This window comes from Triturus cristatus, chromosome 8, assembly GCF_964204655.1.
Source record: "Triturus cristatus chromosome 8, aTriCri1.1, whole genome shotgun sequence".
Taxonomy (NCBI): Eukaryota; Metazoa; Chordata; class Amphibia; order Caudata; family Salamandridae; genus Triturus; species Triturus cristatus.
Window position 1 is genome coordinate 1,518,484,206 of NC_140591.1, and position 121,896 is coordinate 1,518,606,101.

Genomic DNA, 121,896 nt, shown 5'->3' on the forward strand with positions numbered 1-121,896 from the left:
AGGATAAGCATTCCAAATAGCCTCCACTGTTCTGAAGCTTGATGCAGCCCAACGAGTATCTAACACTCTACCTATTCTGCAAAGCCAAATGTCAAGAGCTTCTACCCATAATAATAATAATAACAATCTTTATTCGGTATATAAAAATACCATAAAAGTAACAATTTATCCCAAAAAAGGTTACAAGTACAAGCTTAAAAACAGTTCATCAATCTGAAATCTAAAAATATACACATCACAAATGACCTATCCCTCGCCAGTCTAATTCATCTTCAAGCTTGGGAACCATTTATAAAACAATATGAAAGAATGGCAAGCGAGAAATCTATGAGCTTCTGCTACCCCTTGTGTTCCTTAATATAAATGCAGCCCCTAAAAAGTTAATAATACAAAAAAGTGTAAAAGCATCAGGGGCCAATTTTAAAAATAACAAGGCCACCCGCGCTAGTTGGAATCTGGCTTTCTTTAAAATGCCCTTCAAGAAAAAACTTCTGGGGTATGAATAAAATGGGCATAATAAAACGAAATGAAGGGTGTCCTGTGGAGAACCGTGGTCGCAGCCACAGGGCCCCTTCATCTCTATAGATGGTGTAAACCCAGCCGGCTCTGCTAATTCATGATGCAAAAGATTTAGCCTAAACCGGGTCATTAAAAATCTATCGTGGGCACTGCTTAAACAGGACAGGTATGGTTCAATGCCCTCGGTAGACCTGGCTCTCTATCTTCCCGGAGCATCGACGCACACTTGAAGAACCGATCCTTGACCAGGGCCTTATTCTGCGTGCTCATTTTGGAAGGATCAGTGAGATCTACACATGCCTTTTTTTCAAAAGACCCCTTCACGTATTTTAGCCAAGGGATTTTTAGCCCATGGTCAAGGGAAAGACAGTCTTCTATGACCTGCCTGCCTAAAGCCGCCTCCTTATTTGCCCAGATCTTTACCCAACAAACTAAGGGTTTGATTGCCATCCTATCCGTGATATAATGGACACCCAGTTCTTCGTGAACAATATGAGCTGGCATACTCTGGGGGACTTTTAACAGGCGCCGGAAATACATGTTCTCTACTATTTGTAGTTGGTTAGCCTCAATGAATCTCCATACCTCGCTTCCATATAGCACTTTAGAACAACACATGGAGCTGTATAATCTCAAAATCTGCTCTGGGGACCAGCGTCCTAGCCTTTGTGCAAAATTCATTATAGACCCAGTGCATCTAGTCATAACTCGGCATTTCTCTTCTAATAAATATTTAAAATGTAATCGAACATCAAATAAAATCCCCAGATACGAGAAGGACTGTACCTTTCCTAAGCTATGAGATCCAATTGTATAATTGTAGGATTTACCTGGCTTTTTCCCCACTTCCATGACATAGGATTTTGCAAGATTGGGGGATAAGCCCAGATTCTCCATAAATGTAACAAAACCGTCTATTAAGAGTTGCAGACCTTTGGGGGTGCGGGCAAGAAGTACCGCGTCTTCTGTGTAAAGCAGAACAGGAATTCTACGAGTACCTATCCTTGGGGTGTCTACCTGTAACGTGCTTATGCACGGTCAAGACCGTTTATATATAGAGTGAACAAAAAGGGAGCTAATATGCAACCCTGTCTGACCCTGCTAGAGCACGTAAAGGGTTCTGTTATATTTTCCTCCTGGTTGTATCTAACCGCAGCCATGGTATTCAGATGCAAGGACTTTAAGATGTTAATAAGCCCCAGGTCCACACCGAGCCCACCCATAATTGCCCATAATTTCCCTCGATTGACTCTGTCAAAGGCCGCAGTCAGGTCCATAAATGCCAGATACATTGTTCCAGGGCTGACTACTGTGTATTTGTCCAAAATAAGATATAAATTAAGGCATTGGTCGGTGGTAGATTTCCCAGGCCTGAAGCCGAATTGGACATCAGTTATAACTTGGTGCTCCTCAGCCCAATCAGTCAGCCGGCTTAAAACCACCTGCCCTAATACCTTCGCTGACTCATCAATGAGAGAAATTGGGCGGTAACATTGTGGGCTATTCTTGTTACCTTTTTTAAAAATGGGGACGATCGTGGCTGTGGACCAAGATGCTGGCATTACTGTGTCCACCGCTGCGTTTATGACCCTGGTCAGGATTGGTGCCCAGAGGTCCACATTACTTATAAAAAGGTCTGGTGTGATCCCATTTGGGCCAGGGGCCTTATTCCTAGTTAGACCTTCAATGCCTATTCTTACCTCGCCCAGTGAGAATCTTAATGGGGGTGTGTCCCGCTCCCCATACTGCTTCTGCAACTGATCCGTGCTTAGCTGGTAATTATAGAGCCCTTGAAAGTGCTCATGCCATTGCTCCGGCAGAATGGTATTGCTTAACCCGGGTTTGTTAGCATCTTGGAAACAGGGATTATTTATGACTTTCCAGAAGGTTGTAGAATCCTTTAATACCACTGCCTCTGTCAGGTCTTCCCAGGATTGTTTTTGTAGTTGACCTTTACATCCCTTGACAGCTAACTTATGTGTTTTCCGGCAAAGAGTCACCCGGTCCCTATCTCTTGGAGAGATCTTTAAAGCATCTTTCAGCTCTCTTAGAGCGCGTGAGCATTGTGGATCACACCATCTTGATTTGTCCATTTTAACCTTATGAGCTGGGGCTCGCAGCAAACTGTCAACTATTTGGGCCACACCCTTAAAAGCCTCAACTAATTCTAATCTACCCCTTCCACTTCCAGATCTAAACACCTCTGAATGACCTGTTCACTGTCTTTTAAAAGAGATTTATAAAAGGCCTCACCATTGAACTGTGTCCATCGCAGCCTCCTGCCTTGGTCCATAGCCCTAGCCAACCCCCCCCCCGCACTCTGAGGGGTTCCTGGAGGCGGCATGTGTTAACAAGGGATAAGGCAAGAGGGTTGTGATCACTAAAGGCACTGTAATCAATACTGAACCCAGTCACACAGTGTCTGAGTGATGCAGAGACAAAAATATAACCAATAAATGAGGCGCATCCTCTACCTTTAAAAGTGGGATGAACGTTTTATCCTGCTTAACATCAATCAGGTCCATCGTGTGTATTAGCGCATGCGTGTTTAAAACGCTACTGAGTTCCCTTCCCTCCTTTGTTTGTTCCATGTGTGGACCGTCCTGAAGTATACAGGAAGACCAATGCCCACACGATACTCTCAGATTTGGCACAGATGGCAATTAACATCGCCTGCTAAGACTAGCTGAAGCGCCAACAGCCCTCGCTCCTGTGTCGTGGTGAGTCTAGGGTCCTGTTCATGCAGGCTTGCGGAACCCTGTCCATGTGATGTTGCATTACAGAAATTTATAAGAAGTAACCTGTAACCTTTGTTTGAAAATGTAAGCCCCTGTGCAACTTCTGAGCCCCAAGCCAGATCTGACCATCTTCCCTGTAATGTAAGATCTGCGTAAACAACCAGCCCTCCCCTGGCTCTCCCTGATGCTGCCTTACGCGCCGAATAAAAGAAGGTTTTATATCCCTTTAGGAATTCTTTTGGTTTACTGGTTCCCATGTTTCTTGTAAACAAATCATCTGGAATTCCTGTATATAGAGTAGCCATTGCTCATTCTCAAATTTGGTGGATAGGCCTGCTATATTCCAGGAGACTACTTTTATTTCTCTCCCGTTTAGCCTTTGTACACTAGCAGTTGCCTGGGGGCTAAGGGTCCTAAAAATGATCTTACTTGCACAACTATACGCGTGAGCATTTACAACCTGGGGCTCACAGATGGTTTGGCCTTCAGCTGGCCACGGGATGATCTCTGCTCCCCTCCCCCCTAGGACTATGTTAGTCATGGGGGTGTCACAGGCTCTATCTACTTCCCCCATCGGACCTAGTCAGTCTATATCATTTAGGTCCCTTAGTGGAGTGAAGATGTTACTTGTCGGCACTGTGTTGGCCCACCGAATTGCACCCTCCTGTTGACCCACATATCCATAATGTTGGTTCGAATTGGCCAAAAGTCTGTAAAAAAAAAAAAGCGGAAGCAATTTGATTCTTAAATTCAATTCAGCTTGATAGAACCCGCTACTCTGAGAAAGAATCTTACGCACAAGATCAGGGTGTCTGAGTGTCACAATCACACAGTCCCCTGAGAAAACTTTCCTGGTTCTACCGATCCAGGACACCCTCCTTGCCATCAGAATGTGTCTATGATTTCTTACATTAAACCCCGCATTCCTACACATCCAATGCGCCACCTTATTGATCAATTGTATCGCGGGTTCCTCTTTTTGGCTTGTGTGTGCTGGGACACCCGTTAAAACAACTGTATACGGGCATGAGGCTGGGGGAAGGTCTAAAACTGGTAGACCAGGGGTACTCTGCGCAATTAATGGTGACATCTCTTTAAGTTGCTGTTGTACGTTGTCTCCCCTTCCTGTCCTTGCAGTGTCCACTTGCTGTGTTGAGGGATTGCCTGGATTCCCTTCCCTAAATTCCCTCGGCCCCCTGTTGACAGTACTTGCATTGGGTCTGGTTACTTTGGGATGTACGTGTGGGACTCTATTGCCTGTAACATCTTTCCCTGTTGCATGTTCGCTGTCCCCATTTTGCCACCCCTCGTTCTCATTTACAGGTGATGGGGCTGGGGCTTTGGAAACCTCAGGTCCCCCCTGAACAACACATGCACACCTACATGCCCCTTGGTTAGCTAATGCGCTACTAGAATTCAAAAATAGCAAAAAAAATTCTTCAATTGACCCTAATTTACATAAAAAGGGCCCCATAGGAACAGTCATCAGAGTCTCCATTGATCGAGGTCATCCCCAAGCTCCACTGGGGTGTGTTTGCCGCTATTTGGAGTTTGATTCGCGGCCAATCCTTTACTAGTTTCTGAGACAGGTTTATCAGGAAACGTAATTGGTTGGTGCTTAGATCTGGGCTTTTACTTTTGCCTTTGTGGTGCTCCTCCCCTCGTGCACTTTGCAGGCGGCTCTCCGATACCTGCTGTAAAAGACTTCGGTAGGCTTATCATGCTTTCTCTGGCTGCCCTTTTGGATCGGGTAATAACCTCACCACGGCCAGGTGTAATTACATTGTGCACCATCGGTGGAGTTCGCGTCTCTTCAACCAGTATGGGCGAAAAATCAGACTCAGGATCTTCGTCCACTGCAATAGTTTGGGCAGAACTGGTGGAGATGATCTGTGCGACTGTAATCGCCTCCGATGCAGCTGATGGTGGAACTGGGAGATCATCTGTTTCCCCGCTGTTACTAAGACCTGGGGTGGTAGAGCATGAGTGATCCACAGGTTGCTGCACACCCCTAGGGGATTTGGCCATAGCTATACCTCCCTTTGATGAACATTTTTGGGCCACAAAAGTATCAAGCGAGAGTCTTTTTTCTGTGAACTGAATATGGTGGGTCAAAAGCGACTCTGCTCTGGTCAAAAATGCATCAAGGGTCCCCACAACCCCCCCCCCCCCTGCCAAAAGACCTGTGGCCTTACGTTTGCTCATTTTATCGTCTAGCTGTTAGTAGTTTGCAAACGGACCCTCGGAATACACAGATTCAATTCAGTACCTTGTTTAGTAGCTGGAGTCCAACTTAACGTGTGCAGTCTCAGGGGTGTGGCCCGGCCCAGCCTCTTCTTGTCTCTGACGTGCTCAGACAGGCTCGGATGGGCCCGCCCTGGGCCCGGGCACACCCGCACGCGTCCCGCACGGCGGGAGCCCTGGCCCCCTCTTGTGCGCCTCCTGGCGCATGTGACGCGGTGCGCGGCGTGCGCGCCACAAAGGAAGATGGGGGATGTAGTCCCAGGCTCGCCGACTCAGCAGCAACAGAAGTGTGACCCAACAGTGGTCAGAGTCCCAGGCTCACTGGCTCAGCAGCAACAATGATGTGGCCCAACAGTGATCAGAGTAACGGGCTACACATACTTTTAGCTCCAAACGGTGTTTAACAGATGTGGCAAATAGAGAATACAGCTGATTAAGTACGTTTTTTAAATGATTTGTAGCGCCAATATCTTTCATGACATCATGAACGGCAAGTTCCAGGCGATGTGCTGAGCAGTGCCAGGCTACAATATTGGGAGAGATTCTTTCCTGCAACCTCGTTACAACACCACTGTGTCGGCCAAAACATCTCTGAAGCTCCATCACAGGCAACTGAAACCAGGCATTTGGAGAGAAAGTCCTCACTTATGTTAACTGGATCTTTTTTAGTGCAAATAGTAAATGCTTCACATAGCGGGCATGCCGCTGGTGCGTCGAAGGTGCTCCTAAGGCAAGCCCGTCTGCGCCCGTTTGCGCTTGGACTGCGCCCAGTACCAGACCCCCTGGCCCCTGCGACTGCCACGACACCCGACGCCGCTACGACACCAACACCCTCCACGCACTCAATGTCAGCCAATCTTCCACCTGCTTCCAAGTCGCCCCAAAGCTCCCCCACGGACCCTTCACCTGCCGGACCTGCAGCTTCACCTGCAACTTCACCAGCCAGTGCACACCAGCACGCCATGCCCATCATACCAGAGCAGGCCACAACCATCTCAGATGCATCCTACTCAACACCTGCACAGTCCACAAGCACGCCGTCGAGTTCTGGGACCTTCTCGACTCATCCTCCCCAGACGTCGCCTTCCTGACAGAGACCTGGATGAACGCCTCCTCGGCGCCCGACATAGCCATAGCCATTCCAGACGGCTACAAGATCACCCACATGGACCGAACCAATAAACCAGGAGGAGGAATCGCCATCGTCCACAGGAGCACCCTCAGAATTACTACCAGCACCTAAGACTCCCTCAGCACGGCCGAACACCTACACTTCCAGATTCACATCGATCACAACACCACCCTTAGAGGAACCCTTGTCTACAGACTCCCCGGACCCCAACTGCAGTTCAGGGACTCCATCACCGACATCATCAGCACGCACGCCCTTGCCTCCACAGACTACATCCTCCTCGGAGACCTGAATTTCCACCTCGAGAACGCCAACAACAGCAACTCCATAACCCTGATCGACAACCTCGCCAACTTCAGACTCAAACAGCTCGTCACGACACCCACCCACTCCACTGGTCACACGCTCGACCCCATCTTCTCCGCCACTAACCACGTCACCTTCAGCCACACCACTGAACTCCACTGGACCGACCACCACTGCATCCACTTCTCCTTCGAGAAACACACCGCACACAACCAACCGCAATGAATGGCACACCGCAGCTGGAACAAAGTCACCAAAGACCAGCTAATCACCACCCTCGCCCGAGGCCCTCCATCGACCCCACTGACACCAACGCAGCGGCCCACCACTTCAGGCAATGGATCGACAACTGCGCCAACACCCTCGCCCTGATCAGGAAACCCTCCAACACGAGAGCCGTCTGGTTCAACACTGACCTCCAGATCTCCAAACAAACCTGCCGAAGACTCAATAAGCAGTGGTGCCACGACCACACACCAGACAACCACGCAGCACTCAAGATCGCCAGACGCAAGCACCACCAACTCATCCGAACCACCAAGAGGACCTCCTTCAAGGAACGCATCGACAACAACGCACACAACAGCAAAGAGCTTTTCAACATTGTGAAAGAACTCGCCACCCTCAGCTCCATCTCCAATGACATCCCGCCGTCACAAGAACTCCCTGTCCACCTTTTTCCACCACAGGATCGCAGACATCCACAACAGCTTCCGCATCCAGACGCCGATACCCTTGACTCAATGCCCACCAAACACACCAACCTCCTGCTTTCCTGGAACAACATCAACGACGCAGACACCATCAAAATCACGAACACCATCCACTCCGGCTCACCTTCCGACCCCTGCCCCCACCACATCTTCAACAAGCAAGCTCCATCATCGCACCCCAACTCCGAAAGATCATCAACAGCTCCTTCGAGACCGCCACCTTCCTGGAGAGCTGGAAACACGCCTAGATCAACGCCTTACTCAAGAAACCCAAGGCCGACCCAAAAGACCTCAAGAACTTTCGACCTATCTCCCTGCTCCCGTTCCCGGTGAAAGTCATTGAGAAGACCGCCAACAGACAACTGACCAACTTCCTAGAGGAGAACAACATCCTGGACTCGTCCCAATCCGGCTTCCCCAGCAACCACAGCACCGAAACCGCCCTCATTGCCGCAACCAACAACATAAGGGCCCTGCTGGACAACGGCAAAACCGCGGCCCTCATCCTCCTGGATCTCTCGGCCGCCTTCGACACCATCTGCCACCACACCCTGAGCACACGCCTCCACAACGCAGGGATCCGCGACAAGACCCTGTACTGGATCACCTCCTTCCTCACCGACAGAACCCAAAGAGTACGCCTCCCCCCATTCCGCTCCGAAGTCACCAAGATCACCTGCAGCGTACCCCAAGGATCGTCCCTCAGCCCGACCCTTTTCAACATTTACATGGCACCGCTCGCCAACATCGTCCGATCGCACGACCTCAACATCATCTCGTATGCCAATGACACCCAGCTGATCCTCTCGCTCACCAAGGACCCAGCCACCGCCAAATCCAACCTCCATGAGGAAATGAAAGCCGTCGCAGAGTGGATGAAGACCAGCCGTCTAAAACTGAACTCTGACAAGATGGAAATCCTCATGCTTGGCTCCACCCCCTCTGCATGGGACGACTCCTGGTGGCCAGCTGCGCTGGGAGCTGCACCTACACCCTCCAACCAGGCACGGAACCTGGGGTTCATCCTGGACTCAACGCTCTCTATGACCCAGCAAGTCAACGCTGTCGCCTCCTCCTGCTTCAACACCCTCCACATGCTCCGCAAGATCTACAGATGGATCCCCACCGAAACCAGACGGACAGTCAACCAGGCCCTCGTCTGCAGCAGGCTGGACTACGGCAATGCCCTCTTTGCAGGAACCACGGCCAAACTCCAGAAAATACGGCAAAGCATACAGAACACCTCTGCATGCCTCATCCTCGGAATGTCCCGCCACAGCCACATCGCTGCCCACCTGAGAGACTTGCACTGGCTCCCAGTCAACAAGATGATCACCTTCAAGCTCCTCACCCACGCCCACAAAGCACTCCACAAAGCCGGACCAGCATACCTCACCTTCTACACCCCGAACCGCCAGCTTCGCTCCGCTGACCTCACCCTCGCCACCGTCCCAGGCATCCACCGAACGACCACCGGCGGCAGATCATTCTCTCACCTCGTGGCCAAGACATGGAACACCCTCCCCAACCACCTTCTGGACCTTCTGACCTTCAGAAGACTTCTCAAGACCTGGCTGTTCGACCAGTAGCAGCACTCCACTCCCCACCCCACTAGCGCCTTGAGACCCTCACGGGTGAGTAGCGCACTCTACAAATGCAGTGATTGATTGACTGTCAGCTGACAAATCACTCAGCTCAATGATGCCAACAAAAATATTAGCCAGGGAGTCCATGCCAGGTAGCTGAATTCACATGTACACAATTAAAGAACTTTTCCTATTTAACGCAGTGGCTTTATCTAGTAAAAGACTTACTTTTGGGGAAAGTTCAATAATGTTGGCAAATATCTTCGTCTTCATTTCTGAGGATATGTGGTGTTGTATGTTTGAGCAAGCTACATAGGAGTGCAAAATTCACCCCATATTTCTGTTTCAAAAGCATACGCTGGCCTGTTCTGCTTTGCTTCCTTATAAGCTACACTGAATATTCTGGCTGTTGCTGACATTTGTACAGAATGCTCTTTTTCAGTTACTTGAAATAAAGGATATGTTTGCATTTTCTACGATTTTTAAAGTTGCACATGAACCTTGCTTTGTGCATTTTCTTAGTGCAAAAAACTCTGGGTGAATGTGGTTTAAGTGATAATATGTCAAACTGTTTGCTAGTGCTTGGTGTTTCCTCTGTCTCTGCAGCAATCTCCACAGCATGATGCTGCTCATCTCTAACGGGACTATCTTGTGTCTTTTCTTCTGTATGTGTGATGATAACGCTGCCGCTAGTAGTGGTGTCACTCTCAACTAGTGCCTTCTCTCACACTTCATTGTCTTCGTTGTTCCCTTCATACATTGGAAGTACATGGTCTTTTCTAGCAAGTTTGCTTGCAGGCTCCTCATCATCTTCGGGCTTACATTTTGTGAAGTAGCTTGAAATCTTCTTCTGTCCAGTGTGTGACATTCTAGGGAAGCAAAGTGAAAGAAAACACGCTAGACATGTGCGAAGTGTGATGTCTATTCATCTAAGTAACAGGCACAATTAATATTTGCACCAAAGACATTTCTGCATCTGCACATCTATTACCATGACTGATTGCAAGTACAACCCAAATGGATCCCACTTTGCCTCCCCAAATTCAGGCCTTTTCCAATGCATACCCCTGCCTGCCCTGCAGCGCTCACTCGAAAGGCACACAAAGTCTTTAATATTTGCCTCACCTTTAAGCTTTGGCTTCCGGTATTACTACAAAAGCAGGGTGAGGTGGCAGTGTGCAGAGTTAGTTACACACTGTGATTCACAAAAATTATTAATTAATTGGCACTCAGGGTCGGACTGGGAACCCAAAGCAGCCCTGGCAAGTTTTGTTAGACCAGCCCCCATACGGTGAGTAGCAAGCGAGCGCAGTGAGCTTAACAACTGCTAAAGGTGTTTGGAGGGGATTTCTCCCCTCAAGAACATTTTATAAAAAGAAAGACTAAAATGGTGCACAACACATTTTCCATTACATATTTAGCTATATTAACTTTGAAAACATAGTAAATCATAAACGATAACCTGACATAAACACCCAGGCCAGAAAGCGTGGAAATGTCATACATAAGCACCCATGCCATAAACTGTGGAAATGTCACACATAAGCATCCAGGCCATAAACTGTGGAAATGTCACATATAAGCACCCAGGCCATTTACCGTGGAAATGTCACAGGACAAACATAGCAAATGAGCCTGGCCCATTCCGGCGAAGGTGGTGAGGGTGTGGCTCGGTATGTTGCAGTGGAGCATTTTGAAGACCAATGCTTGCTGAGTGGTGTTTGTGAACTGTATTAACCAAATATTTGCACAATCCTAAACTCACCAACCCCAAGTGTCTCAACTTCCTGCTCTATCCAGTGCTGTGGAAACCTCCATGCTTATCAGCTGATGCTTTGGACAGTTGAGTAGCTACCAGACATGGCTAGTTGTTAATGATATGTGGGCATAGCTCTACGAAGCAGCAGTAACGATTCAAGATGGCTTAACGTAAGACTCTGAAGCAAATAAGTTAATAACATCTGCGCCTAGACAATTCACTTCATATAGTGTTATAACATATGGCTGGTTTAAATATTAGAACCGTAAAATGTGATAACTTTTTTTTATAGTGCTTGCTAAATGTGGACTTTGTCACTTTAAAGCACTGGGTGAAAAACTAAAGCCTGACACCGAATTAAGTGTTATCATGCACTGCATTTATTATGATGCATCGGGGCAAACTGAGTGCCGGGATGTGAGGCAGTGTGCGCCCACCCTCCTCCTGTTTGAAAAGGCTCCCTTTAGCTAATGAGCTGACGAGCTCTGGTTGATGCAACTGCGCCCAGCGAGTGGTACAGAGACCTGAGAAGACTTTGGGCAGCATTTCCTGCACCCCCCAAAAAGAATGTGTTGCTCTCTACTGATGAAGGACAACTATCCTGAAACAAGTGTCTAGAGATACACAGCACTGGCTGCACCAACAAGGGTGAAAAACTAAAGCCTGACACCAAAGTAAGTGTTATCATGCTCTGCATTTATTAAGATGCATCGGGGCAAACTGAGTGCTGGGTTCTGTGGCAGTGTGCGACCATCGTCCTCCCACTGTAAATACTAGGTGCAACTATTCTATGGATCTACTTCAGAAGGATGAATGACTAAGAGTGAAGCATGCAGATTACACAAAAACACACACACACACAGATTCCACAGAGATGGGGAGGTTTTGTTAATCATGAGAGTTATGCTGACTTGTTAACAAAAGGGGAAGCGCTTCTTGTTTTTCAATATTCATTTTGGCCTTAGTCACAGTGAGTAAGTTGTGAAGCTTGAATGAGGAACAAGGTGTTTGACTCATAATACTAGGTGGGAGATTTACTAAGCTTTTGCGCCGTGTTTGCGTCACAAAAGTGACGCAGAACGATGCAAAATCTTTTTTTTTGTAATTTACTTTCCAGCGCTAGACTTGTTTAGCGCTGGAAATAACGTAAAAGTAGTGCAAAGCAGCGCATTGCGCTGCTTCGCGTTACTTTGCGCCATGGGGGCGTACCAAAGGTGGTGCATGGGCGTTCCCATGCAACCACCCAAGGTTTCTCATGCTAAACCCGATTTCTTTCATTTCTCCTTCCTTTTCCGACTTTGCATGCGTGCTGCGCTGTGCAGCACGCATACAAAGTGGGAAAAGCTTTCCCTTGTGTCGAGCATAGTATTCTGTACAGGAAGGGTACCCTTTCTGTACAAAACCTATGCTACACACATGCACACAGCCTAGCGCAAAGGTGTGTGCATGGTGCACGGCAGCTGTAATCAGCGCCGGCGCAAAGGAAAGGGGAGGAGATAGCCATATCTTTGAAGATATGGCTCTGTCCTGCTCCCTCCCTGTCACGCAACACAGCGCAGCCTCGTGGGGGGCTGCGCTGGGTTGCGTGACTTTTTCATAAATCTTCCCCCTGGTGTTATGTTTAGGGGCACTTTCTACAAATGTGCTACGGAACGCTACAGAAATTTTCATGATGACTGTTGTTGCTCATTATGAATGTTTCAACAAAGTTTCTATACAATTCATTAAAAAAAATTATTACAATCCAGAAATTAATAATTTGATACTTAGACTTACATTCCTAATGGAGAACCCCAGTGAGTAAGGTTTTTGGTCTATGTTGCAATGCTTATGCTACTGTTGTACTTGTACCATGAGGCGCCGCGGGGACCAGATTTTACATCCTGCTGCTCGAGTTTAGTTAACTTGTGAGAGCTTGGCAGGCGCTGGGCCACTTGCGGCAAATTATCATAGCCACCACCGGAGCGCCTGTTGATAAGAGAGGTACTGGTAAGACTGACTGATGGGACCGACACTTGCAGCGCAAGTTGCGCTGCAAGTGAAGTTGGTGAGAGAGTGGAGTGCAGCCTAAATAATTAATTTCCTTCAGGCTCTGCTCGGACACGTGGGGCTCCATTCTCCATAAACCGCTTACTCTCACCATTAAAGGGAGCCAAGCAGTGAGGCGAAAGGAAGGTAGGTGGACAGAGTAAGTGCACCGACAGAATCACTTTTCACTGCGATTGCCACTTCAAAGCGAGTCCTGTGAGGAGGACAGGTTGTATAGAGGGGACCGGACTCCTGCCATCGCATCCGGTATGTTCGGTGCCTCCAGGGCTTGGCACTTTGACTTAAGTCAATCTCAGGATGGGGCTGGCGAGATGAGCTGGCCTCCCTCGAAATCAGGAAAACTCTGACTTACCTAGATGTGAAAAGCAGACCCGTGCCTTGGGTCAAGGCCTCAAGGGCACTTTGCAAGCAGCATGTAGGCCTGTATTGGTAAGAGCGAAACTGCAAGCTAGCCCGAGCCTATCCCAGAGATGCCTGTGCTGGCAGGGATTTGTCGCTGAGCTTCCTACAACAGCTGTGTGTTGTAGCTACTACCAGGTGTGTATTTACAAGGGATGATTTTACATCTATGTTCTGGCTTGAACACCTGTGCAGACGTATTTATTTAACATATCAAACTTACACATTTGAAAAAGAAACTTCAATGTGATGACTTTCAGGAGTAAGAATCGGAGGCCTAAAGTATTATAGATATTTTGGACTCTGGTTTCGTTGCAGGCCGCACTAAAGAAATATTTTTGCTCCGGAGCAAAATAGAGTACATTTTTACCATAACCTTGTCTTAAAAATTACAAACATCGCTCGAAGGTGTGGAACAATCATGGACGTGTAACGCCCTGTTTGGCAGCATAATGTAGCGAACGCTTTAATAAATTGTGATGATTCAGCTCAAAACGTATGATTCAGACAATCTCGATGTGCAAAGGGGTGCAATGTCTGATATTTATATGTTTCTCTCATCTTCATTGCTTGATTTGGCTTGCCAGAAAGTGTCATTCATAGTCGTTGAAATGTCACTCATAATTACACTGAATTGACTGAAATTATGAAAATGGCACTCATAGGAATCTGAAACCTTGGCAGCTATGCGGCGGGTGTCAGTATCACCGGGTGAAGGGTGCACTGCAACGAGAGCAAAAGGACTTCACTGCCTGGCAAATTAAACTCTCCACTGCGAGCCCTGCTGCCAAGAAGAGAGCACTTCCTTCCAGGCCCGGCTGTTCCCTATTTACTCATCCCCAGCCTCTGCTGCGAGGTAAACAAGCTGCTTCCTGTGCCAGGGATGGTATCCTGCTGCCAATGTCTTTACTGGCTGTTAAAGGCCCCCTACCCGAGTTGAAGGCCCAACTCACAGGCCTATAAGAGAGAGGGCGGCCCTTTAATAAGTGGTATTGACATACACAGAAGGTTAATAAAGCTGTTAGAGCATTCCGCCCAATGGTAATATGATGTTCTAAAATAAACAGGGAGGAACAATTGGCAAACACCGGAATGTTGGAAACATTGGAATGTTGCAGATCTATACCAGTCATTATTGGTCATCAGCATTCAATTGTCCTACAAGGAGCTCCCAGCATTCCAGTGAGTGGAATTGTATTTTATTAAGTGTAAGATGGGTCAGGAAGAAAAACATTGTATCACATATACAGAAACTTTCAAAATGCCACAGTGGAAAAAGAAATTTGTGGCTGAAGAACCGCTGGGCTTCTGGGAATTAGATACAGGCTTAACTAGCTTTACCTTATGCCCTCTTTCAACTTTCAGCTTCAAAGCACCCGAGCCAGACACAAACCAACACACAGGCAACATGCACAGACAACACGCACAGCCACCTGTACACACTGTTGTGTGTGGGAGGGAAACCTCCACCTCTTTGCACCACGCACCCTTCTCCCTCTTAGAGTCAATCGCTTTGGCTTAGGCAGCATATAACACAGGTATAGCTTTGACAATAAAAGTGCAAGCTTCCCTAACACATAGAACAGTTATACGACAAGAGGAAGCAGTGACAGCAGTGCAAGATTCCCAAGTGTGAATCACAAGCTGTGGCCACCACTGCCATGTGCTGCCATCACCTTATGTGCATTACTTGCGATTGCAAAAGTTAAATGAATAATGCACATTTCATACAAGTTTGTACATTAATACTGCTGCACTAAACAACACTCTAGTCTTCTCTTTGTATACAACTTTGTATACGTAATTGGGGTGGTTTGTCAACCAGAGATTCTTTAAGGCAAGGAAAAAGTGGGCAATTAATCTGGGCCCCACCTCCCAAGGCCCCCCCTTGTATTCTCTCTCTCTCTCTCTCTCTTACTTGCTTCTATTTTTCTCTCTAAATCTCTCCCCCAGCCCCTGTCTACTTCTAACTCTGATTGTCTTTCTCTACCTATCCCTCCCTCAACACCCTGTCTTTCTATATATCTTTCCTTCTCTCCTTGCCCATCTCTTGCTCCATCATCTCTCTCTCGGTATCTGACCTCACACCTCTTTTCCTCTGTCTGTCTCTCTCTGCTTCCCTCCTACCCTTCCACCCTACCCTCTTCTAATGTATTCTTCACCTCACCTCCCTCTTGCTACTATGCTTCTGCCTCTCCATCTTCCCCACCTTTCTCTACGTAACCTCAATCTTTAACTCTGTCTTGTTCTACTTCACAAATCAAATCACTAAATCCTCACCCTTTTCTCAGCTCATTTCTCTATTGCCGTCTCTGACTACTTCCAGATCCATGACACTTTTCTGTACCACCCTCCACCTTTTTGTGCCCCGCTGCCGCTTCATGTATCATGTATATATCCTTTCTTCACTTCACCTTTCTATGTATCTTTAGATTTGTATATACCCCTCTCCTCTCTTTAGCTCAGCTCTCTCAGCCTCACTGCTCTCTCTCAGGCACATCTTTCAATCGAGCCTCTCTCACGATCTCACTTCTCGGCCAGTCTCTGTGCCCATCTCTACCCTCCTCTCTCTACCTCACCTCCCTCTCTGTTCTCCACCCTTCACTTTGCACCACACCGCACTGTCGTCATCATCTTTCTATGTGGCGTCCACTTTCCATCAACCTCACCCCTTTCTCTCAACTGTATACCTCTCTTTACCCCATCTATCTTTACCTGTCTATACCTCACCTCCTAATTTTTCTCACTTCTCTATCTCCACACTCTTTCTCACCATTGTCCCTACCTCATTGCTCTAAGTCACATATCACTCACTTCCTCATTTATTTCTACACAGTCTACTCTCTCTCCCTCTCCTATCCACTCAAATTACATCACCATTCATTGCATACATCACCTCTCCACCATCCCTGTCTACCACTCTTCCCTTCACCTCTCTCACAGTCTTACTTCTTTCTTACTACACCTCTCTACCTCTTTTTTCTGTCCCTCTCTCATCTTTCTGTGCCCCTTTCTCAGTATCAACCCCTCTCCCTTCGTCATTGACACTTATCCCACTATTTCTCCCTCTCTTTATGTACATACATCTGTATATCACCTCTTACTCTCTACCTCTTTACCTCAACCACTCTCTAGCTTTGTTTCACCTTCAGCTCTCTTTCACTACCTCACCTGTGTCTTTTTGCTTCACCTCTTTTCTCACAACATCTTCTCTTTCTGCCCTTCAGCACACTTGCTCTACCTTTCTTTCTACCTCTCTACACCTGACTTATCATTCTCCACCTCACTTCACATTTTAGCTCTTTCTTTTCCTCACCCTGATTACTCTAGCTTGCACCTCTCTATTGTTCTCATACTGCCCACATTCTACCTGCCTTTCACTGCTTCTCTCTGCCTCGAGTGCTCTCTTACTAACCTCTTTCTACTTTAGCTCGCTGTCTAACTCGCCTCTCTTGTACCCTACCGCTCCCTTAAGTTTCTTCGCTATATTTCTTGATGTCTCTCCGTCTAACGGGCATCTCTAGAGGAGGACCAGATAGGACCTGTGAAATAAAGGCGACCGAACTGCTGAGGTGACTCCAGGTCCAAAGCACACGATTCTGCATGCACCTGAAATGTCTGACAATCCTACAGTCTCTTTCCTTCAAACAGCTTTTTATTTTCTCATCCACACATTCTGCTGAAGACATGCGAATGACCCAGGTCCCAGACTAGCTGCATCCTGCATTTTTATATTGATTCGACCGTGCAGTGCTACATCACAAATAAATCCTCAATATAAACAAAAAAACAAATCAACGCCATTAAGGGCATTGTACTTGCACACAGTGGCCGGTGTCGTAGGCATCATTGCTCAGGGCAGGCCTCAGACTCATCACTCTGTAGTTCACTTCACAGTTCACCTCATACATATGAACCACCGAGGGACGAGTGCGAGGCCTGCCCTGAGCAATCATGCCTACGGCGCCGGGCACCGTGTGCAAGTACAATGACCCGGCCAGGACTAGGAGGCTGGAAGGGCAGGGGCTGGGCAGGGCCTTTAACTTAACCCCGGCCCTATTGTGATATAGTCTCAGTTGACCGGCTAGGCCAGGGCCCTGGGCATCCTCGATTCTTCAGCTTGTGGAGCCAGAGCCACGGTGACCATCACACCACGACGCTCAAGTAAAAAAAAAAGCAGCGTTGGTTTGGCAACGACTACTTATTGGTGGTGGGCCACGGGGGAACTGCCTTTATTACTGATAGGCCTGCTGCTGCCTGCCCTCGACGTTGATGAGCTGACCTAAACCACTGATCACTTGTTGGGTGCGGATGTGCCGGCCATGGCATTTTGAAAAACATCTACGCGCACTGCCTGCCGCTCAGCCCCTACCCCCGCAGAACCAAATCCAGCCCAATCAGTGTCCCGCCCACCGGCAACATTGAACTTAGGGCTGCCGCCTAAGGCAAATTTGCAATGCACATCAAGGTTGGATATATGGATATTGGATAAATTATGTTGGGTCCAGTAATGAATCATATGAATCTTTTTATTATTGGCTCTCACAGCTGCAACACTCTTCACCGGGACTCGGGAGACAAACAACACTGTCTGCGCCAAGTCAGTGAAGTGATTATGTTTACTATGCCACAATGCCACATGACGTGCAGACATGTGGTGTAGACCCAGCCCTGATAAGTAAGTGCCGGTGCTAAGCACCGGAAAGCACCGGCACAAATTAAGGACTAAAGCATATTGTTACAATGACATGCCCTAGGTAAAGCGGAGCTGGACTTTAAAGTCAAATGCTTAATCTACTGTTTTGAAGACTAGAGTTGGAATAGTAAATCATACCGATCCAAAGTCCAGCGCTTTCCTTAAGGCATGTCAATGTAATGATATGCGTGGTTAAAGACACATTAATTATAAAGATTGCGTAATAAAAGCATGCATGGTAAAGGCATGCGTTGCTCCAACATACAACCCAAGCAGACCTTTTGCGCGAAGGTGAGCACTGCAGGTGGCATATGTGCCGCACTGTCAGTCTTAACAAAGGCACCTATCTTCCCTCCAGATGGTGCCCAGAAGCCCCTAACATCCTGTGAGTAGACCAGTAAGTAAAAAAATCTAGCTGCTGGGAAAACGAGTAAAAGACTAGCTTGGCCCATTTGAGATGATGACCATGACTGTTGTATTTCTTGCATGATGAAATAACATTCCAAATATCAAAATGCAGTATTGCTTTATAAAAAAAATTAGGTGAAGCATGTACCATCTACTCATTCATCATCAAATCAAACATCTCACCTTTCACCTATGCGCCCCTGTTGCTGTTCGTGTGGAAAAAGCACACAACACAACACGAGGCTAGTCAAGGAGGGAAGTTCTAAACAACCAGTTCGGGTGTATTAACCCCTTGCATGCCCGCCCCTTTCCCCGCCCAGTGCCGCGCCTTCCATTAGCGGGCGGAGTTCATGACGAGCTGGACTCGTCATGGGCACAGCGCCACCGCAGCCCATGACGAGTCCAGCTCGTCATGGGCACTGAAGGGGTTAAACATTCTAAAGAGTAAAATCCACCACACACAAGGACCTGAAGGACTGTTGCGGCAGAGCTGTGTGCACGGTATCTGAAAACATAACTGTCCATACCCTACAGGAACTTGCTTTGGTGTTCCCATTGCGGTGCCTATTTTATAGGCACTGCCGTGGGACTCCCAAAGGACCTCCTGCCAAGCTCATAGTAAGGCCCTTAAACTCTCTGTGCCTAGAAACAATGCATGGTGACTTGTAACTGGTGCTTATGAAATGCGCTCCAGTACCATCTGGTCGAGTTTGCGCTATATAAAAACTGCAGTAAAGTACACAGAGAGGTAAACACAAAGCCTTAACATAAGGAAAGACAAATAGATACCCATTTACTGGCTGAATTGTACAAAGTGACTTTAGATATCCTGGATAAATTGCCACTTCCCTGCTTAAGTTGTGTTTTCTTCATTATAACATATGAAAGAACTTTCCAATATGTGAGTTAAGGAATACCCAAACTCTTGCATTTGATTTAATATACTATAATGTTGCTCTATAATAATCTGGGCCACTTACAGGCTTTGACAATTGTATTGCCTGTTAGTTCACTAATCAAGTGACTTGTAAAGCGCGACTACTCACCCCTATGGGTCTCAAGGCACTGGGGGGGGGGGGGGGGGCTGCTGATCTGTGGAAGGCGCTGTGGTTCAGTCGAAGGGGGGCTGCTGATCCGTGGAAGGCGCTGTGGTTCAGTCGAAGGGGGGACTGCTGATCCGTGGAAGGCGCTGTGGTTCAGTCGAAGGGGGGCTGCTGATCCGTGGAAGGCGCTGTGGTTGAGTCGAAGGGGGGGCTGCTGATCCGTGGAAGGCGCTGTGGTTCAGTCGAAGGGAGGACTGCTGATCCGTGGAAGGCGCTGTGGTTCAGTTGAAGGTGGGCTGCTGATCCGTGGAAGGCGCTGTGGTTCAGTCGAAGAGCCAGCTCTTGAGGTCCTTCCTGAATTGAGGCAGTGACGGCGATTACCAATGGTTCATGTTTAAAGGTATCACTTTGAATAAAGAACTTCTTAGTGCAGTGCGCTGTGTGCTCAGTGCAGTGTGACGTAATAATCTCAAAGATGCAAGAAGAAATAAACTTTTATTTGCTATTTTGTAAAGACGTAATAATATTTTACCTGATGTATGGTCTATGATTTTCATAGCAAACATTTCAGGGCTCTAGGGTCAGAGCTGCACACTCGGCTCAGCTCTCCCTGTCAATTGGTTGGCTTGCCCACCTCCCGATACATGTATCGATCATCTTCACACTGTTCCTACTATAGATTTACAGCACATACATTCTACGTCAGATAACACGCATGCAGTCACCTCCGACGTCTCCAGTCAATACAAGCTTCAATAACTCACTCCGGCCACTCTCCCTTCAGCCAGCTCCTTGAAAGGACCAGCTGGCCACCACCGGTCAGCTTCAACTGGTCTTAATACCAACAGTGATGAATCAAATTAGAACACCCGCGCCCCACCCCAGTTGCCCAGAAAAGTAGGCAGCTGCAGAACCTGCTATGAGGAGTTTGGGGGTGGGGGCTGAGTTGGCCCATGGGTGGGAGCTGAGGTGGCCCACGGGTGGAGGCTGAGGTGGCCCACAGTGGGGGCTGAGATGGACCATGGTGGGGGCTGAGGTGGCCCACGGGTGGGGCTGAGGTGGCCCACAGTGGGGGCTGAGGTGGCCCACGGGTGGGGGCTGAGGTGGCCCACAGTGGGGGCTGAGGTGGCCCACGGTGGGGGCTGAGATGGCCCACGGTGGGGGCTGAGGTGGCCACGGGTGGGGGCTGAGGTGGCCCACGGGTGGGGTCTGAAGTAGCTCACAGAGACCATGCTTTTAATCACAGTTGGATACAAGGGACTTAAGATGCAGAGTCTTAAACCCGCATCGAAGCTCTGAACTGTCACATTCCCACATTGACGTGTGCTCAGCAGACTGTCTCTTCTCTGAGGGACGGGTCTATAATGACACCAAATGAGAGGGCCGAGAGAGCTCTCAGCAGGGGGTGCTTATCATGGCTGCAGCGGGGCACTGGGCGCGTCCAATAGAATATTATAACTTTAGTCAATTTGCCAAGCGTTTCATTGGGTTCAAGGCTTTTTCCGCTGGTGCCTCTCATGAGAGGTTTGTGCTTTCAGTAGGGTGCTGGCCACCCCCTTCCCGCCCCACAGGGGTTTCATGTGTTCTCCTTGAGGTGCTAGAACCTCTCCACAGGATTTTAAATGTTTCCTGTTGGGTTCTTCAAAGTTGTCTCCAAAGGGCATTTGCATGAGGTACTGTATGCTTTCCAATGGGGGTGCTGACTGCCTCCCAAGGCTCTTCTTGGGATACTGACTGCCTGCTAGGGACTTCTTATGTGGTGCTTTCTGCCTGCTAGGGCATTCTGGCTGCTAGGGACTTCTTATGTGCTGCATTCTGCCTGCTAGGGCATTCTGGCTGCTAGGTACTTCTCAAGTGGTACATTCTCCCTGCTAATGGTACGTTCTGCCTGCTAGGGGACTCTCATGTGGTACATTCTGCCTGCTAGGGGACTCTCATGTGGTAAATTCTGCATGCTAGGGGATTCTCATATGGTACATTCTGCCTGCCAGGGACTTCTTATGTGGTACTTTCTGCCTGCTAGGGGCTTCTCATGGGCTGCATACTGCCTGCTAGGGGCTTCTCATGGGCTGCATACTGCCTGCTAGGGCCTTCTCAGGGGCTGCATACTGCCTGATAGGGGCTTCTCAGGGACCGCATACTGCCTGCTAGGGGCTTCTCATGTCATGCTCACTTATTGCCAGCTGCTGACTGTCTTCTAGGGGCTCCACATGGGGTCCTGACTGACTGCCTGCTAGGGGCTAGTAGGAGCTTTACATGGAGTTTTGACTGTCTGCTCGGGGACTCACAGAGGGTACTGCCTGCCTGACAGGGGCTTCACGTAGGGTGCCGACTACCTGATAAGACCTTATAAGGGGGTGTCAGGCACAACGAAAGGTACCAGGGGGGACTGTTCTGGCAGCAGCCAGAGCTCATCACAAGCGGAGGCGGTGGGAAGGCAGGGTAGCACCTGCAGTGAGGCAGCCTGAGTCCTGTAAATGGGCTTCAGGTAGATATTGGAGGCCTCAATATTGTCAACTATAATTAATTCTTTCCAGAAAGCACCTCTAAGGTGCCAAATCTTCAAATGCAAACACTACCTTTCATAGAGTTTGTGGCTAATCTGCATTCTAAAACTTTAAATTGCGGGGGATTCCCATCATGTTCTTACTCTGACTTAACCTTTTTTCACCAGTAATAGGGCTCCGCGAGCACCCGTTTCAGCAGCTTTTAGGAAGAACCTGGTGGCTAAAAAGGAGCACACATTTTTTGCAGATCCAAAACCAAATGTAACAAGCATTAAAAATGCAATAGGTCTCGCCTTTCATTAAGTTAAAGCCATTTGCTTTGCTATACAATACCATTAGCAAAGCAAATGGCTTTAACTTAACCAAAGGCGAGACCTATTGCATTTTCAATGCTTGTTTAGGACTTGTGGTCTGCGTACAGTTCAGGTGGTACCAGTCCCACATGGTCAGTTGTAGAGCTTAACACACAAATGTCAACTCAGGACACAACAGTTTTGCTTGTATGGATCCCTCCCTTTCTAAGCCCCCCCCCCTCTGTTTCTATAATGTTGGTAGTTAGTGTTAGGGGTGGGCACCAATGAAGCTCTGCACACCAAGGGACACATCAACAAGGGCTTTATCTCTGCTTTTTTGGCTTTAAAAGCCAAAAAAGGAGAGATAAAACTAGCACCCTATCAACAACAGGGTGCTAACATGCAAATTTGCATGTTAGCACCCTTTTACTCTACGCTTCCCCTTGCATCTCTAATGAGATGCAAAGGGGGCGTTCCAGAGTAAAATAATAGGAGAAATGTCGCTAAGCGACATTTCTCCTATTATCAAGAATGTCGCTAACCCTGTTAGAGACAAAAAAAGCAGCGCTAACCGCGGTTAACGCTGCTTTGTTACGTCTGGTATTTTTCTGACTTAGCCATGATATCCTATGGAAGGAGGATATCATGGCTAAGTTTGCCTGTCCCTATCAACAAGGTAACGTGAGATTATCGCTGGGTTTCCAGCGATAATCTCATGTTAGCCTGTTAACGTGAGGATTTTTATCGCTATTGAGATAAGCGTTGCTAATAGCACGCTATCTCAGCGATAAAAATTCACGCTAGCCGGCGATAATTATCCTAGCGCTAAGTGCGCTTAGAGATAATTATCGCCGGTTGTTGTTGATATACCCCCAGGTAAGTAGCCACTATAATTATTTATTTATATTCTCTCGGGAGCGCCGGAGCGGTGTTCTGTTTCATTCGGAATCATGGCGCCAAATCACCGATAATGGCCGCCGCCGGACTTCCGCCTACATCACACGCATTGCGCGTGGACGACTAGACTGCTACACCACATCTCCCCCCTTTTACAACAACCCAAAGAAATGGTACAGCCTTACTTGCTGTCCATAACGAACTCTCCAAACCTCCTGGGCAGATTGACTCTTCTGCCACACCGTGTACAATCTCTGAAACCTCACTTGCTCGGGGTGGCATCAGTATGTCCCAGTTTAGGTGCTTCCCCACCGTCCATGCGTCCTGCTTCCCTTCTGCTCTCCGGATCTGTTCCCTCTTGGGTGCTGGTCACCTGTTCTCTCGTCTCCTCTCTCTCCCCTTGCACTGTTCTCGGTGGTGGGTCGCTCCCCTCCTCCTTGGGTCTCTCCGAGTTACCTCTCCTCGGTGAGGTGCTATCTGTCTCCTCTGTGGTGCTACTCAACCCTGCTGAGTTACATCTTGCCATGCGATCTTGAGACCATATTTTCCCGTCGCTGAGGAGCGCTGACCTGGAATATGGTTCCATCACTTGAAGCGGGGGTGTGAATTTACTGTCTCCTTTCTTCTTCTGGATGGGCAGCTTGATCCTCACCCATTCGCCCTTCTCTAATGTGACCTCTTTGGTGGTATGTTGGGCGTCATAGTGCTCTGTGTACACTGCCTGAGCTCTCTCTAAGTACTTGCGCACTACTGCCGGAGACCAGTGGCTTTGCACCGTGAGACGTTTCCATGCCACATTGTCCTTCGTGAAGGGCTCTCTTTCTCGCAGTATTCTGAATGGACTGTATCCTGTGGTGGTAGGGGTAATCCGATACGCCCACATCAGTCTTTTCAGTTCTTTCTCCCAGTTCAGGCCTTGGTTGATCGCCGCCTGGACCGATCCCATGATCACCCGGATAAATCTCTCCGCTAATCCATTTCCTGCCGGGTGATATATTGGTGTATGTCTCACAGCAATGCCATTCCTTTCCATGAAGGCTTCCCATTTAGATGATGTGAACTGCGGGCCATTGTCGCTCAATATTCCTTTGGGGATTCCCTCTCTTATAAAGAGGTCTGTTAAGAAGGCCAATATTGTGTCCGTTTCTGTGTTTTCCGTCACGTCGATCTCTGGCCACTTGGAGTACCGGTCTATGACAACCGTGATATATTTCTGCGTACCTTGAGCATTTTGTATGGGTCCCAGAATGTCTATGGAAATTTCCTCCCATGGGTTTTCCGGAACGTCATATCTACCTAGGGGCGGCCGTAATAACTTCTGGGTCTTGTCCGCATTGCAACACTGCTCGCACGCCCTTACATGCCTCTCTTTCATCACGTCCATCCCGGGCCACCAGTAGTCTTCCTTTGCCCTCCATTTGGTTTTTACGATACCCAAATGTCCTTCATGTGTGATGGCTACGATGTGATTCCTCAGGGAGTAGGGAGGGATTACTTTGGTACCCCTTAACAAGAACCAGGGTTTGTCCCCTATCGACAGTTCTTCCCGGATTTCCCAGTACTGTTTTAATTCCTCCTCCAAAAATCTCTTGTCCGGCCATCCATTCGTCACATATGCTTTTACTGCGTTTAGTCTCACGTCTTTGTCATATTCATTTTCCCATTCCAGGGCGCATATGGCTCTTTCCGGGTCCCCCGTGAGGGCAACTGCGTACTCCTCCCATCCTCCTTCTCCTTGGTCTTCCGCACTCTCTTTGGATGCAGCTCTACTCAAAAAGTCTGCTACCTTGTTCTTGTGTCCTGGTAGGTACTCCACAGTATACACATAGTCAAGGAGTCTCAGGGTCATTTTTGCAATCCGTGGAGTGGCATGTTCATGCCCGCTTGACGTGAGGACCTTCACCAAGGGTTTGTGGTCCATGCGCAGGAGGAACTTTCCTCCCCACAGGAACTGCCGGAATCTCTCTATTGCCCACACAGCTGCTAGCATCTCTTTTTCAATGACACTGAATTTGTGTTCATTGGGGGCCAATGCTCTGGAGGCGAAGCTGATTGTGGTGGTCACTCCCGCTGTGGATTGTTGCGTGAGCACTGCCCCTAAACCTCGATCGCTGGCATCCGTGGTTAGTATGGTCTGCGCTTCGGGGTTGAATCCGTGTATAGGCATAGCGTCGCTGATGTTGTGTTTCATGTCCTCGAACTCCTGTTGTTCCCTTTCCGTCCACTGGAATGCAGATTTGTCCTTCAAAAGTAAACGCATGTTATGGGTCTTGGACGCAAAGTGTGGAACAAACTTACTATAAAACTCTGCCATCCCCAAGAAGGTCCTGATGTCTTCGCTGTTCTTGGGTGTGGGAGCATCTCTGATTGCTGTGACATTGGATGCTTTGGGTTCAATGCCATGTTGACTTATCTCGTGCCCCAAATACGTGACTTTGCCCACTCATTTGTCCCATTGGGCGGTGAGTCAGTTTTGCATCAGTATGGTGAGTACCTCCTTTAATTTCACATTATGGTCCTCCCTGGATGTTCCCATCACCAATATGTCGTCCTGGAAATATTGTATTCCTTCTTTCTTGTGGAACAACCTGTGCATTAATTTTTGAAACACAGCGGCCGCGGAGGCTAGTCCGAAGGGCATCCTTAAGAATTTGTAGCATCCGAATGGCGTGATAAATGACGTCAGGTGGTTGCAGGATTGATGCAAAGCAATCTGGTGGTAAGCTGATGTCAGGTCGATCGTGGAGAACCATTTTGCTCCTTGGGTTTTTGCCAGCATTCTGTTGATCCTGGGAAGGGGGAACTTATCCACCACGATGTTTTTGTTCAGTTCTCTTAAGTCGACGCACAACCTCACTTTACCATTTGGCTTCTGCGCCACCACCAAGGGCGCCAGCCATTCCGCGTTGTCGATCGCTTCTATCACGCCGTTATCTTCTAGCCTCTGCAACTCTTCCTGTACAGCCGTCCTGGTCCTGAATGGTATGTTCCGTGCTTTGTGAGACACCGGTTGGGCCCCTTCTCTCAATTGGATCCTATGCGTGAACTTCGCCATGCGTCCTATGGACTCTCTGAAGACTTCCGGAAACTCTTCCTTCCATCGCTGTGCTGCATACTCTGGTCCCTCTTCTGTCATGAGGACTTGCGTGTGTCCTCCTGGGTTCAACTTCATTCCCAGGGCTCCTTGATCCTTCCAGCCCAGTACCGACGGTCCCTTTTCAGCCACGTACAATTTCCCATTGCACGTCCTCCCCCTGAACTCGAAGGACAAGGGACAAAACCCCACCATTGGGATAGGTTCAGAGGTGAGTTAAATTTGTGTTGCCTGACTATTCCGATGTCACGTGTCATATTGTTCATGCCTTACAGCGAGGCACGTGCTCTCCTGGGTCAACTGTACTATTCAGCCTGTGTAGCACCTCCGTATAGTTTAGCTAGGAAGTGTCATTCTGGTTCAGGCCTACAGTTCAGCCAGCACATGTCATCGCAGATTATCGCGCAGCATTTGGCACATCCTTCCTCTGCGAGTCCTCTGCCAAACCTCCCGCAGATGTTGATAAATCGTGCTGCTCGCGTTGCCTTACATTGCTTGGGGGGTATTGTTTGTTTTTCCCACTGCTGTTGAACTGTTGGGGATAATAGCATTACGCTAAGGGAGTTTAACTGTATGTGAATAAATCAAGTGCGTGTGGGGAGGACAGGGAGGTGGGACCCGAAAGTCCCGCCTACCCTCGCGCCTCAACTTCGAGAACTACTCTGACTGACACAGCGTCCCGTGGCGGAGGCAGGGATGCTGGTCCACTACGCGGGGGAACTGCAGGATATTAAAAAATTGAGGGGCTTTAAAAAGCAGAGGGAGATGGGGCACGCGCAGCTGTATAATTAATAAGATATAACCTAGGTGAAGTGAAATAGATCTAAAATTAATTAGATCAAAAGGGGTGACGGAATGCAAGCAACAACTCACATTGAAAAAAAGACAGAAGAAATTAAGAAATGTGGGATGGAAGAGGGTTTGAACCACAGAAGGACGGAGAGAGAGCAAGGGAAGTTTTAAAACGGTCATTATCGATAAAGAGCTCCATGAGATGAATGTAGAGATGAAACAAGTAACAAAGGGGAGATGGAAGAGGGAAAGGAAGAGTGGATTTGAGGTACGGTAGAAAGGAAGGAGGGTGGACGGAGTAATCGGGCTATTGGAAGGAAACAGAAAAGATAAAACAGAGGGAACATAAAATGAGAGAGGGTCTGGTGGAGAGGAAAGGCAGGCGAGTAAGTAATAGATGTGGGATGGGGAGCTCAAAGGGGAAATTAAGTGAGAAGGGAAGGTATAACTCAGACATAAAAAATAATGAAAGAGAGGAAGAGAAAGGGGGCAAAGGAAAAGAAGGCAAGTGAACAAATGCATGAATAACAGAAAGACAGTTGAGGGTAACATCACATGAAAGAAAACAAGAAACGCGAAAGTAGACTGCATGCGCGAAAGTGAGTGATCGCGGCTGTACATAATGCAAGCTTGTCGCCAGCCAGCAACACTTTCAAAACTCACATACTAAATGTCTCTCCGAGCAGCGCATGCGCGCTGACTCAGCAAGACCTAAAAAGTCTTCGAGCCTGCTTGGGCCTGAAATAAAGACAGAAAGACAGCTTTAGTTGATTGTACAGAGCTGGCTTCTGTTTACAAATGATGGTTGTAGTGTGACCTATGAGGGAAGAGTTGAAAGGCCCTGACAAGCAGCCTGGTCCTGTTAGGGTGAAGCTGATGCTGCTGGTATGTTGTCCAATGTTGATAGAGGTATGTGAGTATAACAGAGTGTGCTTAATACAGCATTTATATATGCACCTGATGGAAGAACAGTAGGATACGTTGCGTGTTAGCCCCTCCACGGTGCACTCTGAGGGACTATGCTGATGCCAACAGTATGTGAGTTTATTGGGTCTAAACAAAAAGTGGTGTAGGCACAATTCTAGAAATCCACAAACACCCCAGTAAAAGGTCTATCAGGGCCAGCCTTTGATTGGGTATTGCCCTGGGCGGGAAGAAGTTTGACTTCTGCACTGCTGTGGTTGCAGAAAATGAGACAGCAGGGAGGCTCTGATGTTCACAGTGTCTTGTCTCTTACACCGGTGTACTAGTTAATCCAGTCCTTTCGTTTGCATTTTGGTGCCTTTTGTTTGGTTTTATGTTTTTAATGTTGAATGAACACAAAAGCAGAATGCGTAGACACAGACAGGCACTGAACATGCTCATGACGCTAAATACCGGACAACCTTTCAGTGTCATGTCAGGGAATAGCAGCATACATAGAAGGAGTAAAACGCCATTAATGAGTTTTTTTGTGCAGGAACGTGTCCCTTCCTGCACAACAACAATCATTACTGCAACACAAGCAGCCTCGCACCACTGTGTCTGCGTTGGCACACAGCTGCTGTTTGTGCGCCGGCGCTGGGGAGAAGGACAGGAATGCACTGTATCTTGTAGATACGGCATATCCCTGCCGTTTTCTTTTGACGCACGGCAGCGAAGATTGATATGAATATTTTCCTCACCTACTGTCTACTCAGCTTTGACCAGATGATTCAGAAAAAAAACAGACAAGCACTACAGATAGGAAAAACATTTTAAGCGAGGCATGAATATATTTTAGCACTGTGTGTTTTTCGTTCATGCAAGTTGCCTTTGTGCATGATATTGAGTGTGGATATGTAAAATGTAACCAATCTATTCTTCTGTGGAACAAGTAGGCCTTAACTTGGTGCTGAAAAATGCACCACTTTATCTCATTGCTTTTAAAAAAAGGATTTGCACAGGATATGGCGACTGGCCTCCCAAAAAATGCACTGCCCCCCTAACGTGAACCCACGATGTCCATTTACCACCAATACCCCTCTCCGCCTAGCCTCAGCCTCACCACTCTTAATCTTCACCAGCCATCACTGCAGGGATTACTCTTCTGACCTCAAAAGAATACTCAGGAAGGGGGCTGTGGGCATTCGTTTTGCACACCAGTTTCAAGTGCAGTCTGACAGGTCTGTCTGAAGCAGATGTAAAACGCTTGTGCTCTGAAGGGATCAAATGGGACCAGAGAACAATTATTGTATATTTCTTATCTGGGCATTGAGGGACCCTGCTTTGTTTCACAAGACTTTTCTCTACTGGTTTTCTGTGGGTCCAGGGCTTGCTTCGAACTGAAGTTTAGTGTTAGATGTGGGAGGACACTGGTGAGTTCCCTATGACATGCCCACACATACACCCTGCCTTTAGAGCCCAGGTTTAATGTAGCCGAAAACTTTCATCATCTTGAAAATGCGCTGGCACATGCCAATTTGGGCATCTTTGCAGAAAGGAAAACAGGAACTATTGAAAAACTTGATAGGGTTGTCCCTGTTAACTTTTACTCCATTGGTAAGGGAGTGCCCAGGAATCAACCCCACCCACTAGCTGGTGGAAGGCATAAATGTTGCATCCCAAGGTACCATCCTAAGAGCACTTTTTAGACCTGCATAAGAATGGAAGAGTTCTGGAAGCTGCCTCTTTATATAGTATACCAAAAAGAGGTATACTGTGCAAATAGTCCAGGTAGCCCTTATAAGTGGACAAGGGCTTGGTTTAGCAATCCTAAGGTGCTCTCTTAGGGGGTAGTGTAGTCGAGCAGCCTTAGGCTTATCAGAGAGGAGTGTCAGGCATGTGTTGCATAAACACTTTCAATAAATGATACACATTAATCAATAAAGAGATCCACACTCATTTATGAAAATAGCATGTATCTTTATATAACTTTAGGCATCAAGATCATCAAAATCAGGTAAGTAATCCGTTTTAGGAATTTTGACAGTTTTGTAAAATCAACACTTAGTGCAATTTCTGAAGTGGTAATGTTATCCTTTGGAGGAAAAGCATATTCTGCAAACAGGTACTGTACAGCGATTTACAAGATCAACCTCCCAGACTTAAGGTGAGTATGGGGCAGGGTCCAAGGCAGCATCAGCAGGTCACCTTGGGTGGCACTAGGGCGGCCGGCTGCAGAGGTGCAGTACAGCTTCACGTGCCACGTTGAAGTCAATGACGATCAGTCCGGTCAAAAAGCTGGGACTGGGAGACGAGTCCAGCTGAACCAACAATGAGGCTCAGGTCCCACAATGCTCAGAGACGTGAGGACACCTGTGGTCCTCTTCTCCTCGGGCAGGGGTAGCCGGGTGCAGTAAAAAGTCTTGTCTCCAGTAACCCTTATTGTATTTTTGCTGCTTTGGTGTTCATTTTGTTTATTGCATTATACTCTATTTTTCTAATTCAGTTTGGAATTTGTATTTGTTAGGAATTGTAACTCTATCAGCAGGGCCATAGCTTGGTCAGTAAGACTGGAGGGGAGGCGGAGGGTATGCGGTGAGTTTCAGATTTTCCAACATTCAAGCTGGCATATATAGTCAAAATACATTCTATTACAAGCAGGGCAAATGAGAGGGAATTAAGGGGCAGTGAAAAGAGAGACATTTGAATTGGTAGGGGTACTAAGTGAGAGAAAACACAATTTTTTTAAATAGCTAGCATTTTTGAAGACTTTTACAGCAGAGATTGCGAGTGTGTGAGCAATTTTTGTCTGTGTTTATGTAAAAATTCCTTGTGAAATCTGTAAGACAACTCACCATACCCGGCTGAAAGCCCCTGTACCCAACTACTTTCTATAAAAGACATTTATTAGGGGGGGTGTAACACCCCAAACACCCCATGAAGCTACGCCCTGTCTATTAGTGCCTTGGTGTCTTAGGATAAGCCTGTCTGCTCTGTGCCAAAGCTACCAGGGGGCTGGAGTCAGTTAATTTAGTGACTTTGAGAGTTCATCCTGACAAAAGTTGTGATTATTCCTTCAGGTGAGCAATCGCCCACCCTGAATAATTATCCAATTTTATTACCCACTGGATCACACAATTTTATCAAGAGAGGAAATCAGGATTCATCCTAGTTTCACTTTGTGCAATCCAGCCACTAAATGGCTCTTTCTTCCTCTCTCCTTTTTACATCAAATGTTATGGCTTTGCATTTAATTCTTACTAAAACCGGCAGGGTTTGCTTGTTTCCCCACCTGGAGGGAACCTGGCCTGGTAGCTCGGGCTGGACTGCTCCTACTGGAGCAGGACTAAGACTGATTTGCATAAGGCTTGTCTCTGTCTAGAATAGCACAGTGAGTGAAAAATGATGATCTCGAATGTGGCCCAGTGCAATCGCCAGTGGTTGAGATCAATTCAGGTATTCCTTCCAGCACCTTGTTGTCTTTTTCCGTAAACCTACAAAGTGTGATGGGTATGCCCAGGCACGTGTCCCATACTCACTGTGCCATTGGACTCAATCTTTACCTCACTGAGGATACCAGGTAGAAATATTTCAGGGTGTTGCTTGTGTTCCCATATGGAAGGGACCTGGCCCGGCATTTTTCACTGCACTGTTCCTACTGAAGCAGGACCGAGACTGATTTGCGTATGGTGGGTCTCTGTCTGGAACGGCCCAGTGGGCAAAGAAAGATGGTCTGGAATGCGGTCCAGAGCGATCCCGCCAGTAGCTGAGATTAATTCAAGCATTCCATCCATCACCTTGCTGTTTTTGCAGCAGACTAGAATTACTTTGTCAGAATCGGCAAACTGAGTAACAGATCATGGATTATGTAAGGCAACTGCGTCAAGATTCACGTGGAAATAGCTGCAGCCACCGAAAGTATTTTTAAAGTGGCCTAGATACTATCACAACTGTGGCATGAGCATGTGTTTCTGGTCACATTTGCCTGTTCCCAATCGTATATGGTTTCTGAAAATGATGTGGTAGCACTACTGTATAACAACTCGTAAATAAATGTACACAATGCAGCCCCTTTTATTCTGTAATGACCCCACTCCTGCACCAGATTGATAAATCGAATGGTTAGAGAGATGCACAGGTGGTGAAACTATTGCCATTCTTCGATACTTTTTAATTCAATTAATAAACACTTTAAGAAGGTTTGTATTTTTAGTTAGATATTTGAGTTTTCAAAGTACTTATTCTATCAATTCACTAACATTTTGGGCGATTGTTTAATAACCCCAAATGATGTCTAAAATTATTGCTGTGCACTGGAAATCCTTCTTTGTTTACTGTGTATCTCAATACATTTCAAAGCTTTACACTTCATTTGCAGGGCAGGATCATACTCATGGTGCCATTCAAAAATATATTTCCCATGAGTCTTTGCCTACTAGGTAACCAAGGTTAGCACAAACCCACAATTACCAAAATGTTGTTTTCAGTAACCATTATAGCAATTGCAACCATCCATTTTTACTAAACATAATTAATAAACTCTTGATGCTCGGTACTTAAATACAGTCAATGTTAAAACCCGTAAAATATAAATTCAGTCTCGATACTGCACAAGGCTGGAGAGTTGTGTGTCTCAAACATACCCTTGCCACTTCCAACACAAATGTTGTTGTTCATCTCACAACGTTACCAGCCAACAGCCTCTTAGCATATCTTAATACGGCTTGTGACCACCGCCATATTACAAGAGTGTCCGGAATAATGCACAGTAAACTTTATGTTAAGATAAGGAACAATCTGCCACTCGATACCGCATGATCGCAGAGTCCGCCTAGATTGCTTCTTATGCTCCCTCCCCCTACTTCTCAAAGGGCAGGACTCTGAGTACCTGGGCCGGGTCTCATCGGACCAGGATGACCATACGAGCACCCTAGCAAGGCGACCGCCCACGCTGCCGGTTCCCACATGGCGCCTGCCAGGTGAATGTCTAAGGATCCGGTGTTTAAACAAACACAAGCAACACATATACAAAACTACTTCGGCAAAAATACTCACACAGCAACCACCCGAGCAGCAGAATGGAATGCATTTAAAGTAGTAATAAGGGGCCCATGTATCCAACACATCTCAGGAGTACGTAGAACCTTAGAGAGACGCAGAGTGGAAAAAGAACGCACATTGGCCACACTGACGCAGGCGGCAGATAGAAATGAAGCCACGCCGGCCCAGGTAGCAGAAGCGAAAACTGCGCACGCGATTTCTCGCAGACCTCCGCAGATATAACTTTAGAGCACGTGTGACTAGGGTACACAAGGAAGGTAACAGAGCAGGGGCGCTGCTGGCTTGGCTCGTGAAACAAGACACCACCTTGCAACCCATCACTGTAATACATACTATAGCAGGAGCCCTAGTTCACTCCCGAGCCTCCATAATGAAAGCGTTTAAGGAATATTACTCGCTTCTATACCCTGCCCCTGATCCAGTAGCCCAAGAGACGCTAGATGGGTTCCTGGACATGCACCGAAACGCCGTAGATGAGCGCATAAACGTAACAGAAGTCACGCAAGCAATACAGACCCTGGCTACACACAAGGCACCAGGTCTGGACGGCCTACCGCTGAAGTTCTTTTGCACCTTTTCGATCCAGCTAGTTCCCCGACTGGTAGAATTATACAAAGTGGCACTGAAGGAGGGCAAATTACCGCAATCTATGCACAAATCAATATTAGTCTAATTTCTAAAATCAGACAGGGACCCCTATCACTTAGGATCATACCGTCCCATAGCCCTGCTGCCCACAGACTATAAAATGTATGGAAAATATTAGCAGATCGATATTCTACAATTCTTCCAATGATAATACACCCGGAACAGTGTGGGTTCGTACCGGGGAGGAACACTTCCTATAATATCCGGCGGCCGTCCCGTGTACAGGATCAGGTCCAAAACCGATTCCCCTTTGCGGCGTGCCTGGTCCTGGACCTGGACCTGGACCTGGAGAAGGCCTTAAATACATTATTGTGGCCATACCTCTTTAGGGTTATTCAGCGGATGGGAATAGGACCCCGCCTACTGGCCTACACTAAGCTCATATACACTAGGCTGACCTCCAGAGTAAAGCTTGGGCACCAAATATCGTCCTCATTACTGATATTAGGAGGCACAAGACAGGGCTGCCCGCTCTCCCCGCTACTATTTGCCATTGCGATGGAACCACTGGCGATCCGGTTTAGCAGAGAGGGCGAGCAATGGGGAATCCCAATAGCGGATACTACACATGCTGTATCACTGTACGCAGACGATTTGCTTATTTATGTCCGAGACATCACTTCAAACCTCACCCCGATCATCACTACTTTGGTGGACTTTGAGACCGTAGCAGGCCTAAAAGTCAATTGGGCCAAATCTACAATATACCCATTATCCAGCACTCTCCCTTTCCAGCCGGTGCAAGCGGGAGCAACGGACATAACGTGGAGTGCTCAAGCAACGCGCTACCAAGGTGTGCGCCTGTACCATACGCCACAAGACATATATGAGGGAAACCACTGTAAAGCGCTAACAGGCATACGGTCCTCGGTCAACTTCTCGAAAACTCTCCCTCTAGCCCCCATCGGGAAAATCGTGGTGGCTAAAATGATCGTAGTCCCAAGACTGCTCCATTTCTTAACTAATCTCCCAGTCTCCCAGCGGTTCCCCCCACTCTTTCTTCCAGGAATTAAACACTCTCCTTGGCACTCTCATTTGGGCGGGGGGCCGCAGACTGGTAGCCCGACCAAACTACAATTACCAAAGGACCAAGGGGGACTGGGAGCCCCCTCCTTTGAGGCATACTTCCTAGCGGCCCAGCTGCAGTGGATGTCACGGTGCACAGCGGGACACGCACTAGGAGAGACTCACACAAACACAGGGCCAATCTCTGTCCCAGCAATTCGCCGCATGCTGATGCCAGGGGCTAAACCCACGTTAAGCAGCCCGTTGCAGTTAACAATAGCGTAAACCTGCATGAAACGTGTATATCGGATGGCACGCGCAGCCCCTTTGTACTCCCCCCTACTGCCTTTGGTAGGTCTTCCCAGGGGCTGTAATCACTACACAGAACGAGCCCTGCACACATGGATAGAACACTCAATCACAGAAGCAGGCTCCCTGTTTGTAAACGGTCAGCTACTATCATTTGCAGAACTAATACCTGACACGGATCTTCCAAGGGGGCAGGTTCTCATACATAGGCAACTGGTGGCAGAATGTCGCTGCGTCTGGCACACAATAGACACTGAGCCACCCACGCACCCCGTCCTACACGCAATATTACAGATGGGCCCCAGCCGTCATATAGTGACATGGTTGTATTAGGCAATCCGAACGCTGGGCACGGTCACGCTCACTCATCTTAAAAAAATGGGAAACGGAGCGGTCACTCCTTGACAAAGAATAGGAACAAGCACTGGAATTCCCCCAAAAAGTATCATGTAATTACTGCTTCAAAAACATACAATACCTTATACTACACCGTGCATACTTAACACCGGTAACCCTTCAATGCTATTACCCGGACACACAATTCATATGCTCTAAATGCTCAGAACCAAGTGTGTCCTTTCGCCATATGTTCTGCAGCTTCCGAACACTCCGGACCAACTGGAACGTGATACACACCACACTACATGAGGTGACAGGACTCACTGACATCACCACATCTGCATCCCTAGCCCTCCTACTAGCCAAGCGAAGTATAGCCATGCACTGGAGGACCCCAGCGGGTCCCCTGCTAGAGGCCTGGAGTGGAGCAGTCAGTAAATGGGGGGCATCAGAGGAGGATGCCCCAAGACTCGAAGAAGTCCAGGGCACTCGAAAGCACCACATATCTATGCAGTGGGCAACACTACTACACGCCTTCAAACAAGAGGTGTCAAATACGCAACCTACACAGACCACTCCACTCCTCTCTCAAATCTCGCAGTAGGAAACGTGCCCAAGTAGCACACGGGATGATCCCCCAATGACGCCTAGCTCACAGGGTGCGGACGCGGGACAAACATAAATATCAATCCTTGTTTCCACTCCGTTCAATCCCTTCTGGGCCCAGGCCTATAATGACTAGATGCTAAAGCGAATTACAAAGCTCGCCTACATCCAGCGCAAAGCAGATCCTCCTATACAGTGTATCCCAGTTGAACTCATCTCCGTTAAAAATGATGTCCCACATTGCGATGCAATATGATGTATCTTCTAGTACCATTAATAGGTGATAAGTGCCACAGGTGATGTACACAATGTAGTCAGATTTTTTATCATAACGCACCCTTTCTTTGGAGCATGAGGTGTAACAGTACAGCAATAAATGTTGATAATGTTTGCAGCTGAAATGACAATACGCTAAATTGCATGTACAAACTCTTATGTGCACTTTTAACAGTCAATTAAGTTATCTGTAACCTGGAGACAACAAAATGCAAATAAAAAGAATTTGCAAAAAAAAGGAACAATCTGTGCCGGTAGAAGATATTGATATCTAAATATGGCTGACTTTTGAGAAGCCCTTTTGACTTTTTGCTCTCTTGCTGCCATGCGGCCCGTTTGCCTCTCGCTTTGGGGCCAGGACAGCCAACAAGGTACCAGGGAGGAGAGGAGGAGAGGACTACATCTCCCAGCCTCCCTAGCGGCTCAGCACTTGCCGGCGACGTCACTAGACCAGCTGCGCCAGGAGGCGCCTACAAAACCCATCGGGGCTCCCGCAGCGCGCGAAGCCCTTTTTACTTTTTGCTCTCTTGTTGCCTTGCTGCCCGTTTGCCTCTCGCTAGGGGGCCAGCAGAGACAACAGTATACCAGGGAGGAGAGGAGGGGGAGGACCACATCTCCCAGCCTCCCTAGCGGCTCACCGCTTGCCGCCGACATCACGGGACCAGCTGCGCCAGGAGGTACCTACAAAACCCATCAGGGGCTTCCACAGTACGGGACACGCACAGGCGTGTCGGGGCCGCACCCGGGCAAAGCCCGGGCCAAGGGCGGGCCCATCTGCGCCCCTCCACGCCAGGACGTGGCTGGGCTGGGCCGCCCCTCTTTCACTTGCCATTCATTAAAACCCCATGTCAAAGTTGTAATTGCTATCATATAATTCATCATGGGGAAACGTACCGGGATGCTTTGCCCCCGTCCCCCCAACAAGTTCTAGACAGTATGTTGGAAAGGGCAGTCAGCATAGTCGCCAACGAGATTGAGCTAACGGAAAGGCGTTTGTCACTGGGAATTGTGACAACACAGTCTGGCCTTATGACAGGGGCGGCTCCAATTGACCCAGTGGCTTCTCCATCAACTCCCAGTGTGCGGCCTATAGCTTTGAGCACCCTACTGCCTTCCACCGCCTCAGGTCTTAGCGGTAATAATGAGAACTTACCTAACGCTTCTTGTAGTGGAGAAAGTGCTGTTAATTCCCCAGTAAATTTGGATCCAACTACAACTACAACTTCCGTAGCCTCCGGGGCCAAACGCTAAAGGAAGAAGGCAAAACCTACTTGTTCAAAAAGGAAACAACACCCTCGTGTTCATTTATCCTGCACTGCCCTCGGCTCCTTGGATACAAGGTCCTCCACTCACCGTAAATGCGGATATTGCTGATATCGTTGAGTCTACTGTCGAGTCTGCCTCTACTAAGGCATCAAGCAGAACTATTTTCACTCAGAACGACGACGTAATCACCCCTTCCACTTGCAGCAAACCTGGCGATACCTTTAGTGACATTATTGAGAACACTGTATGTGAGCGTGTTAAAGATTTAATTGATAAAAATGTTTCCACATTGTGAAAAGGTTTAGACTGCTTGGAAACCTTGACAGAATAAGTTCATAAGTCAGAACTCCCAAGCCTGTCACTTCCGATGGGGCGAATTCAAATTTGTTAACCAGCGATGTGTTTACTTCTAATCCACAGCCGCATGTACCAACACTTATTCCATCCACCAGTACTTGTGATACCTGCAGTAAAGTTACGGAATGTTTCCTATTAAAATCCACCTTTAAGAATAACCCACTTACTGTTGGTATTGTTAGCAGTCTCCCTGCTATAACTCCACATATGCCATCAGCCTCTAGTGCTATGTCACGGAATGTCCCAAAAAGAGCAAATTTAGGGGGGGGAACACAACGCGAGGGCGTTTTAATCCCCTTGAGCATGGAAACTCCAGAGGCCAGCAGGGAGGTACTATGTTTACCCCCGGCAGCATGTCGTTAAGTTTTGGTCCTTGCGTGGGTACCACCTCTTAGAAAAAAACAGGTTGAGACATGGGTCCAACTGCGAAACAATAGTGTGGACTGGCTTGTAAAACACAGGGGGTTTCGGGCGGCACACATCATGAACATCATTATGGTATGCACAGTTGGGTGGGTTGGCTCATCCACAAAGAATGTTGAGGGAGACTGTATTGTCATTAATTTCTGAAACCCGTTATTGGTAAGATCTTTGCTGATGCAACTGGAGTCAAACATTGCCAAATCAACCCAGATTTGGTCATTGCCGCTAGGCTATTTTTATAAGCCATTTCCGGGGTCTAAAGCCAAGGATTCTTTCATGTTTAAACATGCACAATAGGTTCTCCCCTTTGTCTGATCTAGACAATCAGGACTGATTGGCTCCCTCTCTGACATTTGATGAGCCCACCTTTATATCTAACACGCTTGTGTCCTCAGGTCACCACACTTTTGTGACCAATCCAGCTATCCCTGCCATTGAGCCAAATTCAAATCTAAATTTAAATATATTAAGTTGGAATATCGCCGGTTTGGCATCCAAAATAAATGTACCAGACTGGATAAAGATAGTCCAAAAATATGACATACTGATGTTACAGAAAACTTGGGCCACACGGGATTTATATTTAGAACGGTTTAATTGTTTTAACATCGTTGTCCCTATCTCCAAGGTTGGCTGGCCGTTTGGCGGTCTTTCAATTTGGGTCAACATCAACGCAGGAGGTAGCACAAAGGCTCTTGCTACTAATAATGACAAATACCAGGCTTTGATTTACACACGGGGGCTTCTATCTGTTTCATAAATGTTTATAATAATGACTTTTTCACCTCATCAAATGTGAATTTTACCAATTTGTTTAACTTTATTGCTACCCTACAAAATCAAAATGTTTATGGTAAACTAACTGGTATTTGCCTGGGCGGTGATTTTAACGTCAGGATTTCCAGAGGAAATTTACTGGACACGGACTCCCCCATTAACGTGCCTCCATGTAATAGGGGGATAGAATTATTGGATCATTTGTCCAATAATAACCTAACTAATGTTATGGAAATTGCGACGGTACCCAATAAGGATAAGTACACTGTGCCAACATATAGAGGCCGAGGCAGCGCTTCCATTATCGATTATGTTTTCATATATCCAACCTTAGAAGACTGACTGTTAAAAGCCGAGGTTATACCAACTGCCCATGGGGATCACAATCCCATTACATTAACATTAAGAATTGCCCGAGACCGAAATTGAGAAGGAGTGTGGGGCAAGCAATTTAGTATCTTCTACTGATAATTTAAGATTGATTTGGAGAGGCGTCGACAATAATGACTTATTTCTTAGAATGGTAAGAGAACACCCGCAACTTATTGACACCTGTTTGTCTCCAATTGATCATAACCCTGAGGTAATCGATGCTTTTAATAAACTTTGTGGTGGAATCAAATTAATGATATCTAGGCCCATGGTGGAATCCCACCATGGACCGAGATGGTTCAATAGTGATTGCTCTCTAGCAAATAGAAAGCTCCGTAAAGCCCTCATAAAGAGCCCGAGAGACCTGGCACTTATTAAATCTTTGATGCAACAATATAAGGCAACAATTACCCTACGGAAAGATGAGAGCATAAGCGTTGGGATAATCTTGCATGCACTGCCAAGGTTAAACATGGGAACGGCTTTTGGGCAGTAGTTAAAGATATGAGGTCTATGGGCCACACATTAACACCCATAAGTTGTAATATAGCAAATGAAGCATGGGAAGTCCACTTTTCCAGGATTTAATTAGCACCATTGCAAAATGAGTATCGATATAACCATCAAACTGCTTCTAAGATTCAGATATCCCTGACAGAAGCAGAGGATGCCATTCATCAAAGTTTGGGCAATAAAGCTCCTGGTCCTGACGGGCTCCCTATTGATCTCATCAAACATAAACCAGAGTTCTGGGCGCCCCTTTTATTAAAAGTTTTTAACAATTTATCTAATGTCACGATTCCGAGCACATGGTCTACCAGTATTATCGTTATAATTTTAAAAAAAAGGTGATACATCCAATCCAAGCTGTTACAGACCGATCTCCCTGATTGATAACACCTTGAAAATCCTGTTTAACAAGATTAGGCAATGGGCTGAGGAAGAACACATTTTAAATTCCTGTCAGTTAGGTTTTAGAAGTAAAATAGGCACAGTTGAACAGTGCCTAAACCTTAACTTGATTATTGGAAAATATACCATAGCCCAGAAATCTCTTATTTACTTGGCTTTCATGGATCTTACCTCGGCCTTTGATTAGGTTAACAGGTCACGCTTATGGTCAATTCTTTTAAAATATGGGTTGGATGAGGTTGTAGTTAATTTTTTAGCTTATTTACATAGGGACCTGAAAGCTCGGGTGAGGATCAGCAAAGGCGAGGAGGTCTCAAAGGACATCATTATTGGTAGATGGGTCAGGCAGGGGTGTGTTCTGGCCCCTCTCCTTTTTATTCTATACATCAACGACCTTCATAATTCATTGATTTAATTGAATTGAATTGAAATAAACCCTTTGTAGTAAAGACGCTGTAGGCTAGGTAAAGTTGAATCAATTTATTCAGTGGAAACATGGTTGTGGAGCCAGCAACAGCAGGCACAGCTCAACTCTTAACTGTAATGTTCCCTCATTACAGTCTAATGTCACTTGGCAACAGGTAACATTCCAACTAGACATGCAATTCTGAGACAGAATATTCATACTGACAAAGATAGCAAAGTCTCACATTAAAGTATACAAGAGACCATACTACACCCTTGAACATGGCTAATTTGTGTCCTTTATGTTTTTGCCCCAACCTCACTCGATTCCCTCAAATTTCCACTTTCTATTTGAAACAGCGACTGAGGACAGGGATGTCTATGGGGAGATTCAGGCCTCATGTGCCTGGCCCTTAATCCCCATGCACTCCGTCACTCACACTTTGTCTGCCACAGAGCCAAGGCTGACAACTTACAAAATAGTAAAATCCAGTCTTTATAATATCCAAAATGAATTAGAAAACCCACATAGAAAGAATTTAATTTGACATAATTTGCATATCGTTGGCCATTAGGAAAATTCCATCTAGAATGCAGTAAGTGGAAGTTTGAGGATCACAGTCCGTTTCTCCTCACTGTGTTAGTATACATTGAAAAATTACTTTTTTATATGTTTCCACTTTTGTTCTCGCTTCTTTATTTCACTTCATACACACCTATTTCATTGCATCAGAAAAAGCAGGTGGTCTTGTCTTGTTTTCTCAGTGTAAATTGTTGGTACTCCAAAATGTCCAATTTATTGTGCCATGAAGTATCTTTGACCTCTATACAAAAAACACAAATAAAAAAAATACACAAAATTCTTGGTTTGCTCAGCACAATTTGTGACCTATTTTTTTTTTTTATAGCGCGAACTAGACCCGAGACATCGGGTATCAGAGCGATTTACATGAGCACCAGTTTCGTTACAGAAGGACGCATTCATTTTTGTTAGGCACTGGGAGATTAAGTGATTTGTCCAAAATCACAGGATGTTGAGTGTCGTTGCCGAGACTCGAACCCGGTTCCTCAGCTTCGAGGTTGACTGCTCTAGCCCTAAGGCTAAAACCTCTCCCATTCTTTTCTATGTCATCAAATCCTGACCTCTCTTGTTAATATCTGTCCGCAATACTATTCTTGTTTAAGTCCCCTCTGCGGACACGGATCACCGCTTTGTTGTTAGCTCATTCAAAACTGTTATGTTTCCTTTGTCCCTATATTTGTAGGTGGTCTCTCAGTTAACACTGTCTCTAGTCTCTTTACAAGAGTCGCATGCTGCCTATTGCTCTGCTCCTTGCCCCACTCTTCTTGAGTATGATCTCTCAAATACAAAGCTGCTTTTCTGAACAAGTGGCTTTTTTTGGTGGGGTAGCAACTCCCTTTTCCCGAGTGGTCTCACAATATGCACAATTGCTTCTTCTAATTGAAACTTGAGGTTACTGATTACTTTAAGTGGCAAAGAGCAAAAGAACTGTATCTCTGAATTTTCCCATAAGCTTAAAAGGAACATTTGCTGTTCTTTCTTCCAGGTACTGAGCAAATTATACCCTATCTCCCTCTTGAAAACTTGAAAGCCACCATTCAGGCACTTGATTTAGAACAGAAGGCAGCACTTTGCTCAATCATCTGCTGCAACTCTAACCTATTTCCAATTAATTGTTTTTCTCACTAAACTAATTGCTAGTCGAAGGGTGTTTAAGTATATCTCGCCTACCGCAAAAGAACTGCATTGGCTCTCTCTCTCTACCTCGTCTATAATGCACTGCAATTGATTAAACCGGTCTTCCTTGCTTCTAAACTCAGCGCGTCCAGTGGCACTCACACTGCCAGAAGCATCTCTCAGGAAAGGCTAGACATCCAGAAGATTTACAAAAAAAAAACATGTATGTCAACAAGCTTTCTCTGCATATGGACCAAGACTCAGGAACAACTTCCCTTTGCACCTGAGACTTGCTTATGCACTGTTGCAATTCAGCAAAGGTCTTAGAAGCAGCCGTTTCACAATTTCTGTACCATATTGGACTGTATCATTTCAATCGCCTTATTTGCGCTACTGTGTTGCTGTGTGTCGGATTCCCTCTTTATCCTAAAGCACTTATTCCTCTAGTCATATTGTGAACAAAGCTGAACATCTATGTATTCTTGCATGCCGGCTGCTTATCCTAATGCTATGTACCTCACCCCAGGGCTAGGTGCCCGTTATAAATACCTCCATAAAATGAACAAAATAGATTATTTTTAAAAGGAAGACTATCTTACGACACCAAAGGTCGATCCACAAGTAACAGATGTCTTCATAAACGTTTTTACTTATAACATGTGTATTTGGAAAGCACACGTTCACCCTTAGGTATCTTGGCACTAAATAACAGATGTTTCTTGTTACCCAACTCAATGGTACTCATTTTATTGACCTGAATGTGGACCCGCCGGGATTTGAACCTGTAACCATGAGGTCGAACACAGGCCCCTGGAGTGGAAGCATAGGTCCACTGAGCCACCAGACCCATCTAAGGGTGAGACTCAACCATCCTCAAGCAATGACGGTACCCCTCTTAAGCTGTCAAAATTTGAAAGTACAATGAAACAACAAAGAAATATCCTTACATGGCCAACATTAGCAACTGCTGAGACCTAACCTGGTAAGCAGAATAGACAGGTTGGAATAAATCACAAAGATGAAAGTGAAATTCTAATGAACCCCACGAAAGGAGTAGGCACTCTGAAAATGCTGAAAGAAGAGGGTGGCCCTCTGGCAGCATTCATAGGAGACCTATCAGTGGAAGGGCTGCCTGGCGCAGAGAGACAGGTTCAACAGCGCAACATGCTTCCCATAAGGTTTTCCATGCTAAACATTAGAAACGCTATTTCTTCATAGGCATCATCAGCTCCACACTCAAAGAGGCACCCAAACGAACCAGATCCATCAATAGCTACCAGGTCTGAGTATGCACTTGGCCCCTTGTGAATAACCAAGGGATGATTCCAGCCTCCATTGGTCAATGGGGACTTGTTTAGGTAGATGCCCAGGTCAATCCTCTCCTTCTTATTTGTTGGGTGGGAATAGACAAGCCAGGATAAGGTGTTTTTCAGAATTAAGGGCTTCTTTATGCAAGAGGCCTCACTTCCCTTAATATCATTTTCCATTTCCTGATACTCCTCAGGAGGCACAAAGCTCACAATGCTGCCCTGGCAGCCATGCGGTGGCTCACAGAGAGTCTTGTTAAGGTGGAACGTCCCAAAGTCCCTCCCAGAGTCAAGACTGATCGCCTCTGCCCTGCAGCGTTGTGTGGTCCGTGCGCTGCAGTATAACATACATGAACCGTCACTGCAAGCAAGCTCGGCCACCTCGCACTCCCCAGTCGACAGTTTCTGGATCACTCCTCCCTTGTGCCACGTCCTCCCACTGTCATCGCTGTAGAAGATGAGGGAATGTGGTTTTGTACAGCAAGGAAGGGGTAGGCAGGAGCACTTGCGATGTTTGAAATAGGCATAGGCTGGGATGATCAAACGTCCACACTGTAACTGGATCCCATGTCCAGGTCCCACTGCAAAGGTTGCCCAGTGCACAATCTCAGGCCCAATGACATTTTTGGTTAGGTCAGTCAATTGGCTCCATGTGGCACCAGAGTCCTTGCTAGTGACAAAGCACAATTTAGCTGCATTCTTTCCAGTGAGGATCTGGTAACCCTCTGTGTAGTGCAGACGCACACACATGAAGAAGAGGAACACCATCTTGCTGTCCCGGTCATACACTGGGCAAGGATTCATGGTCCGATATCCGGTCAACAACGCTGTCTTCATAGGTACCATACACTGCCACTACAGCAAGAAAGAAAGGAAAATGTATTTACATCTTTTAGTTTAAAAGACTTCATAAATTCATTAAAGTTGTTTATTAAGGACATGAGAAGGTAATAAAATACCTAAGACATCACAGCAAAGATCATGGCAAAAAAGTATAAGTTGATGTACCAGGTATGGTTTCCAAATCCGAAAATGTGCTTAGAAACAAAGATCAGTTGCACACAAGAGAGCAGACATTTTTTAAATACATGCAAGGTCACTGACATTAATTGACCCAAGTGCCAGGGTACTGGACCTTACATCAGGCACCCTTAGATGGCTGATGAGGTCATAGTACTTGCCTTTTGTCCAATACGCAACTCATCAACATTGTACTATTTGCTACTGTGGGCTAACAGAAGAGCAAGGTGTGAAAGCCATAGGAAGCCTCTGTTTACTCTCTGTTCCTGCTACTGCCTTCATGACCCCCGAGGTCAGGAGTAGCACTGTACTGGCAGGGGTATTACGAGGCAAGCAAGGGAAAGCAGCTGCTACTCTTGGCTACCCTTAATCTTGTGAAATGCAAGGAGATAGCACCCAAATTGACAGACATTGGACTACACATACCTGTTCAACTCCTGTTTCATACATCCAGAGGTCTTATCTTGAATAATAATGATGTCAATTTACACCGGAGTCTACCCACACCTTCGTACGATGACGTTCTTTTGAAGTCGGATGCATGCATGCACTGACAGACAATCATCACTGTAAACCTTCGAGTGAATATGATACTACTGCCCGTTATACTGTTCTGAATCTCCAAGCCGCAAAACATTGGTCTAAGAAAATACGTTTAATTACAAATAGTGCAAGGACAAACAATTATCACGATAAACTTTTGATTGGACACAACTCTACTGTCCTGAATATTACTCTAAATCAGCTGACCTAAACGTATTGGCTTGAGAAAGAACGAACTTGAACATATATTGTAAAGCCCTGAAGAAGTCCGTCTGTGGACGAAACGCGTTGGCGGTTGCAAAAAAACGTTTTTAAAAGATTAAGAAAATCGAATAAAGGATAAAAACAAAATCATCTGATGACATCGATCTTTTTTTGAAAAACAGTCATAACAAATATTACTGTCTATGTATTATACATGATTAATTGTTATAAGTGTGCAGGGCTGTCTGTTTTTATATTGTGATGTGGCCTCAATCGCAGGCTCAAACTGATACCATGAGTGGTTCCATTGATCGTCCCTTCAGGAATTTGGATGTTTAAGGCACATTAACCCGCCTGTATACATTGTTTGAGGTCAACACAGTACGCCTAGTCTTCTTTATTCAATATTGCAAAGGGAGTGCTAGAACTGGGCACAAGACCTCTCTCAAGTCGAATGGACACAAAATTGAGATGCTTGTCTTCAGTAAACAGGCAAATATCTGGACTCTGGACTGGTGGCTAACAGACCTTGGTTACACTCCTCCTCGAGTCACCAACGGAGGAACTTGGGTTTAATCGTTGACACGTTTCACAGACGTATGGTGGTGACCACATGCTTTTGCATTCTACACAGGCTTCGTAAGATTCTGTCCTTGCTCCCTACCACCCACAGAAGAGTCATCATAGAAGCCTTTATCACATCCAGAATCAATTACTGCATCTTTCACTTACTAGGGACTCTGGCCAACATCCTACTGCAAGTCATCCAAACTGCAGCGGCCAAGTTAAACCTAGAGCTACCCTTGCCTCCAAACTCTCCACTGGCCTCCTGTTCACAAGAGCCTCACCTTTAAACCTTTTTGTTTCACTCATAAAAGTCTTTTATGACAACGGCCCTTTGTATATCTCACAAAAAATAAATCAAGGGATATCACTATTATCTCACTTAAGAACGGTTCTCAAGCACTAGGTATCATAACAAAAATCACTCCGGCCAGAAAGGGTGACAGACCCTTTTCTAATCTAGCTGTAAACAGCTGGAAGTCCCTGCCTTTTGACCGTAGGGCCATGTCCAATCACAACTCGTTTCTTTTTTAAAAACTGGCTTTTCACACAAGTATACTCTATTTAGCTTTCAAAAGGCTAAACCTACAGTCAGGATACATTTTTGATAAAATATGGCATTACAACGCAAACAATTACAACGCATGCTTTTACAACGCAGTTTTACATTGCAACTACCATTACATCGCATGATTTTACAACGCATACCATTACCAGTCATTTTTAAAAACTATGATTACAACGCATTCCATTACAACGCGTACCATTACAACGCATACCATTACAATGCATAATACTTTTAGGGCAACAATAGGGTAAGTGTTGGATAGTGTAGGGGTAAAAATACTATTACCACTCCAGTGAGTGAAACAGTAGGTTAAGTGTTGGATAGTGTAAGGGTAAAAATTACTATTCCCACTCCAGTGAGTGCAACAGTAGGGAAAGTGTTGGATAGCGTAGGGGTAAAAATTACTATTCCCATCTACCCCAAAACCCATACCCACTCTAAAACTATAAAATCTCCATTACTTACCTTATAATGCATTGTAATGGCATGCGTTGTAATGTATGCGTTTTAATGGCATGCGTTGTAGTGACGTGTTGTATTGGCATGCGTTGTAATGGCATGCGTTGTAATGGCAGTTGCGTTGTAACAGTTGCGTTGTAAAAGCAGTGCGATGTAATGACTGCGTTGCAATGGATGTTTCCCCATTTTTGGTAGCAGCTGCGCTCAATAAATAATTCTCACTCATTCACAATGGTCTCAGTTCAAAAAGTCCTGAAAGTACAAGCCGTAAATCTCCTGCCATATGTTTGGAGTACATTTTCCAAGCTCTATGAGAGTCACAAAGAATCCTAGTAGTATGCATGGAAATCTACAACAGGCACAGTTTTTCATAAGGCTCCAAAATGCACAAATTATATAGCAATCTGCATAAGAGTATCATGTGAATTGTATAATTGCACAATTTGCACTATTTACATAATTAACTTTCTTTTTCTGTCACTAACACACTCTTTCCCTTGCACTTCCACTAACTAAAGAGTTTTTTCCTTCCATTACCGCCCTGGAAAGACAACTGCTCCCGATTTCCACAGGTATACATTTGAAAGTGTTTCCAGGATTGGAATCTACTTGCAAGAGATATTTGAATTCCTACTTATTTATAGGTTTGAGAATGGTCCACCCTGAAAGTCCCCTTATTCTGCGCTTAATTATATATTCACTAAGCAAGAAGATCCACCATAACTATACTGGATTGAAGATTGAATCTCTTTTACCATTGGCGTGGTCAGATCACAAAGCTATGTTGTTTACTCTAAAAACCTTTAAAAAAAAGTTAATCCAGGCAAAGTTCACTGTAGTGTCTTAAAATCAAAGTCTGGAAAAAGATTGATTCAACTAATTTTCTTGTGACCCTGGCATACAATTAGCTTTTGGTACATCCAGACCCGGACATGGCAGCGTCAGATTATAAGGTCTGGATTAATGCTGCTGTTGCCTTAACTGTTCCCCATGAAATCCTAAAAAAATGTAGAAGTAAGGCCACTGCCCCACGGTTTTCAACAGAATTGAGACTTTTTCAACAGAAGTGTAGACGCCAAGAAAGGGTATAGAGGAACAAATATTGTGAGAAAGAAAAATCCAACTATAAACAATTCCTATGGGAATACAAGCGACTGATTGTTGAAAAGAAGTCAAAATATTTTAAGGATAAAATCAGATCGGCGAAAAAGTCAATGAAGGAGTTATTTAATACAGTTAAATAATTGGTTAGACTGGAAACTCCTAATACTGTTGTACCGGATCAGTTGAAGTGTAATAAGATAGCTAATTTCTTCCAAAATAAGATCCAGGAAATATTTGGTAAATTTACTCCAAGCCAGAGTATTAATAACTTTAGTGATGAGTTAGATAATGTCCAGTCCCCCCAGGAAACTTTATTTTAGTTCCCCCTGCTGACGGAAGAGAAGGTGGTTCAGCTTATTGAATCCACTAAATCTGGCTCACCATCAGACCCCTGTCCTCCATCTACTCCTCAATTAACATCAATCTTAGGCCACCTTACCATACCTTTGAATTTCATTATTCAAACAGGAATCTAACCCACTGACTGGAAGAAAGCAGCCATTCTTCCCCTACTGAAAAAAACCTTCACAGGATCCTAAACAGATAAAAGGTTATAGGCCCATAACCTAGCTTTCTTTTCCAACAAAGATTTTGGAAAAACATCTCAATTCTGGACTTTCAGAATTTCTGGATGCAAGTGGGGAGAGGAATTGACCTAACGGCTAGGGCGGTCGACCTCAAATCTGGGGAACAGGGTTCGAGTCTCGGCAAGGACGCTCAACATCCTGGGATTCTGGGAAAATTACTTAATCTCCCCGTGTCTAACAAAGAAAATGAACATGTCTTCATGTTAACGCAACTGGTGCTCATATAAAGCGCTCTGATACCCGATACCTTCAGGTCAATTTTGCGCTATATAAAACTCAGTTAAAAAAAATGAAATCCTGGGCACTGTGCAGTTGGGTTTTAGGAAAAACTACAGCACAGTCAGCCTTGGTTACAGTGGTGGAAGAAATTTGAAGGATCCTGGACAAGGGAGGGAAAGTGGCTTTGATTTTATTAGATCTTTCTGATGCTTTCGATACTGTCTCACATTCAGTACTTACCAAGCGTCTAGAAAGCGTAGGGGTTTTTGTATCAGCACTAGCTCTATTGACATCAGACAGTTGCATTTGGTGATTTTAAATCCACACCATTTACTTTGCCTTGTGGGGTCCCTCAGGCCTCCTCCCGAGGATGCCTGAGAGACCCCAAACTGATTGGCCAAACGGATCAGATCGTTCGGTTTCTCCACTGTATCATGAGCAGATGATACACAGATTGTAGTGTCAATCTCGGGAGATCCAGCAGATGTTGCAGATTGTTTAAGATCATTTATGCAGGAAGTGGTGAGTTGGATGGGCAACAACTGTCTGAAATTAAACTCAGAAAAAACAAAGGTTCTATTGTCGGAGAAGACACTACTCTCTGGAATCCCACCTGGTGGCCTCAGGAATTAGGTCGCCTACCTGCTCCCGTCTCTAAGGTTAGAAATTCAGCGATTCCTTTTTATGGCAAGCTCTCACTTTCACCTCCTTAGTTATGTCGAAGATTTACTACTGTAATGCCCTTTATTTGGGCAATAAAAAAATATACTTAAGCAAATTACATGCACTTCAAAATGCTGATGCCCGACTGCTGATAAAAATTCCTAAAAACGTATACGTTTCTCAAGCTATTGAGCAGCTGCACTGGTTGCCTGTGGGAAAAAGAGTAGCTTTTAAAGCGCTATGTTTGGCATACAAAGCGCTTCATGGCACAGGCCCTTACTACTTGAGGAAGGTTTTCAGTACAGGCTGTGCAAAACCCTCCGTTCCAGCTACATGAAATGCATGACACATTCTAAAATTAAGAGATGCGCCTGGGGTGAGAGAAGTTTCTCAGATGTCACCATTAAGTTATGGAAAACACTCCCTTTAACTATCAAAGGGCAAACGACCATCGCAACGCATGCGTCACATCACATGCGTTTACGTCGGGTGCAGTCACAACGCACGCGACTTTAAGACGCGTACGTTCACTACGCACGACGTTACATCGCGAGCGCCATTACATCGCTGGCGCTTTTGGAACGCAGGTGCCGGGACACAGACGATGGGGAGACAACGCTGAACCATGACGAGAGACAGGTAAGGTCGACGCTGTACTCGTTGTGGAGGGGAGTGTTTTAGGGTAGTTTATGGGGAGTGTAGTGGAGGGGAGGTTTTTAGGCTTTAGGGCTTAGGGTTAATAGTTGTACATCAATCATGGCATTTGTAAAGCGCACTACATACCCGCGAGGGTCTCAAGGCGCTGGGGGGGGGGAAGCTGCTACTGTTCGAAGAGCCAGTTCTTGAGAAGTCTTCTGAAGGTCAGAAGGACTTTGGTTTGCCATAGGCGGATGGGGAGGGTGTTCCATGTTTTGGCAGCGAGGGGGAGAATGATCTGCCGCCGGTGGTCATTCTTCGGATGCAGGGGACGGTGGCGAGGGCGAGGTCTGTGCACGGGGCTGGCGGGTGTGGGTGTAGAGGCTGAGTCGGCTGTTGAGGTACGTTGGTCCGGTGTTGTGGAGTGCCTTGTGTGCGTGAGTGAGGAGTTTGAAGGTTTTCCTCTTGTTGACAGGGAGCCAGTGTAGGTCTCTCAGGTGGGGTGTGATGTGGCTGCGGCGAGGGATGTCGAGGTTCAGGCGTGCGGAGGCGTTCTGGATGCGTTGGAGCCATTTCAGGAGTTTGGCCGGGGATCCTACGTAGAGTGCGTTTCCGTAGTCCAGTCTACTGCTGACGAGGGCCTGGGTGACCGTCCTTCTAGTTTCGGTGGGGAGCCACTTGAAGATCCTGCGAAGCATGCGGAGGGTGTTGAAGCAGGAGGAGGAGGAGACGGCGTTGATCTGCTTCGTCATGGAGAGGGTAGAGTCGAGGATGACCCCTAGGTTGCCTGCGTGGTCGGTGGGAGTTGGGGGTGTCCCTAGTGCAGTCGGCCACCAGGCCGAGGGGGTGTATCCGAGGACTCTTTTTGTCCGAGTTCAGCTTCAGTCGGCTGATTCTCATCCAATCGGTGACGCCCTTCATTCCTTCATGGAGGTTGCTTTTGGCGGTGTGGGGGTCCTTGGTGAGGGAGAGGATCAGCTGGGTGTCGTCGGAGTAGGAGATGATGTTGAGGTCGTGCCGTCGTGCGCTGTGGGCGAGTGGTGCCATGCAGACGTTGAACAACGTTGGGATGAGGGATGAGCCTTGGGGTACGCCGCAGATGATCTCAATGGCTTCGGAGCTGAAGAGGGGGAGGCGGGCGCTCTGTGTTCTACCGGAGAGGAAGGAGGAGGTCCAGTCCAGGGCTTTCTCTTGGATTCTGGCGTCATAGAGGCGTGTTCATAGTGTGTGGTGGCAGACCGTGTCATAGGCGGCTGACAGATCCAGGAGGATGAGGGCCGCGGTTCACGGATCCAGGTTTTTTCGAGTTTTCAGCAGATTCGCTTGGAGGCCTGAAGGTATTCGGTGAACCAGCTGGCTTTCTTGCTAGAGTGGGTGTTGGAGGGCTTCTAGAGGGGGTCGAGGGTGTTGGCGCAGTCGTTGATCCACTGTTTGAGGTTGCGGGAGCCGGTGTCAGGGTCAGTCAGATCTGCGGGTGGGTTCCAGGCGAGGGAGGTGGAAAGCTGGTCTTCGGTGACTTTGCTCCAGCAGCGGCACGGCATCTGTTGGGTGCGGTGGTGCGTGGTGGGTTTCCGGAAGGTGAAGTGGATGCAGCGGTGAACGGTCCAGTGGAGCTCGGTGGTGTGGTTGAAGGAGACGAGGGAGGTTGCAGAGAAGATGGGGTCAAGCGCGTGGCCGGCGGAGTGGGTGGGTGTAGTTACGAGTTGTCTGAGTCTGAGGTTGGCGAGGTTGTCGATAAGGGTGGAGGAGTTGGTGTTGTTGTTGTTCTCGAGGTGGAAGTTCAGGTCCCTGAGGAGGATGTAGTCCGTGGAGGCAAGGGCATGTGTGCTGACGAGGTCGGTGATGGAGTCGCTGAACTGTGCTCGTGGTCCGGGGGATCTGTAGATGAGGGTTCCTCTGAGGGTGGTGTTGGGATCGGTGTGGATCTGGAAGTGCAGGTGTTCGGCGGTGCTGAGGGTGTCGTCGGTGTTGGTTGAGACTTTGAGAGACTTCCTGTGGACGATGGCGATTCCTCCTCCTACTCCATTGGTGCGGTCTCTGCGGGTGATCTTATAGCCTTCCAGGATGGCTATGGCGATGTCGGGTGCCGAGGAGGGGTTAAGCCAGGTCTCCGTCAGGAAGGCGACGTCTGGGGTGTTGGAGTCCAGTAGGTCCCAGAGTTCCACGGCGTGTTTGCGTGCGGAGCGGGTGTTGAGAAGGATGCATCTGAGGTGGTTGGGCTCTTTGGTAGGTGGGTTGGCGGGCCGGATGCTGGTGAAGCTGCAGTACCAGCAGGAGAAGGGTCCTTGGGTGCGCTTCGGGGCAGCCAGGCAGCAGGTGCATGATCGTCTGCCATTGAGTGCATGGAGGGTGCTGGAGTCGTAGCGGGGACGGGCGTTGTGGCGTTCGCGGGGGCCAGGGGTCCTGGCACTGGGTGCGGTCCAGGCGCGGACGGGTGCAGAGGGGCTTGCCTTAGGCACGCCTTCGGCGCACCAGCGGCCCAGCCGCCATATATGGGGTGGAGGGAGGGAGAGGCAGGGAAGAGGCAGTCAGGGGGACGGGCCGCAGAGGATGCAGCGGCGGGAACGGGAGCGGTGGACGGCACGGGGGCAAGGACACAGAATCACGGGGCACAAAAAAAAACTGGGCACAGAATCACGGGGCACAAATAAAAAACAGGGCACAGAGAAAAAACGGGGCACAGATCAAGGGGGCACAGAGAGAAAACGAGGCACAGATCAGGGTGCACAGAGAAAGAAACGGGGCACAGATCGAGGGGGCACAGAGAGAAAACGAGGCACAGATCAGGGGGCACAGAGAAAAAAACGGGGCACAGATCAGGGGGCACAGAGAAAAAAAGGGGCACAGATCAGGGGGCACAGAGAGAAAACGGGGCACAGATCGAGGGGGCACAGAGAAAATGAGGCACAGATCAGGGGGCACAGAGAAAAAAACGGGGCACAGATCGAGGGGGCACAGAGAGAAAAACGAGGCACAGATCAGGGATCACAGAGAAAAATACGGGGCACAGATCAGGGGGCACAGAGAAAAAACAGGGCACAGATCAGGGGGCACAGAGAGAAAACGGGGCACAGATCGAGGGGGCACAGAGAGAAAACGAGGCACAGATGGGGAGCACAGAGAAAAAAACGGGGCACAGATCAGGGGGCACAGAGAGAAAACGGGGCACATATCAGTGGGCGCACAGAAAAAAACGGGGCACAGAACTTACCTCAGCAGCGGCAGCATGGGCAGGGACAGGACGCACAGGCGGTGCTGTGCGGAAGGGGAGCGACCTACCTAACAAGGTCAAGGGTCGCTCCATGGTAGTATATGGTAGTGTTTTAGGCTTTAGGGTTAGGGCTTAGGGTAAAGAGTCGTATATGGTAGTGTTTTAGGCTTTATGGTTAGGGCTTAGGGTTAATGTTAGCGTATGGTGCTGTTTTGCCTTAACTGTTTACGCCTTAGGGTTGAGGGAAGTGTCAGAGCATTGTACTGTGTTTGTGGGGGCCGTTAGGGAGAATTTTGCGGTGTGATTGAATGCGTGGTCTTTGTGTGCATTGTAAATGTCTTTTGCATGCGTATGAAGGCGGAGTGCAATGTAATGGTTTGCGTGGTGAATGCATGCGATGTAACGGTCCGTGCGATGTGAGGAATGCGATGTAGTGGTGTGCGTTGTGTTTGTTTGCGTTGAATCGTCATACATCCTATCAAAGCAGTAACTACCCTCCTGTAGTTTAGGAAGCAGCTAAAACATGTCTCTTCTCATGAAAGCAGATTTTTAAATACAAGTATTCCTGTGTAATAAATCTGTGCTTTACAAACATATTAAATTTTTTTTTTTTTATTTCAAATTGTTTTTATTAAAGTAACAGAGACAATACAATAACTCTTCCGTAAACAAAGTTCAAAATAGTCATATCCATACATACAAATACAAAAAATAGAAATGAGTGACAAGACAAATGAAATGAAGAATAAAACCCCGTTCCAGCTCGCATCATCAAATACAGGTACATTCCCATTACATTGCTTCGTGTGTGGGCGCAGCGCCCCGGGACTCGAGGGGTCAATCACGCCTCACCTTACAACAACCCCACTCAGAGGGGCCAACCACAGTATACCTCTCAAGGTGGCTCGTAATGAAAGGAGGATGCATCCAACGATTTCCAAAGCTTTTTGTTAGAAGGGCTCCAGGTAGAAGCCTGCAGCGCCGGATTGCTAGACCCCCTCAGGAAAGATAGCCATTCCTGCCAGATTTTAAAGCTCACTTCAGTCGCATTTTTCCATTTGCAAAGAATCACTTTACATGCCATTGTTAACATTAAATCCATCAGCTGGCGATCTTGGTCAGTTGTTATTTGTGGGTCCAGTGCCCCCAGAATGACGTAAACAAATTCCTGTATAGGTTTTATCTTAAAAACATGAGAAATGCAATCAAATATCTTCCCCCAATAATCCCCTAATGAAGAACAGGAAAATAGCATGTGTGCAAGATCCCCAGTACCTGACTGACAGTTCCAGCACACAGGGGAATCTCTTAATTTACATCTGAAAAGCCTGTCGGGCGTCCAAAAGGCCCTGTTGAGAAGCATATATTTCGTCTGAAATAGGATGGGTGAGACTTTATGTGTAAGGGCTAACTTATGAATCACTTCCCAATCAAAGGATATGCCTGATAGATTTGGCTCCGCCTCCCATACGCCCTCCACTCTTTTGTGTTTTTTCATGGGTAGAGGCAACAACATTTTATATACCTTCGACACAAAGTGTCCAGCATGTATTAATCGTGGGATATGCTGTAATAGCCATGGAACATAAGGAGAGAAGTTACTCGCTGTCAGAATCGATTTAAGTTTTAGGAAATCATAAAAATCCATCGGGGTAAGATCATGCCGGTGCTGTAAGGTCGAGAATGGCAGCGGAGCCTTATCGTCATATAAGTCCTTCACCAAATTAATGCCCTTCTTGGACCATGACTCCCAGAATATACTACTACCCTTATGTTTAAGATGGGCATTCCTCCACAGGGACATAAATGATGATCTGGCAAATGTCAAGTTTGTTTTATGCGTTTGGTCGAGTCTAAGTAAGGCCCTTCTAGTATTAAGCATGATATATTTAGAATGAGGAAGGTGTGACAGGTCCATCGTAAGGAGGGCCTCCAAAGGCGCGTGATCCACCAGTGCCTCTTCAATATTAATCCATAATGGTGTATATGCAGGGGATTTTAACAGCCACTGAGCACCTTGTTTGCACAGAAACGCTGTCTGATAGCACCTGAAGGAGGGGAGACCCAGACCGCCTTTGTCTTTTGCTAATTGTAATTTCTTCAGTGAGACTCTGGCCTTCTTGCCCTGCCACAGAAAATTCCCAAACAACTGATCCACCTTAGTAATAAAAGCATTAGAGAACGTCATAGGGAGCATACTGGCCAGATAGTTGACCAACGGGGTCGACATCATTTTAAGCGTCTCTGCTCTACCCCACCAGGAGAGAAACTTTGGGGACCAACCTTCCAGTAATGTAGAAATCTTTTTCAGGGTCAAGTCTTCATTTACTTTCAGCGTGGAGATCAAATCCTTATCAAAATCCAGCCCAAGGTATTTAAAACACCGAGGCTGCCATGTAAGCCCAGAATCTCCAATAATTCCCTTGTCCCCAACACTGTTCAAAAGTTTTACTTCCGTTTTATCTTTATTGAGTTTATATCCAGAGACTCTGGAAAATTCCTCAATGTCAGTCATGAGCGCCGGAATTGCTTCATCCGCTCTTTCCGACATAATCAGCACATCGTCCGCATAAGCCGTTAATTTTACAGTGCAATCACCAAACGGTATACCCGCTATATTTGGGTCATGCCTTATATGATATAAGAACGGTTCAATTGCCAACAGGAACAGTGAGGGTGACAGGGGGCAACCCTGTCTCGTGCCTTGTTGTAAGCAAAAGGGAGAGGAAAAGGATCCACCAGCCCTAACACGCGCCGAAGGGCAGCAGTAAAGGGACATTACCAGTCTAGTAAATGACTCCCCTAAATTGAATTTACAGAGAACAGCACGGAGGAAGGACCAATCAACCTTATCGAATGCTTTTTCAGCATCTAGTGTTATTGCTGCAGTCGGTGTGTCTAAAAGTTTCGCTTTTTCTAGTACGTGCGCCAGAATTCTTGTGTTGTCACTGGACAAACGATTCTTAAGGAAGCCAGCTTGGGATGGATGGATCAGCTGCGGGAGAACCCCCTGCAGGCGGGCGGAAAGTATCATGGCCAGGAGTTTGCAATCAATATTAATCAATGAGATCGGCCTATAGTTTTTCGGCAGCGAGGGGTCTTTCCCATCTTTAGGAAGTACAGCAATTATGGCCTCTGCCAAAGTGCCTCTAACCTCACCCGATTTATTAATACCTTGAAATAGCTGTAGGAGAGGGTCGACCAAAAGGGAGGGGAAGGTTTTATAAAATTTTGCAGTGAATCCGTCAGGGCCCGGGGCTTTCCCTACTTTTAAGCGTTTAATTGCAGTCTCTATCTCTGAAGAACTAATTGGACCATTAAGACTGACCCGGTCCTCATCCGAAAGCTGTGGGAGATCACACTCATCTAAGTAATCCTTAATTCTAGATTCCTCTACCGCCCCATTTTTTGCATAGAGGTCCTCGTAGAAAACTCTAAACACCTCCGTTATTTTGTCAGGGTGTGAATGCGAATGCCCCAATGCATCTTTAATGACACTAATAGAGTTCTTCTGAACCTTGAACTTCAAGTATGAGGCGAGGGATTTACCTGCCTTATTAGACTCACAAAGCTTAAAACGCCTGCCCTTGTCAAGCCAGACTCCCGCTCTCTCACTAACTATTTTATTATATTCATATTTTTTATTCGCCAACGCAGCAAGAGACACCTCATCCCTATCTTTTAGATTTTTAATCTCTAGATTCCTAATGTCCATCTCCAAAGCCTCCAACTTCTCATTATAAGATTTATTCATCTCAGACCTAATTTTAATACACACTCCCCTTATAGTACTTTTCAGAGCCTCCCACCTAATGAGATCGGACGTGTCCCCCTGTTTATTAATCTGAAGGTAGGAGGATATCGCCTCCTGGATTGTGGACCGGTGCTTGTCACTAGTTAGGATTTCATCATTCAGCCTCCAAGATGTCTGACGAGAGGATGGTTTAACATTCGTAATTGTTAATGAAATGCACGAATGATCCGATAATACACGAGGTTCAATGGTTGTAGAGTCTAATCTAGGAACGCCATTCTGTGTGATAAGGAGGAAGTCAATCCGGGAATACGAGTCGTGTGGTGGAGAATAGAAAGTATAATCCCTCTCAGTGGGATTCTGGAGTCTCCATGTATCCACCAAGTTAAAGCGCTTACACATACTAAGAAAAGCTTTATGAGCTTTTGTTGGTTTAAAGATGCAGTGTGAGTCTCTGTCTAAAATTGCATCTATTGGAAGATTGAAATCCCCAGCTACTATGTGCAACGCATTGTCCGGAATAGTTTCAAGGTGTTTATTTAGTTGGTCCCAAAAGACCAGGTCGCTAGTGTTGGGTGCGTACACGCTAGTAACATAGAACTCTGTATTATCCTTACTCATCTTGGCCGTGACCCATCTACCATCTGCACTAACTTCAGACGATAAAACCTCCACCTTAGATTTCCTCGCAACAAGTATCAGGACACCATTCTTTTTATTCACAGCCTCAGCACCCACCACCTCATTATAAAATGTATTCCTCAGGTGGTAAAACTGCTTCGCATCAAGCTTCGTCTCCTGGAGTAAAACAATATCACCCCTCAGTCTTTTAACATAATCTAATATCTTCTGTCTCTTAACAGGCTGGTTCAGGCCCTTAACGTTAAACGACAGTACCTTCAGTCTGTCCAAATTACATACTCCCATCGGAGAGCTAAGTGAGCTATTTAGCATCAGGAGGTTGCATCAACATCACAACAAGCATATACTTCACAGTGTAAGCGGATTTAAAGCCGCAGTAGTGCCCGGCACCACCCACACCCACGAGAAGCAAGAAGATGGAGACCATGCAAGCCGGAACAAACAAAAACAAGAGCAAAAAACAAGGAACACATACCCCTACCCAAAAAACCCCCAGCCCTACACCCTCCCCACCCCAACTGTACGATTTAGGCATGGTGACTGGAAAGAGAATGCGTCAGAAACCCCCCCCCCCGTGCATAGCTGTTACAGAGAGATAAAAACCATGGAACAGAGGAACTATCACCCTTAAACTAAGGCCTGTTACCACCCCTTAGGCATCAACACCCCCCCACCAGCACAACCTTCGGGTACCTCATCAACCATAATAGACCAGCCGTTTAAACAACAGCCCACCCCCGTAAATCACTACAAACTCACCTAATAAACCTGTGAAACAGTATACATGACCATTAGCAATCTTGGCCCGTTAAACTGAAACCCATCTATTCGAAAGGTAATAATTCTAGAACATATTATGTGGCCAGGTACCCTGAGCATCTGCAACTGCATACTGCCAACAAAACTGTCTTTGGAGAGAACCTCGAGGCAGAGAACATGCCCCAGGCAACCTGCCCCTTCAAGTAGCATTAGTTCATACAGAGCTGTGTTCACTTATAACCTGAGGCTGAGGCCTGCGCTACTGTCCCCATTGAGGCGCTTGTATCCATGTCCAGATCGTCCGGACCATCAAGCATGCGTTTCAGTTTCAAAGGATCCGAGAAGAAATGTGGAGACCCATGGACCAACACACGGTACTTTGCAGGGCCAGCAAACCCATACTGGAAGCCCCTTTTCTTTAGCATTGGTCGCAGTGCCAAGAACGCTTTCCTAACCTCCACCGTCTCTTTACTGTAGTCCTGTGAGATGTATACCTTGACCGATTTCCATAAAATATGGTTGTTTTTCCTCATGAAGTCAAGAATCTGCTCCACATGTTGATATCGCAATGGCTTGCACACAATCGCTCTGGGCCCTTTCTGGTTTTTACTTATCTTGCCTGGCACTCTATGAGCCCTATCAAACTCCAGTGGATGGTGAAAGGACAGATTAGTAGCCTGGGTAAACCAAGACTCCAAGAAGGCCCCACAGCTCGCATGTTGATCCTCCGACCCCTCCGGAAGGCCAAAAATGCGTAGGTTCCCCCGCCTGTTCCTGTCCTCCAACTCCGCCAGTTTCCGCATAGTTTGATCCGATGATATGCATAAGCGGTTGATGGCTGCACACGACTTTACTTCTAGATCCTCAAGTCTGCTAATCCTCGATTCTGCCTCCACCAATTTTGCATTGGTTTCGCGATTATCCTGCCTGATAGCCGCCACCTCATCTTTGGTTGCCTTAGCTAGCTCCCTAACTTCTTCCAGTTTATTAAGTATCAGTTCCATCGGGTCCGAATTACCTTTCGCTCCCTTGCTGGGTGAACTAGGATTCGACTGATCAGATTTGAGCCTCTTCATGCTTTTCACCGATTCTTTACTATCAGCCATGTTAGTCCGTCGTGTAGATTCCTTTGCCAGTCAGAAATGTCCCAAAGTGCTTCAGCCTACTCCTATGGAGTGCCTCCTGATCGCCGTTTCCCTCTGCCGACTGGTAGCAGCCAGGTATATTCACTTTAATTTAAAACATCACCACGCGTGCAACTAAGGCTTCATCCCCTGGCGCCTTCCCGTCCGCTATCTGTGTGAATGGAGGATCTCAGAACATGGCGCTCGTGTTACCCACTTAAGCGCAGAGGTACGTGATCACATCCTGGAGACCAGCGAAGACGAACAGGGAATGGTCGCGGCTCCACTCACAGGAACCATGGTACAAGGCACAAGATTGCAGGCGAGACCACACGGTAGCAGGGAAGCCAGGCAGGCCCAGAGCAACACGATAGCAGTAATGAAGGATCACCCCACACAAGACAACGCCTGAGACAATTACAGCTCCACATCCCCATGTAAGGCACCTCGAACTCCAGATGAATAAAGCAGAGCGCGCCACAGGCGGAGCATCAGATTCTACTTTGCAGGCCTAGTTCCACCCTAGAGGGAGCCATCCATTCCATGCGCGCTCCCACGATGACACGAACACCACCATCATTTCACGGCAGCACTGAAGGGGGTAGAGCCGTCCTCACATCCCAACAACTAACAGCATCAAGGTACGATCCAGTAGGCACACATCACTCACGGAATGCAGATAGCTCAGTATGCTCCAAACTCCCCACAGATTCTGCAGCAGAAGCGTCAGGGCTCTCCCTCTATGTCGCGGTAGCCGCCATCTTGTCTGTGCGATATGCACCAACGACTGCCCATCGCGCTGCGCAGCTCCTCTGCCTCACCACAGGTGCGCTCCTGTTCATATACCGGCTGAGTTCCGATAACAGTCGCACATGGGCTCGATCTACTCCGGCAACCGCCCGGCCGCCGACACACCTCCAGTCACGCGGTCCCGTAGCCTGCCGAAGTCCTCGCGGGCATCGGGCGGATCGCTTAAGGCTGCGGCCGTGCCGCTTCTCATCAGCGAAAAGTCTCCAAACTTCGCCTCACAGGCCCCCTCACATTCCGATCACTGTTTCCACCGTCCGTTGCTGGATAGGAGCGGTGAGACCCGTTCCTCTGCCCTCATTCGTTTCACGCACGGGCAGAGAGAATCACCGAGCCGCCATCTCTCTCGGGGTCCAAACCACGCCCCCAAACATATTAAATTTTAATGTCAATAATGGATTTTGCCCCATTACAAAGTTTTCACATGATCATAAAATCTTGATTCTGTGGATCAGGAAGTGGAGTATGGTAAATTTACTTTTTGTGCATTAACCATAATTTAAGTGAGCAACATTTTGGGAATAAGGCCCAATATTCCCCTTTTCTGAAGATTAACTCTGTGCATCGCAGTATTCTAAATTAAGATGTGATGTCTGTCAAACGAAGGCCTGGTTAACCATTATCCTGTAATCACTGATAGAAATAACAAACATTCCAATATTTAAAACTAAGGTTGGTACATTTTTATTTAAGATCTATTATCATTTATTTTAAGATCTGTAGTTTTCTAGTGAGATAGCTTGGTGTGCATTCAAGTATTGCACTGTAAGAGATGCAAAGATAGTTTTCTTTATTTCGTGCATTGATTGAAAGCCTGTTCACCAAGGTTAGGGCAGGCAAGACCCAATAGTATCAAATCACTTTGGAAAAATACAGAAATTAATTCAAGTAATCCTCCTAGCCTTTTTGGTGGTGTTTGCTTGCCCTGATCATTCTAGCTAGGAAGGTATGAACAAATGGTTCACTATGCTGGTAAGAATGCCTAACCGCTATTGCTTAGATGAGCTAGAAAGCACACGGCTCTATTTTAATGAAGTTAAGGTTATACATTTTGCCTCTATTAACAGAAGGGATTAAGACTAGTTCAGACTATCCCACTAATTGAGAGGTCTATGTCCTTTCTAGGAAAAAAAGGTGTTAAAAAACACAGGTTTTTCAGTTTTATTTGAAGAATTCAGAGGATATTGTCCTGAGTTCTTTCCGGAGATGGAGTACCATAGTTTGGGAACATAACCAGAAAAGAATTGTTCAATCGTTTTAGATATCTTCATTGTTGGATTTTGAGGAGGAGTGATTCACAGCTCCTCAGTCAGCGTTGACCTCTTGAGATCTGTAGTTTTCTAGTGGAATAGCTTGGCGTGCCTTCGTGTATTGCACTGTAAGAGATGCAAAGATAGTTTTCTTTATTTCGTGCATTGATTGAAAGCCAGTTCACCAAGGTTAGGGTAGGAGCTTATGGTCAAATTGTCTTCTCAATCTAGCTGCTATGTTTAGGAATTCCTGCTAGTATAGAGCTTTCATAAACAGGTCTTGATAGGACTAGGGCCTGAATGACCTGTTTGAAGTGGTGTTCTGGGATGTATTGTTTTACTCTTCTCAGCAATTGTAGTTATATTAGCTCACCTTTTGCTGTAGTATTGATGTGTGCCTGTAGATATCTGTCCAGGACGAACTGTGAAGAATTTGTAGTGTCCCTAATAGTAGGGACAGTGTTAAGAATATATATTTCTTTCAGTGTTGAGAATACATATATTTTTTTATTGCATCTATGGGTGAATGAAGAAAAAAATCTGTTTTTGTTGAACTGAGCTTTAAGTGGTGGGAGGTTGTCAAGAAATGCATCTTATTGAGGAGTTGGAAAATAATCTCCATGTTCTTTGAAGTGGAAATATTTAGGTATAGTTGCATGATGTCTAAGTAGAGGTGGTACCTGACAATTGATTGACTTAGGATGAGGGCTAATGGTTCCATGTAGATGTTGAACGCTGTGGGTGAAAGTATTATGCCTTGGGAGACTCCATGGTGTAGGTCTGATGAGCCAGAGATTTAGTTTGTGATTTTCATTTGTTGTCTACAGTTTTCAAGCAATGATGAGAACCACCTGAGGACACAGACATTAATTCCCATTCCTTTCTTTGAGGATTGTCAAAACAGTAATGGTTAACTGTGTCAAAGATCAATGACAAACCAAGATGGACATGGAGGCAGGATTCCTTTTCATCTAACCAATGGAGGTCATCACTGATTATTTTAAGGGCTTCTGCCAACCGCGATGGAGTGTGTGTCGGTTATTTTACCTTCTGACTTAAGAGTCTGAAATAGAAGTTGAAATCCTCCAGCGTGGGGAGTTAGCAGGCTGTATCTGCCAAAGTACTTGTAAAGCTGGATAGACAATTGACAAAGTCCCACTAAAGCTGTTGGTTTTGGTGTGAATAGTTCAGAGTGGGAGAAATTCATATTTTGTGGCCACTGAAGTTGTCGCACTGGGCACACATTTGTCCCGTCAAGATTTCAAATCCTCCACCAAGATTAGCTTGAAGTTGCATTCAAAGAGGTTGCTTTAAAATCAGCCACCTCTGTCACAAGGGCCTGTGACAAAAAATGTTAAGTTCCAACTTTTAAGAGTTTCTGGACCTGCTCCTCTTGGTCACTTCTAAGGTCCCTAGCACCTCAAGGACAGCACTTAGGAGCCAGGACTCACTCAAGCAGAGGCTACCCGCAGGATCCAGTTCCAGTTAGCTGCACACGTTAGGAAAAAAACCTCTTGCAGCTTTTTGTATCCTTGTCAGCCAACTGACCCATGGAGTCCAATTATTAGTCATGGGCACACATGGAAGCAGGTCTAGCCAACTGACCCATGGAGTCCAATTATTAGTCATGGGCACACATGGAAGCAGGTCTAGCCATTCAGGTCTCCACACAGGTCTCAAACAGCAGGTCCAGTCCTCTTCTGTTTTTCCACAGGTCCAAAGATTTTTCTGATGAGATGCGTGAGGTGTCAGTTTCGTAGGATTTACTAGTCAGTGGGTTTGGATGACTCATGGACACTTCCTAACCAATGAAGAAAAAGTCTCCCAGACTGTTAAATGTGTGGATGCATTTTGTGCACACAGCATTCTTTTCTCACTCAGTGCTATGGAGTGATGGTCATTTGAGGTCAGGTTCTATGCAATTAGGATTTGGCTGAATGTGAACTGTCTAGCATTGGGACAGATCCAATCTCTAAGAACCACAGTGCCGCAGTGTTGCACATTATGTCAGATTAGCTGACCACTAGGACTGGCTAACAGCCATTTATTTGCAAATCAATGAGTTTTGTTCATTCTTTACATTACCTGGGGCAACATATAAACTCAGACAGGTTGTCATCAGGTTCACTTGTGTCAAAAAGCACTGTCCGGCTAGTTTTGTGAGCTTATTACTACACGGTTTACTGTCCGTTGCCTAACTTACTGTATGGTAGTCATGTGTGTTTTAGTGATAGGCATGTGTGACTTTTCTGTCGCTCACCTATAAGAAGCGAGAAGTAATGTGGCTTTCTTGGGCACTATAATGCACTACATTACTTGTTTGCACATCATTATGAGCAACGAGGAAAGCAAAGATAGTGGATATGAACACGCAGGGAACCATGCTACAGTAAGGCCATTGTAGGCAACTGCATCCAAAAATAGCCACAGGACTATTCAAGATTTTAGCAAACATTTTCAAAATAGCCTGCTCAACAGAGGAAAGCAGTACCCAAACAACAAAATATAATGTTTCCTCGGGCTTCAACAGTCCTGGCACTGGAGCGGTCAACAAAGGGGCACTATGCAAGCAAGCAAGGTTTTTTGCCCATTGACAAATTTGCATCCTCTCCTTCAATGGTCACAAGGGAAGCACTTTGAAAGGTAATAGAACAAGTTGCCAACAGCAATGCTGAACTAGCAAATGTTGTTGATAATTGTGTTGATAAACAGGATGACGGTGGGAAAGGGGATATAATCAGGATAACGATATAGCCTTATAGCCCGCCGTAGCGGGCTATACCGGCTGTTAAAGGCCCGCTGCAGCGTTAAAGGCCCAAGCCGAAGGCGAGGGACTTTAACAAAGCAGAGGGACTTTAAAAGCCGGTATAGCCCTGCTACGAAGGGCTATAAGGCTATTAGAACATTCTGCCACTAGAGGGCAGAATGTTCTAACAAAACAAAGCCTTCAGGGAGCGCGAGGGGATTGAAATCCCCTCCGGCTTCCTGAAGTCTTTGTTCACAGCCAGAGCTGTGAACAAAGACACATTGGAATGTTGGTGCTCCGGGCTTATACCAGCATTATAAGCCCGGAGCACTCCATTGTTTTCAATGGAGCTCCCAACATTCCAATGTTCTAATAAGGGATGCATCTCAAGAGCCACAAAACGATTGTCATCACCCACTACAGCAGTGCAGGAATAGGGACAGTTATACCAATGTAATTTGTGGACATGTTGGAAGGAAAATAAGGTATGCTTTTTGTAGCAATGTAGATTTTTTTTGTTTACTGTTTTTCTTAAACATTTTTTGAATTTTTTTTTTTCCGTATTTCATGCTTTTTCTGCTTTAACAAATTTGTGTAACCATGAATTATTTTTACAGTATTTCATAATCATTTATTTGTTTCTAAATGTGTCATCGTTCTTAAAGTGCTTCACCTTTGTGGCCATGACAATTTTCACTCCTTGGGACAAAATTCTCGAGTTTTCTAAAGGCTTGAGGCTTGTGTCATTGGAACCATTATCAGTCTATTGTAATTTCTTTATTATGTTAGCTTGTTTACACTGCTAATTGTATTCATTATACAAAGTTTGAGACAGCTCGAAGGATCAATTTCGAGTGTTTGTCTCAGCAGGGATGTAGCTTAGTCAGTTAGATTCTAGGGGGGGAGGGGTGAATCTCAAATTTCCCAACTAAAAAAGCAGTCGGACACAAGGTGAATGTGTGAGGTGACCAAGGTTTGGGATGACCCTGCTTCATAAGGAATAGGGTCGGTAAGGATTTGAATTAGGTGTGCCTCTGGAGCTGATTTAGAGTTTGCCAGACAGGTACTCTCTTGCAATGGTGACAAGTACTGTTGTGTCCTACTTTAGTGTCGTGTGTCTCGTGGTTTCGAGTGTAGCTAAGGTAAGTGTGTGTGCGTCCATGGAATGTCATAGTCTCTGTGACATTCGGGTTCGGGGAGTTGCTGTTAGTCTGGCTGAGGATGTGGAGGTGTATCCTGGCGCTCACCTGTTTCATACTTTGTTCTTAATAAAGAACTTGTGACTTTCTACAAAGTGTACCGACCATCACTTCAATTGGCGACGATTGGGATTGGAGCAGCGGCGTGCAAAGGATTTAAACAAAAAAAAAACAAAAAACGGAAGAAGTCGATTTTTTTTATTTTTTTTTGTTATTGTGAGTTTCCTTCTAAAGTATTTGCCATCGGGACGGACGTCGGGGGACGGAAACAAGAAAAAAAAAAAGCAGGAAAAGGAACTTGTTTCGTACTTGTCTGTCCAGAAGAGTCTCGGACGGTTGGAGGGTCCGCGCTGTTGGCGAGATACGAATCGCTGCGGAGATTCCGGAACTGTACGCGCGAAGCGCTCCTGACGTAAGAGGAACATCTGGACACGTCAGGAGCATGCACAGTGTTTGGGAATACTTCTACGCAGCTACGCAAGGTCACGTTGCGTGACCCAACGTGGCGGCCATTTTGTTCTAATCAATTTCAGCGTTGGTTACCTAGCAACACGTTCGTACGGCGAATAAAAGGAACCACAAGGTGTTTGAAGTTGCGGAGCGCTGCGGAAACAGGTGAGATTGCCGGGGGAATACCCCAAATAAAGAATTTAGGACCAGAACTTAAGTTGCTGTTATAAAAAAAAAAAAAGAAGAAAGATTGAAAATGAGTGAAGGGGATAACGAAGGAAACCCCACAAATATAGAGATGGCACAGCAGAATTATTCAATAAGTAACCCACACACCTTTTGGGCTACAGGAGCAGAACCAGGTATCAAATGGTTAGAGTGGAAAGAATATTTTATTAACTATATCTCGGCTGTGGATGAAGCAGGGAAAATGAAACCAGAGCAGAAAAAGAGAATACTTCTACATTCCTTAGGACCTATGGGGCTGAAAACTTATTCAAGAATGTCCAAAGTGTCAGATGCAAATTTGAATACTTTTGAGAACGCAATAAAAGATATGGACAAGTATTTTGCCCCGAAGGTATGCATAGGTGTAATTAGGCACAGATTTTTTCAGAGGAAGCAAGCCAAAAATGAGACTGTTGATGACTGGTTAGATGATTTGAAGAAATTGGCGATAGATTGCAAGTTTGGTGATCTACATGATGACTTAATTAGAGATCATTTGGTTATGCATAATAACAATTCGCCTCTACAAGATCGCTTATGGGTGAATGGGGATGCACCACTGGAGGACGTACTGGCCATAATGAGGAAGTCAGAAATGTCTGGGAGATGTGCGACAGTGGTCAAGGCAGCAGAGAAAGATCCGGAAAAGGCGACAGAGGGAGTATTTAAAATTCAAAGTAAAGCTAAACCAAATTTTCAACGTACGCAAGGGAGATGGACAAGTCAACCCATGAGGAGCCAAGCGAGATATTTTAAGACTGAGGAGAGAAGATGCTATCGTTGCGACAGCAAAGAACATTTAGCTTTTAGCAAAATGTGCCCGGCTTTGAAGAAAAAGTGTGGTATTTGTGGATTGTTAGGCCATTTTAGCAAAATGTGTCGTAGGCGCAGCAATGTAAAGTACATATGGAATGATGAGGAGGAAGATGGTGAGGACGAGGAAGAATGTGTGAAGAGCGTGAGGGGAAGCTTCATGTTGAACATAGAGGATAATTCTATGGAGGGGAAACCTATTTGTGAGCTATCCTTGGGTGGAGTTAAAGTAATGGTGTATGCGGATTCAGGATCACCGTACACAATTATAAATGAAGAAATTTGGAAAGAAAAATTTGTGGGAAAAATTGGGAACCATTTAAACAAATCAGATGTAAATCCTGTGAGTTACACTGGTGAAAAAATTGACATGTTAGGTTTCAGATGGTTGACATTCCTATTTAAAGGGAGATCCACAAGAGGGAAATTGTACATAGCTAAGAGGGGACCGTCAGTGTTGGGATGGTTCGATCAAAATGATCTGCATGTAATTCTTGATCCTAATAAGGTGGAAAAAGTGCTGATAATGGATGAGTGCAGTAAGATGAGTGAAATGTTGAGTTGGAAATTTCCTATGGTGTTCGGGAAAGTGCTAGGGGAGCTCAAAGGGTTTGAGCACAAAATAATACTGAGAAAGGATGCACAACCCAAAGTTCACAAAGCAAGACCCATTCCGATATTGATTAGGGATGAGGTAAAGAGTGAAATACAGAATTTGTTAAGCAAAGGAGTTATTGAAGAGGTGGAGACATCAGCATGGATTTCTCCGGTTGTCGTGGCCCGCAAGCCTAACGGAAAAATCCGGCTTTGCATAGACTTGCGCCATTTAAACAATAACATTGTTATAGAAAAGTTTCCTTTACCCAAAATCAATGAGATGGTTTCATCTTTGAGAGGGGTTACGTGGTTTTCTACCATTGACCTGTCTGCGGCTTACCATCAGGTTGTGTTGGAAGCAGATTCAAGGAGCCTCACAGCGTTTATTACGCCGTTTGGGTGCTTTCAATTCACACGAATGCCTTTTGGGCTGGCATCTGCTGCAGCAGTTTTTCAGAGACTAATGCACAGATTGTTTGGTGATGTTGAGGGTGTACGTTTTTTTCAGGATGACATTTTGGTAGCAGGGAAAGACAAACTGGAACATGATAAAAAATTGATTCAAGTTTTGGAAACTTTACAGTCAGTGGGGTTAACAGTTGAGCTAACTAAATGTAAATTCGGTCAGAGGAGTGTCTCGTATCTGGGGCACATTATAAGTGAGGAAGGAGTAAGACCTAAGCCAACATTGGTCGAAAACATCATTAGGTCACCAGCCCCTGTGTCTAAGGAAGAGATAAGGTCATTTTTGGGTATGGCAGAATATTGTGCGAAATTCATAAAGAATTTTGCATCGAAAGTGTACAATATTCGTTTACTTTTAAAGAAAAATGCAAAATTTGATTGGAATAAGGAGTGTGAAAGAGAATTTAGGGAAGTCAAGGTGGATCTTCAAGCAGTGAATGCTCTTGCTAGATTTGATCCGAATTTAGATTGTTTCTTGACTACGGACGCTAGCGATAAAGGGCTTGGTGCTGTGTTGTCACAAAAAGGGAAGGACGGAAGAGAGGAGATCATCTTATTTGCTTCTAGAGCATTGTCACCTGTAGAAAGTAAATATCCGATCATAGAAAGAGAGGCATTGGCGTGTGCATGGGCACTTGAACATTTTCGTGCCTTTGTGTGGGGGAAACCTGTGGTGATTCGCACGGATCACCGACCTTTGGTTCGTATTTTATCTAGTGAGGGCACAGCAGTTGCTTCGGCTAGATTGGCCAGAATTTCAATGAGGATGAAGGAGTTCATTTACAGGATGGTGCATGTTCCGGGCAAAGAAAATGTAGTGGCGGATTGCCTATCAAGATTGCCCACTCCGTTGGAGGAATGTGTGGATGATCCTTGGGGGAACTGTAGTATAGCTTTAGTACATGATTCTGGTGCAGCTGCTATCAGTAAAGGTGAATGGCTAGAGGAACAATCTAAGGACGAGGTGTTGGAGAGAGTTGTGGAGTACGTTTCTAAAGGGTGGCCGAGGAAGGCGAGTATTTTGGGAGGTTTGCAATCTTATTGGGAGGTACGGATGGAATTGGTTCTAGACAAAGATCTGTTGTTAAGAGGTGACAGAATAATTCCTCCAAAGACATTGCGGGGAAGGATTTTACAATTATGCCATGAGGGGCATTTTGGAATTGTCAGAACTAAGTTGATTGTGAAGGGGATGTTCTGGTGGCCAGGAATTGACAAGGAGATTGAAAGTTTTGTGAAGACTTGTTCGGTTTGTTGCTCGGCGGACAAGTCTTTGAAAACTTTAAGACCCACAATGAGTGAAGGTTTAATTCCGAGTTTGCCATGGGATACTATTGCGGTGGACATTTTTGGACCGGTTGGTGAATTAAAAGAGTATGGGTTGGTGGCTATAGATTTGTTTACCAAATGGCCAGTTGTAGAAATAGTAGAGAAGGCAGATACTCAGTCCGTTTTAAGGTTTTTGGATAATATCTTTGTGATGGAAGGCTTACCGGGTTGCATTCTTACGGACAACGGGGTGCAATTTCTTTCTAATATGGCTAAAGAGTACTTTAAAAGGTGTGGGATTAAACATAAAACCACGGCGCTGTACAATCCAAGTGGGAATGGTACGGTGGAACGTTTTAATAGGGTGATTAAAGGGGTCATCCAAGCGTCAATGAACAAAAATCTGGATTGGAGGATACAAGTGCAAAAAGCGGTGTGGTCATACAGAATTACTTCTCAAATTCAAACTGGGTTGCCTCCTTTTGTCATGATGAGGGGTAGAATGCCAAGGAGTAAGTACAATCCAAAGTGGTTAGTACAAAGTGGAGTACATCATTGGTCTCCTAATGAGGTACGAGGTAAATTGGAAGAGGTACATGCAAAAACGAAAGTTTATTATGATAGGGTCCATGGTGCCAAGGAGGTGGATATTGAAGTTGGCGATTGGGTACGGGTCAGGAAACCGTTCAAAGTTGTTAAAGGAGAGAGTAAATTTGAGTCACCTCAGCAAGTTATGGAGGTTTTGAGGAATTCGGTTAGGTTAAGTGATGGGAAGGTGTGGAATTTGAAAGACATAGCTGTGATTGGCGGTCAAGATGGTGGTAATCTTGTGGAGGATCAAAGGGAAGATTTTGAATGGGTGGAGGATTATTTTGAGAACAGTAACCTACGGTCACAGTTAGGTGTGGAAGATGTACGGGAACATGAGGAGGTTCAGGAGGATGAATTCTGTCATGGGGGTGCCAAGGATACTTCTTCTGTTACGGAGGGGGAAGGGTCTATGTCGTGTCAGCCAAGCATGGTACCTCCACAGGAATGTGTCACATTACCTATACAGGGGGATGTTATTTCTGGTGATGGTGGCATGGGGGTAGGAAAAAGGAAAAAGATTTTGCCTAGTTGGCTTAAGGAGTATATTGTGTAGTACTGTTGTCTTGTGCTTGGTGTTCTTCCTGTGTTTGTGGATATAAGCTGTTTTTTTTTATTTTTTATTGTGTTTGTATTTTGGTTTTGTTAGTTGGTTGTTTGTTGTGTTAAGGGGTGTATGTGTTGTGTCCTACTTTAGTGTCGTGTGTCTCATGGTTTCAACCATGTGCACATTACAATCTGTTAATCCTCCTGCGTTTCTAGACACTCCTAGAGAACCTTCTATCAGATGGGAAGTTTGGCATGATGCCTTTGAGACTTATCTGGGAGCTATTGGTGCATCCCGATTCAGTGCTGATAGGAAAGAAATGTTTACCTTTACATTCTCTAGGGTTTGAGGACAGGTCCGTGTTTAAACACTTACCTGATTTACCACAAGTAGAAGGTGTACTTAATGATGAACAGTTCTTAAACTTAAACTTCGCTCTTACAAACAACCAAGTATTATGGTTATCAGGCATAAGTTTTTAATGAGAAAACAATCTGAAGGAGAAGATGTTGATTCCTACATCTCTGTTTTGCACAGATTGGCGGCAGATTGCAAATTCGAAAACTTTACTGATCAACTTATTAGAGACCAATTCGTATGCCATTATAAAGATAAGAATATTAGACAGAAATTACTTAGCATGAGTGACCCATCTTTACATGATACCATTAAATTGGCCAAGTGCATAGAAATTTCTATGATTTCTTTAAAATAATTAGATGATAAAGTGTTAGAGTCTGTCAATGCTATTAAAATTAATTCTTCTGCCAAACCCCTCAAGAAATCATTTAAAGGGAATGTTAATACCCTTAGCAAGTCATTCAAATCTGAAACACCGTTTAATGTAGGTTCTAATTTATGTCTGAAGTGTGGTAATCCTCCTCACTCTAAGGAATCTAGATGTCCTGCGGTTAATGTTACCTGCAATTATTGTAAGAAAGTAGGGGACATTGCCAAAATGTGTTTAAAGAGGAGAGGACAAAAGAAACCTGTTGTGAGTGTGGTTGAGTTAGATTCCTCATCTGACACAGAAATAGTCTCAGTGGTCACTAATTATAATTCTAATAATTCCGATGTTTAAGAAAACGTTGTTCAAGGTGATCCTGCATCTTGCGTTGATCCTATTGCTGAGATCAGTGTGGGAGACAAAAATATCATATTGTTAGTTGACTTTGGTGCCAAGATAACAATGATCACCAAAAAATTGTTCGATGAAACTTGGAAAGGTTTTCAGCCAGTATCCCCCCGATCGCCCTCCCGTATCATATGAAGGTTGGAAAATTGAGTTATTGGGATTCTTTGAAGAGGAAATGTGTTTCAAGGGGAGGAAAATCAAAGGGAAGATCTACGTTGCCTTGAAAGTTGCCTTAAAAGGTCTTAACATCTTAGGTTGGTCCCATCAGGGTCTCTTTGGAATGATCCTCAAACCAGGAGCCAAAGAACAAGTACTTGTTGTGGGCTGTACTGATGAAATTCAAGAATTGCAAAATACATTTCCTTCTGTTTTTGGTAATGATTTAGGAAAAATGTGCGGGTTTAAACACAGAATAATCGTAGAGGAGGGTTCTATCCCGGTAAAATACAAACTTACAGGTGTACCCTACAGCGTAAGGGACGACCTGGAGAAAGAATTATTACAATTGTGTGAGAAAGGTGTTATTGAGTCTGCGGAGTCTTCTCTGTGGCTGTCTCCTTTGGCAGTTGCCAGGAAGAGGTGTGGTCAGCTCAGGGTCTGTGTTGATGTAAGATCTCTCCAATGAAAAAATCGAAAAAATGGCCAGGAGGAAAAAATATACAAAAAAATGAATTCTCAATAGAAGGCTAAATATTCCTCCATTGGTAGTACATAGTCCTATTATTCCTTAACATACATTTCAACACAAGGAACAATCACATACCAAAAATCAAATGATTACATAATTTAATTAACGTAATCCGGATTTACTTTATCATAGTTTTGAGATTTTCTTCTTAATATACCAAAAACATATATATACACACACATACAACACTTATATACAAAAGGCAAGAAATAAATAATAATGACAATAATGTCAAGTTCCTTCCACCCAAATCGTTGGACAAGGAGTGTTCACCTATAACCTATAGGTAATACACTTAGAGGAAGTCTTATTTGCACAATTGGTTCTAAAATTCTCTACAGAACCCTAATCAGAAAATTGTGCATAAATTCTTCATAGAATAAATCAAATAATTTCTCATCAGACTCCTCTTAACAAAATCTGTCGACGCGGACGCGTTTCGGCTAAATGACACATCTAGGCCTCCTCAGGACAGGGGTGAGGGAAGCGACCAGAAATCCATATGCCTTCAACAATCTAAACAGAGTAAATCCAAATGCGACAAAGGGATAGTGCTGCTCTATTTCATAAACTGATGCGCACCTCCAAGCACTCTGAATAGCAGTGAAGTGCCAACTCGTTGTGCTGCTATAAATCTTTAAACAATCGAGAACCTACAAGGTCTTGGTCTCCTTCATTCTTCGTAAGGGCACAGGGCCAGATGTAAGATCTCTCAACAAGGAGATTTGGGTTGACTCACATCCTCTTCCTAAGATCAATGACCTTTTCGCTTCCACTAAAGGGGTTACGTTTTTCACAAAGCTCGGCCTTGCCTGTGCATACCACCAGGTCGAGCTATATCCTGATTCCCATCACCTTACTGCTTTTGTTTCCCTTCTGGGTACCTTTCAGTATCGACGGATGCCGTTTGGCTTAGCAGCGTCGGTATTCCAGAGGGTGATGAGTAACATTCTGAAAGGAGTCAATGGTGTTTTAGTCTTCCATGACGATGTTCTAATTTTCGCAAAAGATGTTATTTCACATGATCGCATCCTACACAAAGTTCTGAGTTTATTTCAAGAGCATGGTGTTGTTCTAAAACCTAAAAAAAATAATAATAATTCTGTACTGAAGTAGAGTACTTGGGCCATATTGTCACTCAAGAAGGGGTTAGTCCCAGACCTGGCCTTCTTGAAGCCATCACTAATGCATCTACTCCTACTCATAAAACGGGAGTTAAGTCTCTACTTGGTCTCTGTGAATATTATTCAAGGTGTATTCCTCGCTATGCCACTATTGTCTGTCCTATCAGTAATCTCCTTAAGAAAGGGATCAAGTTTGAATGGTGCGAAGAGTGTGTGTCAGTTTTTAGCCAAGTTAAGTTGCTCTGAGGAAAAAGTGCTGTTCTTAAACCTTTTGACCCCAGTTTATCGTGTTGTCTAACTGTTGATGCCAGCCAGGTGGGTTTGGGCACAACTTTAATGTAGCTGGAGGATGGAGTGGAAAACACCATTGGATTTGCATCCAGGGTTCTAAGGGCTGCGGGATTACAATATTCCATTATTGAGAAAGAACTCTTAGCTTGTTCCTGGGCGATTAAAAAGTTTTGTCCATACATTTGGGGAAAACGTTTTTTACTTCAAACAGATCACAAGCCCTTAGTTAATATTTTGGGTGGCAGCATGAGTAAATGCTGTACTCCTAGGATTATGCGGATGGTTACCAAAGTCCTCCAGAACCAGTTAGATGTCAAACATATTTCTGGTGGTAGGAAAAGGAGAGCAGGCTTTCTCTCTCGGTTTCCTACCATAAGTGATGAAGATGATGAAACTTCTTTTTTAGATCTTATTGCTGAAGATTGCGAAGACTGGTTGCAGCCATGGAAATACCAGAGTTAAAGTTTTGTTTGGAAGATGAATGGTGGTCGGCTTTTTCTAATGATTGTGTCCTCCAAGAGGTTTGTACCCTTGTTAGGAATGGGTGGCCTAGAGAGAAAGTGCTATCTCCTATGCTACAACCATTTTCCAAAATTGAGAGTGAGATCGCCTTAGAAGATGGTCTTCTGTTGCGAAGAGATAAGCTGTTTTCAGAAAAGGGATCATTGAGAGGGCCCATGAAGGACATTTAGGTTCTTCTTTCACCAAGCATCGTGTTGGTGATGCTTTTTGGTGGCCCAGTATGGATTCTGATATTAACGATCTTGTTGCCAACTGTTGGGTCTGTAAGTCATCAGATAAAGCTCTTAAAGTTTCAGTTCCTCCTCTGATACCCATTGAGTGCCCTGATGGTCCTTGGATAAAACTTGGTGTGGATATCATGGGACCATATGAGATCTCTCAGGTGGTTACAAGTATATTTTAGTTCTTATCGACTATGCTTCCAAATGGCCAGAATATAAGCTTGTCAGAGAGGCTAACACCAAAAGTGTTGTTGATTTTTTGAATGATGTTTGGTCGAGAGAGGGCTTTCCAGAAGTCCTTGTTTCGGACAATGGAAAGCAGTTTGTCAGCAAAGAGTTTGAACCTTTCTTTTCTGTTTCAGGTGTGAAACATGTCAAAAGATCTTTGTATTATCCTCAAGGAAACAGACTTGTGGAAAGGATGAATCATGTTGTTGGTGATTGTGTGAAATGGGCCAAGGCTAGCAACCTTGATGTTTCTGGTGCTTTAAATAGCATGTTTTGGTTCTTTAGAACCACTCCTCATTCCTCCACTAAGGTCTCAACTTTAGAACTACTGAGGGGTAGAAAGGCTAATACATCTTTCAGACCTGGTTGGATGTCCAAGTGGATAAAATCTGAGTCAGATATTTCAAAATTGTTGTCCATTGTTAAAGAGAATGTGTCTTCCACACAGTCTAAACAAAAACTATGTCATGACTTAAAGAAAGGTTCCAAAACTTCAACTTTGGAAGTTGGTGATACGATCAAAATAAAGAAGTTGTATCATGTTAACAAAGGTGAAAGTACATTTGGTGCACCTGTTAAAGTCATTAAGTTGGTGGGAAATGCTGTACATGTAGATGGGAGGTTTTGGTGGAACCTTAGTAAGGTTGTTAAGGTTCGACAAAATGATTCACATTTTTCTCCTATCGAGAGGAGTTTCCTTCCCACTAATGCAGATTCTCTCCAAGGTATTGTGAGAAGAAGTTCCCGGTTGTTACCAAACCTGCAAGTTACAGAGATTAAGTTTTATTGTATTTTTTTTGGGGGGGGGGGTTTAAGAAGAAGGGAAGGTAATGTAGTATCCTGAGTAATGTTATTTCCTTATATCTTGTTTACACTGCCTCTGTTCTTATTAGAATGTTCTAGTTACCTAGGAACATGAGAATGTACATATGTTTTACTCTTGAAGCTGTGTCTGTTAGAGCTGGTTGTTTCCTGGCTGGCTCCTTTTCCATGTAGCCTACAATAAATGTACTTCAAGACAGATCCTGTTTCCAGCCTCCTTACTACAGCCTGCCCACCCGATTTTGAGTAGGGCTGACAGCAAGTATTACGCAGACAAAGTAAAATTTACTCTCTGTGTTAAAACTTCTTTGACGGCCCGACGGAGTAGGTGCCATCTGAAGTACGCCATATGACTGTCCACCCTATTTAAAGTGGAAGGTCAGATGGCTTTTTTTTTCTCTTTTACTCCAGGTATATTCTGGCAGTGAGGAACAGTATAAAACGGAAAATGACGCCCACACCATCGGAGTAGATTGGTGAAGGAGTTATTAGTGTTTTTTTATTTTTCAAAAACAAATTCCATCTTGGGGAGTTTCCTATTGAAAAAGAAACTATGGAAAAGTTTGATGCCCAGCCGTCATGTTTGATGGATATGTTTGTTAACCTTTGCTACACTGACAGGGAGCACCATGATGGCAGTTACAGCCAATGTATAGAGATGTCCACTGGGCTGGCAGGCATTTCTCAATTTGGCGGGTGGAGCAAAGGCTTTAAAGTCCTCTGCCCCCCTGTCTGCCTTTATTCTGTCTGCTAAATCCTAAATTAGGCCCTCTGTCTGGTGGCCCCGTGGGTGAAAAACAGTGGTTTGCACTGCTACCTCAAGGGATTGCCACGGGTTAGTCTATTTGCAAGCATGCGTCAAATCACCCATTTAGTGTTTGATTGCCAGTAGTAGGCCTGGATGACTGAGAATGGTGTAGTTTTCCAAGCCTACTACTGCAATGTTTGTGAATTCTAAAAAGTAGCAAATTTGAATCTAAAGGGAGCATTTTAGCTACATTTTTGATAAACCGGTCACTAAGGGGCATATTTACAAAGTACTGGTGCAACACAGTGCACCAAGCATAGTTGCTCTGCTGCATTGTGTCACCAGAAGAGAGCAGACTGTGCCATTTCTTCTAAGAAATGGTCAGCTCCACTTTCCCCATTCACTGGCCCATTTTGAGCTGCTAGCGTCAATGCAGGCACCCTGGTGCCATAGTGCAAGGCTGTCTGTGTTACAGTCAGGGTAGTATTTGTGTGGAAGGAGTACCTCCCTGCACAAAACTATCCTTGGAGGCTTTTTTCTCTCAGTATGTGGGCTGATAATGCAGAACACATGCAAAGAGGAAATAACGAGGAGAAATAAAGAGGTTTCTCCTCTTTACACCAGCCCTAGGCAGATGCACCATTTTGATGCAAACCCATGTCTACAATCCTTGCAATTCTTTGTAAACATGGATTTGTGTAAAATCCATGGGTGGATACACAGGAACACCCATGCACCATACATGGAAGGCCTACCTGATGAAAAGTAATGTAACGTAGCATAGTGCGCTGAATTGTTAATTTTTCTTACAAGGCCACGTAAATCGATGTTTGCGTGGCTTTGTCAAAACCAAAGAGTATTTTGCATCTGGGTACATCAAAAAAGTGACCCAACTCGAACACAAAATCTTTGTAAATCTGGGCCCGTGTAAATATACGTTTGTGTCAAAATCCATGGGTGGATGCACAGGAGCGCCCATGCACCACCCATTGAACCTGACACACTGTAACACCCTGCTTTTTGTTTACTTTTTCTTACAAAGCTTCACAAATCAACATTTGCGTGGCTTTGTAAATATCAAAAAAGCATTTTGCGTCGGCGCTGTGTCAAAAAGTGACAAAACCCAACACAAAATCTTTGTAAATTTGTACCTGAATATATTTAAGTTCCTGATCCAAAAAATGAACAAGTTAAAACCTCATAGTGAAACTGTGGATGACACGAAAAACCGACACAGGCATAGCAGACTCGACTCGAGTCCGCAGACCCAACTACCAAGCCAAAATGTATTTATCTGGGGGGTTTCAGACCCCCAACCCCCCCCCCCCCCCCCCGAAGCTACACCCCTGCGTCCAAGCTAACTCTAACAGTAAAATAGGTATGGGACTTTAGCTCCCTAATCTCCTGGCTGGCAGGGGATGCTTGCAGTCCTCTCTGGCATGGCAGTGGAGAGCTCTCGGTTGTCTTCAAAGTGTGAGTACTTTTTAAACTAACATGGCCATGTAGGCTTTTCTATCTGGGGCAATACGGACAGTTACATCATGGCAGTATCAGTCAAGCAATGGATGTTCCAGCCCTGGGATCCCTGCATAGGGTGAAGTATTAACCGGCCCCTGATTCTGCACCTTCAATAAAAGCTATAGTTCCCCGAGCAGCCCATTGGCAGAGTAAATAGAATCAGTGTAGCAAGGGTGCCCTTGCCCTTAATGCAAGAAAGGAAAACCTTCCCCCACCGCTCCTGGTCAGTGATAAAAAGTGGCCATAATTGACATACAGACGTCCTTCACACAGCTGGGCCCGTGTGTCACAGCACCCGTCGAACTAGTTATACATCTGGAAATGTCTCATTCTACCTGTCCTTTCCTCATTCCTCCCTCTCCGTTCCAGCCTCTTCCGACTGCTTCGTCCTCTCTTCTTCCTCTCTCTGTCTCCCTTTCCTTACTCTCGCACTCATCCTCACCTCCTTCCTCCCTTCCTCACACCTCGCTATCCTGAAGCCCTCTCCTCTCCTTCTCTTCTACTTCCCTCTCCCTAAATTGTCCTGTCTCCACTTTCTTCTATTTTTTCCCTACCCTCCCCCCAATCATCCCCTTCATGTACAATCCCTCTATCGTCTTCCTCCCTTTCTCTATACTTCGCCTTTGCTTCTTTCTCCGTCTTCAATCTCTTTCCTCCTGTTCTTTCCCTGACATGCTGTTTCTGCCCCTTTCACTTCCTCTTCTTTATCCCCTTTTGTTCATCTGTATCTCATTTTCTTTTCTGTGACTATTTCCTCTTTCTATCTTTCATCCTTTCTTTTCCTTCTCTTTCACTGCTTTCGTCGCTCTTCTACATTTCACCCTTTACACCCGCCTAATCCCTCCAAACCACCATACCCCATCCAGGGCCGGACAGGCCTTTTATTCCACCAGGCATTTCCCTGGTGGGAAGGAGGACGGTTTTGAAAGCCGGGGCCGCTCCTGGTGTCTCTGTCACTTTCCCTTGCTCCGAGAGGTTAATTGCAGACAACAGGAGGAGGCTTAAAAAAGAGAGAGCGAGAGAGAGAGAGAGTGGGCAGGGCAAAGGTAGAGAGAAAGTGATCAGTGTTAGATAAGAGGGAAAAGAGAGAGTGGATGGATGGATGGGTGGATGGATGGATGGATGGGTGGCTGGGTGGATGGATGGGCGGGTGGGTGGGTGGATGTGTGGGTGGATGATTGATGGATGGATGAATGGGTGGATGGGCGGATGGATGGGTGGAGGATGGATGGCTGGGTGGCTGGGTGGATGGATGGATGGGTGGGTGGGTGGATGTGTGGGTGGATAATTGATGGATGGATGGATGGGTGGATGGATGGATGGCTGGGTGGGTAGATGGGTGGATGGGTGGATGGATGGATGGATGGATGGATGGGTGGATGGATGAATGGGTGGATGGATGGGTGGATGGGTGGATGGATGGGTGGATGGATGGATGGCTGGGTGGGTAGATGGATGGATGGATGGGCGGATGGATGGATGGATGGATTGATGGATGGATGGATGGATGGATGGATGGATGGATGGATGGATGGATGGATGGATGGATGGATGGATGGATGGATGGATGGGTGGATGGATGTGTGGGTGGATGGACAAAGAGAGATAAAGGGAGCTGGGATGGACTGAGCATTTTTGACAGTGCTGCTTTAGGTTCCCCAATCGGGCCCGGACTCCATCCTCCAAGACTGCCGGGACCAGGGCAGGTGACCTATAATCTACTTTAAGCTAGTACAGGGCAGACCTCCGCCTCTTGATCCCGGTACCGCTGCACCAGTTGTACAACTGACAGCTACGCCCGTAATGTAGAGCACCACATGCAATCAGCAACACTGACCTATCACAGCATCAGAAAACACTTTGGACATGATGGTAATTGGAACATTTTTCTGGATTATATAATCAGCACCTTAGGCAAGCTAGCAGCATCATTGAGCATAATAGTATTAGTAGCATCCTGGAATATTCAACCAGCTCTGAGATGCCATTGGCCATGCGCTGCAAAGGTTTAAGGACCATTCGGCAATACACTGACTGCGCCAGGCACATGATGGCAGCGATCTGGAAACAGACAGCATGCATCACTGCTGGTGGTATTTTATTTTTCGTGTCGAAATTCTGATGGGCTATCAAGTAACACAGGAACAATGATCAACACTTCATCCCTGGCAAACAGTTCACTTTTCACTTGGAGCACAGCAGACTCTTTAAACGGCACTATTTGTTAGTGGGCACACTTTGCCAGACAGTAGCACAAACCTACTGTGTGTCCAGTGGTTTGGTAGCAGGCACAATACATCTTGTATGGGCATGCACACGGTTTGCTGCTACAGCATCACCTTCCATATTCTCCTTTGGGACAGAACCGCACTACACCCTCATTGGAAGCGTGCTCTGTGCAAAGTGGGGCAGCCATGACTTGTTCTGCCAGGACTGGGCTCAGTTCCCAGTTTGACCCTGCCAGGTTGCCACAGTAAACAGGACTCTCCGCCCTCAGTCTGCCATAGCCAGGGCGGGCTTTAGGGCAGTGCGACCGGTGCGGCCGAACAGGGCGCTGACCTGTGGAGGGGGCGCTGACTTCAGGATGGGTGCTGTGTTTAGCAATACCTTATGATTGGAGAGATGAGGTGGACTTTTGCCCGGTGGTTGTGAGAGAATCCGAGTCATGGGATGTGGGGGGCACTAAAAGTTATTGTCGCAACGGGCGCCACCAGCGCTAAAGCCGGCCCTGGCCATAGGACCCACACCATGCAACCCACATCACAAACCTCAAAGTATTACCTCAACTGAGTCCTCTGCCATATGTCCTCGCCTCATGACCAAGTATTCGGCATCGACATCTTTGGCAGTGGATCGCTTCTCGGCGAATGCCAAGATGGTGCGCGTAGACTGGATGTAAAGCAGCGCGGGAATCCTGTAGGTGACCCCACTCGGCTCCCGATGGAAGAGGGTGCTCTTCTCAGGTAGGGCAGTGGCGTCCATGGTGTAAGACAATTCTAAAAGTCACAAGAGAAACTGCAAAGCGTGAGTATGAAAATCAGGAGCCTTCTATGCCACACTTCACAATACTTTACACAAGAAAGGACTACAAATAAATAAGTGAAATCTGCAGTATTTGGAATGGAGGGGAAGAACTATGTGGCTGAAAGCCATAACACCTTTTGTTTGGATCGCCTCCGCTCTAACATTGCATTCTTTATCCTCATGTGTCTAACCTCCTTGGTAAAAAAGATAAAATACTCTCTTACTAGTAAAAATTGCATTGGTTTGTTGTTGAAGAAAACTCCATGAACAACCATATTCTAAAAAAGATGGCACCAGCAAAAGAGGGACGAGAAACTAGACCATAAGATATGTTACAAACTGGAGAGCGAGAAAGTCAACTGACCAAATGTAAAAAGTAGGAGAGAGCAATTGTAAAAGTCAGCCTGTAGGGGAAGGTCCTGCGGCCACAGTGCACCACATTTTGTGCAGGAGCGGGGAACCATGCCCACGGGTACGGGAGCTCTTGGTCATGGTGTCTGCAGACCAAATTCATTGCCCGTCCTAGGATGCAATGCAGAGTAAAATCCGTGCAAGAAATGTGCTCAGGTGTATTTCTCATTTTAAAACAATCAAGGATATCTTTGTTTTTGTGTAATCACTGGGAATAGTAGAAGCTTTGTCTCCTGCACGTTGACTTGCCAAAAGAGCACAATGCAACAAATGGTGAACATCAGCCAAATTCTGTGTTGTGAAGCAGCACTGAGAGGGGACAGGTGAGGACAGGAAGAGACTTATAATAGGGAGCTTGTCATGGAGGGGGAGGGGTGTGTGTGTGTGTGTGTGTGTGTGTGTGTGTGTGTGTGCGTGTGTGCGTGCGTGCGTGTGTGTGTCCTCACCCCCCCAAAGAGGCGCCACCTCTCAAAGGAACAAGTACAAAAAGACAAAGAAATGTGGCATGCCAGAGAGCAAGGGTTGGGTGAGGAGGGAGAAGACAAAAAGGCGGGTACGTTGTGGGTGGGAGGAGAAATGCAGCTGAAGCACGTCATGCTAGCGGTAGCAGGTGTGGGATGGAGGAAGACGAGGGGCTCCTCTCTCAGCAAATACAGATGGATCCAGATAGAGCTACAAGGTGAAAATGAGCACAGCTTGTCATGGAGAGATGACAGGTGCAGGATGTAGGAGAATCATTACCAACAGCTTGACTAGCAATGGGAAGGCTAGTAAGGCACTGGAGAAGCATTTAGGGGATTATACCCTATACAAGGGGAGTGGGAGTCAGAGTGTCCGGGTTACATAGGAAAGTTATGTCCACACAATGTAGGTTAAAAAATTAAAACCAAAGCCTTTTAATGAAAAAGCATCCAAATCACACACAATGTAGGTTCCACAATTTGCCCAAGGACACCCACACTTTTACAATGGCCGCAGCCAAAGCACCAGCCATCAAGAATGGTCATTTTCCGCTTCATTATATGCTCTTTCCAGATGGCTCATGACTGATTTCACTGGTATGCAATCTTCACTTCTTCAAGCTGCTTCACAGATGATGTGCTACAGGGTACGAAAAAAGGCTTCTAGCTGTATAACTTCCCAAAACTTAACTAAGACATGCACAGCCCCTATCCTTCTCCCAGTGCCTTTTGTTTCCTGACTGTGTTGGGAGAAGATACCTGAGAAAAGGCTCCTACATCAGTGTGGAAGCAGGGAACTTTTCAAGATGCTCATTAAGATGGGCTGTTTTATGATCTAGATGGAACCTGAACCCAATACATTATTGGCAATACCCCACCCAAATGCAGCATTTCCTATTGCAAGTAGCACATGAGGCATGCCAATGGGATGGCACCTCGCCTCAAGGAGATAATAGGGCAGCATTTCAGCACTTCTACTGGCCAGGCAACTGCCTAGAAGCTAATAACTTTTGCCAGATCTGTCCAACTTGTTCATTGGCTGGAAGTCAAAGGCATACCAGGTTCCCTTTCTACACGTTGAAGTCCTTTTCGGGAAGGGAAGGTTTAACATTGATGACCTCCTGGACTTCACTTCTGCCTTAGGGTGCAAATGCACTTTAGTTTCTGTGCATCATGCCACAATGAATCCTAAGGAAGTCCCACTGACAAACAACACCTCGCCTGTGAGGACTAGGGCTACTTTTGGAATCCTTCCTCATGTTGGATTTCCCAGAGAAGTGGTTATTGGCAGAGCAAGGAACTTCATCAACAAGCATGAATGCAATGCGGGAAGAGTGAGGAGGGACATGTTCTCCAAGCCATACCAGAGGCAACGGTATGGCTTGGAGCAGTAGCAATTTAATAAGAAGTTTGCCTCCTGGGAAGTGCCAAAGAATGGCTGGCTCTTCAGACACGTGACAAGAATTACAAGTTGTGATCATGAGTTTCAGGAGGAAACATGCCCAGTCACATGCACTGTCCTGAACAAGATCAGCGAGATCAATTACTAGGTCGGCGTGGATGCTTGCCAAGAACCCCAATGGAGTTACTCAAGAACTGACTACCGGGTGAAGTGAGCATCGATCCTTGAGGTTGTGGGCAATGACATGAAAAGAGTGAGGCCTCACTCCAACCTCTTCAAAGGAGATGAGAACAATCTTCCCTAGAGAGAGTGACACTTGTCGGGGATCTGAACCTGTGCAACTGGACATGTGTTGTTCAGTGCTCACCAGTTGCCAGACTGTTCTCCCTGGCCTCGGTATTAACATATATCAGCACATATCATAATTTATTCTAGGGACAATCTTCCTTTGAGCAGCATTTGCAGGATGTTAGCTCAAGTCTGGGACTGCAATAAGGCAGAATTACCATGATATTGAGCTTGGAAGTCATTTAGATCCCACAATGTATGGAAGAGTTCAGTTATATTGGCTCCTAAGACATAGTTTGGAAGGGCTATTGTTGACTAAATGCAGTGACAAAGGCAGATGTCCACTCAACCCCAAAGTTGGATAATTGGTAGATTACATATGTACAGAACCGTTCCTCAGCATCTTAGCTCCAACAATTGGTTACCGGCACATTGCCTAAACACGTGCAATTAGGGAGAAAATGACACTTTCCATTCCAGGTGGACCCTATCAATCATGCATTTTGGACTGAGGAACAACATACTGGCCAGATTAGATTATTTCTGCATTATATTTTTCGAAACAATATGTGTTCAGTTCAAGACGGAAAGTTCACCTGTTCTGCCTAAAGAATGTTCTTCAGGCCCTGCTGCGAGCCAACCTGGCAATCAAGATTGCCAAGTAACAGAACTTTGTGGTCTTCCTTAACCACCAGCAGAAGAATGGGAAAATGAAATTCCTGAAGGCCAAAGTCCAAGCTGTTCAGGAGTTGGAGGTTCCCAGTTATGTGTTAGGATATTATGAGAATATTTTGGATTTTGGGAAACTAAAGAATCACAATGACTCCTGTGACTGCTATAAGCGCCAAAAAGACCAGTCAAAGGTAATATGGACCACAGCAGTGCTTAATTTCAGCCAGTGGTTTCAGGTGGGGCTCACTGGTACTCATTTTTGGGGACAGGACTTATTTTTCATCACATCGGACTTTAACCCTGAACAAGAGAAATGTAGAAACTGTGGATAGAATGAGGAAGACAAAGAGGTAAATACAGTGACAATGGGAGAAATCAGTAGTGAAAAAGAACATGCAAGAGTGAGATAAAGAGGAAGGGAGTGTTGGTTGGGGGATTAAAGAGGGATGAGGTGGGATCAAAATTAAGCACCCTTCATATACTGCCGCTACAACATTTGGCAGCACAGCCAAGGGCATATGAGAAAAACTTTAGGTGCCCGGGGGTATTATTATTTTACAAATTAAGCACCGACTACAGAGCACTAGAAGGCATTTGATATGCTAAAGAAGGCCCTGGAAGCTCCTGATTTCAGGCAGCCCTTTGTAGTAGAGGCCAATGGGTCTAACAAAGGAGTTCCGCTAAGAGAACACAACTCTAGAGTTTCACATCAGAATTCGGAAGGACCTTTGCTTAGTTTACCAATTCCAATAGCAGGGATTCCACTTGGAAGGAATAATTCCCATCAATCTGATGTGGGTGGGTTGGTTGTTAACATCATTAAATTCCCCCATGAATAATCAACTGTGGCACCTGGCCAAGATGCTATGTGTTATAATGTCCCTTTGATGCTTTTACCAGTGGCTTTGCATCTCAAAGCCCCTATGAGATACTCTGCAGCATGGGTTTTCCGCTTCCCCCAGCTAATTGCTAGACAACACTGCACCAAAAAAGACAACCAAACTAGTGCACTCCAACACATAGTGGAGGGAAGCTACTGACTCCTCAGCAGGGAATATCAAAGCTGACTTCTAGCTGCAGAAGATTCATACTGCAGAGAGACCTTTTACTAGCACTCTGGGAGGGGCATCTACTGATAATCTTGGCAAAGCTGTACAGTCTCCCATTACCAGGGCCCCTCACCCTCACCCAGAGTGTGTGTTGTATGACTGAGCTTACAAGTAGTGTACACAGAGATTGTGTATATGACAAATGGTGTCCTCAGCAAGAAACATTGCATGCAACATATAATGGTGGTTCCATGCACAGGATTAAGGCCATTTCAGATTTCCTGTCCTTGAAGAAGGCCGAAGGGCTCTGTCCTGAGATCCTGTCCCAGCTTGAACCTTGTCTTGTTTATAGTTGCAGTCTACGGCTAGTCTAAAAATCTCCCTGAAAACAACCGGTTGCAAAGGATGTGGGACCTTCACAAGTAATAAGACCGCAATGGTCTTTGTACTAGGAACCAAGTACCACATTGTAGTTATTGACTCTCTCAGGGTAGCAAAGCCGAGCAGTCCAAGGTGTAGTTAGGGGAGCTAGTGGGGGACAGTCACCCAAGCTCGCAGGTACATCACAACAGCACCCTACTTGCGGACTCTACACCGGCTGCCCATTAGGAAGAGAGTTAAATGTAGGACTCTCGAGCTAGTGCATGGTGTTTTATATAAATCTGGGGCTTCTTACCTCAGGGCCAGATTTGGATTCTACAATCCTCCCAAAAAGCTGAGATCTGCCCACAAACTTCTGGCATGATCCCCAGAATTCAGTGCATAAGAACGGGTGGAAGGTTCCTCACGTATCTGGGCTCAGTAGCGTGAAATCTGCTACTCCTCGAGTTGCATGCTGTGAACGATGCTGCAATGTTTAAGAAAAAGCTTAAAACCTGGCTTTTTGTGCAGGACTAACTCAGCAGTTCATTTCCGACCTACGCTACTCGCAACAGGACACTCCTTGGAGTTGCTATGTGTGCTATAAATTGCTGTCCTCATCATTATCCTCACCCGATAAATTATTGTCCAATCACTGCTTTTTCTTTACCAAAGGAAAAAGTACTTTTATGACACACACTACTAAATACTACGGGCCTCATTTACTATATTTAGCCGTAGGGCAACGCTGCAAGCTTTCCTGCTGCACTGCCCTACGGCAAAAGAAAAGGACAGGAATGCGCCATATCTATCAGATACGGCACATTCTTATCCTCTTTCCCTGCGTTGGCACTCAATTGGCTACCAGGCGCCAACACAGGCACCCTTGCACCATCGTGCAATGGTGTCTACATTGTAGGAATTATTGTTTTAGTGCAGGAATGGACACCTTCCTGAACAAAAAAAATCAATAGAGGTGATTTCCTCTTAAGAAAGAGGAAAAAATGAGGATAAATAATGTTATTTCTACTCAATGCACCTCCCCTATGCCTCCCTTTGGGAGGCATAGGCTTTTGACAAATTTCCAGGTTTACAAATTGTTGTAAGTCTGCGAATGTCTCAAATATCATGGGTGTTACGTGGGAACACACACCATAATGCCCATGACACGCCTCCCCATCGTAGAATGAGGCAACGCAGCGACTTGCACTGCACTGTCACACTCCATATCTACAAGGCCATGAAAAGCCACACAGGGCGGCTTTATGTGGCCTTGTAAATATGGCTAAGTCCAGTGCACCACCAGGACGTCACAAAAAGTGGCGTTCTGGAGGCGCAGCGGGCTAGTAAATGAGCCCCTATGCATTTAATTACAAATGTGTACATTAGGTAAATGGAAAAAAAATTGGTGACACCATAGTGGATCCTGACCCTGTAACCTTAATACCCCCCACTTATACACACATCACAATGCAACTTTGCAACCCGATCTAAGACAATGGCAAAAGTGCCAACATTTGAAAGTATTGATTAGAATGGTAAACATTGCGTTGTGAACATTTAAAATAAAGCAGTGATTCAAACACGTGTCGTCCTTCTTCTACTTTTGTTAGACTGCTGCTGCAGCCATAAGGCCAGCCACAAGTCAGGAGCTATCAGCTGCCACCCTTGCACAGTGCCAAAGGGGGGACCCTGGAGCTCGGGGGCCCGCCGTCACTGCGGCGGTCGTGCGGGCTGTTGTTACACCCATGTGTCCCCACGCTCCCCAGCCTCTGTTCAAAAGAACCACCTCCTAGAGTGCTAAACTTAAAAAATAACCTCTCCCAGTGGTCAGGGAGTCACTTTCCTAGGAGAGGTGGGATGACTTTCAAAATCCACTTTTGGGTGGGGCCACTGCAATCTCTATCGCCCCCCAGAACACTTGGGATAAAGCTTGGTGGTGCTTCTGCCCTTTCTAGGGCACTTTGGAGCACAACTGGTACATCTTTGGCTCTTCCCTGGCTGCGTGGGGCAATCCACCCCAGGCATAGGCACGGGGTGGACAACATACCTAGCCTGTCATTGTGTGCCTCCTTGCAATCCCTGGGGAGATATGGGCCCTTGCGACCGCAAAAACTTTCCAGTGCTGAGGTGCTCGTTCTTCTGTTTCTTTGTGCCGGGCCTCAGGGAAATGGGGGACCACGAGGGTAAATCTGTGCTTGGGGAGGAGGCCTCACAAATGCCATTTTCCCACATAAAGAATCAATCAATAATGATGTGCCAGCTGCAGTCCAAGGCCCACCCAGGGGATCTTTCAAAGAAGATATAGCAAACTGCTATGTGCTCGGTTTCCTAATTTCTCTTCAAGAGTGTTAGGTTTCTCATGGCGGTTTCTCTGGCCCTGTTGGGCCACTTTTGATCATCTTTGGCTCATTTTGCTCCCTAGCCACCAGGAGCATTCTCTTCAGGTCTCACACGCTATTCATGGGGTGCTGTACTTTCTGTGCTAGGCCTGTCCTCTGCCTGGCTCCTAGTTCTCTTTTCCAGTTAGTGTAGGTACCTTGCACAGCCCCTCCACAACCAGCCAACAAAACCCCTCCATGCCGCACTCCCCAAGCCCCTGTGTCTTCTAGCTTCTTGAAGGGTACCAGAGTGTCAGCAGAGTCAATGGCCAGTCAACAGATGGTCTAGTGTAACCATCCAGGGTCCCCCAGCAGATCCATCCCCCAACTGCTCCTCTAGGAACATAATTGGGCCAGGCGACCCGAAATGTAGATATCCTCGTCCTGAGGGTCTGCATTCATTGTTCTTCGCCCATTGGTGGCTGGGCATCAGTTGGCTTCTCTTTCCAGCTGGGAATTAATTTGCCATTGTTCCTCACAAATTCAATGCCTACTCCTCTTTCTCTCTCTGGTGCATGGGTTTTTAAGTTGGGGTTTAAAGTTCTACTTGCCAGGCTCCCCTGACCAATCCTAGGATGACACATCAACACTCTAGCCCATCCCAGTCCTTCTGCAGAGCATTCTGGGAAAATTCAAGATGGCAACTTCATGCAGTCTGTGAAAATAGCTCCCCTGAGAGCCTCAGATCCTGCCTTAGCTGACACAGATGCCTGATCCCTTCCCACCAAACCTTCAAATGTGAATCCCTCCTGTGTTGGCTCCAGAGGTCTGGCCCTCCTCCTTTTTAAGTCTCGCCTAGCGTTGCTGCGCACATGCGGAGCTCGCTCGGTGAGATTTATTGCTAATGAGGAGTTTTAGAAAAGGGCTTGAAGCACCGCCCCTCATTTCCATTGGCTGGCGTCAAGGTTTATGCTAAACGGTGGCCTGCCATTGGAAATGAGCTTTCTGGGTTGCCTCCCTTTGGTTTTTTTGTCCGGCCCATCCGGACTGGATCGCCTGCTTCACGGCTGTCGTGAAGCAGTTTCTTATTGCTTATGTCAACAAGCCGTGCGATACAGTCTGGATGGGCCGGACAAAAAAGGAGACATGGCGCCATGTTTATTTTTGCATCTCGCTTTCACTTTAAAGTGAAAGCGCGATGCAAATTTAAACAGTGGCTGCCTGGCGAGCGCTTGTTTAATTAAGCACCGGCGATTTGTCACCCCCCCTACCCCTCCGCTCATGCACTCCATGTTGTAATTGTTTAATCAAGCACCGGCGATTTGTCACCTCCCCTACCCCTCCGCTCACGCACTCCGTGTTGTAATTGTTTAATCAAGCACCGGCGATTTGTCACCTCCCCTACCCCACCGCTCACGCACTCCGTGTTGTAATTGTTTAATCAAGCACCGGTGATTTCTCACCTCCCCTACCCCTCCGCTCACGCACTTCGTGATGTAATTGTTTAATCAAGCACCGGCGATTTGTCACCTCTCCTACCCCTCCGCTCACGCACTCCATGTTGTAATTGTCATATCCCCCCCCTGTAAATAGTCGTGGCAGATGATTTCAGCAGGTTAAAGGTCACGGATCGACTGCTGTATGGGGCGGTCAGCTTGCCTCTTTGCTGCGGATGCCCCTTAGCTTGCCATACGTGTGCGGCTGGGACGATTCCTGGGAGTTTCACTGATACCGAGCGCCGTCGCCCCCTAAATGATGCCCGTTGTGTAGCTGCGCGCTGCTGCAGGTTTGTAATAATCGATACCCCACATTGTACCATTTACAAAGGATACACTTTTTTTTTTAACGGGTATACGGACAAAGTTCGGGTATATGTTGGCGTTGCCATACACACACACACTCTGCACTGCCACATCGCGTGCATGGATATATGATCACTTGGAAGTGTGATAAATATTTGATACAATACACTCCGGTGCATTTGTAACAATAGATCCGAATGAAAATCATGACGTGTTCACCAGCGTGCAGGAGAGAGAGACCCTGCGAGTGAGCATGAGAGAAAGAGCGAGTGAGCGAGAGAACGAGAGAGGGGGGATATTCAAAAGAGAGGCAGCAGAGCCAAGAAGAGAGAGAAGTGGGGGAGAAAAAGAGTTTGGTGTGATGTTTGTGTGTCCGTGTGTCAGTGTGTGTATTTGTGTGAATGTGTATATGTGTGCGTGGTGTGAACTTGGTTAAGGTATGCAGGCTTTTGTTTGTGAGCTACATGAGTTTGCGTGATGTGTGTGCCTGTATATGTGTGTGCGGGCGAGCGCATGTGTAGTGTGTTGTGTGTCTGCATGAGTGTATAAGCCCCTGCTCTGCTTGTGCTTGTTTGCCACATGCACTTTCCTCACAACATATTGTGTTGAGTTTGAACCTAGGTAATCAATATATTTCCTATAAAAAGAAAACGTGCAGTTCAGTTGTCCCCTCTAGATGGTGCCTACTTTTTTTCTTAAATGGAAAGGCAGTCTGGGCTACACCAATGAAGTAAGGCTCCGCCACGTTCACTGGGTTTCTCCACCTAAGAAGTGTGTGCTTTACCTTAAGGAAATACTGTAATACATAGTTTTGGATCGCACAAATTCAACAAAAGTTATGTTTCATATAATAGTTGTTATGCATTGTCAAATTGTACTCTTTCACATGTGTAAGAGGTGGCAGAGGGGCTGTACATGTCGGATTTATAAAAATGCACCAAAAAATGGATTTCTCCCCTAGATTGACAGGCTGACTCTAATTCGTGCGTGAGGCCTCGCTGCAGAGTCCCTTGTAAAACCGCGGGTGTGAACAGGCCGGGGAGCTGGGGACTGGTGACTGAAGGCTGTAACGGGCCAGCATGTGCGGGACTTAGGGGTCACGTTTGTAAAACCGCCCGGCGCCCAGACTGATTGTGAAATTTCATCAGTTTATCCGACTAGTATCGAGTCAAAAATGCGCTTTTAATAATTTGCGTAATGTGATAGGAAGGACGTTTTTACAGGTAAGAACCTGAGCACGCAGAGTTGTTTATTATTATTACCTGGTAATAAGCCCGACTTACTCGTGTGAATTAAAAGGTGCCCCTTGTATCTGAATATGTGGGCGAAATGTCCAGCTCTTGAAAGCGTATGTCCTTACTATCGTTCACATAAATTGTATATAATTTTTATTCAAAGGAGATATTACTGTCTGGTTTTCATAAAATATCTCAGCAAATTGCATGTTTCTTGACACCACAGTTCCTCGCGTCGCTTGCTTACGTCACAAGGTAGTGGGAGATTTTTGATTTAACCATGGAACTGCTGACTGCCTTCTGAATCTCTTACAGCATGGCAGATGTTCACGAGTGGGCTGTGCGGTGGGGCTCTATGTGGGAGTCTATGAAAAGAGCAACAACCATTTGCAATGCAATAGGTCTCGCAGTTACCCGAGTTTAAGCTAATAGCATTGTAAATGACAATGCCTTTTATTTATGTTTTTAAAACAAAAACAAAAATAAAAGGCATTGTTATTTGCAATGTCAATAGCTCAAACTCGCATAAATGCGAGACCTATTGCATTGCAAATGCTTGTTTCTATTGGGCCTGGACTTCTCCAGCCCAGGTGCAGTGTGAAAAGCTAATTATAAGATGCAGGCTTCCTCCCCTCCTCTTCCTTTCCTGGGAACTGGGTCAAGCACTGTTAAGTGCCCTATTGAGTGAGGAGGCCTTTGATCAGTCTACTGGAGAGGAGAGTAATTAGCTTGGTCCTATTGGCGGGAGGGGTCAAAGGTCTGAAATATGATTCTGAGCTGAGCCAGGGAAATATGACAAATCTTAAAGTGCCATAAGGTATGTCAGTGGGATGTTGAAGACTATAAATTTATACTCTGTGAATGTTTGTCCCCAGATTGGTACCTTGCAGGGACCCTGCAGGCCTAAGTGAAGTGAAAGCATATATTAGGGTAGATATCGCCTATAATGGGTACATAGTGTAAGAACCACAGACCTTCAGTAAGCACTACAGACCTACACTATGAATGTCCACTCATATTATAAGGCCTACCCCAGGACAGCACTGATCCCTGAAGAGTCCCTTCTGCGACAGTCTAAATGAACACAGATGCCAGGCTGCGCAAAATGTTAGTCTCACACAAACAGCCCACACACTTGCACACGCTTGTGCTCAGGTGTTCATGTGCAACCAACCATGCACCTCTTACCATAGCGATGCAGCAGTGGCTTTACCTTAAAAGGTGGACACTGGCGATTAGTAGAAGTAAACAAGCATTGGCATAGCCAATAGGTCTCGCCTTTAGCACCTTATAAGTGTTTAGCCATACAACAGTTAATGTTGTTGCACCAAGGATATTGTGCTGCATAACTAAATACTTATAAGGTCCCAAGGGCGAGACCTATTGGCTATGGCAATGCTTGTTTATTTTAATGTTTGTACAAGTTCATTTCTGTCCTCTTCAATGGCAATTCCATTATGTAAATGTTGTAGTCTGCATCTTAGGCAACAGACCCAGCAATATGTATGCTCAGTTCGTCCTTTAAAAAAAAAAGTAACATTAAACCTTTCCCCGCGCAGCCTTTCGCAATATAAATATTTTTACATTAGCTTGTTTTAGAGGCCTTTCAATGAGGAATAGAGGAAAGAGGCCTGCATTGTCCACAGAACCCTTCTTTCTACAACATTAAACTTTGAGACGAAAACGCTGTCTTCTGACCTTCTTTGTATATTCTGTACACATAGTAGTTCATGCAAGTCTATATATTCAGTGCATATGACATTTTCAGCATCTTTCATGTAACTTGGACATATGCTAAGCCCTCTGCTAGTAAATAGATTTGGACTACCCAAAAAAAAACACAAAGTAAAACGGCATAGTAATTTCCTTGAAAATATGTACCCTGTGCTCTCATTTGAAAAATCTGATCATAGAATACAACTGAAACAATTGTCTAAAAAGAATCTGTTCCAACACAATTGGAGTCACAATATAAAAGAACAAATAAAAAGTAAACAGCAATATGATATGCCTCTGGAAGCTTCAAGTGTAAAATGTACTTTTACAAAATTACCGTAGCGTCGCCTATTAGAGTAAGCAGAACACTAACTGACCTACCAAATGCTGACGTGTAACAGAATGCGTAAGACAAAACAAAACAGGATCTTGCCTCTCCCAGTACCATCCAATTGCCGCACAAACAATGCAGTGTGTTGCCAACAAATAAAGTAATTTTACACTCTATCATATGTAACATATTAACATGTACGCATCAAGCATCTCCCATCATCCCTAAAAACAACTGCCATACAGTTCGTTTTCTTTTGACCTGCTAGGTCTGGCCATCTGGAAGAGGTGTGGCGCCGCGGCCAGGGCGACTGACTCCGGAATTTGGGGATCACGGTTCGATCCCCGGCGCCGGCAACAGATTAGCCCAGCACCATGTGACTCTGGGCAATAGCTTGCTTAATCTTCCCGACGGCCCCCAGCGCCTAGAGACCCTTACGGGTGATTGTTCGCGCTTTACAAATGTGGATTATTATTATTATTATTATTATCTGTAGATGTGCACCTGCCACACGACCAGGGGTAACCAGGTGTGAAAGGATAATAAAGGTGGAAATTGCTAATGAGAGTAGTAACACGCGGCAGTCCCCAGAAAAGTACATTTCACTGTGCTACTTTATTTAAATCCTCAAATATAAGGCTGGTGTTAATGAGCTTTTTACCATGTGCTTTCAATGACATTGAGTTACCGAGGCGCTAGATCGATATTAATACATCACTATGCAGTACTGACAAACGTTAAGGTTTTATTTAACTGAAGGTTTTGAAAAACGGGGTCATCGAACCACTTAATGTAGATTGCAACATATGGCGAGCCACTGAGTCCCCAAATAACAAGGTCTGCTTAAGAGAAGAATCACTTTAAGCTCTATATGAGCGACAAAACTACTTGTCATGCCCGTGATGAGATGATATGACACAGGAACGATAAAAAAAACAGTACAGGGACAGAGACGGGAGTGGACCACACGCGCAACATTTAGAACTATGCACGCACATTTGTTCACTCATTTTACTTCTAGACATGGCACACATACTGCGAGCTTTAGGAGATAATACTCTCAGATTCGAGCTAGAGTTAGTTCCCTTCTGCCAAGTACTTGTAAACAGTGCTTTCAGAAATGAGCCCAGCAGCCCGCCCGCTGGTACCCGAATGGCCCCGCCGGCCGTGTCCCGGTATTCCACGTTTAGGGAGAAATATAAGGGCACAGAGACAGAGGTAAAAGAAAAAAAAATGAGAGCCAGAGTGCGAGCAAAAGAGAGTGAATAAGGGGAAAATAAAAAAAAGACAAAAAGCGAGAGAAAGTGCAAGCAAAGCACAGAGTGAATGATAAAAGAGAAAGCGAGAGAGAGTGCACTAGGGAATAGGTAATGCTTGCTAAAAGTGTAACAGCCGCTTGTTTCAGGAGAGAGAGCCGTGCACGAGGGAATAACTAATGCTGCTGTTTTCTAGCACATGCGTGCTTGTGGCACAATCCGCCTTGCGGGAGCGAGCAACAGCCAATTAGCATGCGCGGCGCTGCTCGCTCCCGCAAGGTGGATGCCGCCACAAGCACGAGTATGTGCTTGAAAAAGAGCAGAGCGACGGCTAAAGGCCCTCCTATGCAACGCATGCGCGCTGCATAGGCGAGACCTAAAAACCGGCGAATTCAAATGTGATACATTTACGGCAACTAAATCGGTGGAACCCCATCTGCTACAATTTATATTACGTGAAAATGACTTCTAAGGCTCTGATTACAAATTGCGCAACTCTTGAAGGGTGGTAACTTTGTACGTGTAAAAAAACGGTGCCGTGCGCACACTACTATTACAGTGAAATTACGAGCTAAACCCCATGGAAGTTTGGAACAGGAATTACTAGCCTGAAATATGCACACAATTCCCAATTTCATGGCGTTTAACAGACATATTTACAATGTGGCCTGAGTAGGTGGTAAATGTATGTGGGGACTCTTTTGTGGGACAGTCTTGAGTAGGAGAAGGCGGGGGAAGATGTCACCTGGCTGGGGAGAGCATCACATGCTTCCCTGGTGCCAATGTGTGCAGGTTTTCAATGCAGCCCATTCCCAAAGCAATTTCACTGGACTGATTTTCTGGCTGGTAAAATTGGGTCTGTTGTTTCCACATTCTATTCAGAAAATCCAGGCTAGTTGTTTTTGAGCAGAATTCCACACTAGAATTCCACTCTGCCCAATGAGTAATTAGGGCCTGCCCAACGAGTAATTAGGGCCTACAGCAAATTTGCTTTTTCACCCCAGATTTATTTTTTTCTATACCCTATTTTTTGTGGCTTTATGACTCTGCACACTTTACCACTGCTAAAAAACAGGAATGTGCCTGTGTTACCTGTTTAAAGCATGTGCTGCACACTGGAACTCTTTTTTTGGCCTATTTAACTTACCTATAAGTCCACTGTAAATGATGCTTAAATTGTCTGCAGTGTACCACCCACATATGTGACAAAAACATATTTCTGCAAGGCACACCGCTATGCTGCAGTTTAAATGCACTGCAGTGACACATGGTAGGAAAAGCTGCCTTCGGCATGTAAAAAAAACCTAAAACCTATTTTTATATATTCAAAAGTAGCCCTAAAGTATGCCTTGTAAGCCTACTGGGCAGGATGCTAAAATGTAAAATGAAGACGCACTATATATTGGGGTCAATGTGTCATGGTGAAATACAAGCCAAACGCTATTTCACTTTGTAAGCCTTGCTAGACTTTTCTGTAATAGGCCTAGGTTGCATTAATATCCTTCATTTCCACCTCCACTTAGGAAAGGGCTTGAAAAATACTTCATAGTTATTACCTACTTAGTTTTTAAAATCTAAATTAATGGTGAAATCAGATTTTGATAGCCTAAGCAGAAAAGTAACTTTGTAAAAATGTACTGTAGGCTGCCTGAGCCAAAACTGGCTTAAAACCAGTTCTGCCACTCATCACACCTCTAGAGGTGGAATACGATCTCCCATCAGTTGGAGACTACATCCAAAGTTAAAAACGTTGACTGGGAGAGCATGCTTGGAGTACCCAACCTCCACTCCAATGCCAGAAATTGAGCCTTGGTCTTGTCCACCCAAACTGTTACTTTCACACACTGTTTGACTTTTTTTCTAGGAGCATTTGCCATAAAACTGACAACATCTTTATTTCTGTTTCTCCTTAACATATTTTCATGATTTTGAAATATTTTTGCTCATATTTTTCTTACATTTTTTTGTAATTACTTTGCAAATTTTGTAGTGTTGTGTTCTTTACTTTGAGATTGTATTACTGCTTGACCTTAGCACACACTTCTCTCTGGATTGCCTGAAGCTTGTGCCATAGATGGTGATACCAAGGACTGAGCGGGGATTCTCTCAGAACTGTGTTTTCACTTAACCAGAGTGGGTTTATTAGGTTGGTAAGGGTACCACTCTCTCAAATTAATAAACCCATTGTTGACAGAGCCTTAGTGTTCTTTTTTAGATTTCCATGTGTGGCAATATGTATTGCATTAGTTGTTTTGTATTGCTCTAGCACAGTTGGAAGATTGCAGCAGAGTGCTAAATAAACATATAGCATAGTCACAAACCCCATAGACCATGCCCCGTGAGTATTTTTGCATATCACAAGTATTTGCCAGCGACTTAATATATAATTCTTGGTACCAAGTTGAAGAGAATAGCATAAACTCATAAACCTTTTACGCAGATCTCTTCAATCTCTGTCTTTCACTGCCAGCATGGAAAGCGCATTTGTTAACGGTTTAGGGTATGCGAATTAATAAATGGTTATACATAAATATATTTTTACTTAAATTCCTATGCTGATGTGTTCCTGCAGACATTCACTGATTTGCAGTGAAAACGCAAGCAGCCAAGTATACACAAGTTTGTATTTTACTGCATACATATATTTACATGACTATTCCCATTAAAGTTCCAGCTTGGCCCAGGTAATATCTAGCTAATTGCTTTAGCTGATTAGTCCACCCCAACCACTTATTTTTAGGACGTGTGCCTTGGTAGTTGGTTTGAGTAATGCCTGCCACGATTTACTGCAGATGGCTTCCCTGAGGGAGAGAAGGAAGAGGACAAGCCACAAACTGTTGCATGAGGTAATAACCCTTACACCACCACCTCTAACTGTCCACAACAACAAAACATCACCCTTAAGCCACCACCTCTAACTGTCCACAACAACAAAACATCACCCTTAAGCCACCACCTCTAACTGTCCACAACAACAAAGCATCACCCTTAAGCAACCACCTCTAACTGTCCACAACAACAAAACATCACCCTTAAGCCACCACCTCTTACTGTCCACAATGACAAAACATCACCCTTAAGCCACCACCTCTAACTGTCCACAACAACAAAGCATCACCCTTAAGCAACCACCTCTAACTGTCCACAACAACAAAACATCACCCTTAAGCCACCACCTCTAACTGTCCACAACAACAAAGCATCACCCTTAAGCAACCACCTCTAACTGTCCACAACAACAAAACATCACCCTTAAGCCACCACCTCTAACTGTCCACAATGACAAAACATCACCCTTAAGCAACCACCTCTAACTGTCCACAACAACAAAACATCACCCTTGCAAGGAAGCATCGGGGCCCGTGAAACACACATTGACGGTTTGCATAGACAATACTTGTCAAACTTAAACATGTCCACCTTTAGTCCTAACTAAAAGGCACATCTTTAGAAAAGGTTAAATTCATTGCGCGCACAATGCAAACAGCATAAGTACAAAAATATTTAAAACTATCTTATAAAAAAGCGTTTTAAAGTCTGATAATATATTAGCAAAAATCATGACTGCATAATAGCAAATGAAAACGCACTGTTCCTAAAACAAAACATAAATGTTCTCTCACTCCCAATGCATTATAATTAGGGCTCCCGGTGTTATGGTATTTATATATTTGTCTGTATTTATCCATATTTATTTTTTGCTAATTTTACCTGTATTTATCCATATTTATTTTAAGTTTTGTGAAAAAATTAAGCTGAAATGTGTATATTTCAGCGTTTATTTAACCAGTTAATGTGCACCCGTGCCTGAACACCTGCCAGGTTTCAATGATATATACACACACAGATGGTAAAATATGCACTTGTATGAAAATATGTACATTTTTACATCCAGGTTGTGCAATTCAACTGCTGTTCAAGGCTGTTTATTAAAATCACTATATTTTCTGATCCCCTTGCCTTTCAATCCACACAGCTATTGTCCTGGCAGTCATGATTGACAGCATAGAGAATCACTCAAAAACAACAAATTTCCATTTGTATCCTCATATAAAAATAAATGCAGACAGGAAAATAAATGTTTTTCTGTCTGTATTTATCTGTAAAAATCAGTAAGAATGGAAAACAGGGAGCCTTAATTATAATGCCCTCTTCTGTGACCCTAACAGTAACCTACTGTGAGCAAGTCCTTACTTTTTGAGCAGACTTAAATCTTGAGTATTTAAGTCAAAGCGGTTTTGGGTGTGATGGGGCAGCCCAACCCTGCTGCAAGTGGAGTATGAGGAAGCCAAGTCCCTAAACTGGGAAATGCAGAGTGGGACTTATCATAAAGAGGAAGGAGGGATTGCATAAGGAGTAGAGCACCGATCGGCCTAAGTCCAGCACATACGACAGGCGCGCCAGGGCAGCGGCACATGATGGTGCCGGTGTGGAGTCACAGTGCTTGAGAGGCTGTGCTCATGTTGCAGCTCTAAGCTAGCTGGCTCATGGCACCGGAGAAGCAGCTGTGGGGATGAGACAGAGTCCAGTTGGAGTCAGAGCCCATTGGGTGAAAATCTGCTCACCAGACATTTATCAGTGTCGCAGGTTATCGGAGTCATACCCTGAAGTCCAGTGGACTCCGGGCACTGACAATGACCCAATAAATACTCGGGCAGACACTCACTGATGGAGCATAGGGATGTATAGATGGAAAATTTTATGCCAGGTCAACATTACAAATATGCCAGGACACCATAATCAATGAAAACTGGCAAGTGAATTCCGAGCCAATCAAAGCCAAGGTACCGTCTCTGAGTCCCAGCTGCCAATAATACATTGAGGACTCCTAAACCTAGTCTTGCGACAAGTGTTTCCGCAACCAATCCGAGATCATTGCACTTTGACACCACTACTTGAATATATGTCGTCCTATAAGATTGCTTGTGAGCACCTGAGTGGCAAAATTCTGGGCATGCTTGCCGAAATTACAGGTCACAAGAAATCCACATATGGGACACAAAGTTGTGGTCAACTTAACTGCACAGCATAAAGGAATAAGCATTGGCATAGACAATAGGTCTCGCTTTTGGGACCTTATGTGTTTACCCTGAGCCATTGGCTTTGCCAATGTCTCTAAGCTATGTTGCGGAGCAGCGTGGGTGCTGAGCAGCATGTTGAAAAGTTATAATAAAAAAGTGTTATTAGCATTTTTGTTACCTTATATATGTATAGCAAACACAGCAAGATGATGGACAGAGTGCTGAAACTTTTCAACTCACACCCAGTCACAGATCTGGGTTTAATCCCAGGATGCTTGTTTCCGTCCAGGGAGGACTTGGCCTGGTAGTTCAGGCTGGACTGTTCCCATGAGGAGCAGGGTCAAGACTGATTTGCATATGACTTGGTCCATACAGGGGGGGGGGGGGGCAAAGTGAGCAAAAGAATGATGGGTTAAACCCAGATCTGTGACGGGCGTGAGTGTTTGAAAAGTTTCAGTACTCCGTCCATCATCATGTTGTGTTTGCTATGTTCACCTTAAGTGGCCAAGGGTATGCCCAGATGTGGGTCCCTTGCTCGCTGTGCCACTGGATTCAAGATAACCGGGCTGATGAGCGGTGAAACCCCGAAACCAGTCCCAGGATGCTTGTTTACGGTCCAAGGAGGACCTGGCCTGGCAGTTCGGGCGGGACTGTTGCCATGAGGAGCACGGTGAAGACTGAATTGCATATGGCTGGGTCCAAACTGGGGTGGCATAGTGAGCAAAAGAATGATGGATTAAAGCAAGATCTGTGACTGGGTGTGAGTGGTTGAAAAGGTTCATCTTGTATTGTTTGCTACCTTATATATGTATGTCTGTATGTGTGTGTGTACATATGTCACAGCACTGGTGTCGCTATCCCTATGTTCGGTACACCACCAACCCTGGCACCCTCTGAAGGCCTCATGGGCACATTAAACCCCTACTCAAAGACATATACTGGATATCCTGAAGTACAGAAGAATTGCATACTTTTACAGAAAGCAGGGACAGTTTTGCTGCAATACAGGTAATTCTCTTTTGGCAGAAAGAATAGTTGAATACGTGTATAAAAAAGAGCGAGGTAGGTGCTGAAGTCTTGGGAAAAAAGCATGTGGAACCAGGCTGCAGAGATATATTCAAGCGTTCCATCATTTCAATCATACCACATGAGACGTAAACAACTACATTTAATAGCACTCGGTGCAAATCTTTCATTTTTACAGCTGACGTGTGAGGTGTAGCACGAACCAAGGCCTGTGTGAGCCACCTTAAAAGACAAAGAAACCAGTATAACAGCCCTGTATTTTCCATGCCCAGGTTTTTATTTGTTTAAATCATGCTAGTCTTATTGGCTGGCAATGAAAACATATTTTATCACCCTTGCACTTTGAACACATGTAATAAAAGGGAGAAGTGCTTCGACCTTGAATCACAGTGATTTGAATCACTCCTGCACTAGCGCTTTAGCCAACAACATCGTGTGTGCCTTGCTATTTGTGTTTTATCTAAAACCGATTTTATGCTTGATACCTTGTTGTTGCTATTGTTGTCATTTTTAAATTGAATTTTACTCTGACTCCCCGGTCCACCGCAGCGTTAGGCTGATTGTTGTGGAGGGAGTACAGAGTGCGTTCACTTCCTGGTGGTGCCATTACGGGGCGGCCATCTTAGGGGGTTGACGCTCCAGTCTCCTCTGAGCCTTGACTATTTAGGCTCCCAGCACCTACGCTCTCGAGAAACCTTGATTTGAATCACTCCTGCACTAGCGCTTTAGCCAACAACATTGTGTGTGCCTTGCTATTTGTGTTTTATCTAAAACAGATTTTATGCTTGATATCTTGTTGCTGCTATTGTTGTCATTTTTAAATTGAATTTTACTCTGACTCCCCGGTCCACCGCAGCGTTAGGCTGATTGTTGCGGAGGGAGTACAGAGTGCGTTCACTTCCTGGTGGTGCCATTACGGGGCGGCCATCTTAGGGGGTTGACGCTCCAGTCTCCTCTGAGCCTAATCTATTTAATTCACTGTTGCACCGCGCAGCGGCACGCGCAGCGGGAGCGCCGTAGACGCGCCGAAGAGGCGCCAAAGAGAAGCCAGTCTGCGCCAGTCCGCGACTGGACGCTTCCAGCTCCAGTTCCCGTCCCCAGTTCCGCTGATATGGTAGGTAACCGTGTTACTTACAGTGCTCCATTGCTGAACGCATTTCGTTCTACCCCTAAAGCTGCTTGTCTACACTCGGTCCTGCCTGTAAACTGGAAGGCCCGTTGTAAAACCTGTGACTGGAGTGCTTCACCTCCAAACTCAGGAAAACATCCCCTCATGTATAAATGGAAGATGTTTCTCCTTAATTGCCGATCCCTGCCAAAACACCATATTGAATTAGCCATGTTGATAGAAGATCTTAAACCTGATGCCCTTTTTCTAACGGAGACTTGGCTTCAGCTAGATATCGATCCTACAATTGCATGGGCCACCCCCCAAGGCTATACCTGTAAACGACTGGACCGTAAGACAGGTAGAGGTGGTGGACTAGCCATTATTTACAGGGACAATTTTAGATGTCGTGTCACCCCATCCTCTACGCCAGCTTGTGAGACTTTACACTTTACTCTTGAATTTTCCCCCTCAAACACTTTTTCTGGCATGTTAGTCTATCGACCACCTGGCTCCCTTAGCAATTTTATCACCAATATAACGGACACAGTCGCCAACTTAGTGCTTTCTTCGGCAAATTTTACTTTGCTAGGAGACCTGAATTTGCACTTGGATGTCCCACTTGACTCAGGGGCCAATAGCCTTCGATCTAATCTTCAGGCCATGGACCTGCTCCAGAAAGGCTTTCAACCAACGCATATTAGGGGCCATCTCCTAGATCACATTTACAGCAATCTAGAGAGCCTAACCGCTGAGACACCCATACCATTACCCTGGACCGATCACTTTCTGGTACCTTTTTCTTGGTCTACTGGCAGCTCTCCTGTCCCACACACCCACAATAAGCGTTGGGGAAGAAAATGGGCTTCACTTCCACTCGCTAAATGGAAACTGGCTCTCATTGATCAGCCAGCCCCGGAGGTGACTAACCCCGACACAGCCACTGTCAATTTTGACAATTGGATCTCCAGCACCCTCGATCTAGTCCTTCCAAAGGAATCTTTGCATCTAATAAATAGACCCAAAGTCGCTCCCTGGTATTCGCCTGCTCTTAGGACTAGGAAACAACTTTGTCGCAAACTAGAGAGAGCCTGGAGACAAGAATATTCTCAACCTAAAAAAGTGGAGTATCGAGCTGCTATAAAGCTCTATAAAAATGAAATTAAATCTGCCCAAGCTCAGTTTTATGAATCAAAAATTCATTCAGCTGCCAACTCCCCTAAGGAAATTTTTAAAATTGCTAAATCTTTAATTACCCCCCCTCCTCCTGAGCGCCAGTCACTTGACGGCGCAAAAACTCGTTGCAATAACTTAGCGATCTTCTTCTCTCAGAAGATTTTAACTATTTACTCCTCTTTCTCCACAGGTGGGGGTGACTTGGAGCCCACCACCACAATGGATCCTGACACGATGACTCCTTGCCTGTTGGATAAATTCCCTTTTTTAGATTCCTCCTCATAGGATGGAATAATCCTCAAAGTCACCTTGGGTTCCCCCAACGACCCAGCACCTCCTCAGACTCTTATTAAAGTCATCGACGTCATCCGTCCTGTCATCTTGGATGTCCTCAATGTTTCCATTGCTTCGAACTCTGTCCCAGCTCAATGGAAGTGTGCGATGGTTAGGGCACTTCTGAAAAAACCCACCTTAGATCAGAACAACTTGGCCAACTTTCGCCCTATCTCCCTACTTCCTTGGATGAGCAAAGTCCTTGAGAGACACATTAATAACATCTTAGTGGACTATTTAGAATCCAATAGCCTACTATGTGCCTCTCAGACGGGCTTCCGCCCTCAGCATGGAACCGAAACTGCCCTTATAGCAGTAACAGAAGAGACCAGAGCGGTGCTGGACCAGGGAGGAAAAGCAGCCATCATACTACTCGACCTCAGCGCCGCATTCGACACTGTTAACCATGCCATCTTATTACATCGTTTGAAAGGCATGGGTGTGTCGGGCGAGCCCCTGGAATGGTTGACCTCCTTCCTGGACGAGCGTTTCTTTCAGGTGTTCGAGGGTGAGATGATTTCGCCCAAGCAACCACTTAGTTGTGGGGTCCCGCAGGGCTCGTCCCTGAGCCCCACTCTTTTTAATGTTTATATGCAACCTCTAGCAAATATAGTCCAGCCCTTCGGTGTGCGTATTGTCACCTACGCAGACGACACCCAACTGGTGGTCTCTTTGGACCACTTGGAGGGGTCGTCTAACACCTTGGGCTCGTGTCTAGAGGCTGTTGCTGAGTGGATGCACTCCTCTTGTCTTAAACTTAATGGGGAGAAGACGGAGATCATGTTATTAGGTAACTCCTCACCGAACACCTTGGCCTCCATTTGGCCTACATGCCTTGGCACTCCTCCCCTCCCTAAGCCCCAGATAAAGAGCCTTGGAATTTGGCTTGACAGGGCGCTCGACTTCTCGGTCCAAGCTACCAAAACTGCCTCAACTTGTGCTGGGTTAATGAAAATGCTCCGCAAGGTTCTTCCTCTGCTCCCTTTCCAGGCGAGGAGAGTCATGGTTCAGGCCCTGATTCTCTCTCGCCTGGACTACGGGAACGCCTTATATTTAGGCGCCCCTGCAGCGGTGACCAAAAGGCTCCAAGTCACCCAAAACTGTGCCGCCCGGCTATTGTTTAATATTCCCCGTTGGCAATCAGCCAAGAAAGCCCTAAAGGAGCTTCATTGGCTTCCAATGACTGCCAGAGCTCAGTTTAAGGCCATGTGCATTGTGTACAAATCTTTCCATCGAGCAGGCCCTGCCATCTTGTTCCCCTTTGTAGTGCCTTACGTCCCCCCCAGAGCCCTCCGCTCCGGCTCACTGCACCTAGCAACTACAACAAAGGTTATCAAAGCTCGTTGGGGCGGCCGCTCCTTCTCACACACTGCCGCCAAACTATGGAATTCCCTTCCTTTGAGTATTAGACAGATTAACAATAGGCTGGCATTCAGGAAAGCCCTAAAAACTTATTTGTTTGCAAAAGCGTGCTAATGTACCTTGGAGCTCGTTATACTAATCTGCTGAAGCGCGACGAGGCCTCCGGGTAGTTACGCGCTATATAAATATAATTTTTCATTTCATTTCATTTCATTATTGAAAGGGGTATTTTACTGAGTGGTGGGCACAATCTAACCTGAATGTTCTATTTCTGTCAGGAAAACTCCAATAAATACCTAAATTCATTTTTGAACAAGGAGTATGGATAATAATAGCTGGCATTACCATGCTTACCTTTATGGCTAAGGCTGCTGACTTTGTAACTGGAGAACCGAGTTTGAGTCCCAGCATCGGCTCACCAACCAGTGATTGTGGGCACACCACTTTATCTCCCCATGCCTAAAAAAACTAGCACACTGCTCTGCAATATTGAAACTGACCTCCGGGTAAGCACGTCCTTACACTGGCAATAAATTCTGGTGGAAAACGAAAAGAGGCAGCTGGCCAATCTACTTCCAGATTCCATGCTTCCAACTCTTTAAATCCACTGATTGTTCGAAGCTACATAAAAACAAGTGTCATACAAAAACAAAATGGCTGGCGCTGCTTTGGAACGCATAATGGGAATACATTTAATTGTGCGTTCCAAAGAAGTGCCAGCCATCTTATATCTTGAGGGAAGAGGATGTGGTGTAAGGGCTAGAGCGGCTGACCTTGAAGCTGGGGAACATGGTTCGGGTCTCGGCGATCTACCCCGTGGTCTCATTCACATAGCCATTAATAGACCGAATAAACATCCAAATATACAGTCCTGATGGGCACTTTAAAAGCAAGATGGCCAGTGCTGCATGAGGGAGCGGGCGCAAGATGAATAAGTGAGAGGGCGGGTGGGGGAACAAGATGAATCCTGGCGAGATAAAGCCAAGGGTTTTAAAAGTGTCAATATGGAATGCTGCTAACAAGCTAGCCGGCAGAAGGAGGGGGCAGGAGCGAAGATCCAATAAAACATGGGTGCCGAAGCTGAACACACACCCACAATGTAACAGGAGCAGGAAATACATTTTAAAAAATCCCCCAAATGACAGGTAAACAACCAAAGCGTAAAGATACAGTATTTGGTCCCTGCTCCGTGGGAGGAAAGAAAGACAAAACGGAGGGACAAAGAGGCAGGACTGACCATTAGCAAGCAAGGACACTGAAACAAGCAAATGAAAAGCAGAGGGCGGGCTTTAAGCCCACAAAGAGAATACAACAGGTCTAGAAAGCTCAACCTATAAAAGGACAGCCATGCCTAGGCAGGCTTATCTGTGTCTACTCCAATAACAAGGCTATATGTCGGTGCAATGATAAAACTCCATACATAACTAATAACAATTGAGTCTGTCAATGTCTAAAAAATATGGGGCAATCATCATCAGATTTAGACTTACAAGAGAGGGCAAAACTTTCGCCCCTTTTCCTGTACGGATTGTATTAGCTCTGTGAGAGAGCTAGCTCTGCTATAAGCCATAACAAAACAAATAAATTTTACCTCAATACTTTCTGTAGAAATTCAACAGCATAAAAGAAGCAATTAGACTGCAGCAAATGGCTCGTTGTCTAATACATGGAATCTTTTCACACATCTCCATCAGCAGATAGCTTTACAGTGCCAGTAGAGGCTGGGGGCACAGACCACTTTTACAGGATGCAACCCAAACAAAAGAGATGTAAAGCCAGTGAGACCACTTTGGTACCGGCTGCAGTGGTAAGCAGGTGCAGCAAGTGTGTTCCTAATATCACTACCACTGATTCTGTAATGAGTGGCCAGTCAGCTGAAGGTGTCTGCCTCATGAGTCAGCCTGATAATGACTCGCCTATATACTGGAATACAATTCTTTTTTAATTTGATCCTACAAATCTCTGCTTCCATCAACTCCAAATTGCTCAAATGTTTTGATTCATTATTTTCAGAACATGCCACCATCGTAATCCTATATTTCGAAAAACTGATTTAAAAAATATTTAATTGTTTGTAACAAAACATGTTTCATCCATTTGAAACTTTGTAACTTATAGTTTGTCAATTCCAAACTAAATACACCGTGATAGATGTTGGCAACATTCTTATTTTTCGTCTTTCTCAGAATTCATTATTAAGTTCAGCAGAATTTGATGATTTTCTTCTAAAGTACAGTCCTTTTAAAACAATGTGCATATGTTTTTATTCTTCCCACCTCCACAATATTTTCACCTAGGGGAATTCTTTTGAGCCTTATTCCGTATAACTAACTTCTGGTATATTTATCTTTGTTTGGACCACTTGTTGTATGATTATCTTTACAGCTGTCTCATAGCAGGAAGTAGTACAAATGAAAAGATAGGTCTGCATTTTAGAGCAAAATCATCCAGTGGCGCCGTTTTTTAGGTCTCGACCTACGCAGCGCGCATGCGCTGCATAGGAAAAAGACCTTTTGGAATGGATTCGCTTTTCGCCCTAAAAACGTGCACGCGCTGCATTGCTTTCAATGACAACGCGTGCACGTTTGGCGATTCCCTTGCGGGAGCGAGCTTTGACACCATATGTTTGTAATTAACTTGCAAACATATGGTGCCCCTGCTCGCTCGCGCAAGGGAAACGCTCTGCGAGTCTTTTTTTTCAACTTTGGTTTTTTTCCAAACTTTGAAACTGAGCGCGGTGCCGCTTCACGGACACAGCGCTCGGTTTATTGATATATTTCTTAACTTTAGCACTGAGCGCAGCGCCCACTTCAAGGACACCGCGCTCAGTGTTGAAGTTAAGAAATATATCAAGAAACCGAGCGCGGTGTCCATGAAGTGGCGCCGCGCTCAGTTTTAAACTTAAGCATGTGCAATGCAATCGGACCAATTACATTGCAAATGCTTGTTTTATTAGCCGCTCTGCTTGTACAAATTGGCTCCTGAGGCTGAAAAATGTTATTAGATTTTGCTTTGTCTCATCATTAATATCATTTCTATTTGCTTAAAATAATGGAGGGGCCGCAGTGCCAGGGGGCGCGTGCCCTCACGGTTGGCAGAGGCCATTATAAAGTGGTTTGCTAAGAGTGTAGGCAAAGGGAAAAGCTCTACCCTCTCAGTACTCTTCCGCGGTGCCCTCTTTCCTTCCATTCTTTCGGTGTTTTTACAGGAGAGTCGAAGACAGAAAGAGGCCGGCTCTGACAGAATTTAATCTGTCTATCCGACGCGCAGGTGAGCTGTACATACACATCGATCCGAGCCGGAGGGGATAGAGGCAGAATGGAGAGCCCAATAAAAGTATATTAAAAAATATAAGCCTTTCCTGTTCGTCTGTAGGCAGGAGGAAAACAAGAGCCTTTCGGTTTCTGCAGTGCTAGCTCAGGCTGACCTTAAAACATTGGGTTTTCGCAGCCGGTTATCTGGGAGCACAGGAGGGGGTGGGGGTGAAGGGGGCGACTTCTTCTGGAGGTGCCACTGACACCCACGAGAAACATTCCCAGAGCTCTCTGGGGCTAGCCTGGGGGACGTCACTGGCTGTAAAGTCCAACCGAATGTGAGAGGAGGGAAGACAGATATGTTTTTTTCCCATGGAAGTACCTGTAGAATAGACAGGTTTATGTGTGTTGTGCTCTTCGTGTTATGTTTTGATATAGGTAGGTTATGTTATGTCCTGTCATGTTATGTATGGTATGGTATGTTATGTTATGTTAGTTATGTATGGTATGGTATGGTATGGTTTGGTATGGTATGGGATGTTATGGTATAGTATGGTATGTTATGTTAGACAATATCCAACTCGTACATTGCTCGTAGCGTGTCTGTCTTTTGTTTCTATTATTCCACCCAACCACCCCCTCACACAATACTGCTTTAAAAAAAAAAAGGTATTTACTTTTTTGCAGTTTTAAATAGAGCAAACGCGACCGAAGGTATCAGAGTGCTTTACATGACCACCAGTTGCATTACAGACGGACAGATTCAATTTTCAGGCAGGGGAGATTAAGTGATGTGCACAGAATTACAGGATGCTGGTTCCGACACTTAGATTTGAACCTGGTTACCAAGCTTAGAGGTCTGTTGCCATGGAAGTTACACCACATCCGACCTCTGCTCCCTCCTCTCATGTTCCTCCTCTTTCCTCCTCCTCATGTGGTCACTCCTTCTAAGCACGCCTCGCTCAGTATTTCTCCCTTCCCAGATCCCGCCCTCCTCAGTTTCTCCCTCTTCCCTCCTCCTCAGGCCGTCCCTCCTTCTAGCCCCTCCTCGCTCAGTCTTTATTCCCTTACTCGATCCCTTCCTCCTCTCTGATTCATCTATTTTCCCTCCTCCGGTCCAGCCCCTGCTCACAATACCGCATGCCTCTCATCCTGGCCAGAGGAGCACTGATTCTGAATATCCTGCTCCGTGGATGGTCTGCGCTGGCCAGTTATGGCTCCCTCATTCTGATTTTGGACGAGCCATCTCCCTTCTCCGGAGGACCTGCTTGCACTGGTCTGGCTCTGGTGGCCATTTTCTGGAGCCCTTCTCCTTGACCTAGTCGCTCACTTCTGGACCCACTGAACCGACCTCCATACACACTGCACTGGACTGCTCTTTCCCCGAGCAGGTTTAGGACCCAGGTCTCGCTCCTATAGAGCTACTCTCCCTTAGCCAGGTCTCATTCCTCTAAAGCTGCTCTCCCTAGTCTCCATCTTCTGGTGTTGTCCCCCTCCCTCACCCGGTTCTGGTGTTGGACACCCGTCCCCCTACAGTGCTTCCTGCCCAAGGGTCCCTTCCGCCAATGCCCCAGCATCTCTGTCCTGGCAGGCCCCCGCCAGCCTGCTCACACAGCTTAGAGCACAACCAGCCCCTGTTTTTAGGTCTCGCCTGACCCAGCGCATGCGCTGGTCTGTCGAGACTTCTTGAGAGGGCTCCAAAAAGTGCTACCAGGCCAGCCTAGAGCTACAGTGCATGTGCGCGGGCGCGCGCGCCGCGCTTGACCGCGATTACTTTCACTTTCATGGCCGCGCGGCCGCTTTGATGTTTGATCGCGATTGCGATCACTTTCGCGGCCGTGCGCCCGCTTTGCATAGCCAATAGGTCTCGCTTTTGGGACCTTATAAGTATTTAGTTATGTAACTGTTGCATGGCTAAAGACTTATAAGGTCCCAAAGGCGAGACCTATTGGCAATGCCAATGCTTGTTATAAATACCTGTAATGGCCTAATTGCCTATCAATTCACAGAGCTGGCCTCCTGCTGGGTTTGTATTATCCACAATCACTGTGATAACGGTGCAAATACTAATTTGATGACTAGATGTACCAGAGTGCACCGGGGGCATGTTACTTCCAAAACCTGTGAGCGTAACTGGCTGGGACTCAGCCATAATTTGCCTTGGCTCTCCTTTGTGACACAAATAACACAAATTCTGGGAGTTGGTGCTAAGTTTAACCTTGTGTTCATCCACAGCGGCCTGATGGGCAGATATTGGTTGCTGTCCAGTTGTCCATCTGTACAGTCATCGCATGATGTAGCGGGGAAAGACACTTGACAACAGATGTTTCTCCCTTCACTTCCAGTAGTGAATAAACATTATTTCTCTTGGGTGTGTTTGGAGGGGCAAAGCAGGAATGATCCATTTTAATTATACAACATTTGCTGTTGCATCAACACATGCACATCACGCTGCACACTTTCCTTTGGCTGTTTATCACTGTGGGACATGCTTGCCACATTGCTGCTTCTGTACACCTTACACTCAAGGCAGGGGAAGGCGACTGTAGTCTATGCAGGGAAGTTTCCCATTCCAACATCGGCCAACGTAGCTTAAAAACATTGGCAAAGCCAATATCCCTGGCTTAATACTTATAAGGACCTAAAGGCGAGACCTATTGGCTATGCCAATGCTTGTTTAAAATATCCTAAGGGAGTTGAAAGGGGAAAGTAGATGAAACTTTGTTAGCACAGTTGATAGATTTTTTTTTTGTAAACAAATTTTATTCATTTACAACTCATACACCAGTATCATCTTTAGGCGGAATCATTGCTCATACATCAATGAGTTACTTTGCATCGTTTACATGTATTATTATACATTCTTAGGAGCAACTTCTCTTTTGATGTCTCCGCCTCCCACAGCGTTCCTGCGGTCATCCACCCAGACAGCAGTTCTAGGATAGTCGTGATCTATATCTCTACCTGGAGGTTCAATTCCATAGCAAAACAAAATGGACAAGTTTTTGACGATTCAGAGCAAACGTTTTTTGCTATCACCTTATGGAAATTATGTGAGATGTGACTATAGGTTAAAAAAGTCTCTGAGAAATGCCCTTTGAAAAAACTTTTTATTAGAAGGGTCCCAGGACTAATGTTAAAAAGTTAAGTGGGATATATAGTTAGGAATATTATTTTCCTGATATCCCTTGTAAATAAGGTCAACTAGTTTCAGCCTTCTGGATGGTTCTAGAGGCTTTCGTCAGGACCAGAAAAAGGTGAATGGCCATAAAAACAAGGTATAGGCCACATGTAAATATCAGCACACACCCTCAAGTGTGCTGTGAGTGTAGTGGTAATGTACTCACAGTATCTCCGTTTGAGACTACCTGAAAATAAAAAGTTAATTAGTAAGGATGTGTAAAACTGTTGTGAATCATGCATATAAACTAAATGCATGCTCCTTTCAACTTGTGGCTGGTGATCTAATGCCAGTAGCATGGTGGGCATGCACGAACACTAGAACAGGCTTGCGTGGCTACAATGTGCCCCAATAGTGTAGACATACACAGGGAATCCGTGAGTGAGTCAATATCGTAATCAAGTATTACTGGGGCACGTGGTGCTCATAATCTCTATCATTTATCAATAGTGTGCGTGTATATGGCGCAATCGCAATTGTATTACACACACTAGGTGTTGAGAGGCAAATGATGGCCAATCTGGGGGCCCAATATACTTCTTAGGCCAAGTGCGCGTGCATCGTAGTCAATGTTTGTTAAAATGGTGGCGCGTTCTTACTTGGTGCGAAGAATGCGTGAAATTCGACATACAAACAATAAATGACATACAAACAACAACTTTGAAGACAGACAACATGGAAAGCGGTCTCACTTGAGTAAAGAGGTAGTTATGCCTCTGGAAATCGATCGACGTTTAAATCCCCTCTTGACCTTAATGAAAAAGAAAGGTAATGGCGGGGGGGTTTCATAGCACGCCACTCTCTGCTCAATATCCTGCTCCGCTGTAATCCAGGCGTCTTTGCACAGCTGGATTGTACTAGGCAATCCAGTTGGGCCCCAATGATGAAGCATGCCACCTACTAGGTAGGTGGGTGAGGGGTTTTTTCCACAGCAGTTGTGCTCTCTCCTTTCAAGTTTTCCATAAGGTGATAGCAAAAAACGTTTGCTCTGAATCGTCAAAAACTTGTCCATTTTGTTTTGCTAAAGTCATTGGGGAAGAGGACAAGTTTTTCTTTTTCCTCGCTCTCTTTTTGTTCCTATTTGGTTCAATTCCATAAGCATCCCTGCTAGGCCTTACTCTGATCTATCTCGACAGTTAATGGGTTAACAAAACACCCCCAACCCTCCCTCCCCCACTCCAACTCCACCCACCCCCCTCCCACCGTCAGACATGTCGCTCCATCCGTCAACTCTCAGTGTTGTGAATTATTCACACTTGTAGGACATCTGGCATCTCAGTGCTAGGAAGCATAAGGGGGGAGCCATCATGTAGTACCCGCCGCCCATCAACCGAGCCACCCGCTCAAGAAGGGCAATTCTGCAGTTCGTATGTACAAGTCTCTTCTCTCAGGGGTCAGTCAGTATCAGTTAGTCAGTCAGTGAGTAAGTCCACCATCGCCATCCATGCCCTAGCTGTGGTCAACATTTGGTCATTATTTAGCACAGTTGGTACATGATACGATAAGTGGCAAAAGTAAAGCATCGAGACACAACACACCCTGAGTGGATGCATTTGTAAGGAAATAGATTCAGAAACAAGGATGGAAGGTGGCCCTATCAAGATATCTCTTGCTAGATAATGGACGAACAGTATGTTTGTGAACACAATGACAGCTTTTTAACTCCAATAGGTGGGATTGGCAAAAATAATATTAAAAGTGTGAAATTGATGATATATGTTTTTGATTCAAATGTAATGAAAAAGATGAGATGTTTTTTCAATCAATTGTAGTTCTGAATTTATAATTGGCATGGTGGTATGGTATGAACATGACTCCCTAAAAAACAGTAACAACTGAGAGTTGATGAAAACAGAGAATGATAGGTCCACGATACAAATTAGTGGAAGAAGCAACAGTAGAAAGGAGTGTCAAGGAGGGAGCCTAGATAACTTCTTTAAAGGACAACCTTGAAAAATATGCATGTTTCCCTGGGAGTGACGCTTTTAATACACTTGCAAGGGCCCTGGAGTTGTTTTCGTGCTGGAAAACAGTTCACTTTTGTTTGTCCTGCTCAAATTCACGAGTCACAACTTTAACCTCATCCTGCTTCGGTTTGAGGAGTGACAGCGCCTCCCCACGAGGCATGTGATCCCCTTTGCAGGCGCTTCTTTAACTTCACGTGTCTTTGAGTAAGTTGGCACCAGTCTGCGGCCTGAAGTGCTTCCTGTGAATAACAGACGTGCTGCGGTTCACAGCCTTGGCACTGAAATAGTGGTGCAATTACCAATTCTCCTACAGACGTCTGTCTTGCTGTGTGTGTCAAATCCTCTTTCATTAGCTAGTCCATCACAGCACTAACTAACTTGGTGTGAATTAGCAAAAGGTTATTCGGTTTGAGCAATGCTTTCAATTAACTGCTTAAGTAGTTTGTTGAGTTGGCTGGTGCCTCAAATCAAAGCGCCTCCCTTTCTTTGCTTCTGATACGCGCCATGTGTCCCCTGCCTATTTTACTGCATCAGGTAGGGTTCCAAGCTTCCCTCAAAAGCCGAGTGGTTGAACTTGGGACATTCGAGCTCCTATGCCCTTGAGGGCTTAGCTCTGCCTGTTGCCTCTTCCATCTGGGATCAGACTCAGTTTGCTGCTGGGAATGCAGCCGCCATCTTTGTTCTTTAAGTCAACTGGAAGAATTCCCCTACCATTTTGCTCTCTAACTGTCCTCTCCTCTGGGGAGATAGAGAACAGAGCTGTGCTGTCTGCCTCAGTTCACAGAGCATCACTGGATCAGCGCCTCGTGTTTTTCTCTTGTGCTCAGTTGTTTTCATTGTAAGCAGTTTGGAGGAGAAGCATACAATAGTTCAGTTAAACAGCAGAGGTTGAAGGGGACACCCAGCCAAATCCCACGTTTATTGCTATGTTATATGTATTTGTACAGCACACAACTCACCCAGGGGGGACTCCTCTATCAAATATTAAATCCTTCTGAAATGTCGCAGTTAACCAGTGCCTTAGCCGTCTGCTGCATCACCTACATGATGTTAAAAAGAAACACTCTGCTGTACCTGGCATGAAGGATCAAGGTCTTTGTTGGCCCTGCAGCAGAGACTTCATCAGGTGTGAGTTAAGAGAGGTGAAGAAGGAGAAGATGGGACAAAGGGCCCTCTCCTGCTATACTCTCAGGACTGAGAATTCCTTTCCTCTTCACTTCCACAAGGAACTGAATACACATCTCATCCGAGCGTGGTCACCCTCGCCCATATATATTGTAGCCTCTATAGTGGCCTACCGCTGCATTGTAAGGATTTTTTTTTGGCATTGCACCGTAAGTCACATACTTAATTACTATTCGTATTTGTACTTATAATTACCCACCCCCCCCCAAAGTAATTGAGAGTTGAGCTGAAAATAGTAAACATATAGCTGCCTTCCAGTGTAGTGGCAGGTCGATTTATGGATGTGATATTACTGTAGGACAGAAACTGAGATACCAAGCGTCTATTGTATCTGAATGGGGAGATTTTACCAACTACAAATTTCTTAATTTTTCATATACTTTTAATAGGTAACAAGCAACGGCAAAGTCAAAAGATCTGGGGCTGTCTTTTTGCCTTTTGGTTTTGTCAATGCTTGTTTTGTTTTTGTAATGGGTTTTGATAAACTCTATTCTTGGGGAGCTGCAGGACCCTGACCAGTATAAAAAATAAAAACACTTGCTATAAGCAAAAACTGTTTTATTGGTCGAAAAAAATCATGCATTGCCAAAGTAGTCCCCGGCTCCGAAAGAAACGACGTTGTGTGTGGACGAGCTCCTTGTGGAACAGCAGCATGCTGTCACTCACAGTGAAGTTAGCCAATCGCTGAAGTGGGCTGACCTACTGCCCCATGCCAAATGATGTCGCGGGTGAAAGACACAAAAATGTGAATGGCAAAACACATCAATAAATTAACAGGCCCAGCCGTACGCCCCTATATCATCTATATCATTTTAGTATCAAAAGATCCTGCTAATGCCAGATCTAAAAATGTTTAAAGTTTTTAATGTCAACAGCAAACCTGTCAGACAGGTCTACAATCAGGCAGGATGGTTGTGGCCACCACCATAGACGAGTAGTCTATACCAGCTTTCTCTAGCCATCTGGGAGATCGAGTCCCTTATCTAAAAGGGCTAAGTAAAGAGCGTGCACTCGATGGCATAGCTAATCGTAGCGCTCTATTACTCATTGTGGTTTCTTCTACAGTATGCCGCAATACAGAAATGCAAACATCACACTGAATAAAGAGACCAAGCAGTCTCATCCAAGAACTGGGATTAACAGACCACACCCAGTTCCTCCTTATGAGAGACCAGTAACGGCCGCACCTGCCGGATGCCGGTGTGGCAATGGCTTCCTTGGTAGAGTGCCATGCCCCAGCCCTCATACAGCTGCAGAAACGTACAGACCAGCTTGCCTTTGGCGCGCCAGCAGTGCACCCGCCGCCATTACATGGCAGGTAGGAAACAGCAAGCACAAAGCAGGAGAAGAAGGGGCGGTCTATGGGAAAAGGGACCATCTCCACAGTTGCACAGAGCAAAGGAAAGAGACAAAATGGGAGGGCAAATGAATGGACTAAAAATATTAAAATGTATAAGGTTTTAATAAGGTTAATTAATTAAAAAAAAGCAAATCCAGGGTTTCAAAACAGGTTGAGCCCCTATAGGAAACTAAAATGAAGAGCAAACTTTGTGCAGCTGCGAAAACAACATGAAACAAAGAGGAGCAAGCCGTTTCCGAATACAATGCCCTGAAATGTGATAACAGAAGAAAATAATTAAAAAGAAAACTAAACAAATATGTTTCTGATCAGCGCATTAGGCAGTGAGAGGGGGGACAGGGATTTATCAAAAAGTATTTAGTTTCATATTCTGGAACAAACAAATACCTGCCCAACAATCACCGGCTGGCAGAATACTAAAAATGTATGTTTCGATATGCCGGAAGGTCAAAGTACATGCATTACCGGAACTCTGGCGGCCCCATAACTGCAGCAGTATATGGTGTCTGCGAGGGTATTTCCAGCTTAAGAAACATTTAATGTAACGATTAAGTCATATCGTAGACATATGCGCTCAAATGCAACCTTGTTGAAAGTATCTTTGGGGTGAAGTGAAAACGTTCCAGACTAAGAACAGAAAACACCTGGGTTCTAATGCCAGCCTCCCAACTTAACAGCATTGTGTGGCCCTGGGCAAAACATGTCATTCCCTTACACTGTAAATGCATTGTAACTGCGTTTATATAGCGCCTACTACCCCTGACGAGGCATTGATCCGCTTTATGCAGGCATCACGCTGCTCTGGAGCCCAAGGTTATTGGTTAGTCTAGTGGTGTTGGTTATTGAATTATGTATTAACACACAAATACAGGCAAAGTTACATACTGTCCAAACCTATTCAGGGGAGCCCCGGCAAGCAGGGGTTTCCAGGCCACAACTGCGGCGGTAGGAGCGGGTTACCACTGCTGGCCTGGGCCTACTATAGCACTGAAAACTGAGCATGCTGTACACCCTTTCTGCTGCTGACGTCAGGGTAGCGGGGTGGACACTCCTACTAGGCTTCTAAGGGAAGTAGTGTGAGGGGCAGAGACTCGGCGCTCAACAATCACTCAATGGAGCAAAATAAATGTCCAACCCTTTGCTTACCTTTATAGAAAAGAGAGGTACTTTATTATTTACTGCACATTACTACACAATAGGCTTTTAAGAAAGAAAAGGGCTTCCAATAAGATCCTACAGATAACAGGCATTAATGTAACTATCATGGCAAACCCATAGGTGCTGTCTTAAGGTGAAAGTGCAAGTAAATGCTGTGTCTATTACCTGTATGTAAGTCTGTAAGGGTTCTCGATCTCAGTTCACTTAGCAATTAGGCCCGAGCCTTGGATCTAGGCCCTCACATCAGTTTAGGCATAAATCAGTTCAGCTGTCCCTTCTCTCGTGGCAACTGAACCCCCAGAGTGAGGTCCTTGCATGGGGTTCTGCAGGCCAAGCCACAGACAGACCCAGGGCACTCCCTGACCACCTAAACTATGACGAGTCCACCCTAGAGCTCTCGGTGAGGTTGTCTGCCCCTGGAAGGCAGAGGTCACAGGCAGCCTCACCACAAGTTTCCAATCCTTGGGTACCGCAGAGGGAAGGCCAAGGTCATCTTCGTTGACGCAGCACAACAGCCTATGGCAGGACACAGAAGAACCCGATCCAACATGCAGGTCATTGCCTAAAACCACCATACGTTTTTTGGTGGGGTGAGGTCGACCACAGGCAATGGTCAAAGTTTCTTGCCACACTTCAGCGTAGTGTACCAGATGCGATTACAGATAATGAAATGGTTAGTGACCTATAGGCAGAGCCACTGGAATTATGCGGCAGGAGAGGGGCAAATTATGCAGCAGGGTTGAGTAAATTATGCAACAAGAAAAGGCAAATTATGCAGCATAATGCGGCATATTTCGTTAATAGTATTACTTCTCTGTTTTATAACTTTTAGGTCGAGCTTAGGCAGCGCGCATGCGCTTCTCTAGGAGATGACCTTTTGGCATTGGTCTGCACTTTTCAGGAACTCGTGCATGCCACGGCATCTACCTTGCGGGAGCGAGCAGCAGCGCGCAGGGGCCATCTGTTTGTAATTAGCGTGGCCACGCAGCCACGCTTGTTTACATTTGCCTTACCTGTCTTAAATGGTGAATTTAGCACGGCAAACTGTTTGGGGATGTCAGTATTTCAACTGCTGTGTATCCGGCCATCACACAAAATGATAATTCCACCTGACACATCAGTGACCATCGCTCTCCGAGCTCTGCAGAGTGGATTGGATTTGTCATAAAGGTACACCTTTATGACCTGTGACAGGCACGGAGAGAAACTTGCGCTGCTTTCAGCCTCAATGAAGATCTCATTTGTGCATCGTCAGGGACACCGATTTAGACCGCAATATCATTCAGACGCCTAGAGTTGACATGGTTCACAGTGTGCGCAACATAAGATCATGTGTTGTATGAGAAACACCACAGAAAGGTAGCATCTGGAAAAAGTCAATACTCTCAGAGAATACAAGATGAAGTAAAACAAGCGAGTTAAGCGGGGCAGCATCACAGACGTGACTTACCTCATGGTTTTTATAGCCATTGTTGGTCAATAAAACAGTTTTTTATCCGTGGAGTTAAGGACATGAAGAAAGGGCCCAGCAGAGAAGGTTCCAATAACAGATTTTTACTACTGCAGGGCCCTAGACCTAGCAGAACCCGCCCCACCGAAATCCCTGGAAAAGGCGCATTGTTGAGAGACACGTACTCCCAGCTAATCAGCAGAAGCAAGCAGAGAGATGAGGCCAGCCAGTCAAGCATACATAGAAGGACACCGCATCCATTCACCCCGGTCCCCACACACCCCACCTCCCCCTGCCTCCCATAAACACACACACACACTGGGAGACAGCCAGGCAGAAATAATACCAAACAACGCACCCAAACAAATGCAGGCAGTTATCTTTCCTTGTCAGACGGCTACTAACTAACAGAAGACAAACATAGTCACATAAAAAATACAAAACCAGCAACGCTGATAAAAATGAACAGCAAGACAGACACACACAACCAGGAAGACACACAGACAAGCCTGCTCTACAACACACAGACACTGAGGAAGGTAGCCAGAGCTATAAAATCAGTCACCCATGCAACAAGACAGACACAGCCCTGCTCACCAACACACATAGACACACAATTATCTGCAAGCTCTTTGAAATGCATATGAAGCAGCTGCTCGGGTCACGTGGCCGCATTACTCACAGGCAGAGAACAGATGCAGCCCACTTGCCATTTAAACAAGCTTTGGCATAGCCAATAGGTCTCGCCTTTGGGACCTTTTAAGTATTTAGTAATGCAGCACAATATCCTTGGTGCAACAACATCAACTGTTGCATGGCTAAACACTTATCAGGTCCCAAAGGAGAGACCTATTGGCTATGCCAATGCTTGTTAAACTTGGTAACACTTTCTGGGCATTGGCTGCACCCTATTAGTACCAGTTTAACACCTAAATATAGCAAGAAGCAACAAAAATGTGAGCAGTCCAGCTTTGTAAAGGGACTTCCACCGTGCTGCAACAAGTGGCGCTGCATTCTTAGTAACTTTGGAACCGTTTGAGCTAGAAACAAAAAAAATCATGTTAAAATCTGCACATTATGCAGCAGAAGATGGATTATGTGGCAAATGCAGCAAATCTATAATTATGCAAAAATTGCTGCACAATCACATAATTCCAATGGCCCTGCCCATGGGAGTAGTTTTACATCTTGAACTATTTTTAGGAAACACAGGCTGTGCACCGCCCCGTCATCTAGTGGTTGGGTTTGGAACTCTCTTTGCAGTCCCCTCCTCTATCTTGTGGCAATTCAAGCTGATGTGATGTTCTTTCCTGGATCCAGCTGTGGCCATAGATGCTAAAAACAGGAGTATGGGGTGCCACAGCACCCCCAAAATAACCGTGCTGGAGTTCGGAAGGTGAATGAGCAATAAAGAGGCCTTTTACATCTTGTTACATTTGCTGTGCATTCAAAGACAATGGTCAAATGTCAGGTTATTTCTTCTGGCAAATTTGCTGCTTATTCTTTTGACATGGATATTGGTGTTTACTTTTCTTTCTGTGACTGCAAAGGTTGAGGGTTTTGTAAAGTGAACTATGTGGCAATCTTGCTGTGGTGCAGGGACTGAAGGGAAAGGCTGCAGGATGTCAGTTTTTTCCTAACACACAACAACATTTAAATACCTGTAAATGAACTGTACAAATATTTCAGATGATGTCATCAGTTATGATAGTACAAATGAGGAACATTTGTTGTAATTCTGAAGTATTAGGGGAAAAAAGATTTTAATAGGATCCAAACATATCAAGATATTTTAGTTGGTGATGTGCAAACGATAAATATTTGTTCATACCCAATCTCCACACGAGATTTGAGCGCTGCATAGTTTTATCAGTAAAACTGGAGGTCAGTACGAATTATGTGGCCATTTCAATGGAAAGTGTGTAGTCTGTAAATGACAGTGGGCTGCCATGCCATGCTTTAGAAGTATATTTTTGACAGCTTGCTCCAAAATTCACCATTGTCTATATACCACCCTCCTTTTACATACTCCCCCGTTACCACTCTTCGGCTGAATGTGCTTGGCTCGTTTGTTACACTTGATCTTGGTGTGATGCTTGGGTTTTTCACAATTCCTATGAGTTCAGTGATGTAACATTGATGGGGGCACCTCCACTCGGAAAACTGTTCCAGCACCAATGTCTGAGTCTGTGGGTTTCTAGACACTGAACTACATATTTAAAGCCGAAAAAACAAGGGGAGTCCTGCAGTTTGTGTACCCAACAGACACGACTGAAAACAACTGCAAGAAAATTGCCTTTCTTCCATAGCAATTCAGTAGATGTACATAATGGAGCAACGTGAGGAGGAAAACCCCATGTGTAAACGGTGAACTGGACATTCCGCCACAGTCTCTGTGCCTTCGTTGCCTCATGTGTCAAAACTGGAGTGCTTTGAAACGAGCCATCTAGCGCTACAGTACAGTACATAGCCAGAGCCAGAAATACATGTTGCATGCCATTTCCAATCACCTCTGGTGACGCTGCCCGTTCCCCTCACCTGCTTCCAGCTGCTGTGCAGAGGTCGGGCGCTGCTCTGTCAGGCGCTGCTCTGTTCTCAGGGCCCCTCTGCCGCTGTCAGTTCTTCCGCAGTCCTTTCAACATTGCTTCGCCCAGTTGTCAGTCCATAAATATTCTGGAGGCGCGGCAGAACCACAGCCAATGGCTTCATTCGAGGCGGAGAGCAGAGCCTATCACTTCCTGGAGCTTCTGTAAGACTCCTCCCAGTTGGATACTGGGTGCAATATTGGATCTTTTACTTTCTTGTTGGAACACGTCTTCCAGGCAGTCAGGCAGATGCTTCTTTCCCCATCACTGGTTTAACTTCGAAAAGAGAAGGGCCACGAAGCGCATCTCAGCGAGCGGCGCAATGTGCTGAGGTTTCAGGTTCACATTCTGAAGCAGCTCGCTGCGAATTTCACTTACTGGTGTTAGAGCGCCACCTACAGTTCTCGAGCATCAGGTCTAAGAAGTGTTAATTGAAACATTTTGTTCTTATTCATAAGGATTTGTTTGTCAGTTTAAATAATCTTTTGAAAAAAGCAAAGTTTTACCTTTTGCTGAAATTCTGGTGTATTCTCCGTGTATAATACGTCACCTTGGATATAGCTGTAAATCAGTCACCCTACTTTTATGTCGCATTATTTCTCAAATGTTATTTGTGTAATTCCAGTTACAGGATTAGACAAACGTGTGGGAAACATGCACAGGTATCCTGATGGTTTTACAGGATGGGCTGAAATGCTGAGATTTACATAACACTCGCCAGACATCAAACCGCCGTCAGTGGCGTAACCAGGGTGTCACGGGCCTTAGTGCAAGGACGGAAGTGGGCCCCGGACTGCTGTTTGAACTGCGAAATACAACAATAAGGGGGTCGGTGGGTGGGCCTCGGGGCACCGGTGCCACTTCACCTGTTGCACCAATGGAAGCTACGCCCACGATCACCATGAATTAGAAACACGTTCCGAATGATATACATGGTTGAAATATTACACAAGAGATGAAAGCATAATGCATTACCGATGTACCTGTCACTAATTGCTAATGAAATCGATGTGGAGACGTAAGGATGTGCTCTGGTGTGATAGAAATGTAAGAAAAGTGTGGGGGGGGGGGATGGGTCTAAGAGTGCTGACACTAGGGTCACCCATTTGTTGAATATGACCATATAGTCTGTTATGAATAATTGATTACATGAGAATGCTTTTTCTCTATGACGACACTGGTTATGATGTAATGCATATAACATTTAATAAAACATATTTAAAAAAAAGAAGCAGAGAGCAGGCTCGCT

General features: G+C 45.6%; 1 protein-coding gene across 3 annotated transcripts; it reads right to left on the bottom strand.

Annotated features, from left to right (window-relative positions):
- Window positions 1-40,894: 40,894 nt before the first annotated feature.
- NEU3 (neuraminidase 3) lies at window positions 40,895-120,927 on the bottom strand. Of its 3 annotated transcripts, none has more exons than XM_085623354.1 (3): window positions 120,601-120,927; window positions 80,935-81,149; window positions 40,895-44,695 (listed from the first exon to the last, which is right to left on the bottom strand). In XM_085623354.1, the coding sequence occupies exons 2-3, from the start codon at window positions 81,133-81,135 to the stop codon at window positions 43,685-43,687; spliced, it is 1,212 nt and encodes a 403-aa protein (XP_085479480.1). In that variant the 5' UTR covers window positions 81,136-81,149; window positions 120,601-120,927; the 3' UTR covers window positions 40,895-43,684. The 3 variants fall into 3 exon arrangements, with proteins under 3 accessions (XP_085479480.1, XP_085479481.1, XP_085479482.1); XM_085623355.1 differs by having other exon boundaries at window positions 120,573-120,702; XM_085623356.1 differs by lacking the exon at window positions 80,935-81,149 and having other exon boundaries at window positions 120,601-120,705.
- Between the last annotated feature and the right edge of the window lie 969 nt (window positions 120,928-121,896).

Bases quoted from the DNA above. Each gene is read 5' to 3' on its own strand.
- NEU3 (XM_085623354.1), bottom strand. From the start codon at position 81,135: ATGGACGCCACTGCCCTACCTGAGAAGAGCACCCTCTTCCATCGGGAG. The intron at 44,696-80,934 runs GTAATACTTTGA...TTCTTGCTGTAG, and splicing joins TGGCAGAGGACTCAGTTGAG to TGGCAGTGTATGGTACCTAT.